The 142,424-nt window shown below is 47.1% G+C and overlaps 3 protein-coding genes and 2 pseudogenes across 8 annotated transcripts in view; 4 read left to right on the forward strand and 1 right to left on the reverse strand.

The window, feature by feature from the left end:
- Window positions 1-4,579: 4,579 nt before the first annotated feature.
- Window positions 4,580-34,410, forward strand: CLCC1 (chloride channel CLIC like 1). 4 transcript variants are annotated; one of them, XM_066246528.1, is made up of 12 exons: window positions 4,580-4,717; window positions 13,002-13,142; window positions 13,533-13,634; window positions 17,379-17,486; window positions 20,329-20,550; window positions 20,746-20,886; window positions 22,217-22,310; window positions 24,926-25,023; window positions 25,301-25,447; window positions 29,168-29,509; window positions 31,489-31,758; window positions 34,131-34,410. In XM_066246528.1, exons 2-11 carry the CDS (start codon window positions 13,014-13,016, stop codon window positions 31,717-31,719), a joined length of 1,614 nt encoding a protein of 537 aa, XP_066102625.1. In that variant the 5' UTR covers window positions 4,580-4,717; window positions 13,002-13,013; the 3' UTR covers window positions 31,720-31,758; window positions 34,131-34,410. The 4 variants fall into 4 exon arrangements, with proteins under 4 accessions (XP_066102625.1, XP_066102624.1, XP_066102623.1 ...); XM_066246527.1 differs by having other exon boundaries at window positions 31,489-31,747; XM_066246526.1 differs by having other exon boundaries at window positions 31,489-34,410.
- LOC136315187 (proteasome subunit alpha type-1-like) lies at window positions 27,431-29,058 on the forward strand (annotated as a pseudogene).
- On the reverse strand, window positions 33,054-90,476 carry GPSM2 (G protein signaling modulator 2). 3 transcript variants are annotated; one of them, XM_066246524.1, is made up of 16 exons: window positions 90,220-90,476; window positions 72,513-72,797; window positions 62,596-62,817; window positions 62,112-62,247; window positions 61,677-61,819; window positions 61,063-61,186; window positions 60,865-60,980; window positions 57,336-57,491; window positions 55,776-55,884; window positions 54,867-54,996; window positions 52,292-52,362; window positions 46,597-46,773; window positions 44,792-44,960; window positions 43,838-44,052; window positions 36,197-36,420; window positions 33,054-33,149 (listed from the first exon to the last, which is right to left on the reverse strand). In XM_066246524.1, the coding sequence occupies exons 2-15, from the start codon at window positions 72,566-72,568 to the stop codon at window positions 36,205-36,207; spliced, it is 2,040 nt and encodes a 679-aa protein (XP_066102621.1). In that variant the 5' UTR covers window positions 72,569-72,797; window positions 90,220-90,476; the 3' UTR covers window positions 33,054-33,149; window positions 36,197-36,204. The 3 variants fall into 3 exon arrangements, with proteins under 3 accessions (XP_066102621.1, XP_066102620.1, XP_066102622.1); XM_066246523.1 differs by lacking the exon at window positions 33,054-33,149 and having other exon boundaries at window positions 33,444-36,420; XM_066246525.1 differs by lacking the exons at window positions 33,054-33,149; window positions 72,513-72,797 and having other exon boundaries at window positions 33,444-36,420.
- On the forward strand, window positions 79,555-79,653 carry LOC136315807 (U6 spliceosomal RNA; annotated as a pseudogene).
- Window positions 90,477-111,167: 20,691 nt separating the features above from the next.
- The window catches only part of AKNAD1 (AKNA domain containing 1), a 31,909-nt gene continuing 652 nt past the window's right edge, over window positions 111,168-142,424 (forward strand). Inside the window, exons 1-15 of the mRNA XM_066246261.1 lie at window positions 111,168-112,151; window positions 112,443-112,593; window positions 113,426-113,571; window positions 113,671-113,733; window positions 119,754-119,887; window positions 124,425-124,578; window positions 126,359-126,412; window positions 126,801-126,876; window positions 130,048-130,146; window positions 133,846-133,996; window positions 134,437-134,573; window positions 137,559-137,657; window positions 137,748-137,855; window positions 140,117-140,198; window positions 141,838-141,967. Of these exons, the coding sequence (XP_066102358.1) occupies window positions 111,168-112,151; window positions 112,443-112,593; window positions 113,426-113,571; window positions 113,671-113,733; window positions 119,754-119,887; window positions 124,425-124,578; window positions 126,359-126,412; window positions 126,801-126,876; window positions 130,048-130,146; window positions 133,846-133,996; window positions 134,437-134,573; window positions 137,559-137,657; window positions 137,748-137,855; window positions 140,117-140,198; window positions 141,838-141,967 (2,568 nt within the window). The remainder of the gene's footprint in view (window positions 112,152-112,442; window positions 112,594-113,425; window positions 113,572-113,670; window positions 113,734-119,753; window positions 119,888-124,424; window positions 124,579-126,358; window positions 126,413-126,800; window positions 126,877-130,047; window positions 130,147-133,845; window positions 133,997-134,436; window positions 134,574-137,558; window positions 137,658-137,747; window positions 137,856-140,116; window positions 140,199-141,837; window positions 141,968-142,424) is intronic.

Here is a 142,424-nt window from a genome sequence, read left to right on the forward strand (position 1 = left end):
CCTCTGCCTCAGGCGCTAGAATGGCTCTGGATGCAACAGAGCGATGCCCCCTGGTGGGCATGCCGGGTGGGCGCATGCGGGAGTCTGTCTGCCTCCCCGTTTCCACCTTCGGAAAAATGAAAAAAAAGAAAAGAAAAGATCTAGAGAACTTCTTATCTTGAATCTATTGTGAAAGTTGACTGATAAATACCTGGAAAAATGTATAAATTCTAACTTAGGCGACAAATGTGTTGAGCTGAGTGCTCTTAGAAAGAAATGGAGGCCTTGGCTGGTTAACTTAATGGTAGAGCATCAGCTGGTGTGTGCATGTCTCAGGTTTGATTCCCAGTCAGGGCATACAGAAGAAGCTCCCATCTGCTTCTCCACCCCTCCCCCTCCTGCTCCCCTCCCCCCCTCTCCTGCAGCCATGGCTCAATTGGAGCAAGTTGGCCCTGGGCAATGAGGATCCTCCGTGGTTTCCACCTCAGGCACTATGAAGAGCTCAGACCCCAGATGGGCACAGCATCACCCCCTAGTGGGTTTGCTGGGTGGATCCTGGTTGGGGCACATGTGAGAGTCTGTCTCTCAGCCTCCCCTCCTCTCACTGAATAAAAAGAAAAAAATGTAAATTAGCTTGTGGATATTCAGTAGGTACACAGTTTTCCTACCTCTCGGGCATGCAGAAGGGAGCTCTGCTAAAAATAGACTACGGTCTCCTCTTTAGTTTACTTGGATGCTTAGTTTTACACATATTAGATATTATAGCAGGTCATTAGTGTTAAGTTTAAAACTGGGGAAAAGGTCAATTTCTTGCTGTGGATCAGCTCATTTCATGGTAAAAATTTTTCATAAAATTTTGGATTCCACCTTTATCACCATCAAGCAGTAAACTTTAAGATCCTTCTATATGTGAGGTGTGGAATCCATTTTGCAACATTTTTAGATAATAAGCACTAGAAGTTATCTTACTTCAATAAGTATCTGGTTACATAGGTCCTCTATTCTGTGTCTCCACACTGCCTTTTGCATGGAGGTGGATAGATTCTGGGAGGTTCATGTGAAAGAGAAAATGAGAGAACGGAAGGATCTGTGTTGTCTGGACCCTTCTCAGCTGGGTTGCCAGGAAGGACAGTGGAGATGGAAGGGTAGCACAGTTCTTAACTCCTTGGCAGAAGCTTCAGAGATCTGACTCAGATTTTTTAAAATGTTTAACTACTTTTTTTAATTGCAATAAGCCAAAGGATACAATCAACAGAGTAAAAAGGCAACCCATGAGATGGGAGAAAATATTTGCAAGTCATGTAACTGATAAAGGGTTAATATCCAGAATAAAGAACTCCTATACTTCAATAACAACCTCCTTCCCCAAAACAGCCTGATTTAAAAACGGACAAGGGACTTGAATAGACATTTCTTCAAAGAAGACAGACAAATGGCCAATAAGCCAGTTGAAAAGATGTTTGACATTATTGATCATTAGGGAAGAGCAAATGAAAATCATGAGAAAGCACCTCACATCTTTAGGATGTCCACTATAAAAAAGAAAAGTGTTAGCGAGGATGTGGAAAAACCGGGACTCTTATGCACTGTTTGTTGGTGAGAGTGTTACATGATGCAGCCCCTGTCGAAAACAGTATGGTGCTTCCTCAGAAAATGAAAAACAGAACTACCATATGATCCAGTGTACCCACTTCTGGATCTATACCAAAAAGAACTGAAAGGGCCTTGGAGAGACATTTGTATACTCATGTTTATAGCAGCATTTTTCTTTTTTTAGATTTTATTGATTTTTAGAGAGAGGGGAGAGAGAAAAGGTGGGGGGAGGAATGGGAAGCATCCACTCATAGTAGTTGCTTGTTGTATGTGCCTTGACCAGGCAAGGGTAGGGTGTTGAACCAGCAACCTCAGCATTCCAGGTCAACACCTTAGCCACTGCGCCACCGTGTGTAGGCCATAGAAGCATTTTTCAAAGTAGCCAAAAGGTGCAGGCAGCCCAAGAGTCCATCAACAGAAAAGTAGATAAACAAACTTTATTACCCTTCCATCTCCATACTTAAAGCGGAAACATTAAATATTACATGTAATATTTAATACTGAAATATTATTCAGTATTAAAGAAGGAAGAAAAAATGGACAGTTGTTGAAATATGGATGATCCTTGAGGATATTATGCTAAGTGAAATAAGCCACAAAAAAGACAAATACTGTATTGTGTCCACTGACATGAAGTTCCTAGAGTAGTCAAATTCATAGAGATACAAAGCAGAAAGGTTTGTCAGGGGGAATTGAGTTGTTTACTGAGTCCAGAATTCCAGTTTTGCAGGATGAAAGAGTTAAGGAGATGGAATGGTAGTGATGGTTGCACAACAATGTGAAGTATTTAATGACAATGACCTACACCTGTGATGGCGAACCTATGACATGCGTGTCAGCACTGACAAGCGTAGCCATTTTTGATGACACGCCACCACATGCGGCCGCATATCAGAGAAGTATGGGGCCGCGTGCCGAGAAGGACGTTTAATCCTCAGTTCCTGCACGGCCAGGTGCAGTAGCCCAGGATAAAACATTTGCTGTAGTGTAGTGTAGACACTCTGTGCCGGAGGTCTGTAGGCCAAAACAACAGAATTCCTGCACAGAGTGGCTAGTTCTGGGACTTCCGGTTAGGCCGTCAGGGGATCTTTGACCTCACTTCCGGCTGCAGGGAGCAGCGGAATGCGGGGGGGGGGGGGGGGGGGGGGGGGGGGATGCATCTCTGGGGGCGGTGTGATCGCCCTTACCAGCAACCACATAACCACAGCAACCATCATCCAGTCTACTGTCCTGGGGTGTCCTGGATTTCTAATTGACCATCATTACTGAGATAAGTGAGGGGGAGGCTGGGAGAGGCGAGGGCCTGTGCTATGGGTGCCGTTTCCCACCATTAGAAATAGCGGCAGCCATCTTAATTTACATAAGATGCAACTTGCAGAATTTCAAGACAGCATCTGGGCTCAGGTGTTTGTCGACTTGAGGTCAAAGCTTGAGGATCTGGAAAGGTGCCGCTTGGAGAATCAAGAGGAGTGCCACTACGAACAGGAAATTTGGAGTGCCTGGAACCAATTACCAGACACTTTTAGCACCCTGAAATATTTAGCAATGGCTTTATTCACAATTTTTCCCTCTATGTACTTTTGTGAGACCTTAATCTCAGCGTTAAATAATATCAAAACCAACAAAAGAAACACATTGACAGATGAAGTTAGTAGTGCTTACTTGGGCTTGAAGTGTACAAAATACCAACCTTCAATTGAAGATTTAGCCAATGAAATTGAGCAACAAAAAAGTCACTAATAGGCAGGTTAAAGAATTCCTCCTCCCCCTCACTTATCTTAGTTCATGGCACCCCACACAAGTTATATAATATCAAGACCAACAAAAGAGACCAACTGACAAATGAACAAAGAAGTCACTAAGCAGGTAAGTTAAATAATTAGGTTTTGGTTTATTAAATACAGTTATATATTACAATTATACATTTTTGTTATTTAAACTATAAATATCGTGAAATTATGGTTTTTTTCACGAAGTGACACACCACCTGAGTTATGCTCGGTTTTTTGCCGAATTTTGACACACCAAGTTCAAAAGATTGCCCATCACTGACCTACACACTTAAAAATGGTTAAGATGATACATTTTATGTCCTGTGTATTTTAATTGTATTATTTAAAAAAGATTTTGCCTGACCTGTGGTGGCGCAGTGGATAAAGTGTTGACCTAGAACACTGAGGTCGCCGGTTCAAAACCCTGGGCTTGCCTGGTCAAGGTACATATGGGAGTTGATGCTTCCTGCTCCTCCCCCTTCTCTCTCTCTCTCTGTCTCTCTGTCTCCTCTAAAATGAATAAATAAATAAAAAAGTTAAAAAAAATAAATAAAAAGATTTCATTGCTTTCAGACAGAAAGAAAGGTGGGGGGAGGAGCAGGAAGCATCAATTGGTAGTAGTTGCTTCTGGTATGTGCCTTGACTGGGCAAATTGGGGGTTTCCAACCCAGATTTCAGCATTTCAGTAAATGCTTTATCCAGTGCACCACCACAGGTCAGGCAGGTGTATTTTAATTTTAAAGAATTATAACAAGCGACATGCACACTCAAGTTCTACATTATATTCTAAATTTTAAGACACTTTAAAATGTGTTGCTAATGATGCCTACGTCTCTTATTTTCTCCTAGTGTGTAAAACTCATCCTTTTCTCTTTGGAGAGTTTCCTGAGATTGCAAGGCCGGCAGTTCAAGACTAACAATCTCTCGGCCCCGCCCCACAGGACTATTGTTTTCATTGAAAATATTATGCTCAAAATAGACTTTCGGTCTTATTGCAAATGTTATACATTTTAAGTTATAAAGTAAATCAAAACAAAAAATATGCTTCGTATCCGTTTTATATATTTGGCTTCGGTGTAAATTGTCATTTGCAGAGAGTCCTGCAGATGAAAATAAAAAGTCCCTTACAAAAATAAAATAGAAAGCTCCCGGCGGAGAACCGGCCCACAGCGGTGGGCCCCGCCCCCCGGCGGACCAATCAGCGGCGCGCCCGGGAAGGACGCACAGCTGCCGGCCGAGCGAGTCGTTGAAAACGCGCGAGAGGCTAGACGTCGGTGGAAGCGCTCAGCGTTTCGCGCAGGCGGCGGGCCACCTCCTGCGGCTGCCCCGGCGGGTGTCCGTCTTCCTGGAGAGGCCCGGGGGCGGCGGCACGCGTGAGTGTCGCTGTGCTGGTGCGGCCGGCGGGCGGGCTGCGGCGTCGGGGAGGCCGCGGTTTCCTGGGCGGGCGAGCCACCTGCCCCTCATCTCCCCGGCCAGCGGGCCGCCTCCTTTGCGGTGGCTGCGGCGCGCCGCGGTTCCCAGAGCGGCCCGGGGAAGCGGGCGGGCGCGGGCGGAGCCGACCCGAACGAGCGCCGCCTCTTGTTGGTTCGGGTTATCTCCGAGAACTCGACGCGCCGCTTGAACAAATGCCATTCGCAGAATAGCCCGGATCTGGAGGTGGGATGGTGGATTTTGAAAAACTCCAAACGCAATTTAAGTGTAAGAAGTTAGAGATGTGTGTTTGTGAGTGGGTGGTGAAACCCGTCAGGTTTTCTCCGCGACAGTGGCGAGGCGGGTGTGGCCCCGGAGCCGCCTCCCCAGCGTCGTCTTCGCCCGGGAGCGTTAGACCCGCACTCCCTCGGGTTTAGGAGCTACGGCCCCAGGGAACTGCGCTGCGCACGCGCACTCAACTCCAAACCCTGACATTTAGACCGCGCTACGTTACTACGGAATTTGACCCTACTATCCACGTTAGCCTCGTCTTTCTCATTCAACGTGTAAATTCATTGGTATCAGATGCGCTTTGCCTCTTTCCATCGAGTAGCTGGCAGTCTCGTTGGAGGTCTTCGTCTTCCTTGGTAGCTCTCCGGGCTAGTAGCTCAGGTCCCAGCCCACTCCCGGTGTTGCCCGCTGTGTAGACAGGTGGATCCAGCGGTGCCTCCTCTCTTCCCTCTCTGGAGACCCTCACGGCCACTAGCACCTTCCCCTCAGAGAGACAGGTTAGGTAGAGTCAGTCTGGCTTCTCTCACAGACAAGCTGAGTGACCTTGGGCACCTTACCTGTCTTCCTAATCCGTGAAATGAAGATAACAACAGGACTACTTCCAAGACTTTTTGTAAGAATTAACTGATGAATGTATGTAGCAGTCTTTGGTAGAGTAATGAAAGACTATATATATATATTATAATTTTTTATTGATTGATTTTAGTGAGAGAAGAAGGGAGAGAGACAGAGGTAGATAAACAGGAACATCAAATCTGTTCCTGTATGTGCCCTGACTGGGGATCGAACCAGCAACCTCTGTACTTTTGGACCAATCCGAACTACTCAGCCAGGTCTATTATAATTTTAATGTTAGTGTTAAAGCCTTATGCAGATACAAAATAAAAAGTAGAAACTGGCAGAGGAGAGAGATTATTAGCAACAAACAGTACAATCAATCACAGGTGCCACCATTTAAGCTAAACCAGTGATTTTCTTTTTTTTTTTCTTCTTTTTTTAATGGGGTGACATCAATAAATCAGGGTACATATATTCAAAGAAAACATGTCCAGGTTATCTTGTCATTCAATTATGTTGCATACCTATCACCCAAAGTCAGATTGTCCTCTGTTACCTTCTATCTAGTTTTCTTTGTGCCCCCCCCAACCACCACACTCTTATCAATGTCTCTTAGTCTTGCTTTTATATCCCACCTACGTATGGAATAATGCAGTTCCTATTTTTTTCTGATTTACTTATTTCACTTCGTATAATGTTATCAAGATCCCACCATTTTGCTGTAAATGATCCGATGTCATCATTTCTTATGGCTGAGTAGTATTCCATAGTGTATATGTGCCACATCTTCTTTATCCAGTCATCTATTGACGGGCTTTTTTAAACCAGTGATTTTCAATGGGTGCGCTGCAGGAATTTTTAAAACATGCAGTACTTGACTATTTAGTCAGGGGCACTGATCTCTTTTCCCTTAGAGTGTCAAATAAAAAAATGACAACAGCCAACACAACAATAGCTGTCTGGTGTGAATAAATGAAAATTACACCTCTTTTGGGGGTGGGATTCAGGTCAGCAAAGAATGTATTTTTTGGTGTGCCACAGAATTTCAGTAATGTGTGCCATGAAATTAAAAAGGTTGAAAATTACTGAGCTAAACCAACATAGATAGGATGGTTAGGTACTTGCCCTTAACACTTCTCAGAGTGTGGTCTGTGGGCCAGCATCTCGGCCATCACCGGGAGCTTTTCGGAAATGCAGAATCTCAGGCCCACCTCTAAGTTACTCAGTCAGAATGTTTAACAAGGTCCTCAGCAGGTTTAGGGACAGCTTTGATTGGAGGAAACGTGAAGTCAACTGTAAGATTTCTCGAGGACTTCCACCCTTAAATCAGGGAGCCCAGGGATTTGGCAGGAGGGTTTGAATTTGCAGCTGACTCCACTAATGGGCCTCATTTCTTGGTCTTTCATCATTTGTTACTGAATGGGGAATGGGCCCAGAGTAGGTCGGCCTGGGGCCAGCTGGTAGTGTAAGGGGCTCTTCTGGTAGAAAAGATTTCACAACATGAGTCTGAGTGATTTTGAGAGTACGTTTACTACAGCTGGGGATGAAGTAAATGCTTAGGATAGAAAAAGCAACAGGAGAGAGCCTGAGCACAGTTGCTTTGAAGTTAGAGAAAACGGGGCCTTGGAGACAGGTTTAGGGGGTCAGCCTGTGACAAGCTGCAGCTGCCCAATGCTCCCCTGGTTGCAAGTCTCTTGGGGACACTTAGAGTAAGAGAGAATGGTATGGGCATGCCCTAAAGCGTGTCCCTGGGCCCTTTGTCTTGAGGCTTTTTATCTTTCTCTAGCCCAGGGGTCCCCAAACTGCGGCCCCCCTGAGGCCATTTATCCGGCCCCTGCTGCACTTCCGGAAGGGGCACCTCCTTCATTGGTGGTCAGTGAGAGAAGCATAGTTCCCATTGAAATACTGGTCAGTTTGTGGATTTAAATTTACTTGTTCTTTATTTTAAATATTTGTTCCCGTTTTGTTTTCTGACTAAGATGTGTGCAGTGTGCATAGGGATTTGTTCATAGTTTTTTTTATAGTCTGGCCCTCCAACCGTCTGAGGGACAGTGAACTGGCTCCCTGTGTAAAAAGTTTGGGGACCCCTGCTCTAACCTGTGGGAATCTAGAGGAGGTCTAAACAGAATATTCATTGGCTTTCTAGGTGTGTCATTCAATATGTTGATTCATCATAATATGCAAAAAAAGGGGCCCTGGCTAGTTGGCTCAGTGGTAGAGCGTCAGCCTGGTGTGCAGAAGTCCTGGGTTCGATTCCCGGCCAGGGTACACAGGAGAAGCGCCCATCTGCTTCTCCGCCCCTCCCCCTCTTTCCCTCCCGCAGCCGAGGCTCCACTGGAGCAAAGATGGCCCAGGCGCTGGGGATGGCTCCTCGGCCTCTGCCCCAGGCGCTAGAGTGGCTCTGGTCACAACAGAGCGACGCCCCTGGAGGGGCAGAGCGTCGCCCCCTGGTGGGCGTGCCGGGTGGATCCCGGTCAGGCGCATGCGGGAGTCTGTCTGACTGTCTCTCCCTGTTTCCGGCTTCAGAAAAATACAGAAAAAAAATAATAATAATATGCATAAAAAGGAGTTAGAGTTATTTTCTGGTTTCATTTTTAAAGACTGGCCGTCATTGGAAAGGGACCAGGAGTGAGTCCAGTCTGTTCCTGGAGGGTCTGGAATGTGTAAACTTACTTGCTTCCAAATAAAAACTTGTGATTCATTAGCTGGCTGTAAATTGCTCAAATTGTTTGACCTTGTTGAATTTTTCTGTTTCAGTTTTCCTTATTTCACTTGTGAAGAAATTTCGCTAGCTTCTTACTCTCCTGCCTCAGTTTTGGCATTGCTGATTCTGGCCCTGAATAAAGCTCTTCATATTCTGCTCATGGTTGAGAAAGTGAAGTGGTGACGAATAGCATGACTTTGTGGGGGCCATCGTCTACTCAGCTGCCTGACAGGCTCTTGAGTCTCCTCCCCTTTTCCAGCGCTCCAACCTCGCCCCACAGTGACACTCCTGAAATTCTAGTGGCTGTTTCACCATTTCTGAAGTAGTTTCAAACCGAGTTGCCTGTGAAGAACCTTTCCTGCAGCCTTGATGTCATACCCTTCCATCTTTTCAGAGTCCGCTCAAATCAGACACTTGGTTTGTTGTCTACTTAGTTTTTAACCGTTTAGAGGACCTGCTGGTCTAGTTCCTTGGTATCCCTCTTGTTTAAGACGGTGCCCAATCCACTGTGCATTTAGTACATGTTAAACAAACGAGTGCTGAACTTTTTACTGAAAACTAGTCTCTTGTTCTGAGTTTCTTTTTCTTTTTTTTTCTTTTTGTATTTTTCTGAAGCTGGAAACGGGGAGAGACATTCAGACAGACTCCCGAATGCGCCCGACTGGGATCCACCCTGCATGCCCACCAGGGGGCGATGCTCTGCCGCGACCAGAGCCACTCTAGCACCTGGGGCAGAGGCCAAGGAGCCATCCCCAGCTCCCGGGCCATCTTTGCTCCAATGGAGCCTTGGCTGTGGGAGGGGAAGAGAGAGACAGAGAGGAAGGACGGGGGGGGGGGGGGGGGGGGGAGAAGCAAATGGGCGCTTCTCCTATGTGCCCTGGCCGGGAATCGAACCCGGGTCCCCTGCACACCAGGCCGACACTCTACCGCTGAGCCAACCAGCCAGGGCCTGAGTTTCTTTTTAATGATATCTCTGTTATTGTTGGTGGTGGGTGTTTTCTGCTACCTTGTCCTCTAGATTGCTGATTTGATCTGCTGTATCTAATCTTCTGTTAATTACCTCTAATGTATTTTTCATTTTAGTTATAGTTTATTGCATTTATGACTTTTTTATGGTTTCTCTGTCTTTGTTGAGGGTCTGACTGAGTTCATCTGTCCTTCCCATAAGTTTATTGAACATCCTGTAACCAGTGTTTTGAGCTCTGTGTCTGGTAGATTGTCTCTTGTTTGTCTCCATATTGTCTAGTTCCTTTTCTGGTGTTTTGTCTTGTTCTTTCATTTGGGACATGTTTCATGTTTCTTTGTTTCCTCATTTTGGCTGACTTCCTGTGTTTGCTTCTATGTATTAGGTAGAGCTTCTATGTCTCAGACTTGGTGAGTGGACTAATTAATGTAGTACATATCCTATGGGGCCTGGTGACACAGTCTCCCTGTTCACCTGAGCCGGGCGTTCCGTGAGTGTCCCTTGTGTGGGATGTGCGTGCCCTCCTGTTTTCATTGAGCCCTGCTGGCCGTTGGCACGTCAGTGGGTGTGATTGAACCTCAAGCTGACTGGCTGTGAGGGCTGTCCGTGACTGCATGGAGAAGCTGTTGTGTCCAGGCTGACCCAGTGGGGCAGGATTTGCCTTCACCAGGGCTCTGGAGCCGGCCAAGTTCACCCTTTGGGTGTATCCTTTGTGGAGCTGGTTGGGTGGTATGCTGGTGTTGTCTGAGCCAGCCACTAGGTGTATGGGACTGCGAGGGGCTCTGGTGCAGGCCAGGGCCAGCCACCATTTGTGCCTAGCCTGGGGCCACCTAATGGGAGCTACAAAGTGACCTGTGGTTGGCTGCCACTTGTGCTGGAAGGCACTTGAGAAGAGGCTGTGCTGTGAACAGAGGCCAGCTGCCACTAGTGCCAGGCTTGAGACCCTTTGGTTGGCACCACAATGTTTGTTGAGGCCATCTGTCACTTGTGCCAGGTTTGTGGCCAGTTAGTTGAAGTTATGTTCCAGGCCAGCACTAGCTGCAACTCATACCTGGCTTGGGGCCACAGGCTTATGAGAATTACAATGCAAGTTGACACTGGTTGCTGCTTGTGCTGAGTTTGGAGCCACTTACAAGAGGTAGTACAGCACAGGGAGTAGAGGCACTAATATTGTAATAACTGTGTGCAGTGCCGGGGGCACTGGAAGTACCAGGGGGAACACTTTGTCAAGTATATGATTTTCTAACCATTGTGCTGTACACCTGGAACTAATCATAGTATTGAATGAAACAAAAAAAGTAACGGCCAGCCATAGCTTGTTTGGTGTTTGTGGACCTTTGAGAGATTTTAGGAAAATCTGCAGCAAGAGCTGTGGCTGGCTACCTGTGTGGCAAGTGGCAGGGGCCAGGCGTGTGACTTGAGTGGGGCAGGGTCTCGGGGAATCACTGGGGCGGGGCAAATGTTAGTCATGTTATTGCAGCATTTAGATTTGCACCTGCTGCACCCTGGTGCTCAACAGGTGAGGGGTGCTCAACAAAGGAGCAGTGGTGCCTCCAGCGCTCTGTCCCGCCTGGCTCCTCCAGCTCTCACCTTGAAGCCCTCAGTTCCGTTCCTCCCACGTGTCCCTGGTGCTCTTCCAGCTGCCACCCCTGCACTGGAGCCCAGTCTGTGAGGAGCGAGGAGTCTGAGTGAGCAAGTTTTTGCCTGGGCCCCTTGAGGGGACCATCTAGGCCTCCAGCAGTGCCCTGTCTTTCTCAGTCGCCACCTCCGCTGGTTTTACAGCTCCGTGTTACGGGGTCTCCTCTTCCAGCACAGGTGTCCTGGCATAGGGAGCCAGGTGGAGTGGGGACACTTCCCTCCTTAGGAGGACCTTCGCAGCCCAGATATGCCTCCCATTTCTTACTTGTCACACTGTGGGTGCAGGACCAGCCTGTTCTGTCTCTGCCCCTCCTGCCAGTCTCCCTGTGGCTTCCTTAAACCCTTAGTTACCAACTAATGTTCAGCTAGTCTGCGTGCGGGTGGTTCTCAGTGATGGTTCTTCTGTAATTGTGATTTTGATGGGGTCCCGGGGGGTGGCAAGCACAGCATTTACCTACTCCACCATGTTGACCTGGGTCTGAATTTTAATTTTGCACCTTTCTTATTTCCCAAGTGTTAAAAAAATTGGGGTAGGGAAACAATTTGGTTAAAATACCTCTTTGTTTTTTTGTTTTTTTTAACAGTTTTACTGAGAAATGACTCACATACTATACAATTCATCCATTTAAAGTTTGCAATTTTGGCCCTGGCCAGGTGGTTAAGTGGATAGCGTTGTCCCATGTACCAAGGTTGTTGGTTTGATCCCCATCAGGGCATGTATGAGAAGCAGTCAATGAGTGCACAACTAAATGGGACCACTAACTGGAACAATGAATTGATGTTTCTCCCTCCCATTCTTCCTCCCTCCCTCCCTCCTATTCTTCCTCCTTCTTTCCCATTCTTCCTCCCTCCTTTCCTCCCTCCTTCCTTTCCTCCTTCCCTCCCTCCTTCCCTCCCTCCCTCTTTCCCTCCTTTTCATTCTTCCTCCCTCCCTCCTTCCCTCTCATTCCTCCTCTTCCCTCCCTCCCTCCGTCCCATTCTTCCTTCCTCTTTCTCTCTCTCCAATCAATAGAAAAATTAAAGTTTAAGATTTTTAGTATACACAGATATGTGCATCCAATGCCAAAATTTTAGATTATTTTTCATCACCTCAGACAGAAACCCTGTACCATTTTTTTTTTTTTTCCGAAGCTGGAAACGGGGAGAGACAGTCAGACAGACTCCCACATGCGCCCGACCGGGATCCACCCGGTACGCCCACCAGGGTACGACGCTCTGCCCACCAGGGGGCGATGCTCTGCCCCTCCAGGGGAGTCGCTCTGTTGCGACCAGAGCCACTCTAGCGCCTGGGGCAGAGACCAAAGAGCCATCCCCAGCACCTGGGCCATCTTTGCTCCAATGGAGCCAAGCCTCGCTGCGGGAGGGGAAGAGAGAGACAGAGAGGAAGGAGAGGGGGAGGGGTGGAGAAGCAGATGGGCGCTTCTCCTGTGTGCCCTGGCTGGGAATCGAACCCGGGACTTCTGCACGCCAGGCTGACGCTCTACCACTGAGCCAACCGGCCAGGGCCGAAACCCTGTACCATTTAACTACCACCTTTTGTCCCTTATCCCCAATCCAAAGTATCTATTAAGTCTGTTCTGGACTTTTCATATAAATGGAATCATATAATGTATGGTGACTGGCTTCTTTGACATAGCATGTTTTCCAAGTTCATCCATATTGTAGCATGTATCAATACTTCATTTCTTAAAAAATACATTTCATTTCTTTTTATGGCATAGTAATATTCCATATATGGACATGCCATGTTTTCTTTGTTCATCAGTTAATGGACATTTTATTGTTTCTACTTTGTCACTGTGTGGATAATATGGCTATAAATATTTGTGTACAAGTTTTTGTATGGAAATACATTTGTATTTTTTCTGGATACATACCTAGGAATGGAATTGCTGAATCATATGAAAAATCCCTATTTTTTTGTCTCAGTTAGAATATGTATGCATGTATGTGTGTATTTATTTGTGAATACTCTTACTAAGTTTTACTTCAGAAAGAAAGCATTATCTTAGCATAGAAGGAAGTAGATAGTGATTACAATTTCTTTTAAAAATAATTATATTTCATTATATGTATTAAAAATTGGTTTTAGCCTTCATGCAGGATGCTGTGTTCTCTGCTCCTTTGTGAATGTCTGTGGCTGTTAACTGGTTATGCTCATGATGATGACTGGATTGACCCCACGGACATGCTGAACTATGATGCTGCTTCAGGAACAATGAGAAAATCTCAGGTACTAAAAAAATGCACATGTGTGTAAGACCTTGTCAGTGCTATGATGGAAAGTCTACTTTTGTTGGTGTTCACTCAGCACTATGAGTCATGTATCGTGATTAGCAATCATACAGAATCTTTCATGATACTCTTAGTCAAAGAGTATTTCAACCCCACCTGGTTACTTCTGTTTTGAATTTGGATGTAAAGCCATCAGATAGCAAACTAGTTTGATTTTAGTTCTTAGCTTGTATATAAATTGGAGACTTTTTGGGTGATTCAGTATGATTGAAGAATATAACAAGCAAAGTCATAAAACAATGAAGTTAAAATTTTAGTCTTCATTAATAATAGACTATTTTTGCAACTTAACTGTAAAGAAATAAAATCTTTCTCTACTTTGCGTTAGGTGAAATATGGTATATCAGAGAAAAATGAGGTCAATCAAGACTTGTCACGTGCTGATGAATTGTCGGAATGTTACAGCAGACTTGATTCTTTAACTCATAAGGTTAGATTTTTTTCACTCATGGATTTTATATTATTTATAGTATGTTAAGTTTTTCTCTTTCTCTGTTTGCTAATGTTTTTGTTTCTACATACTGTACAATTGATATAATATATACAGTTGACCCTTGAACAGGGTGGGAGCTGGGGCACCAACCCTTTACACAGTTGAAATTCTCTGTATAACTTTTGGCTCCTCCAGAATGTTAACTATTATAACATACCACTGACCAGAAGCCTTCTGAAAACAGTCCATTTATATGTATTTTGTATGTTATATGTATTGTATACTATATCCTTACAATAAAGTAAGCTAGAGAAAAGAAAATGTTATTGAAATCATAAGGAAGAGAAAATACATTTATAGTACAAAATGTTTTCTTTTTTCTTTTTTTTTTTTTTTCAGTGAGAGAGGGGAGGCAGAGACAGACTCCCACATGTGCCCCCACCAGGATCCACCTGGCAAGCCCATTAGGGGGTGATGCTCTGCCCATCTGGGGTGTTGCTCCATTGCTCAGCAACAAAGCTCTTCTTTGTGCCTGAGGCGGAGGCCATGGAGCCATCCTCAGTGCCCGGGGCCAACTTGCTCCAATCGAGCCATGGCTGCAGAAGGGGGGTAGGGAGAAAGAGAAGTGAGAAGGGGTGGGGTGGAGAAGCAGATAAGCTCTCCTGTGTGCCCTGACCAGGAATCGAACCTGAGACATCACACGCCAGGCTGATGCTCTATCACTGAGTCAGCTGGCCAGGGCCACAGAATGTATTTATTGAAAAAATCTAAGTATAAGTGGACCCGCACAGTTCAAACCCATGGTATCCAGGGGTCAACTGTGTACTATTTTTTCTTTCGTTACCCTGGTCTTGTTTTGTCTCTTTTTTTTTTTTTTTTTACAGAGACAGAGAGTCAGAGAGAGGGATAGACAGGGACAGACAGACAGGAACGGAGAGATGAGAAGCATCAATCAGTAGTATTTCATTGTGCGTTGCAACAACTTAGTTGTTCATTGATTGCTTTCTCATATGTGCCTTGACCGTGGGCCTTCAGCAGACCGAGTAACCCCTTTGCTCGAGCCAGTGACCTTGGGTCCAAGCTGGTGAGCCTTGCTCGAACCAGATGAGCCCGTGCTCAAGCTGGCGACCGTGGGGTCTCGAACCTGGGGCCTCTGCAGCATCCCAGTCCGATGCTCTATCCACTGCGCCACTGCCTGGTCAGGTGTTACCCTGGTCTTTTCTTAAAAGTAGTTCTTTTATTTTTCCTGTAATATTTATCTCATGTTGTAATTATCAAACTGAAAATTTCTTGGGACAAGTTATATGTTTTATTCTTTTATTTTTTCTTCTTTAGTGAGAGAGACAAAGACAGACAGGAAAGGAGAGAAATGAGAAGCATCAACTCATAGTTGTGGCACTTTAGTTGTTCATTGATTGCTTCTCATGCGTGCCTTTGCATGTGATGGGAGGGGGGCTCCAGCTGAGCCAGTGACTCTTTGCTCAAGCCAGTGACCTTGGGCTCAAGCCAGCGACCTTTGGGCTCAAGTCGCTGGCTTGAGCAGGGACCTTGTCTACATGATCCCAGAGCTCACCAGCTTGAGCAAGAGGATACTGGCACGGTCCTGGTCAAGGCACGAATGAGAAGCAATCTGTGCCCAATGAAGTGAAAGCAACTACAAATTGATGCTTCTAACCCTCCCTTCCTGTCTCTTTCTCTCTCTCTCTCAAAAAAAATTCATTGTTTCTCTTAAAGAGAAATTTTCTTTTTTTCATTTAAAGGTTTATAAACCTTGCTTGAAAGCAGTGGAAACTGCCACACGACTTCTCTAAAGTGTCCCATCCTGAGTTTGTACTCATTACTATCTTCTGTATCATTAGGCCCGTTTCCATGTCTAGCTCAACTCATGGTACACAGTCATTTAAAAAATAAAAATTGTCTGACCGGGCGGTGGTGCAGTGGATAGAGCGTCAGACTGGGATGCGGAGGACCCAGGTTCGAGACCCTGAGGTCGCCAGCTTGAGTGCGGGCTCATCTGGTTTGAGCAAGGCTCACCAGCTTGAACCCAACCAAGGTTACTGGCTCGAGCAAGGGCTCACTTGATCTGCTATAGTCCCTCCCCTGGTCAAGGCACATATGAGAAATCAATCAAAGAACAACTAAGGAGCTGCAACGAAGAATTAGATGTTTCTCGTCTCTCTCCCTTCCTGTCTGTCTGTTCCTATTTGTCCCTCTCTTTGACTCTCTGTCTTTGTCACTCAAAAATAAAAAAATTCAACCCAGTTAAAAAATAAAAATCGCTAGCCCTGGCCGGATAGCTCAGTTGATTAGAGCTTTGTCCTGAAGCGGAGGTTGCCAGTTCAATCCCCAGTGAGGGTACATACAGGAACAGGTCTATGTTCCTGTCTCTCTCTCTCTCCCCCCCCCTCTTCCTGTCTATAAAATCAATTAAAAAAAAAAAGACTTTATTTTTATTTTTTTTATTTTATTTTTTTAATATTTTATTTATCCATTTTTATTAGAGAGAGAGAGAGAGAAGAAAGAGATAGAACAAGGGGAGGAGCAGGAAGCATCAACTCCCATATGTGCCTTGACCAGGCAAGCCCAGGGTTTTGAACTGGCAACCTCAGTATTCCAGGTCGACACTTTATCCACTGTGCCACCACAGGTCAGCTAAAAAAAGACTTTATTTTTAATTGCTTATCACTAGCCCTGGCTGGCAGGCTCAGTGGTAGAGCATTGGCCCTGCGTGCAGGAGTCCCGGGTTTGATTCCCGGCCAGGGCACACAGAAGAAGCGCCCATCTGCTTCTTCCCCCTTCCCCCTCTCCTTTCTCATTATCTCTCTCTCTTCCCCTCCTGCAGCCAAGGCTCTATTGGAGCAAAATCAGCCAGGGTGCTGAGGATGGCTCCATGGCTCTGCCTCAGGCACTTGAATGGCTCAGGTTGCAATGGAGCATTGCCCCAGATGGGCAGAGCATCGCCCAACTGGTGGGCTTACCAGCTGGATCCCGGTTGGGGTGCATGCGGGAGTCTGTCTGACTGCCTCCCCACTTCTCACTTCAGAAATATACAAAAAATAATAAAATTGCATATCACAAGGTCTAATGTCTGTAAGATAGGCCTTGCCCTCAGTCGGTGGCTTGACCACTGTGGTGTTTGTACAGCTAAGTTCAGAGGACATCTGTTCTAATGAAGATTGATGTGTGAAGCGTTGCCATGTGGAGGACACTGGCGAAGCCATGGTTCCTGCCTTCCCGAAGTGTCCCGTGTAGTAGGGATGGTCAGTCATTGACAGGAGACGTTAATACAAGGCCGGAAGTAATGTGCACATTCAAGAATTTCTTTGCTGTGTCCTTCTGGCTTCGTCCTGTCTTTGTTTCTTTTTGTCTCTTCATATATCTTCCTCCCTTCCTTCCTTTTACTCCTTCCCTTCTTACTGTCTGTCATTACAAAGAGAGAGACTGGTCCAGGTATGCTTATCCACTCCGCTGCCCCCTTGCTTTATGATCTTCAGCTGTAAAACTGCTGAAGGTCAGGGCAGTGCTGGATGCGTGCTCCTCGTTTGTTGCCTGCTTGCCGTTTGCAGAGAGAGCCCACAGGCAGCAGACAAGCTCTACGTGTTAATGCACACTTGATAAAAATAAGCAGCACCTTACCTTGCTGTCTCCATGGGGCCACTCGGTTAGAGACTTGATCCTTATATTAAACTTGTTATATTAAACTTGTTGCTAACCGTTGATTTTCTTTTTTTGTGATTGCAGATTGATGCATGTGAAAACAAAAAGAGGAAAGACTATGAAATTCGAAGCAATTCTATTTTTAGGAGATACTTAAATAAGATTTTAATTGAAGCTGAGAAACTTGGACTTGTGAGTATTGGTGGAGTGATACTAATCAGTGTGGAGGGATATTTTCATTATTAATTTCAGGTTACATAAAGCAGTGATAGAGCATCATTGGTGCTTTAGCAGAGAATAGCTGCCTGACTTTTTTTCAGAGCCCATTTGTGCAGGGTCCAGCAGCCCGCTATGCAGAGGTCTGGTGGAAGGCCATGCAGATCACTCCTTTATTCTGATCCACTGGGCTTTACTTGTTCAACTCTGTGCACTGCTGAACCACTTAGTTGAATTGGGGGTAGGTGGTGGTTTATATTTGCTATTTGAACCATATCAAACAGTTGGAAACTTACTAAACTCCCGACTTGGTAAGGATTTGTTTTGACCCTTGTTTTTTTTGTTTGTTTTATTTTTAGCGAAAGAGAGGGAGACAGGCAGGGAGAGAGATGGGAAGCATCAACTCATAGTTGTGGCACTTTAGTTGTTCATTGATTGCTTCTCATGCGTGCCTTGATGGGGGGAGGGGGGCCCCAGACAAGCCACTGACTTTGGGCTTCAGCCAGCAACCTTGGGCTTAAAGCCAGTGACCATGGGGTCATGTTGATCCTGCGCTCAAGCTGGTGAGCCCGCGCTCAAGCCAGATGAGTCCACTCTGAACCAGCTGGCCTCTGGGTTTCGAACCCGGGACCTCGGCCTCCCAGGCTGACTATTCACTGCACCACCACCAGTTAGGCCACCATTATATTTTTAAATAGGTTTTTAATTTCTTGCTCGCTCTCCTTCCAGCACCCCGTGATGCATATGTGAGTGTGCTTGATCCCAGAGGCTCCTTACACTGTCCTCAATGCTTTTGGAGCTTGTCTTTCGGCTGTTCTGATTGGGTGTTTTCTGCTTTCTTATGTTCCAAATCACGACTCTGATTCTTGGCGTCCTCTACCCTGTTGATTCCCTGAAAATTACTCCTCATGTCAGTTAATGTATCCTTTATCTCTGACTGGGCCTTTTTTTTCAAGTAAACTTTTCCAATTTATTTACTGATCGGTTGATTTTAGAGGGAGAGGAAGGGGGAGAGAGACACTGATTTGCTGTTCCACTTATTTATGCACTCATTGGTTGATTCTTGTATGTGCTCGGACCAGGGATTGACCTGCAAATATGGCATATTGGGATGACACTAACCAAGTGAGCTACCTGGCCAGGGTCTGGCTGGTTCTTTTTTATGCTGATGAGGTTCTCACTAAGTTCATTGAGCATCCTTATAACTAATGTTTGAAACGCTGCATCTAGTAGATTGCTTGTCTCCATTTTGTTAGTTCTTTTTCTAGAGTTCTCTTCTTTCATTAGGGACATGTTTCTTGTTCTTCTCGTTTACAACCTCCCTGTGTTTGTTTCTGTGTATTAGGTAGAGCTGCTGCCTCTCCCAGGCTTTGTGGCCTAATGTCGGTGTTCTGTGGGGTCCAGCGGCACCTACAGCCCCCTGGATCACCCAGGCTGAGCATTTGAGGGCTGTCCCCCCGACCGTGTGCACTGTGTACCCCCTTCTCTTGTAGTTGAGCCCTGACTGCTGTGGCACGTCAGTGGGAGGAAATTACCTCCAGGCTGATGAGCTGTGAGGACTGGCTCCGGCCACCTCCCAGCCCCCCTCACTGTGCTGGAGGACCAGCTGTGCAGGAGCCAGGAGCCAGGAGCCCCGCCCCCAGAGCAGGATTTCCTGCAGTGGGGCTCTGCTTCCCGCTGAGTCTGCCCTGAGCGTGTCAGTTGTGGTGGTCGGGTGTTGGTGCTTCAGGGTGGTCTGTAGCTGTCCACTAGGTACTCTGGCTCTGGGGCCTCCCGGAAGGTACAGGCCAAGGTCAGCCACCACCTGTGTTCTGTGGGCCACTCAGCTTGAGCTACAGAATGATCTGCAGACAGCTGCTACTCGTGCTGGGCGTGGAGGTGCCCAGGCGAGGCCAAGCTGTGGCCCAAGGCTGCTGCTGCTAGTGCCGGGGTGAGGCCACTTAGCAGAGGCAGGGTGCATGCTGAGGCCAGATGTTTGTGTGAGAGATTTTAGGAAAATCTGAGGCAGGGGTCAAGACTGGCCATTCCTATAAAAAGCCACCAGAAACAGCTTGGGTGGGCCTGTGATTTGGTGGGGCGGGGCCTCAAAATCGCCAGAGCGGGGCAGACTGTGAGCCAAGTTGATGGAGTCTCAGCTGTGGTGCCCACCTGCCATCTCTGTGGAGGGAAGGGGTCATCAAAGGAACACTGACCTCTGCCAGAACTTCTGCCTGGGAGCAAGCTTCCCCTACCCCCAGCTTTTGCCTTGATGCCGGACAATTCAGTTCTTCCTCGCATGTCTCTGGTGCTTTTCAAGCTGCTGCCCAGTGCTGGAGCTCAGGGGGATGAGTCCGAGTAGGTCCATGGTAGGTCCATGGGCGGGCCCTTTCAGAGGAGCTCCTGGGACTCCAGCAGCCTCCGTTCCCTCAGCCTCAGTCCCTGCCGGTTTTCACAGCAGACATTGTGGGGACTTCTCTTCCTGGCACTGGAACCCTGGCCTGCGAGGCCTGGTGTGAGGTTGGGACCCTCCCTCCTCAGGGGAGGACCTCTGCAGCTGAGGGAGATATCCTCCCGATTTTTATCCAACCCACGTGGGTGTGAGACCAGCCCACCCGCCCCTTCTACCAGACTCGATGCGGCTTCTTATTTAACTCCCTAGTTGTAGGACTGCCGTTCAGCCAGGTGTCAGGCAGTTCTGAAAGATCGTGGTTCTGTACTTGTCATTTTGTGAACTAATTATGTATTTAGTTCTAAATTGGCTTTCACCTTAAAATGTTTCACTGAGTAATATAGTAAAATTCTCTTTCCTATTGTTTGTTTTTTGGCAACTTTAATTTAGCCTGATGAAGATAAAGATGATATGCATTATGATGCTGAGATTATCCTTAAAAGACAGACCTTGATAGAAATACGGAAGTTTCTCAGTGGAGAAGACTGGAAGTCGGGTGCCTTGGATGATGCACTGAGTGATATTTTAATTAATTTTAAGTTTCATGATTTTGAAGCATGGAAATGGCGCTTTGAAGATTCCTTTGGTGTGGATCCATATAGTGTGTTTATGGTAAGCTGGGCTGAGGGGCGTGATGCACAGGTTTTGGGTTATTTGAACTTCACCATGATTATGTTGAAAACCTGTACTAAGTCACTCATACTGTGCTGGTGACCTTGCAGCAAAATGGCACAGACGGTTTTGCGTATTTGCGTCCGGGTTTGTTGCTGGCGGCCTGAGGGTCACGCGGGCGCTGCTGTTTCCCAGGTGCTCCTGTGTCTGCTCTGCCTCGTGGGCTTGGTGGCCACCGAGCTGTGGACCTACGTGCGCTGGTACACGCAGCTGAGACGCGCCTTGGGCGTCAGTGTGCTCCTCAGCTTTGGATGGAACTGGATATATTTGTACAAGGTATTAATTACGTGGGAGCTCTTAAAGTTTTAAAATGTTATTTCATAAAAAATAAAGAGAGATCACCCTTTAGAACTAGAGCATGACTCGCCTCCAATGAGGGCTGGCGGCAGTGGGGGGGGCGTGGGGGGAGGGCGATGGGCAAGCGCTCGGCTGTAGCCGGTTGGGGCCTTGACTAGTTAGTTAGTAGGGAAGAAAGTTCATTCTGATATTCATGATTCTAAATTTAATTCTTTTAAAATTGGGATCATGCTGAACCTTAACCCTAACTATAAACCCCAAGGGGGTGGGGCCTGCTGTACGTAGACATGTAAGGAAACGGCGCTGTTCCTGTCTAAGGAGCGTAAGCACTGTGGGAAAGTAGCTCTTTCTAGTGTGGCAAGTCTGATGAACTTAATTATATTTTAAATTTCATTTATATTATGAATTCATCTGATAAAATTGTGATTTTTTTTTTAAACCTTTTGCTCTAAATTCCATACCTTCTACACTGGCAATTATTTACAAGTTGAAGGAAGGTTTTTGGTTGAATATTGTTATCTCACTGATTTCCCCTGGGGCCTTAATATATAAAAGTTACATTATTTGTGCTGAAAACCATTCAAAGCGAAACACCGTTTTACCATGAAATAAGAAGTAGCCATTTAACATGTAACTGTATGTTGGGGGCATGGTATGAACAATATTTGAACTAAATTTTTAAAGCTATTTAGTGACAAAGTTTTCCCTCCTCGTTGTAATTACTTACAGAGAAGGCAGTTGACGTCTTTATCTGTACTTTTTGCATTAAAACCATGATTTTTTTTTTTTTTTCATTTTCCCGAAGCTGGAAACGGGGAGGCAGTCAGACAGACTCCCGCATGCGCCCGACCGGGATCCACCCAGCATGCCCACCAGGGGCGACGCTCTGTCTGGGGCATCGCTCTGCATCCAGAGCCATTCTAGCACCTGAAGCAGAGGCCACAGAGCCATCCCCAGCGCCTGGGCCATCTTTGCTCCAATGGAGCCTCGGCTGCGGGAGGGGAAGAGAGAGACAGAGAGGAAGGAGAGGGGGAGGGGTGGAGAAGCAGATGGGCGCTTCTGTGTGCCCTGGCCGGGAATTGAACCCGGGACTCCTGCACACCAGGCCGATGCTCTACCACTGAGCCAACCGGCCAGGGCCAAAACCATGATTTGCCATGAGCTGAGAAGAGATACTCTTTAGAAATAACAGATGTATTTTTTTGTATTAAAATTTTTTAAACAACCTGGTATCTGAACTAAAGGTGTTTTGGGTGGAGATGTAAGCACTGTTCGCAGCAGTTCACGGTGTCCTTTTGGTGTTGGTCAGCTGGCCTTTGCACAGCATCAGGCCGAAGTGGCCAAGATGGAGCCATTCAGCAACGTGTGCGTGGAGAAGATGGACTGGGCCGGAAGTCTCTGGGGTAAGGTGTGGCTGGCCCGCGGGGCCTCATTTTGAATAGAATTTCTGAGAATGATAAAACATTAAAAATAACAAAGAATGATAAAATGCCAGAAGGAGTCTTTCCATCACTGGATCATTAATATCAGACGAATATGCAAGGAGATTCCTAGATTTCAATGCTAAATCAAGGAAAAGTCCACAGCAAGAGATGTCTTCTTTAGCCTTGCCCAAATATCCACTCTCTGCAAGTTTCCTGAGTGGTGTTTCCACTACCATTCCCAAATTATCATTATTAATAATAAATTACTAGTTTTCGACTCTTTGTTATGACTTGTTTTTTTATTACATTTATTGGGGTGACATCTGTTAATAACATTATATCGTTTCTAAGTGTACAGTTCTGTGATGTTTCATTGGTGTATGCATTGCGTGTTTATCACCTGAAGTCAGATCTTCCATCACCATGTATCTGGCCCCCTTTACTCTTAGCTAACCCTGTAAAGGAAAAAAGGCCTTTATTACGGCAGCGTCTGATAATTTCCAAGTATAGATGGTGAAGAGAAGTAAATTACCTTAAAATTAATAGCTTGGATCAGTAAGAATGCTTATAATTAACCCAGATTATGACTTTTGTGCTTTATGTGTATAAATGGAATGATTTATGTTTGGGTGACATTTTTCTCAACTTTTGTCAGTATGATGACATGGAGATATAAAAGTGCAACAAGTCACTGTATCCGAGTGGCATCTTGACTTACTCCTTTAGGGTAGCCTAAATTACCAGAGAACACTGATTGTATTTATGGATAATATGTAAGTTTAATTCTCATGGTTATATTTGGGGCTTCTGTTCTCTGCTGGCCCTTGATATATATACAGGGGGGAGCAAAACAGTTATAATAATAATAATAATACAAAAATAAACTCTGTGTACTCAGAGTAAACCTACGTTTGCCACCCCTGGGTATCGTGTATTTTAATTATATTAAAGTACTATATGCCTTTACTGTGTTTCCTAATCTTATTTTTTGGATTGGGATGGGAAGTAAGCAGAGGAGGGGAAGATAAATGGAAAGGGGTTTTTAGAGTTGTTAAATAAACATGTATTTATATTTTTCTTAAAATGAGGAAAATATTAAAAATATTTACCAGGGTTTTGATTTATAAAGCCAAACTACCAAGCTAGTAAGCAGCATCTAAAATTTTTCTAATATAAAACAAAAGTTTTAGGTTTCAGACCAGTGGGTTTGAGTTCGCGTGACGGCACAGGGAAGGCATGCAACTGCATTCGCTGACTGGCGGTATCTGTCCTCCTGCGATGGACTGCCCACTCTGTCCGTGGCGTGTCCAGCACATCTGAGGTCCTAAGTATAAGTTTATTAAAGAAGTGAATCTATGTATATGAATTAATATCCACTTAGACTTAATCTTATATTGACTTAGGAAATCTTACATTGTAGCTTTACTGTATTTTTTAATTCATGTTTAAAGACACTTTATAAATAAATGCAAGTCCGTGATGACCTATCCAGAATAGAATTTCAACAGATTCTATAATTATGGTGTCCAAAATTGTTTCTTTGAAAGCTATGGAAACTAAACCAACCTAGCCTTGCCTCCTGGCTCCAAGGAAAACTAAATGCCTCCTCCAGGCCAGGCTAGTACGTAATATAAGCCCGAGTTAGAAAAATTGGGAGAACTGATGTTCTACTTTGTTTATAAAATAAGGAAAGAACTGACTTTTTTTTTTTTTTTTTGCATTTTTCTGAAGCTGGAAACAGAGAGAGACAGACAGACTCCCGCATGCGCCCGACCGGGATCCACCCGGCACGCCCACCATGGGGCAACGCTCTGCCCACCAGGGGGCGATGCTCTGCCCATCCTGGGCGTCGTCATGTTGCGACCAGAGCCACTCTAGCGCCTGAGGCAGAGGCCACAGAGCCATCCCTAGCGCCCGGGCCATCTTTGCTCCAATGGAGCCTTGGCTGCAGGAGGGGAAGAAAGTGACAGAGAGAAAGGCGTGGCAGAGGGGTGGAGAAGCAAATGTGCGCTTCTCCTGTGTGCCCTGGCCGGGAATCGAACCCGGGTCCTCCGCACGCTAGGCCGACGCTCTACCGCTGAGCCAACCGGCCAGGGCGGAAAGAACTGACTTTTAAGTTGAAATTTTATTGAGGTTACTGTAGATTCACAGGTAGTTATTAAGAAATACTATAGAGAGATCCTGTGTGCCCTTCCCCCATTTCCCCAGGGGTAGCATCTTGCCCAACTATGCCCAACAGTGACTGACACAGACCACTGGTCTTATTCAGAGTCCCAGTTTCATATGGATTCATGTGTGTGGGTAAAGAACAGCTTTCAAATTGTTACCTTTTAGAAATCTTTATATAACATATTTTATCTGCATAAGACTTGTAGAATTTGAATGGATTTGGGACAGAAGATGAAACAGTTTTTAAATTGGCATTACAGGTCACATATTTTTGAATTTAAATATTCTCAGTGATACTGACTGCCTTTAGTTTTGTCTGAAATTGATTGGTGGTAGTGGGGGTAAAACTAAAGCATTATCTTATTTGGGAATGAAATGCAGCTTTTTACAAACATCTCGGTGTTTTTGTCTGTTTCTCTAAATAGAATGGTTTAGAAGCTCAGTGACCTTTAAGGATGACCCATGCCAGAAATACTATGAGCTCTTGTTAGTCAACCCTGTTTGGTTGGTCCCACCGACAAAGGTAAGGAATGTATTTTGTAAAAATTACTTATACAAAATAAGTAAAAAATCCCTTAAATATATAAAAAAATTGTGTTTTTAAGAATTATCTTTCTAATAAACCTCTGTCCTAGAAAAAAAGTACTTCTGTTACACAGTGATTTTCACATTTTTTAAAGCATATGACAGCATTTTAACTTATGTAACATAACTTCAGCCTCAGTGCCCAGTGAATTTTGGTACATATGTGCCTCCATCCTGTGGGTGAGAAATAATGACGTTGCTTTTACCTTTTCTAGGCATTTGCTGTGACGTTTACCAACTTTGTCACGGAGCCGTTGAAGCACATTGGAAAAGGAACTGGCGAATTTATCAAAGAGCTCATGAAGGAGATCCCGGTGATGCTGCAGGTGCCCGTGCTGGCCATCATGGCCGTGGCCGTCCTGGTGAGTGCACCCCGCTGACCGTCACAGCATTTGCGGAACAGAGACTTCCGTGAAGCCTAATAATCAGGTTAAGTCACGCCTACAGGTATGAAAGGATGACTTTTAGGTGGTACGGCGTTATTTATATAAATACTTACACTTGTGTTCCTTTGAGCAAGGATGTGGTGCTCCGGTTGGATTGTTGATGCCATGGCAGTGATTTAAAGTAAGAGCTTCCGCCCTGGCCAGGTGGCTCAGTTGGTTAGAGCAGCATCTGGTACACAAAAGTCACGGGTTTGATCCCGGTCAGGCATGTACAGAAACAGATCAGTGTTTCTGTCTGTCTCTTTCTTCATCTTTCTCTAAAATCAATCAATGAATTTTTTTCTTTTAAAGATCTTATTTATTGATTTTACAGGGAGAGGGTGGTGGGATGAGTAGTTGCTTCACTCAGCTGCTCATTGGTTGCTTGTCAGATGTGCCTTGACCAGGCAAGCGCAGGATTTAGACCAGTGATGTCAGTGTTTCAGGCTGGCGCTCTATCCACTGGGCCACCACATGCAATAATAAATTTTAAAAATTAAATTAAAAAAGACCATGTAAAGAACCGTAATGGTTCTTTGCGCTCAGTGAATTAGTGCACACGAAGTCAGTCATTCGTGTCCTCTGAGAGTGGCCCCCGTTGCAGTCTGCGGCTCTGCGAGGCTGAGCAGGGAAGAGCCTGCCTTGGGTGAGCAGTGTCAGGAGGGTGGGGGCGGAGGCGAGCCCACTGGCGGTTTGGGGACCTGAGAGATGTTAATTAAGAAATGTTACTCCGCCACTCATCCATAGTGTCCTGAGGCTTCTGTGCTGATGGTTTTCAGCCCTTATCCAAATGAAGCAGTTGTCACATAAAACAAAGTGTAAAGAACTCAGATGTGCTGGGGGGATTATTAAAGGACTGTCTTCCCTACGGACACACAGTTCACTGTGCTCTGTTCACCTGGAGGTTGTTCTCTTTGGTTTTGGTTTCTTACTACAGGAGTCAGCGGTGTAGGGTATGGTTTTGTTAGGTGACATCAAAACCGTTTGACACAAATGATATGCACAACCTATCTCTCATTTCATCTGCCTAACAAGAGGCCTTTTGCTGCTCTGTCTTCAAATATTTACAGACATTTTGTTTTCAGGACCCTTACATTCTTAAGAACTGTTTGTGGGGATTTTATTTATTGATATTTGCCATGTGAGAGGATTTAAAATACCGGTCCCTGCAAGCACACAGCTCACGAGCCATCAGAGGGAGGAAGGGGACGTCACGGAAGCCCAGAAGACTCCACTTAAGCTCAGCAGAGTGAGCGGCTCGTGTCTCGTGTTGCAGGAAGTGTTGGCCTCATGGATCCCGCAGGAACCTCGGGTCCTTCCAGCCTCCACCGGCCGCTGTGAGGAGTGCGTGTTGCAGGAAGTGTTGGCCTCACGGATCCCCGCAGGAACCTCGGGTCCTTCCAGCCTCCACCGGCCGCTGTGAGGAGTGCGTGTTGCAGGAAGTGTTGGCCTCATGGATCCCGCAGGAACCTCGGGTCCTTCCAGCCTCCACCGGCCGCTGTGAGGAGTGCGTGTTGCAGGAAGCGTTGGCCTCACGGATCCCGCAGGAACCTCGGGTCCTTCCAGCCTCCACCGGCCGCTGTGAGGAGTGCTGCCTTGCGGCTCCGTGGACCATAACTCAAAGCCTGTTGAGTTGTAGCTGTGGAAGAAGCCAAGTTTGCATTGGTTAAAAAAACTAACCTGCAGGAGAATGTTTTCATAATGATGTACAATTCTGAACAGTTTTCAGCATTTACCTTATATGACGGCTGTGAAGGTAGACAACATACACGTAATTATCAGTCCCTTCCAATGGAGATTTTTAGGCTTTAGCCTGAACGCCATTCTGCCGCTGCTATAATCCAATCAAAATGTGTCCAGTGGGCTGCACTCCTTGATCCGCAGCTTTGCACGAGGCGACAGCTAAGCTTGCATAGGAACCATGTTTTGCAGCCAGTATGACAAAAATGTCACTGTTTGGAGCCCTCACGGCAGGATTCATCAAACTGAATATGCAGTGGAAGCTGTCAGTCGAGACTGCGCAGCTGGTCTGAAATCAGACACCATGCAGTGTTGGCTGCACTGAAGAGGACGTGGTCAGAGCTTGTGGCGCGTCAGAGAGGTCCCCCGTGTTGACAATCACAGTGGTATCTCAGTTGCGGGACTTACTGCTGATGCTAGACTGCTGTGTAATCTTATGCACCAGAGGTTTGGGTTCCAGACTTGTATTTGACAGACCTCTTCCTGTGTCTCGTCTTATATCTGTAATTGGAAGCAAGACCCAGGTACCAATGCAAAGATGTGGCCGAAGACCATATGGTGTTGGGCTGCTTATTGCTGCTTATGATGATACGGGCCCTGATAATGTCCAAACCTGTCCATCTGCTGTTTTGACTGCAGAGCTACGTCCACTGGAGCCTGTTCTCAATCAGCTCGTGTGTCAGTTTGTGGAGTGCAGTTTAATGAACTGGGAAGCATGGTCTGCGTGCTTTGAGACAGTTCCTGCAGCACAGGACCTACCTGTACTGAATGTTTGCCTTGGAATTGTTGATAAAGGCTTAGAGTTGACAGTCTATGATGATGAAGTGTCTCCATCCCTGGAAGGTCTTTTTTTTTTTTTTTTTTTTTTTTTTCATTTTTCTGAAGCTGGAAACAGGGAGAGACAGTCAGACAGACTCCCGCATGCGCCCGACCGGGATCCACCCGGCACGCCCACCAGGGGCGAAGCTCTGCCCACCAGGGGGCGATGCTCTGCCCACCAGGGGGCGATGCTCTGCCCATCCTGGGCGTCGCCATGTTGCGACCAGAGCCACTCTAGCGCCTGAGGCAGAGGCCACAGAGCCATCCCCAGCGCCCGGGCCATCTTTGCTCCAATGGAGCCTTGGCTGCGGGAGGGGAAGAGAGAGACAGAGAGGAAAGCGCGGCGGAGGGGTGGAGAAGCAAATGGGCGCTTCTCCTGTGTGCCCTGGCCGGGAATTGAACCCGGGTCCTCCGCACGCTAGGCCGACGCTCTACCGCTGAGCCAACCGGCCAGGGCCTGGAAGGTCTTGAAGAAAGGCCACAGAGAAAGGCAGAGCGTGCTCCACTGCTGGTGCATCTGCCGAAAAGGCTGGTGGCCCCGCAGTGCATTAGCTGATAATTCCCCGGTCTGTATGTGTGTTCCCAAGGGGGTAAGAGTGTAGGAACGTGTACCGATGACAGGAATCTATACTTTGAACCGAAGATGCAGTGCTGGAATGGTATGTTTTAGCCGTCAGTCCAGATGTTTTCCCCAAGCAACTTCACTGGAACCGTACGATAGGATGTATTTTCTTTGAGAGGGTCTATGTGAGCATTTTCTAGAAAGTTGAGTTATCTGAATTAATGTTTTTATATGAAGAACATAGGGTCTTTATGGTTTTAAAGACAACTGTGAAACAGACTTGTTTCATTTGTTGGTTAGAAAAAGATGTGTCCAGCTGATTGAAATGTACTTAATACTGATGATTCCTCAATTTCTATTGACTATTCTGGGCCTGCATTAAAGAAAAGGCCTGTAATGAAAAAAAACAAATTAACATGCTTATTTATATCTATAAATGCCACAAGTTAAATGATTTAATTTTGTTTAGCACCCTCACATTTGTGTTGTAAGCCAGCCATCAAGTGCTCAGGAATGTGTATGTCTTTTCCTTCTAGGCTTTCTGCTATGGTGCTGGAAAATCCCTTCCCCTACTGAGACCTTTAGGTGGTCCCAGAAGAGAACCACCCTGGGCCCTTCAGCCAGGTGACAAGCGCCAGCAGCAGAGAATTGATTATAGACCTCATGTTGGAGCAGGTGACGCAGATTTTTATTATAGGGGCCAGATTAGCCCCGCTGAGCAAGGCCCTGGTGACACAGTGTATGAGGGTAGAAGAGATGTTTTGAGAAAGAGAGATGTTGACTTGAGCTCTCAGACTGGCCACAAGAGCCCCGAAGTGCTCCGGGCGTTTGATGTCCCAGACGCAGAGCCACACGAGCGCCCCGAGGTGCTGCCCAGTGTAAGTCGGCGACCGTTCACTTTCCGTGCCGTGCCCTTGGCCTCGGTGCTTCCCCAGGCCTTGTGGGTATCTCTGACCTGCCCTGTCCCAGTCATAGTAATGGAGTAATTATTCAGTTCTCTTCCCCTCTCTGGTCAGGTTAGTCCAGCCTCTTTAGGAGAAATGAGGTTTAATTTTATTTATTGACTTAGAGAAATAGGAACATAGATCTGTTCCTGTATGTACCTGGACTGGAGATCGAACTGGCAGCCTTTGAGCTTCAGGGTGAAGCTCTAACCAACCAAGCCATCTGGCCAGGGCTGAGATTTATTTTTAATTTTATTTTATTTATTCATTTTAGAGAGGAGAGAGAAAGGAAGAGAGAGACAGAGACAGGGGGGAGGAGCTGGAAGCATCAACTCCCGTATGTGCCTTGACCAGGCAAGCCCAGGGTTTCAAACCGGCGACCTCAGCATTTCTAGGTCGACGCTTTATCCACTGCGCCACCACAGGTCAGGCGAGATTTATTTTTAAAGTACTCTTTAACAACAGTTTGTTAGCACAGATGGAAATTCATGTGAAGTTTTATAGGAAGCCAGCCAGTGAGCATGTGAGCCTGACAGACCCCTCTGCCTTTGGGGGGAGAAGGAAGGTCTCACTGCAGACCAGGCCTGAGCCCACGCAGAGTCCCGAGTCTCGGGGGACCTCGCCTTCCCAGACCTTCTGTGTCATTGGCTGGCGACACTGCTTTTTCCCTGCAGAGTGGTGAGGCCTTACCCCCACCTTTATTGACCATTTAAAGAGGCATTTCCATTTCTCTTTGAGACAGGAATTTGAATTGTCATTTGCAAAATTTAAGTTGCAACTGTAAACCTTTGAAAAATAGTTACGAACATCATAGAGCAGAGGAAATTATAGACTTCATTCCCATGGAGTTCTCTATAAAGAGGAATATCTTCATGCTTCTAGAAAACTTGAAGGTGTTTGTTTTTTTTGTGAGAGAGAGACAGGAACATCGAGCTGCTCCTGCATTTGCCCTGACTGAGGAATCGAGCTAGCAGCCTCTGTGCTCTGGGACAGAGCTTTAACCAACAGAGCTATCTGGCCAAGGCTAATTTTTATTTTTATTTTTATATTTTTAAGGCAGGGGACGATGAAAGGAAGCATTCGTTTGTTGTTCCACTGTCGTGTACTCCCTGGTTGCTTCCCGTGTGTGCCCTGACTAGGGATTGAACCCGCAACCTTATTTTGGGACGAAGCTCTTAACTAACTGGGCTAACAGGCCAGGGCCTGTTCCTTTCAGCTGTTCATTTGTTCATGCTTATCTGTCACTCATCTCCAGAATCCTCCAGTGACTTCCCACCCCACTTGGAGGGAAAGGCAGAGTTGCTGTGGTAGCCCAGGGCCTTGGCTCTCTGCGCTTGCCCTCCTGTTCCCGCATGGGCCCCTTCTGCTCGCTGGCCCAGGCCCTGAGGACCTTCTGACCAGTCCTTAAGCTCAGAGCCTTGTGCTGGCTGGTGGTGACCTGGAGTCCTCCTCCCGGAGCCACATGGTTCATTCCTTCAGGCCTTGACTCCCGGGCACCTTTCAGACCTGCCACCCCCAGGCACTTCCAGCCTGATGCTTTGTTAATTCCTATTTTGCCTGAGTCCCTCCCCAACCTTACTGTAAGTTCCGGTGAGGAGGAGGGTTTTGTCTGGTCTCTCCCTGCAGTATCCCCAGCATCTAGAACGTAGTATGTGCTTAGTAAGTGTTTGTCAAGTGAATTATTCTCACCTGGCAGGGGGAGTTAGCAGTACTGGCTGCCAGTCCTCTTCACCACGTAGCATGTCCTAAGTGTCCCACTCCTCCGTTTGTAGGTCCAGGAGGCTGAATATTTATATTATAATTCAGCTCTTTGAAAGAATCAGATTTGCATAGCAACTTGTTAAATATGATTAATACTAAACCTTCACATTGTATTAAACAGTTGAAACAAAATGTCCTTCCCTACTTTCTAGCCCAGAGAGAGTGGTGTGGACCCAGGAAAAAGCCCGCCATCAGAGAGCAGCAGTGAAAGCCAGCAGCCTGCTAAGCCTGTGCCCGGCCAGGAGGCCTCAGTGGCTGGAGAAGGGGCGCCTGCTGTGGGAGAGGCCCTGCTCCGGCCAGACGGCGAAGGTGGCGCAGCCCCCCCGGCCGCACCGGCCGAGAGAGCAGGGGGAGGCGACCCAGCTGGCAGCCTGTGTGGCTAGAGGAACACGGACTGGCCGCAGCTTGGAGGTCACCCTTTTGTAATGGGATTTTGTAACGTATACTCTTCAACTTCTTTTCTTTTTTGAGAGAGAGAGAGACAGAGGGTGGGATGGAGAGGATAGGAGAGAGAGGGAGAGAGAGGCATCAACTTATTCCACTTAGTTGTGCCATTGATTGCTGCATATATGAGCCCTGATCAGGGCTCGAACTGACAACCTTGGGGTCAAACCAGCACCCTTGGGATCGAACCAGTGACCTTGGCAATCTGGGATGGCATTAGATCGACTGCACCACCGGCCAGGGCTACTCTTCACAACCATTTAGTACTGATATTCTGTTATTTACTTCAAAGGTGCCAACTTAAACAAATTTTTACTGACAATCAGAATCAACAAACATGTATTTGTTTTTGTTTAACTTCTTTCATGTTTTATTTTATCTTTTTGATGTTAAGATAGATCCCATTAAGTTCTGAAATACTAATTTTGGAACAGGATCTCATAGAGCAGGGGTTGGGAACCTATGGCTCGTGAGCCAGATGTGACTCTTTTGATGGCTGCATCTGGCTCGCAGACAAATCTTTAAAAAAAATGTTAAAAATATAAAACATTCTCATGTATTACAATCCATTCATTTCCTACCACTCATGTTCATGGTTGCGGGTGGCTGGAGCCAATCACAGCTGTCCTCCGGGACAACACCAAATTTTTATTGGATAATGCATAACGTACACGGGTCATTGTATGGCTCTCTTGGAATTACATTTTAAAATAGGTGGCGTTCATGGCTCTCTCAGCCAAAAAGGTTCCCGACCCCTGTCAGGATGAACATATGGCAGGCATCACTAACTCTGAATAATTAAAGAAGCCAGTTGGTATTAGGGACATTGAAAAAGAAGTTTTATCGTTAACATGTACATGTGGGAACCAGCTACCCAGCATGTGTGTTGCCTGTGGAAGTGCTGTCACCCCCACCTCAGTAGGAGGAGAACTTGCACACGGTGCACAGCACTCTGGGGCTGGGAGGTGCCCGCAGGCCGGCTGGTTCTGAGGAAAGTCCACTGGAGCTGCGTGGGCCACCCACAGATCCAGGTGGCTGTGTCATTTCCCGTTCTACCTGCACCTCCAGCTCCTGCAGCTGCCCCTGGGGCTGCCACCTCACCCCCTTTACTTTCCTAAGAGACTGAAGAGTGCGGGGGGCTTGAGACCACACGGCGTGGTGGGTCGGCACTCAGTTTACAGAGTGACCAGGCTTTCAGTGGCTTTGTCTCCCCCCCAGGGGACGCACGGGCTTTACAGGCCCGCTGTCCTGGAGCAGAACCCCCGCAGCGAGGCTGTCAGATGGCACCGCATCCTGTTCACATGGTGGCAGGTCGCGCTGTCTGGGCCACAGCAAGGTCCTGTGTTGAGCAGTCTCTAGAGAGAAGACCCTGATGGGGAAAACCGAGTTTTTCTTAACTGTAGACAAGTGATACAATCAATATTTTGAGTTATTCTGATTTTTTAATACTACTACTCCTTTTAAACTAAAAACCATTTATAAATCTCGCTGGTACCTCGCTGGAAAGCAGATTTCACGTGCATTTAGGTGGCGTCTGTGTAATCTTCACACCGAGAGTTAAGTCCAGCTGCTAATGAAGGTGCTGCCAGTCAGGGATAGTCTTAATATTTCCTTCAGGCACGTGTCAGAAAACAGGACTTGTTCAGAGTATTTGCTTTCAGGCTTTTGGTGGTTTGTTTTTTTTTAGTTTTTCAATTAGTTTATTTAATATTTTATATTAGTTTCAGGTGGGCAGCATAGGGTTAGACAGCCATGTACTTTACAGAGTGGTCCCCCGATATTTTCAGTACCTCCCCTGGCACTGTACATATTTATGGCAATATTATTGATTATATTCCCTATGCTGTACTGTTGGTGTGTTTTTTTACATTAAATGTAGAATAACCCTTTTTATTGGCTTCTTGAATCATCACTTAGATCAGTGGTTGGCAAACTCATTAGTCAACAGAGCCAAATATCAATGGTACAGTGATTGAAATTTCTTTTGAGAGCCAAATTTTTTAAACTTAAACTATATAGGTAGGTACATTCCTTATCGAGGTAGCGCCCGCATGTGGTATTTTGTGGAAGAGCCACATTCAAGGGGCCAAAGAGCCGCATTTGGCTCGCGAGCCGCAGTTTGCCAACCAGGGCCTTAGATCGGTGGTTTTCAACCTTTTTACACTTGGGGACTAGGGAAAATAGAATTATTTGGGGGACTGCTAAGACAGAAGTCACCTGAGCATAAGCAAATTCGAAGAGAAACGGGCCTCGGGTGGTAGGCCGGAGCCTGAGAGTGGGTTAGTGCTTTCTGCCCTCCTGCGGAAAGAACTTGTACGTACAATTTCACCTTTGTATTCTTCCCTTACAGATGACCGTTGGGGATGAAACAAGGCAGTGTGCCACCAGCACATTGAATGATAGCAAGACAGGGAAAACTGCTAAAGCAACTCAAACTGCCAAGGCCAGTTTACAACTAGAAGAGGCTTACTGATTGTCTAGCCACTGTTTATCACTAACATCAAAGGTTCTAGCGACAAGCTTTCAGGGAAATCAGAATGGTGTAGACAGCTTTTAAATGGAGTAATGTTGAATGTTTACAGCATCTACGAACTACCATATACACAAAATAAACCCTTACTTTTATATTACTCTGGTTGGTATGCCTGTCTGTGCTCATTGAAGATTCTTACAACAAAAAGCTCCATGAATCTTATGTGCAGTTTTTAAAATGTGTCAACTCTAGGACATTATACACCATATATAATATATAAATCATATATAACCCAGGTATTGGGTACTTTCGACCAAATTTCTGACAAGAATAATTTTTTTCCCCTGAGCTCATGATGTAATTTCAGATTGTGTAACTTTGTTCTTTATTTTTAAAAATTATTTCCTTAAGAAAGGAAAGGGGAGAGAAAGACAGAAACATCCATCTGTTCCTGTATGTGCCCTGAGTGGGGATCAAACCCATAACCTTTGCATATGGGGAAAATGCTCTAACCAGCTGAGCTAGCCACCCGAGTTCTTTTTTCTTTTTTTTTTTAAGGTGAGAGGAGGGGAGATAGCCAGCCAGGGTTCCTGATTATTTTAAGTGTTGGCCATTTGGAGAAGTGTTCTCGCTGTTTGCTGATCAGAATCACTGGGAGGAGTGTTAGAAAGAGCCCGAGACCTGTTCCCAGCTGTGCAGTCAGAAGCCCCCAGAGGTGAAGGAGCTCCAGCTGTCCCAGGGGTGGGCGTTGGCAGTGTGCAGCCAGCCTTAGAGTCCAGGCTGGGCTCTGTCCCAGTCTGTTTTTGCCAAACTTTCTCTCTGTCACATCCTGTTATGTGTCCTTGTTAACACCTTTCAGTGTCTGGGAGGAGGCTTAATGACAACTGGGGCTCTAGCCTACATCTTTCGTTCTTCAGTTTTACAAGTTTCATCAGTTTCCTATTTTGGGGGCCCAGGTCCTTGACATAACCATGTACTTGATTTTCAGGTGCTAAAAAGTTTTACAGCGGTATTTTGCAATAGAGGATACAATTTTGAACCATATGTACATACATGGATATATATGCTTATGTGCCATGTAACAATGTTTTGGTCAACAACCACGTCTACAATGGTGGTCCTGTAAGATTGTAATAGAGCTGAGAAATTCCCATCCCTAGTGACGCCCTAGCCATCCTGACACAGCGCAACCAACTCCGCACGAGTCTGGCGGAGCCGGGTGGCAGACGGTGCGTGGTCGTGCGTGCACAGCAGCTCGGGCCGGGCAGCGGTGGTGCCGCCCAGGTCTGCGCACAGCACACGGCGTTTTTGGAACCTGTCCCTGGTGTTGAGTGGCACGTGACTATTTTGTTATTTACCAAAGAGCCTAACACATGCTAAAGTTGTTTATTTCTTAAGTCTGTTTCATAATGGCTTTGGCCTAAAAATACATAGAAAACAGATTTTCTTTTTTTGGGGGGGATGCCTAGATTTTTATAAAACTAGAACTTTTTTACACGGTCAAGTACATTATTACTAGACAACGTAATTTCTGTCTACGTCGATGGTCAAGTATTAAAAAAGCCATTGTCAATGAAAGTTTTAAAAATGTTAGCAAGAGGATTAAATTGTAGTCTAGGATTCACTGAACTTTCTACTTTACAGATATAGGTAAAGGATCTAACAAGTTGCCAAAGAACACAGTCCCAAGCAGAAATCACAAAAGTTGATGAAGCACCTTATAAGACACGTCCACCCGGAACACGTGAGTGTCCAAAGGATGTCATTTATCTAGACTATGAAGCTGAAATATTATATCACTCTCAAACATTTTAAGCTGTACTACAGTGCTATAATGTCTCCTCTTAGGAGAAAAGAAACAGCTTGAATTTCCTTGCAGTGTTCTGAAAGGAAACAGGGTCACTTTAAAACAATTCATCCACAGTAACTAGTGGTTTGCTTACTTTTTCCCTTAATTTTTAAATTCCAGCAGAGCATTGCTTTGCAAACAGTCCTTGAGCCCAAAGTCAGTGTCTCTGTTTTGATCTCTTTGTAAAAGAACTCGCTGTTCGTCCATCCTTTTCGCCTGAGACCGTAAAATAAGGCTAAAAAAGTCCTCATCTGGTACCGTTGGTCCCTTTGTGGCAGCAGGTGGTGGAGCACATCTTTGGTCATCTAACCTGGACCCCTGGAAGCACAGCAGAAAGAGATGGAAACAGTACTGCGGGAGGGAGAGCACGAGCTGTCACCTACAACAGGAAACGTGGCTTCGACATTGCCTTTTGTGCCTCTTCTCAGAAACTTACCTTAGATTGGAAACCTAGCGAATTTTTTCCTTTAAAATGACTTACATAACAAGTATCATGTAAAAGTAGAGCACAGCTTCATGGATTTGGTCAGGTTAAGACACAAGGGCAGCTGTGTCCAGGCATGACAGCTAGAGATTGTAACTGTCACAACAGGCACCGGTGCATCCACTTCCCAAACCCTCGGAAACACCTGCCCGTGAGAGCCCAGGCCCCCCCTCCACGTCCACCGGCCCCTCTGCGCTTCTCCTGTCCTAGTTATTGTCATTTCTGTCCTCCAAGTCGTCAACACTCGGCACTTGAGTTTCTATTGATTGATTTTTTTTTTTTTTTAGAGAGAGAGGAGTGAGAGAGAGAGACAGAGAGAGAGAAGGGGGAGGAGCAGGAAGCATCAACTCCCATATGTGCCTTGACCAGGCAAGCCCAAGGTTTCGAACCGGCGACCTCAGTGTTCCAGGTCGACGCTTTATCCCACTGCGCCACGACAGGTCAGGCCTACACTTGAGTTTCTAGAGCCCCTGCATGTCCTCCTGCCTTGTGCACTGCCTGCTGGGTCATAGGTCAGACTTACTCTCCCTATTGCACCACCTGGAAAATGAAGATTTCAAACATCCCTTGCTGACCACTGCCTCCAATTTTTCCAAGTCATGTTCTCTGGTACTCTAGTAAGTTTTTATTGTGATAAACAAACAAAATTTACCGTTTTAAGCATATTGAAGCGTACAGCTCAGTGGCTTTAAGTACATTCGTGTTGTTGCACAGCCATGGCCACCAGCCACCTCCCGGACAGCTTTCACCTGCAACACTAACCAGTGCCTCCCAGCCCCGCAGCCACCAGTGTGCCTTCTGCTCAGCCCTACGGTGTTTGTCCTTCTGTGACTGCTCATTTCTCAGCATGTCTTTAAGGTTCATCATGTCACTGCATATCGGAATTTCCTTTCTTGTTAGGGCGGGAAAATACTGGATTCTGTCTACAGATTTTATGTTAACCTGTTGGTGGGCTCGTGGTTGCTGATACAGTTCACATTCCGTGGGTGTATGTTCTGAAATAGGAATGTTGGATCACATGGCAGTTCCGTTACATTTTGAGGAGCCACCGTGCTGTCTTCGCAGCAGCAGCACCACTACGTCCCACCAGCAGTGCAGGAGTTTCAGCTCCTACACAGCCTTGCCGACTCTGTTGTTTGGTGATAGTTGCCGTCCTAGTGGTGTGAGGCTGGATTTCACTGTGGCTTCGATCTGCAGCGCTCTCACGATCTAGGACGCTGCACATGTGTTCCTGTGTTTACTGGCCATTCCTATTCCTATATCTTCTCTGGAGAAATGACTACTGTGTTCTTTGTATATTTTTTAATAAGATTTTTTGTTCTTAGCTTGGAGTTCTGTGTACTCTGGATTTACAAATAATTTTTGTGATTGCCTTTTTACTTTGCTGATAGTGTGTCCTTTGATGTACAAAAGTTTTACATTTTCATGAGGCCAATTTGTTTTCCCTTTTGTTACCTGTGCCTTTGGTGTCATGACCAGGAAATCTGGCCTGACCAGGCGGTGGAGCAGTGGATAGAGCGTCGGACTGGGATGCAGAGGACCAAGGAAATCACTGCCAAACCCAGTGCCATGAAGCTTTCTCCTTCTGTTTTCTTCAAGAAGTTTTATACTTTTTTTTTTTTGAAATTTTTATTTATTTATTCATTTTTAGAGAGGAGAGAGAGACAGAGACAGAGAGAGAGAAGGGGGGAGGAGCCGGAAGCATCAACTCCCATATGTGCCTTGACCAGGCAAGCCCAGGGTTTCGAACCGGCGACCTCAGCATTTCCAGGTCGATGCTTTATCCACTGCGCCACCACAGGCCAGGTCAAGAAGTTTTATACTTTAAACTGATGCGATTTGAGTTAGCTGTCTGTCTGGTGAGGGGTCAGCTTTTGCATGTGCACATCCAGCTTTTCACCTGTCGGTCAGACTGCTTTCCCATTGAGTGGTTTCCGCTCCATTATTTCCCGTCTCTGCGAGGGCTTGTGTCTGGGCTCTCTCTTCTGTTGGTTTGTATGTCTACACTTTGCATAATGGTAGCTTTGCAGTAAATTTTGAAATCATGAGGAGTCCTCTTTGATTTTCTTGCCTAAGAATGCCTATTTGAATGCTCTGAGATTCCATGTGAATTTTAGGGTAGATTTTACTATTTTTGTAAAACTGTCATAGAAATTTTGATAGGGATTGCATTGACTATGTATCACACTCTGGGTGGTATTAACAATTTTTTTTTTTGTATTTTTCTGAAGCTGGAAACGGGGAGAGACAGTCAGACAGACTCCTGCATGCGCCCGACTGGGATCCACCCAGCATGCCCACCAGGGGCGATGCTCTGCCCCTCCGGTGTGGCGCGACCAGAGCCACTCTAGCGCCTGGGGCAGAGGCCAAGGAGCCATCCCCAGCGCCCGGGCCATCTTTGCTCCAATGGAGCCTTGGCTGCAGGAGGGGAAGAGAGAGACAGAGAGGCAGGAGGGGGGGGGTGGAGAAGCAAATGGGCGCTTCTCCTATGTGCCCTGGCCAGGAATCGAACCCCGGTCCCCCACGGGCCAGGCCGATGCTCTACTGCTGAGCCAACCGGCCAGGGTGCTATTAACAATTTTAATATTAGTCTTTCAACCTATGAACACCACCAACAATCATTTATGTTTATGTCATTCTTAATTTCAGAAGCACTTTGTAGTTTACATTGTACAGGTTAGCTATAGGTCGCCTCCCAGGTTAATTCCTAAGTGTTAATTGTTTTTGATGCTATTGCAAGTGGGACTGTTTTCTTTGGGAAGATGCACTGACCAACTGAACCATCCAGCCAGGGCTAGGACTGGTTTTGTTTTGTCTTTTAAATTTATTTTATTTTTTTAGATTTTATTCATTTTTATTAGAGAGAGAAGGGAGAGGGGGAGAGAGAGAGAGAGAGAGAGAGAGAGAGAGAGAACATGGGGAGGAGCAGGAAGCATCAACTCCCATATGTGCCTTGACCAGGCAAGCCCAGGGTTTTGAACCAGCAACCTCATGCGTTCCAGGTCGACGCTTTATCCACTGCGCCACCACAGGCCAGGCCTAGGACTGTTTTCTTAATTTCCTTTTTGGACTGTTCATTGTTAGTGTAGAAAAACATTTTTGGATATTGATTTTACGTCCTGTTACTTTGCTGAATTTGTTTCTTAGTTCTAACGTGTTTTGGTGTGAAATTTTTTAGATTGTCTACATATAAGTCTCATCTCTGAACAAAGATACTTTTACCTTTTCCTTTCCAGTTTGGATGCTTTGGTTTTCTTGCCTGCTCTGGTTAGAACTGCCAGCTCTGTGTTGTATAAAGTGGGCACCCTGGCCTTGTTCCAGGTGTTAGGGGAAAAGCTTTCAGTCCTTTATCATTGAATATGATAACTGTGCTTATTTCATAAATAACTTTTACAATGTTATAATGGTTTCCTATATTCCTACTTGGAGTATTTTTATCATATAAATGTGTTAAATTTTGTCAAATGCTTTTTATGTCAGTTGAGATGATTGTGTGTTTTTCCTTTCATTCTAGTAATTTGGTGTATTACACTGATTGATTTCCATATGTTGAATCGTCCTTGCACCCAGGAATAAATCACACTGGGTTGTGGTGTATAACCCTTTTAATATGCTGTTGGGCTCTGCTTGCCAGGATTTTGTTGATGATTTCTACATCTGTATTCAAAAAGGATACTGGTTTGTAGTTTTCTCACAATATCCTGTTAGTCTGGGTATCAGAACAACATATTGGCCTCCTAAAGCAACATCTAAGTCAGAGGAAGCGTTCCCTTCTCTTCAGATTTTCTGGAACAGTTTTAAGAAGCATTGATAGTATTCACTGTGTAGGCATCAGGTCCAAGGTCTTCTGGCATGAGGTTTTTGATTATTGATAAAATTTCCTTACAAATTATGAGTGTGTTTTACTTCATGATTTGTGTGTGTGACAGAGACAGAGGGACAGGCAGGAAGGGAGAGAGATGAGAAGCATCAATTCCTTGTTGAGGCCCCTCAGTTGTTCTTTGATTGCTTTCTCATGTGCCTTGACCTTGGGGGGGGGGCTCCAGCAGACCAAGTGACCCCTGCTCGAGCCAGTGACCTTGGGTCCAAGCTGGTGAGTTTTGCTCAAACCAGATGAGCCTGTGCTCAAGCTGGCGACCTTGGGATTTCGAACCTGGGTCCTCCACGTCCCTGTCTGAAGCTCTATCCACTGCGCCACCACCTGGTCAGGCTACTTTGTGATTTTTAAAAAAATTAGTTTTAGAAAGAGAAGGAGGGAGGAGAGAAATGAGAAGCTATCGACTCACACAGTTGCATCACTTTAGTTCACTGATTACTTCTCATACATCCCTTGAGCAGGGGGCGGGGGGCCTCAAACCGCAGCCTCGGGGACCCCAGCCTGGGGACCCCAGCAGTCTGGTTCCGCTCTGCCCACTGCGCCGCCACTGTCAGGCTGGTCGTGGTTTTCCTGGTTTTGTGTTCCAGTTATTTGTCCATTTCATCCAGGTTATCCAACTTGGTAGCGAATAACCATTCACAGTCTTCTCCTATAATTTTTATTTCTGTAGTATCAGGAATAATGCCCCCACTTTCATTTCTAATTTTAGTAATTTAAGCCTTGTCTTTTCTTAGTCTAGCTAGAGGTTTGTCAGTCTTTTCAAAGAACCAGCATTTGGTTTTGATTTTCTCTATTTTTCTTTTCTCTCTCTGCTCTAATTTTTTCTTCCTTTTGCTGATTATAGGTTTAGTTTGTAAACTTAAGTTATTGACGAGGTCTTTTTAATGGAAGCATTAACAGCTCTAACTTCCCCCAAGCACTGCTTCCTGCATTAGGATATCTAGTACTCATTATGCTGTAGGTTTTCCTTTTGTTATTGCTTCTAACTTCATCCCCGTGTTTGGGGAAGATACTTTGTGTGATATCTGTTAAAAATCTGTTGAGACTGTATTTGTGGCCTGTCACAGATGTAGTCCACCTGGAGGACGTCCCCTGTGCACTTGAGAAGAGTGTGTGCTTCTGTGTGTGAGATAGGGCCGGTTTATTGTGTTGCTCAAGGCCTCTGTTTTGTTTCCTATCTTCTGCCTGGTCGTCCTACCCATACTGAGAGTGGGGTGGGTGTTAGACTCTCCCACTGTTATTGTAGCAATGTCTGTCCCTCAGTTCTGTCCACGTTTGCTTCATTGCTGTAGATGGTATTACCTGTAGGTGTGTGGCTCCGGCATTGCCTGTGTCCACTGGGATCAAGCACATTTCATTTCCTGCCTAGATTCCAAACCACTCCCTGCCATATGCCTCTCTGCCCTACCCTGTTCCCCAGGCACAAGAAGACCAGCCTTGATTAAACCTCTCTCCTTACGCAGCTGGTTATGACCTGAGAAAATTAACACTTGTACTGACCGGTCTTATTTCAGTGACCGTGAACTTCAGGTGAGTCCTCAGCACAGGTCTGCAAGCCTGTTACTGTCATTGGTCAGTACACTTTCAGTTTCACAAAGAGCAACTGTTCCGCTTCCTCAAACAGGGTCTGGCCTGCTTCTCACTGTGCTGAGATTCCTGCTGCACGTGTCACACTCACCCTCGGCCACCGTCCGCCGCGCCACTCCCTGCCCGACATGTCCGTCAGCACGCACGCTGCACCCCTCCCAGAGTGAGAAGAAAACCCACCTCTGTGCCCCTCCAACGGATTTATTTCTTGTCTTTCCTTCATGAGCACACCCCCTCGACCCATTGTCCCTGTCACTGAAAATCTCCGTGTTGCCAAATCTAGTAGCTCAGCCGTCATCTTACTCAGCTTCTTAGCGTCTGACACAGTCGAACGGTCTTTAAAACACCTGCTGCACTGGGCTCCACCTCTCTCCCCCAACTCGGGCTGGGCGTGAGCTCAGTGCCTCCGCCCGGGTCGGTCCTGGAGTACAGGGGCCCCGGCCTCTGTCCCTGTCTGTTTCCCAGGGCTTCATACCGGCTCCCTGCTGATGACTCCCAAGTGACAGCTTTTCGGGGTCAGATTTTTATATCCAGTTACCTTCTCAACCTGTCTGACTGGGTACCCTGAGTTTCTGTGTCTAAAGCAGAACCCCAAATCTGCTTCTCCATTTCACTGCATGGCGCTGTTCATTCACCCAGTTACTCAAGCCACAAAGCTAGGGGCCGTCCTTGCCTCTTCCTCTCATGCCACATCCAGTTTCTTAGCAGGTCTTGCCCGTTAACCCTAACCTCTAACTATATCCCTCATTTGGGTACTGCCCCCACTCTAGTCACGTCACCACTGTCTTTACCTGAACCCCCGCGTCGGTCCCTCACTGGTTTCCACACTCACACCCTTTGCCACTCTGTTTCAAAAACAGCTGGATGATCACACCTGGAACAAGCCCTCATCACAGACCACGGCCCAAACCTCTGCCCCACCCCTCACTCACTCCACACCAGTCACGGTGGCCACTCTGCCATTCCTTGGACCTGCCATCTCTTTCTGGAATGTTCTTTCACAGGGCTGACTGCTTCACCTCATTCAGATCTCTGTTCATTGTCTCTCTGCCCACCACATCTAAAACACACTCCCGAAACCACTGGCCCTTTATCTTGTTTTAATTACAGCAAGTATCAGTCCCCGACCCGAACTCCATCTGTACACAGCTGTCAGTCCCTGACCTGTACTCCATCTGTACATACACGGCCGTGGGTCCCCGACACGTACTCCTGTCTGTACACGGCCCTCGGTCCCTGACACGTACTCCTGTCTGTACACGGCCGTCGGTCCCTGACCCGTACTCCGTCTGTACATGGCTGTTGGTCCCTGACACGTACTCCTGTCTGTACATGTAACGCCTCTCCCACTAAAATGCAGGATGCTTTAAAGAGCAAGTGTATCTCCAGTGTCTTATCAGACCCAGAACCCAAGAGGTGTTCAATAATTTTTTGTTGAATGAATGAGAGGTAGGTAGTACTTATTCTCTCATCTTTTTATGAATGAGACAGATAAGAGCTGGGGCCAGGCAGGAGAACTGTTTCTTCTTAATGGAAACAAGCATTCTTTTTCTCATCACTATCGGGCCCTGTGTTGATCGCTGTCGCTCCTGACGCTGTCTCCTAAAATCTGGGAAGAGGGGCTCGTTTCTAGGTTTTGTCCCATGTCCTTTAGTCTGCTTGCCGCCCCAGCCAGAACTACAAAGCGTCCCCCACACAAACGAGCCCTCCCGACTCAGAATTCTGATACCGCCCGAGCTCTCGACAGCGCCCGAGTTGTACACAGAAAGATAAGCAGGTGCACGTACTTGACATTTGATGAGGATGTCAAAGAAGTCTTCATCAGGCTCCTTGTCGTTCGTCATCAGGTGGCCCAGGACCGACTGGCTGTTGTTCTGCGTCAGACGGAGGCCTGGGAGGTTACTGAAGCTGGCCCTCTGGTCGTCCAGCCGGCGGCTTTGCGAGCTGGCAAGGAGATCTAAGAACTCATCCGTGTTGGGGGACACCGTGGGGACAGATGGTGCTGTGGACAGGAGAAACAGCCCGCACATTCCCACGTCTTTCAGCACGGGGGTTAACATAGTTTTTTTTTTTTTTTAATTTATAAAGAACTCATACTACTTAATAACTATTACAATAACTGCTGTCTTCCCTGCAGCACCTGCGGGCCTCCTGCTGAGCCTCGGAACCTCGGGGTGTGCTGCTGCTGGTTCAGATGTCACCCGGCACCCACCCCACGGTACCTTTACGGGCTCAGGGCTGGGTGCTAGGAGGGAAATACGCCAGTTTCTTACCTAATGCGTCCGACCAGGACAAAGGGGAGTGGTTTTATTTCACGCCCTGCATAGGAACTGCTCAGCCTGACCAAACCCAGAGTTAAGTGCCGCGTGCAAGCTTCACTCTCGGGTCACATCCTTTAGTGGCTGAAACAGGAACTGAGTCGCCAGTTTAGACCCCAGGCCTTAGTGTCACTGTCCTGGCTGCTCCTACATTTTACATCTATGGTACATGTGACTGTGTCCTTACTGGAGTTTATCCCAGTGCAAAGAAACAGGCTGCCGTGTGAGCGAGTTAGAAGTACACTGGACTGGAAATGCAGGTAAACTCGGGGAAGTGAGGCCAACCCTGCCTGGTACAAGCACCAGCGTGTCAGATGCACCTGGACTCGGGCTGTTGCTAGCCCGAGGATGAGAACCAGGTGCTCAGAGTACAGCTCGCAGGAGCTTCGGAAACTGCGCAGTCTGGGGAGGGGCGGGGCTCACCTGTCAGCGCCCCGCTCGGGGGCGTGGCTGGGGTAGCGCTGGGGGCCGTGCTGGGGGCCGGCTCGCGGCTCTCCTGCAGGCAGCAGCGCTGGTCGTCCATCCGGCTGCTCTGGAACCGGCTCAGGAGGTCAAAAAACCCTTCGTCTCCGACCGTGTCTGCGCTGAGTTTCTGAAATAATCGAGAGAAACTATTCCATCAGTGCCTCAGGCCAGGAATAGAAACAATAACGTTGATATACTCGAACACAAAAGGTACAGATGATTAAAAATAAAAATTGGCACTTTCTTTGAAAAAATATTAATAAAGAGTTATTTCAATCCAACTAACAAAAAGCGTTTGTAGTTATTTTTAGTTTTTACATTTTTATTTATTCATTTTTTTTAGAGAGAGGAGACAGAGAAAGAGAGAGGAAAGAGATAGAAAGAACAGAGGGAGGAGCAGGAAGCATCAACTCCCATTTGTGCCTTGACCAGGCAAGCCTGGGGTTTCGAACCGGCGACCTCAGTGTTCCAGATCAACGCTTTTACCCACTGCGCCACCACAGGTCAGGCCTATTTTAGTTTTTAATCGTTGTATTTCTGAAGCTAAAGAAATGTACCTCAAGCCCTGGCCAGTTGGCTCAATGGTAGCACGTTGGCCTGGCATGTGGAAGTCCCGGGTTCAATTCCCGGCAGGGCACAGAGAAGTGCACATCTGCTTCTCCATCTTCCCCCTCTTGCTTCTCTCTCTCCCCCTCCCGCAGCTGTGAGTTGATTAGAGCGAGTTGGCCTGGGCACTGAGGACAGCTCCATGGCCTCCACCTCAGGTGCTAGAATGGCTCCAGTGGCAATGGAGCAATGCCCCCTAGTGGGCATGCACGTGGGTCCCAGTGGGGCACAAGCAGGAGTCTGTCCCTGCCTCTCCTCCTCTCACTGAAAAGAAATGCACCTCGGACTCGTGGGCACTGCTTCCGATCCCAAGTGAATTACCAAGTATCAGTGACACAGGCACACACCCAGGCCATATCCCTCTTCTCTGCTGTAGCCAAACTGCCAGCATCATTACTCGTGCATGCTGGAGCCATTATAAAGTGAAATTGGTGTGACTTGAATACAAGCACTGTGGGACCTTGACAGTGATCTAACAATCAAGACGGCTCCTGGCCCTGGCCAGTTGGCTCAGTGGTAGAGCGTCGGCCTGGTGTGTAGGAGTCCCGGGTTCGATTCCCGGCCAGGGCACACAGGAGAAGCGCCCATCTGCTTCTCCACTCCTCCCCCTCTCCTTCCTCTCTGTCTCTCTCTTCCCCTCCCGCAGCCAAGGCTCCACTGGAGCAAAGATGGCCCAGACACTGAGGATGGCTCCATGGCCTCTGCCTCAGGCACTAGAATGGCTCTGGATGCAACAGAGCGAGGCCCCAGAGGGGCAGAGGATCGCCCCCTGGTGGGCATGCTGGGTGGATCCCGGTCGGGCGCATGCGGGAGCCTGTCTGTCTGACTGCCTCCCCGTTTCCAACTTAGGAAAAATGCAAAAAAAAAAAAAAGAAAAAAAAAAAAAGACGACTCTTAAGTGACTAAGCTACAGAGTGATCTATGTAACAGGCATTGGACAAAGGTGATTCGTGTCCTGGGTCAGGCCGAGCAGGACAGCACGAGACTCACCACACCGCTCACAGCAGTATGCAATTTAAAATGAAGTGTTTATCCTGGAGTCTCCCATTCAGAGTTTTGGACTACAGTTGAGCACAGGTAACGGAAACCTTCCAGAGGAAAACGTGGGTGAGGGCGGATGGCTGTCCTCACAGCACTCAGGCTTATTGTGAACATACCCTCTGAGAACTCGGAGCTCGGTGCTCAATGGCATTGCTGGCATCTTGGAGAACCTTAGTGGAGGAACTGGTTTTGTATTTCTTCCCCTTCAGTCTGTTGACAAAGAGGAGCTTTGCAGAAGGTTTGGCAAGGAGAGGTTTTTGTGTAGCCAGAATTTCGCTGTTCCAGTTCTGAACCTGCAGAAATACAAACGTCGATGTAACGCAGGACATGAAAACCCGAACTGGCTCTGGTTTCCCCCAGTGGGGACCTGGATCCACTTATTAGCACTGGGGGTGGGGGAGGCTTAGATCTTTCCATAAATTCTCACCAGGACATCTCACTGTATTCAACAGCTTGTACCAAATAGATATGGTGGATTTCTCATTATCAAAACAATATGGTAGCTTTTAAGAACCTAAGAAAATTTGCTTGGAAAAGAGGAAGTAAAACTTATTATTTGTTGATGATATGAAACTGTACATCAAAAACCCTAAAGTCTCAGTCAAAGAACTACTGGACCTGATAAATGAATTCAGAAAGGTGGCAGGATATAAAATTAATATTTAGAAATCAGAGGCATTTTTATACACCAACAATGAACTGTCTGAAAGAGAAATTAAGAAAATCCCCTTCACTATTGCAACAAAAAAAAATAAAGTACCTAGGAGTAAATTTAACCAAGGAGGTTCAAGACTTGTACTTGGAAAATTATAAAACATTGATAAAAGAAATCAAGGAAGATACAAACAAGTGGAAGCATATACCCATGTTCATGGATAGGAAGAATAAACATCATTAAAATGTCCATATTACCCAAAGCAACTTATAAATTCAATGCAATTCCCATTAAGATACCAAGGACATACTCCAAAGATATAGAACAAATATTCCAAATATTTATATGGAACCAAAAAAACACGAATAACCTCAGAAATCTTGAAAAAGAAGAATGAAGGTATCACATTTCCTGATATCAAGTTATACTACAAGGCTATTGTACTCAAAATAGCTTGGTACTGGCATAAGAACAGGCATATCAATCAATGGAACAGAATAGAGAACCCAGAAATAAATCCACAGCTCTATGGACAATTGATATTTGACAGAGGTAAGAGCATACAATGGAGTAAAGACAGTCTCTTTAACAAATGGTGTTGAGAAAATTGGACAGCTACCTGCAAAAAAATGAAACTAGACCACCGACTTACACCATTCACAAAAATAAACTCAAAATGGATAAAAGACTTAAATATAAGTCATGAAACCATAACAATCTTAGAAGAAAACATAGGCAGTAAGCTCTCCAATATCTCTCACAGCAATATATTTGCTGATTTATCTCCACGGGCAAGTGAAATAAAGGACTGGATGAACAAATGGGACTATATCAAACTAAAAAGCTTTTGCACAGCTAAGACAATAAGAACAGAATAAAAAGACAAACCACATAATGGGAAAACATTCAACAATATGTCTGATAAGGGGTTAATAACCAAAATTTATAAAGAACTTGTAAAACTCAACACCAGGAAGATAAACAATCCAATCTAAAAATGGGCAATGAATAGACACTTCTCCAAAGAGGACATACAAATGGCCAATAGGCAGATAAAAAATGTTCAACATCACTAGAGAAATGCAAACTAAAACCACAATGAGATAGCACCTTACACCAGTCAGAATGGCGCTCATTAACAAAAAACACATAAGTGCTGGTGAGGATGTGGAAAAAAGGAAACCCTCCTACACTGCTGGTGGGAATGCAGAGACTGGTGCAGGCATTGTGGAAAACAGTATGGAGATTCCTCAAACAATTAAAAATGAAGCTGCCTTTTGATTCAGCCATCCCACTTTTAGGAGTATACCCCAAGAACACCATAGCACTGATTCAAAAGAAGAAATGCACCCTCATGTTCATGGCAGCATTGTTCACAATAACCAAGATCTGAAAACAGCCAAAGTATCTGTCAGTGGACAAATGGATTAAAAAGCTATGGTATAGGCCCTGGCCGGTTGGCTCAGCGGTAGAGCGTTGGCCTGGCGTGCGGGGGATCCGGGTTCGATTCCCGGCCAGGGCACATAGGAGAAGCGCCCATTTGCTTCTCCACCCCCGCCCCCCTTCCTTCCTCTCTGTCTCTCTCTTCCCCTCCCGCAGCCAAGGCTCCATTGGAGCAAAGATGGCCCGGGTGCTGGGGATGGCTCCTTGGCCTCTGCCCCAGGCGCTAGAGTGGCTCTGGTCACGGCAGAGCGACGCCCCGGAGGGGCAGAGCATCGCCCCCTGGTGGGCAGAGCATCGCCCCTGGTGGGCATGCCCGGTGGATCTCGGTCGGGCGCATGCGGGAGTCTGTCTCTCCCCGTTTCCAGCTTCAGAAAAATACAGGTGGTGGCGCAGTGGATAGAGCATCGGACTGAGTGCAGGCTCATCTGGGTTGAGCAAGGCTCACCAGCTTGAGTCCAAGGTGGCTGGCTTGAGCAAGGGGTCACTCGGTTTGCTGTAGCCCCCTCAGTCAAAGCACATATGAGAAAGCAATCAATGAACAACTAAGGTGCCACAATGAAGAATTGATACTTCTGATCTCTCTCCCTTCCTGTCTGTCTGTCCCTATCTGTCCCTCTGTCTGTTTCTCTCTCTCTCTCTCTCTCTCTCTCTCTCTCACACACACACACACACACACACACACACACGTGCGCTCGCGAAGGAAATCTTACTTTTTATGACAGCATGGATGGACCTGGAAACTATCATGCTAAGTGAAATAAACCAGGCAGAGAGACAAATATGTATCATATGATCTCACTGATATATGGAATCTAATGAACAACGTGAACTGAGGAACTAAATAGAGGCAGAGGTGGGATCAAAGGGACCAGAGGGAAAGGGGATGAGAGGATGGGATCAGAGAAGGGAAAGAGATTGGTTAAAATATATATATAACAGCGTTATAGAGAGCAGGACAGCAAATCCTGGAGGGAAGGGGGGAGGGGGGCAAGGGGGATGTTGAGGGGAACACGGGGATGGCGGGGATGTATTCCATGGGACACGAATCTATGTAAACAATAAATTTTAAGTCAGTAAAAAATAAAATTTGCCAAAATCCCATAAAAATAAAATTTGAATATCAGAGAAGCCAAAGTTTTTTTTTTTTTTAAGAGAATGATTTTTTTATTTTATTTTATTTTTTCAGGGACAGAGAGAATCAGAGAGAGGGATAGATAGGGACAGACAGACAGGAATGGAGAGAGGTAAGAAGTATCAATCATCAGTTTTTTGTTGTTTGTTGTTCATTGATTGCTTTCTCATATGTGCCTTGACCGGGGGCCTTCAGCAGACCAAGTAACTCCTTGCTGGAGCCAGCAACCTTGGGTCCAAGCTGGTGAGCTTTTTGCTCAAGCCAGATGAGCCCACGCTCAAGCTGGCGACCTCGGGATCTCGAACCTGGGTCCTTCCGCATCCCAGTCTGACGCTCTATCCACTGCGCCACCGCCTGGTCAGGCGAGAAGCCAAAGTTTTTTATTCTGGAGGTGTTACTTAACTATCTATTACAACTGGAAATTTGAATGTGTGTAAAATTTTAACCATAAAATTTAACATTTGAAACACAACAGCAGCAATTTTCTTGTCAATAGAACTGTGCTGGTTTTACTAACAATACTAAATTCTCAACAGGCAAAAATTCTAATCAGGAATTTAATGATCTGTTTTAAATACACCTAACTTTTTTTAAAAGTAGAACATTTAGTTCAGGTGTACAACATAGTGACTAGACATTTACATAACATGAAGTGACTGCCTCCTCCCCTGTGCGTCTGCTGCCCACGTGGCCCACTCATAGTTACTACACAATAGCTGCATTCCTGGCTGTACTTGGTAGCACGTGGCTATTTTGTATCTACCAATTTATACTTAATTCATCTCTTTCACCCTGCCCACCAGCTCCCTCTCATCTGGCAACAAAATGAAAAGACAACCTACTGAATGGGAGAAATACTTATTAATCCCTTACCGAATGTATAATTTATATAAAAATTTATAAGGAACTCATACTACTTAACACACAAAAGCACCAGATTACGAAATGGGCAGCAGATCTGAATACACTTCTCTCCCCAGAGGCCATACAGATGGTTAACATCACTAATCAGGAGATGCAATTCAGAACCACAGTAAGGGACCAGCTCACACCTGTCAGAATGACCATCATCAAAAAACAAGTAAGTGCTGGCGAGGATGTGGAGAAAAAGGAAGCCTCGTGCACTGCTGGTGGGAATGCAGACTGGTGCAGCCACTGTGGAAAACAGTATGGAAGTTCCTCAAAAATTAAAACTAGAACTACCATATGAGCCAGCAGTTCCAATTCTGGGTACTCATGCAAAGAAAACGAAAACACTAATCTGGAAAGGTATGTGCACCCCTATGTTCACTGCAGCATTATTTACAACAGCCAGGAGAGGGAAGCACCCTGGTGTCCGCTGCTGGGCGATAGAGAAATGGTGGCGTAAGTTTATGCATCACTAATGATATTTTGGTCAACCACGGGACAACGGTGATGCCATAAGATTATGATGGAGTTTAAAAATTCCTCTCACCTGGTGACCTCGTAGCACAGTGCACTCCTCACGTGTTCATGGCGGCGCTGCCACATGGAAGTGCTGGGCCCACCGCTATGTGCAGCGCAGAGCCGTCACAATGAGGCACCATGTTGCTGGTTGTGTCTTTTATTTTAGAATGTACTCTTTCTACTTAATAAAAGTCGGCTATAAACACTGCTGTGTTGCAGTGGTAGGAGCCACACACATCTGTTTCCTGCGTCTCCACTGCCTCGTTCTCTCGTGTGGTGCAGTAATGGGCTGCACCGCGCGCCCAGGTGGGCCACACGCTGTCTGTCTACCGTAAGTGCACATGGAGATGTCTGCACAATGGTAAAACTGCCTACTGGCACCTTTCTAAAAGCCACCTGTCACTGAGCAGTGTGTGTGTGTGTGTACTGTGGAACATTTGCCCTAAAAATGAATGAAATCTTACCATTTGTGAACATGGGGTACCTTTAGGGCATTATGCTTAGTAAAATACTTGAGACAGAGACAGACACTAGACCAGCGGTTCTCAACCTGTGGGTCGCGACCCACAGGTTGAGAACCGCTGCTCTAGACAGTATCATTTATATGTGGAATGTACAAAACAAAAGCCCAAGCTCACTGACGCAGAGAACAGATGCGTGGTTGGCAAAGGGGGCGGGGAGGGATGAAGGGGTGAAGGAAGCCGAAAGGCACAAACTTCAGCTGTGAGACAAGTTAGGAAGTCCTGCAGCACGGCAGCTGCAGGTATCCTGTGTTTGAAAGATGCTACAAGTAAATAAGTCCTCAACACCAGCAGACATCTGTATGTGGGGTAACGGATGTTAACTAGACTTTCCATGATTATTTTGCAATATATCACAATATATACAAATGTACACCTGAAATTAATATAACCTCCATTTACAAAAATGAGATCTTACATAGGGAAAAAAGGCCCCATGAATGTTTATTTGGAAGTTACAAGTAAATGTTAGCAAATAGCCAACTCTGTAAATATGGAATACACAAATAATGAGAATCAACTGAACACTAAATTATTTTGTAATTTTATAAAAAATTATTTCATTTAAATTAAAAGTTACTAAGCAATTTTACTGTAACAGTTCAAGAATTTAAAACATAAAAACTGCCAACCTTTTCAGGTGTTAACTTCATAAGTTCCATGTTTTCCATACTGTGTCGGCGTCCAAACTTGGGGCGTGCACCTTTGTTAAAGAAAGTCATTTGAAGAGACCAAGGAGACCTTAAGACTACAAATTCAGCATCACTACATTATTTGTTACTGAGTTTTAGTCTGTTACACAAACCCGGGGAAGGAAGATACATCTGCAGACGTGTTCTTTTAAGACCAGTTCTCGCCTGACCAGTGGTGGGCAGTGGATCGAGCGTCGGCCTGAGACGCCAAGATCCCTGATTCAAAACCCTGGGGTTGCAAGCTTGAGTGCAAGATCAGTGCTTGAGTGTGGGATCATCGACATGATCCCATGGTTGCTGGCTTGAGCGAGGGGTCACTGGCTCGGCTGCAACTCCCCCCCCCCCCCCATCAAGACACATATGAGAAACAATCAATGAACAACTAAAATGATGCAACTACGGGTTGATGCTCCTCATCTCTTTCCTTTCCTGTCTCCCTCCCTCCTTCCCTCTCTGTGCCTCTCCCTCTCACATTCTAATAATAATTCTCCATACCAACTACGTAAAAGTAGAATATACACCGCCTCCCAAATGCTCTGATGTAAGGAAGTTACATTTTGGTTGGCAGCTAACTTTGGTTACTAACATTACCCCTTAATTTAGAAAAGGCATTTTATAATAATCCAGCTTCTTAAAAATAAAAAACCCAAACAACCCGGGGAGTGGTTTAAATAAGTATGAACATAAGATGTGTTAAAATTTCCCGTTCTGGTTATGGATCTCCCCATTTCTCCTTTTGGTGTATTCAGCTTTGCTCTGTGCACACTGAAGCTTTGTCACTGGCTTAGCAGGAACATGCAGATTTATGGCTTCGGTCTTCCTAGATTGAGTCGATAACCATTGTGAAGTGACTGTCTTTGTTTCTAACAAGACCTTTTGCCTTAGCAGATATTTCATCTGCTGCTGACAGCTACACGAGCCTCTTCTTCTTTTTTTTTTTTTCCTGTATTTTTCTGAAGCCGGAAATGGGGAGAGACAGTCAGACAGACTCCCGCATGCGCCCGACCAGGATCCACCTGGCACGCCCACCAGGGGGCGATGCTCTGCCCCTCCGGGGGGTCACTCTGTTGCGACCAGAGCCACTCTAGCGCCCGGGGCAGAGGCAGAGGAGCCATCCCCAGTGCCCGGGCCATCTTTGCTCCAATGGAGCCTTGGCTGCGGGAGGGGAAGAGAGAGACAGAGAGGAAGGAGGGGGGGAGGGGGGGAGGGGTGGAGAAGCAGATGGGCACTTCTCCTGTGTGCCCTGGCCGGGAATCAAACCCGGGACTTCTGAACACCAGGCCGACGCTCTACCACTGAGCCAACCGGCCAGGCCACGAGCCTCTTCTGATGAGCTGTCCGCAGGGGGCTGCCTGTCCTTTTACTCTCAGGCTTGTGATAGGCGTATGTTTCAGTGATTTCTCTCACATTAATTGAATTTTACTCTTTCTAACCTGATACTCCTTTCATAGAACATGCACATTTAACACAACCATTTAATGGAATTAGTAATGCTTTTGGATATTTGGACTGTTTTCTCCTTCACTGTGTTTATTGGTGAATTATAGTAACTGATTTCCTAATGTTCAATCCACTTGCATCTGTGTTCACAAGTGAAGACTGGCCTATTATTTACCTCTCTTGTATTGTTCTTGTCTAGTTTGGATATTAAGGTTATACTATTCTCAGAAAGACTGAGAAAGTGTTCCCAATTTTGCATTTATAGAACTTTGTGGAAGGACAGAATCAGTTTCCTCGACTGTCTGGTAGGTCTCCCCTGTAAAATCCTCCCGACCAGGTCCTGCGCTGGTGGGCAGTCTGTGCGTGACCGGTCATTCCTTATGGTTTCGGGCCTCAGCGATGCCGTTCACATGACTTCCACCAGTAGACTTTTCTATTTTTTCTTGATTTAGTTTTGGTAAGTTTTTTTTTTCTAGAAATTGTCCATTTCTCCTAGGTTTTCAAGTGTTTTTTACAAACTAATTCAGGATAGTTTCTTTTTAATCTCGGCTACAACTATGTCTGCATTTCTATTTTATTTTAATCTTGCTATAGATCTGTTAGTCTTTTTAAAGAACTAAATTTGGGTCTTTAAACATTCTCCTGGCCTGACCAGGCAGTGGCGCAGTGGATAGAGAGTCGGACTGGGACTCGGAGGACCCAGGTTCGAAACCCTGAGGTCACCAGCTTGAGCCCAAGGTCACTGGCTCGAGCAAGGGGTCACTCAGTCTCCTGTAGCCTCCTGGTCAAAGCACACATGAGAAAGCAATCAATGAACAACTAAGGAGCTGCAGTGAAGAGTTGATGCTTCTCATCTCTCTCCTTCCTGTCTGTCTGTCCCTATCTGTCCCTCTCTGTCTCTGTCACAAAAAAAAAAAAAAAAAAAAAATCTCCTGAATCTTTACTTTCATTAACTGATGTTAATAGAATGTTGAAAGTCCAAATTATATCTTCTTTCTGGATATGGTAAACCCAGTGACTAATTTAAATGTAACCCGAGGATGAAGGCATTGGCTTTTGAAGACCTGTTGCTCACCATGCACGCTGCTGTCAATTTCCATATTTTCCGACATGACCGAGTTGTTGGTGTTGTAGCTCAAGCCAAGGACCATCTGCAGGTCTGAGAGATTCAGCCGCGCTGTGAGCTCACCACTTAGGTCCCCAACCTACAACCACAGGCGTTGGTGTTTTAAAGACAAAGAATGGTGAAGGTTAGTTGAAAATGTTGTGAGGGAAAATAGTTATACTGGAATAATGAGACTCTGAATAAAATGTCCCCCCACCCCTCCGGGGAGAGATGGACGGGAAATGGTTTTAAGAGAGAGGGAAAGGGGGAGGAGTTTCTGAAACAGGACAGGACAGCGGATTACATTCTGTCAGCTCTTTAGTTCTCGGAATATTAGATTGCTCTTAATCTCCGTGAGCATGTTAGATAATGTGGCTCACATTAACTTGGCTTTATATGAATTAAAGTTCCCTAGAATATTTTATATCCATACTGTAGTAACAATTAACATTTATTTATTAAGCTAGCATTAGACCTTATCCTAGATGCTTTTTTATATATTATCTCTAATCCTGAAAATGATTTGCAAGGTAGATACTCCCATATTACAGATGAGACATGGAACTCAGAACTGTTTCCAGCTCGGCCAGCAGGTGGCAGAAGCGTGACAGGAGCCAGGCCTAGATTCTAAAGGGGGCGTTTCGGCATAGAGCTGGGGTCGGAGCCCCACCCCCATCCCCGCCCCTCCACTCCAGGGTGCCAGCCTCGCCTTCCTACACAGTGGCCAGTGCCCACGTGCCTCTGAGCAGAACTCAGCCACTGCCGTTCTGCGGGAGAACAGTCCGCAGGAGCTCCAGCCCTACAGGAGCCATCGAGAGCAGTAACGGCCCCTGCTGAGCGGCGGGTCACAAGCACAGGCAGCAGCTTTTAGCCTCCTACCTCTCTGGAAATTTCCAAGTGCTTTTCAGCAAAGTGCATGGCTTGATCGTGATTCCCGAGAGCCGTGTACGCGTTCCCTAGGCTCCAGCACGCCCTTCCTTCCCCGATCCTACAAAGGACCACAGCGCAGTGGGTGCGTTAGCGGAGTCCGTGGGGCGCGGGCCCCCAGCGGTGGTTCAAGCACAGACAACCTCTGCACTTGGTATCTGATATCAAGAACATACCATCATAATAACTAGAGACATACTAGAATGCCCAGGTAATACCGAAAACTCACCGCCAAGTATTAAAACACCCCCCTTTAAACACTCTATTGTAAAATAATAAATCGCAGGGACAGGTCTCCTAGTCACCCGCCCCATCTTCTATCTGTGCAGCCCGTGACTGAACGCCATCGGGGAGAGAACCCACCACCCCTGAGGTAAAAGTCTGGTTTCCTAAAGTGAACACCACAGGCTCAAGGCCTGCACATATACACTCAGTAAGAGAAAGGAAGTAGCCACCAACACCAACACTAACACTCAGAAGACTTCATAGACAACTTGGGACTTCTAGCTTCTCAAAAAGAGTAGGAACTGGCCTGACCTGTGGTGGCGCAGTGGATAAAGCGTCGACCTAGAAATGCTGAGGTCGCCGGTTTGAAACCCTGGGCTTGCCTGGTCAAGGCACATATGGGAGTTGATGTTTCCAGCTCCTCCCCCCTTCTCTCTGTTTCTCCTCTCTCTCTCTCTCTCTGTCTCTCCCTCTCCTCTCTAAAATGAATAAATAAAAAGAGAGAGAAAAAAAAGAGGAGGAACTGGACAGAGTGGACCCTCGTCCCTGCTGGAGTTGAGTGGGAGCTGTCCCCCTCGCTCTGGACTGTCCCCGTCACTCCGGGCTGTACATCTAAGGTCACCCCAACCGTGCTGATCAGTCAGGGGGACCCCTGTAGGCAGTGGAGGTTGTGACCTGTTTACTGAGCTTGGTTCAAGGCTACATGGAACCAGGCTATGCCTCCAACGCATGCTAGCCCTTCAAACAGTAACATTCAGAGGATGTTACTCAAACAGAGAAGCCCTTTAAAAAGGAATGAAAAAGCCTAGCGTGCGGAGGACCCGGGTTCGATTCCCGGCCAGGGCACATAGGAGAAGCACCCGTTTGCTTCTCCACCCCTGCGCCGCGCTTTCCTCTCTGTCTCTCTCTTCCCCTCCCGCAGCCAAGGCTCCATGGGAGCAAAGATGGCCCAGGCGCTGGGGATGGCTCTGTGGCCTCTGCCTCAGGTGCTAGAGTGGCTCTGGTCGCAACATGGCGATGCCCAGGATGGGCAGAGCATCGCCCCCTGGTGGGCAGAGCGTCGCCCCATGGTGGGCGTGCCGGGTGGATCCCGGTCGGGCGCATGCGGGAGTCTGTCTGACTGTCTCTCCGTTTCCAGCTTCAGAAAAATGAAAAAAAAAAAAAAAAAAAAGGAATGAAAAAGGAAACACACACACAAAAATATTATTGAAAACAAAGGGAAAACTGTAGGAACTGAACAAGGTCTCTATCTACATGTGCCGTAACTAGGAACGGGGTGCGCCTCACCGGTCGTTCAGCTCCTGCGCGATGGCCAGGTGCTTCAGGTGGTAGTCGATGGCCTTCTCGTAGTCCTGCAGTAACGTGTGCGTGTTCCCGAGGCTGTAGCACGACTGTGCTTCCACGGCCCTGTCTTTAAGCTGCCGGGCCAGCAGCAGGGTCTTTCTAGGGGAAGAAGTCAGTTCTTACAGAGTGGCCATGTTAGTTTTGGCTACAATCACAAAGAACCCTTTTCCGCTTGCGTCCGAAGGGAAGGCAGTCTGATTTAGAGCCTCACAGCCCCCGCCCCCCACTGCATCCAGACAGAACAGAAAGGCGCCTTTGAAAGAGGAGCAAATCCCGACTATTATAATAAATTTGAGCCCCGTTTAATCTCCAGAGAAAAGGAGCAGTGACGATGAGATCAAGTGCGTCTAAATATTAGCACAATGTTTCTAACACTTCAGAAGACTGTCCCTGTCGTTGTGACAGTAACTTGTGAGAGCCATTGTGCCCCAACCTCTTTTCAGCCATACTGCTGCCCTCACATTTTGTCAAAATGTAAAATATGTGTTAAAATTCTTATGTGTAGGTCATTAGTCACCGACTCATGAAGAAAATTAAGTGCTACATTTAAACCTAAACCAGCCTAACCAGGTGGTGGCACACTGGATAGAGCACTGGACTGGGACACGGAGGACACATGCTCGAAACCTCGAGGTTGCCAGCTCGAGCACAGGCTCACCAGCTTGAGCGAGGGGTCACTGGCTTGAACGTGGGATCATAGACATGACCCCATGGTCGCTGGCTCGAAACCCAAGGTCACTGGCTTGAGTAAGGGGTCACTCGGTCTGCTGTAGCCCCCTGCTCAAGGCACATATGAGAAAGCAGTCAATGAACTACTAAGGGGCTGCAATGAAGAATTGATGCTTCTCATCTCTCCCTTCCTATCTGTCTGTCCTTATCTGTCACTCTCTCTGTCACAAAACAAAACAAAAAACCCATAAACCAGTCTCCCTGGTGCATAGGGAATCCTCAGTGAGGTGCTGGTGTAGCAGCTGAGGGCACAGAGCGCAGAGCTAGGCTTTCTGGGTTCAAATGCCAACTTAGTTCAGTGACTGGGGCAAGTTACCAGCTTCCCTGTGCCCTACTCCTGACACGTAAAATCGGGGCTTTGTGAGGATTAAATTGGTATATACAAAGTGCTAAGAATAACAGCCTGCTCACAGTAGATGCTAATAAATGTTAATACTGTTTATTATCACCAGTGCTTAAAGCTATAGGTGCTTTTGGATCCAATAATTTAAATGACTCTTCCCTGGAATTTCTGCCAAATATACTGCTCACAAAAAGTAGGGGGTATTTTATAGTTTCATATTCATTTTGAAATATCCCCTAATGTGTGTGTGTGTGTGTGTATGTGTGTGTGTGTGTGTGTGAGAGAGAGAGAGAGAGAGAGAGAGAGAGGGACAGACAGGAAGGGAGAAAGATGAGAAGCATCAATTCCTCGTTGCGGCATCTTAGTTGTTCATTGACTGCTTTCTCTTATGTGCCTTGATGGGGGGGGGGACTATAGCAGACCATGTGACCTCTGCTCAAGCCAGTGACCTTGGGTTCAAGCTGGTGAGCCCTGCTCAAACCAGATGAGCCCTCGCTTAAGCTGGTGACCTTGGGGTTTCGAACCTGGGTCCTCTGTGTCCCAGTTCGACACTCTACCCACTGCGCAACCACCTGGTCAGGCAATATCCCCTAATTTTTGTGAGCAGTATAGAAATACATCATTTATAACTATAGTATGTGAAAAATAAGTATATGATAATGTGATTTTTTTTTAAAGCAAACAAACTTGAAATGTTACGTTTACTGATAGCTGAAAAGCTGTGGCCTTGGGAAGCCACGCACCTGCTCTAACGCTGCCTGTCCTGTCCTCACACATTTTTGTTAGACTAATGCAGCTGACATCAGATCCTGTACCCCGACTCTCCCTGGCAATCCACTTTCACTGAGGGTCAAGGTCATTTGTAAAGGCCAGAAATCCTCCTGGAACCAAATTTAATGACTAAAGTAGCTTTACTGAACTGCTTTTTTCATCCTGACAGATGTAGATCTATGTTGAGATAGTCTTTTTGTGAGGCCCTGGAAATATTTACAAAGGAGGGGTCCCAAATATTGGTTACAAACATGGAAAGTTCATGAGTTTGAACATGCTTGGGGTAGGAGAAGGAAATGAGTTTTTATAATCATTTTTAAGTCAAATAGCTATCATCTACTTTATAAGAGAGCTTTTCAATATTTACTAAAATACAGCACTTACTAAGACTTTTCTATGTCTTTTAGCTTTAAAATCTAAGAAATTTATATTTAAAATCACAATATATACTCCTTATATAGTGATATATTTTATTTAGGAGGATATTTCATATCTAATCAAGCAACAAATATTAACCATTTTAAAATGAAGTGGTGACATCCTAGTTTTTTAGACGGACCGAAAGCAACTCTGCCTCTATTTTAGATGAAACCTTCAGAACTGGCTCACTGGGTCCTGTAACAGGGAAGGACAGCCAGTCTCCCTGTCTCTGGTTCGGCCACACTGGCTCCTGCCACGTCTGTAGCCTTCAGTCCCCGCTAATCAGGGGAAACTCCGACAACCAGGCCGCCCAAGGCGGTCTGGACGCTGCCGTCACCTACATTCCCAGTCCAGGGACAGATCAGAGAGACCCGCCTCAGGAGGGGCGGGGATGCCACCTGTGTGAACAAGGACCAAAGGTGGGCAGAGAGGGGGACGGAGGGACAAATACAGTGCCCACAGGGGAAACGGGCACATTTCTGTCACCAGGCTTTCTTGTGGCCTGTTTTCTAAAAAAGCATGTAAAGATGCATACTGCCCACGCTGAACAAGGTTAAGAATTTCATTTAAAACCAGTGTTAGCCTGACCAGGTGGTAGCGCAGTGGATAGAGCGTCTGACTGGGATGCTGAGGACCCAGGTTCGAGACCCTGAGGTCTCCAGCTTGAGCGCGGGTTCATTTGCTTTGAGCAAAGCTCACCAACTTGGACCCAAGGTAACTGGCTTGAGCAAGGGGTTACTCGGTCTGCTGAAGGCCCGCGGTCAAGACACGTATGAGAAAGCAATCAGTGAACAACTAAGGTGTCGCAACGAAAAACTAATGATTGATACTTCTCATCTCTCTCCCTTCCTGTCTATCTGTCCCTATCTATCCTTTCTCTCTCTGTCTCTGAAAAAAAAAACAACAACCAGTTTTAAAGATAAAAAGCAATAAATGTATAAAGGGGTCACACTGCTGCTATTAAGTCTTGGGTACATTAATATTTATTGGGCACTGTGCCAGGTACTTTGCTAAGTAAGCACTTAAAGATCCTGGCAACAATCCCCGAAGCGAGGCATTGCTCTCTTCATCACCGATAAGGAAACCGAGGCTTCGAAGCCCACGGTCCCACTGCCAACGTGCAGCAAAGAGCAGGTGCTGACCCTGCCTGGGGCGCACAGGACCGCATACTGCTCATTTCGCATTTATCCACAGAAATAGCGGACTAACTTGTAGTATTCAGAAGCCATTTCGAATTCACCAAGAAATATATATGCATTTCCCAGATTGCTGTATGCTCTTCTCTCGGCTGCTTTATCCCCAAATTCTTTTGCTATAAGGAGACGCTGAAAGAGAAAGCGCTGATTAGACACAGCTATGACCAAGTGAAGAATCATCTCATCCCCGCAGAACACGGCCCCACCCCACCTGCTCGTGAGCGATCACCGCGTCCCGGAAGTTGCCGAGGAGGTAGTGCGTGTTTCCCAGATTTCCAAAGGCACGTCCTTGGGCGGCTCGGTCGCCCAAAGCAGTCACTAGTGACAGGTTTTCCCTAAGTGATAGCAAAAGATGGTGAAAAAGTAAGATGAGGGGTTTGCTGATTAGATTTACAAATCTAGGTCTCTTTATCAGAAAAAAACAAGCATACATCCACAATGTGCCCCATTTTAAAGATATGTCTATGATGGAGGGTAGCTGTAGAAATCGGCTGGGGACACTTTACTAAACCATCCAGGGAGGTTTCTGCCCAGAGGCAGGGACGGAGTTAACCCTGAAACCCCTAAGCTAAGAAGTTCCCTGAAACTATTGATGAGACTGAACTCACCCCGGAAAGCGGACTAACCAGACACTCCCCGTTCCGGCCGCTAGGCGGCACTGCTCTGCTGTCAGCCGGCGCTCCTTAGGCTACTAGCGCCACGCTGGTTAATTTTTACCTGCGGGCCCATTTTCCGGCTTTTGCCCGCCTTAGAGCCTACTGCAGGTCAAGGTCACCGCGGGTCAGGGTCGCCGCGGGTCAGGGTCACTGCGGGGCCCAGACTCACTCGTAGAAATCCACGGCCGCCTGCAGGGCGCTCCTCACTTCCTCGGGGAAGTCGCCCGCGTCCTGGGGCCCCGGGCAGCCGAAGCTCTTCCCCTTGGCGTGGTACACGTTCCCGAGGTTGTACAGCGCTCTGGCTTCCCCCACCTGGACCGAGACGGCAGCGGAGCTTTCATTTTTACAGTTTGCAGTCAGAGGGCCGGCATGATGTGCCCATCACAGCCAGACACACCCCCACAAATGCTCACTCAGGGAGGACCGCTCAGTATTTACTTTTTCCTTCCACTTAAAAATCTGTATTTTTATTTTTCTTCTGTTTTTCTGTGAATTTTTTTTTTTTTTTTGGTATTAACTTTTAGATGAACTACATACAGAATGACTGAATAGAATGAAAACACAAAACAATTTCAACAAAAAGAAAAACACATTTCCTTATTACCTTGTCATTAAGCTCTCTGGAAATATCGAGGTGTCGCTGACAACAAACCACGGCTTCATCAAAATTCCCGAGGACTTTCAAGGTGTTGCCCAGGTTACCACTGGCTTTGGCTTCTCCCAGCTGGTCTCCAATAGTCCTGGGGAAGCGAGGAAGGAAGCAAACTGTATTAAGAGAAAGTGGCCAGAGTAGGGTTTTCTCTAGAGGACTATTAATATCCTCAAGGTAAGCAGGACCTATTAGCCTTGAAACCTACTTTAGAACTTACGTTGCTGTATTTAAGTTTAATTCATTTTCATTCATTTAATTAAACTCGAGTTATTTCACTCTTTTTCATTCATTTAATTAAATGTAGCCTAAAGACTGATTTTAAAATGCAATGCTATTTAATTAGAACTCACTAAATGTATTAAGTTAGTTTTTTAAATCGCATACAAACATTTTGAAAGTGACAGGGAGCAAGGACATAAAAGCCTGACGTCATCACCTTGCGAGAGTTAAGTCATGGTGGTGGTACTCCAGGGCTTTGGCATAGTCGTGCAGGTAGAAGTACGCGTTGCCCAGCTGGCTGTAAATGGCACTGAGCGTCTTCAGGTCCTCGGTCCCCACTTGCACCGCAGCCTCGAAGAACGACACCCCAGCGCGGCAGTCCCCTGACTTACACAGGCGTTCCCCTTCCAAAGCCAGTTCTAGGCAGGAAGCTTCCATTCTACAAAATTACATAGGACAGACTTTACAACATCATGTTATAACTGCACCACAGTGTTTTCAACTTCCAGTAACACGATTTAAATGTGGATTGTGGCCACCGTTGCTCAGAAGAGCGGCCTCTCTAATTGAAGTGTATACACATGACTGATACAACAGCAACCCGTTATTTACAGCAAGACTTCAACTGCCTATTCAAATGTCTGAGCCTCCAGTCTTTGTGTGTAAATATTTCTCTATGGAGCCCACTGCCACAGCCTCCCCACACAGACCCAGCAACCCACTTTACCAACGAGAGAACCCAAAATAGTGTTTCCTAAACTCTTCTGAGTTGTGGCAGACAAAGGCTTCCTGAGAGTTTGGGGACAATGGGGTGCCTGAGAAAAGTGAAGTCCTATAATTACACTTTTTGAGCCAGGGAGCCAGGTAGCCCACGTATCTATCTGTCCATGCATCTGTCTATCCACGCCTTTCCCGTTTCCTGCACACAACTTTATACACACACTCTCATGCACTGCTTCCTTTTACTACCACCACATGGTCACCTGGACCTTAAAGCAGAGGAGCAAAATATCCTCATCTACAAGTTCACTTCCATGAGAGAAAAATAGTGTCAAGAAACTTGACATTAGCCTGAGCAGGTGGTGGTGCAGTGGATAGAGCGTCAGACTGGGACACAGAGGACCTAGGTTTGAAGCCCCTAGGTTGCCAGCTTAAGCGTGGGCTCATCTGGCTTGCACATGGGGTCACTGGCTTAAGCATGAGATCACAGACATGACCGCATGGTCGCTGGCTTGAACCCAAGGTCGCCGACTTGAAGCCCAAGGTCGCTGGCTTGAACAAGGGGTCACTTGCTCTGTTATAGCCCACCAGTCAAGGCACATATGAAAAAGCAATGAACAACTAAGGAGCTGCAATGAAGAACTTCTCATCTCTCTCTCTTCCTGCCTGCCTGTCCCTGTCTGTTCCTCTCTCTCTCACACACACACACAAAGAAACTTGACGTTAGAAAGCAACGACTTATTTAAAGATTTGCAGAAATTATGATTCTCAGCCTGTCACTGGATTTTAAAAGCCAAAAGAATAACTGGAAATATATCTAGGGGGAAAGAGAACTGACATTTGGGTTTTAATCCTAAACTTTAGTAGGTGCCCTTCACTGAAGTTGCCACTGTTTTTCAATATTTTTGTGACTTCTGCCATGTCTACGTACTCCCTAATCATTCACTCTTTATTTTTATTTTTTTATTAAGTGAGAGGCAAGGAAGCAGACAGACTCCCACATGTTCCCCTACCAGGATCCACCTGGCAAGACTCCTACAGGGCAATGCTCTGCCCATCTGGGACCACTGCTCTGTTGCTCAGCAACTGAGCTATTTTAGTGCCTGAGGTGAGCCCATGGAGCCATCCTCAGCACCAGGGGCCAACTTGCTTGAACCTTTCGAGCCATGGCTACAGGAGGGAGAGAGGGGGAGAGATAGAGGGAGAGAGGGAGAGGGAGAGGGAGAGAGGGAGAGAGAGAGGGAGAGAGAGAGAGAAAAGGGTACAGAAGCAGATGGGTGCTTCTCCTGTGTGCCTGACTGGGAATCAAACCTGAGACATCTACACGCTATGCCAATGCTCTACCACTGAGCCAACTGGCCAGGGACACATGTCCTTTAAAAAACAAAAAACTAGCTTCATCTAAAGCAGTATCTGTGAAACTGAGTTTGATGTGATACTTATGTTTAATTAAAAAAAAATCTTTCCATTGATTTGAAAGATAAGAGAAGGAGAGAGGGAGGAAGTGAGGAGAGGTAGAGAAAGAGAGGGAGAGAAGCATCAGTTCACTGTTCCACGTGGTTGTGCACTCACTGATTGCTTCTCTTACATTCCCTGACTGGGGGGTCAAACCCATGACCTCAGTGTGCTGGGACAACACTTTAACCACTGCGCAACCCAGCCAGGGCCTTATGTTTATTTTCTAATGCACATTAAAACAAACATGTAGCCTGATCAGGCAGTGGCACAGTGGATAAAGTGTCGCCCTCGGATGCTGAGGACCCAAGTTCAAAAACCCTGAGGTCACCAGTTTGAGTGCGGGCTCACCAGCTTAAGTGTGGGATCATAAACATGACTGCATGGTTGATGGCTTGAGCAAGGGGTCACTGGCTCAGCAGAAGTCCCTTGGTCAAGGCATGTATGAGAAGCAATCAATGAATAACTAAAATGATGCAACTACGAGTTGATGCTTCTCATCTCCGCCCCCATATCTCTCTCTCTCTCTCTCTCTCTCTCTCTCTCTCTCTCTCTCACACATACAAAAAAAACCCAATAAAACCAATGCTGGGTCCCACTTTCTGCATGGGTGGTCTAACCATAGTATTTTTTAAAAGCCTCCAGGGAATTTCAGTGTACAAGTTGAGAATCACTGCTTTAACAGGAAATGTGAATTAAACATTCATTCACCCAAAATTCATTCCAAAATGATTATATGCTTGCATTTCTAGTAGCAGGTCAAGTAACACGTTTTTCCAGGTGCTGTCTTTTAGGTGCTTAGAGCCATGAGTTAAAATGGAATGGTAGAAGTGGACAAAAACTCTGATGAAGCCAGAAGGAAACCTGGCCTAAGATGAAGACAGCCAATTACAAAGGTTCACAGCTGACCTCTGGTTCAGAGGAGCAGATTCTCATCGTCATCTTTGATACGTGATTTTCATCTTTTACATCCAGGAATATATACAATATATTTTTTTAATTCAAATGATTTAGCCAAAGGCTACTGTTTGTTCATAGTTAGACTAGTGATTTCACAGTCACTCGTGGATCTAGGCAAAATAATGCAAAGTAAACCTCTATTTAACATTTCGCTTCACCATCAGACCAAGTCAGTTAGATACAGGAGGGCGATTTAAAGCATATGGAAAGTTGAAATCAGAAACTTTAAATTGTTATATTTATGTTGTTTCAAATACACAATGAAGTCTACTTTTGTGTTTCACAAGTGAAAACTGTCCTTTAGATATTTTTGAAGATGAAAGATTTCATGAAAAAGATTATAGTTTTTTGGTTTAGGGATTTATAAGGTTACTGGTATGGTGTTCTGTGTGTGAAGACAAATGAGTCGGCAAAACAGTAATATATGAAAACGTAATTTATCTTATTTTATTTTTTAATTTTAGAGAGGCAGGAGAGAGACAGAAACACGGATCTGTTTCTGCATGCGCCCTAACCAGGGATCCACCCAGCATCCTTTGCATATCAGGACGACGCTCTAACCACAAGAGCACCCGCGCAGGGCACAGTGTGATTTTATTAAAGGGTGCTCTTGCTAGATGAAGTATCATAACTAGTTGTCTTTACTTGTCTAAATACTGAGACCTCTGAACTAAAAATTATCATAGGGAAAAAATCAGGAAATATATTTTTACATATAAAATGCATTATTTTTTTATTAAAAATTTTAAATTTAAGCATGATTCCAATTATGTAAATACACACACATAAACATATATAGAGAGAGTGAGTTTACTGCTACAAAATATGTACATAACAGCTACATGAGTACAAATAAAAAGTCATATGTAAAAGGATGTTCATTTCACAGCAGGGAAAACAACCACAACTTAAATGTCCTTCATAGATTACTGGTTAAAAATACTCCATGCCATCACTCAGTGGAGTACTAATGCAGCCCATGACTCCCGGGGTGGTGGCTGGGGGAGGGGACACCCCCACGCAGCAGCATCAGGTAAGGGTGAGGCGGCTGCCGGCTGGGAAATCAGGGAGAAGGCAGAACCAGCTCTGCACATGCCGGACACACAGATTAGGACTTCACAACAGTGTTTGCCTGCATCCACATAAAACAGAAGTGTTGGCCCTGGCCAGTGGTTCAGTAGATAGAGCAGGGGTCCCCAAACTACGACCTGCGGGCCGCATGCAGCCCCCTGAGGCTGTTTATCCGCCCCCGCCACACTTCCGGAAGGGGCACCTCTTTCATTGGTGGTCAGTGAGAGGAACATAGTTCCCATTGAAATACTGGTCAGTTTGTTATTTAAATTTACTTGTTCTTTATTTTAAATATTGTATTTGTTCCCGTTTTGTTTTTTTACTTTAAAATAAGATATGTGCAGTGTGCAAAGGGATTTGTTCATAGTTTTTTTTATAGTCCGGCCCTCCAATGGTCTGAGGGGCAGTGAACTGGCCCCCTGTGTAAAAATTTTGGGGACCCCTGGGATAGAGCATTGGCCCAGCATATGGACATCCCGGTTTGATTCCTAGTCAAGGCACACAAGAGAAGTGACCACCTGCTTCTCCCCCCCCTTTCTCCCTCTCCCCTGCAAACAGTGGCTCGATTTGTTAGAGTGTGGACTCAGGTGCTGAAGATAGCTTGATTGGAGTGCAATAGCCTCAGGTGCTAAAAATAGCTTGGTACTGGAGCATCAGCCCCTGATGAGGTTGCCAGGTAGATCCCAGTCAGGGCACATGTGGAAGTCTGCCTTGCTATTTCCCCTCTTACCGTAAAAAAAAAAAAAAGAATAGTAGTGTCTTCCTCAAATAAATGTCTTCACCACAAATACCTGACCTTCTGAATTTAAACTTATACAACATTATACTGGAAGCATTAATCCAAATGATGTTGCAGTTAACAAAATTTGGCTATTGGCTGAATGGTGTCATATATGCTACAAATTTTTAAGAAGGTGTACTTCTCATTGGAAACAGTGATAGCAAACTGGCTATCCAGCTGTCCTTGAAGTCTGTGGGATGAGACTGCCCTATAGAACACACTGCCTCAGAAAAGTTATCTCAGTAGCTGATGCCTGAAACAAAGGCCAAGACTCTGGAGCTTATGACTAATTCGGAGCTATACTGTGGCTCTAGCATAGTTTATTAGAACAAAGTTAATATTCTGGCAAAATCTCCAACACCTCAATCAAATATATCTAATTGCAAAATTGTTAAGACAGGTTTGGTTTATAAATATTTTAGAAGGTCATTAAATAGTAACAGAGAAAGTAATTTCATATCCTGTCTCTATGAGAGAATAGAATTACTTCATTTGCTTACCAGTGGGGTTGAAAACAAACCACGGACAGAAGGCACACCAGGAAAATACCTCTCCCTTAAATAGGCCCACGCTCCACGTGCAGAGTTCCCTTTACCTTTCTTCCTAACGGCCCGGCGAGTGGTCTAATCGAAGAAAGTACATTCCTAGTAACTATAAACAATCAGAACTATTAATACTGGACAGGAATGTTTTCCTTTTTGCTAACTGACTGAACATTATAGCTACAATTCCTCATTTCTTGCACAAAGGCACATCATTTTAATTCCCTTAATTTTTATTTTATTTTTTTACCTTTTCTTCCATACTATATTTTCTTCCTTCACCTCCTTAATTTTGGTTTCTTGTGTTGATCGTACATCAATGGAAGCAGAAGAGAATTAGAATACTGATTCTATGTCATTTAAAAAGATTTAAGACCAATTAGGTACCAATCTGACTCTCTGCTCAAAGGGCTCACAGTATATTCAAGAATACAAGATGGGATTCTGGATTTAAGATCCAAAACATGCCTGCTCTGCCCTTCTCCACGCGCTGTCTGGTCTGGCTGTCAATCCACAGGCCTGGGCTCCACCCTCTGTGTTCTAAGTGGGCGCCGGCCTTGCCCATCACCCATCCTGGGCCTACAATATTCATTCATTCTGTGTACCACCTGTGTCCGCTATTCTAATTTATTTTGTAGAAGCGAAAGCAGTGCAAAATCATCTTGATTTAAATTTTGATGGGAAAACTTGAGTTTTAAAAATGATTTCTACTACATGTTATATCAAATTCAACTCTGAAAACAACCCTCTGAGAAGGCCCTGGCCGGTTGGCTCAGTGGTAGAGAGTCGGCCTGGCGTGTAGGAGTCCTGGGTTCGATTCCCGGCCAGGGCACACAGGAGAAGAGCCCATCTGCTTCTCCACCCCTCCCCCTCTCCTTCCTCTCTGTCTCTCTCTTCTCCTCCCACAGCCAAGGCTCCATTGGAGCAAAGTTGGCCTGGGCACTGAGGATGGCTCTGTGGCCTCTGCCTCAGGCGCTAGAATGGCTCTGGTTGCAACAGAGCAACACCCCAGATGGGCAGAACATCGCCCCCTGGTGGGCATGCCAGGTGGATCCCAGTCAGGCGCATGCAGGAGTCTGTCTGACTGCCTCCCTGTTTCCAACTTCAGAAAAAAGAGGCCCTGGCTGGTTGGCTCAGTGGTAGAGCGTCGGCCTGGCGTGTGGAAGTCCCAGGTTCGATTCCCAGCCAGGGCACACAGGAGAGGCACCCATCTACTTCTCCACCCCTCCCCCTCTCCTTCCTCTCTGTCTCTCTCTTCCCCTCCCGCAGCCGAGGCTCCACTGGAGCAAAAGATGTCCCAGGCGCTGGGGATGGCTCCTTGGCCTCTGCCCCAGGCACTAGAATGGCTCTGGACGCAACAGAGCGACGCCCCCGGATGGGCAGAGCATCGCCCCCTGGTGGGCGTGCCGGGTGGATCCCGGTCGGGCGCATGCGGGAGTCTGTCTGACTGCTTCCCCGTTTCCAGCTTCAGAAAAATACAAAAAAAAAAAAAAAGAAGAAAAAAGAAAAAACAAACAAACAAAAAGAACAACCCTCTGAGAGAGGTATATCGGTACAGAGGGGAGACACGTGCAGACAGGCGGAGTGACCTACTTAAGCTCCTGCAAAGCTGAGACATGAAATCTCATCTGTCCCCAAATCCCGCTCTCCCCCACCCGCCACGTCACCTCACATGAGCTTCAGGAAAGAGTATCATTAACAACCGCGTTTACCTAGCAAAGCCAAAGACTCCAACACCAAAAATGTATTCCTTTACAACTTATGTGCAAGAGGCTAAGTTTTTTTTTTGTTTGTTTTTTTTTTTTTTTGCATTTTTCTGAAGCTGGAAACGGGGAGAGACAGTCAGACAGACTCCCGCATGCGCCCGACCGGGATCCACCCGGCACGCCCACCAGGGGGCGACGCTCTGCCCACCAGGGGGCGATGCTCTGCCCATCCTGGGCGTCGCCATGTTGCGACCAGAGCCACTCTAGCGCCTGGGGCAGAGGCCACAGAGCCATCCCCAGCGCCCGGGCCATCTTTGCTCCAATGGAGCTTTGGCTGCGGGAGGGGAAGAGAGAGACAGAGAGGAAGGTGCGGCGGAGGGGTGGAGAAGCAAATGGGCGCTTCTCCTGTGTGCCCTGGCCGGGAATCGAACCCGGGTCCTCCGCACGCTAGGCCGACGCTCTACCGCTGAGCCAACCGGCCAGGGCAAGAGGCTAAGTTTTTACTATATTAAAAAGTATCAAGATGTTTATTATTCATAGTTGACAAGTATGAACAAAATGTCTCAAAGAAATACACCTGCAGAGAAACTAGTCAATGGGCCGGACACAGCCTTCAGCGTCAGCAGTCACCCGTGGGGACCCTCCCCCGAGTGTTTCCGCCCCACCATCGTCCTCACCCCCTCCGCCCGGGTCCTCTTCAAGTGCATTCCAGAAAGCATGATTTCACTTCTACATATTTTAGTATGTCTCTCTAAAAGGAGTCACTTTAAGAAGAACATAACCACAATACTATTTATCCTACCTAAAAAGATGAACAACAGTTACTTCAAGTTTATCAAAATAATTCCATTTTACCGTTGATCTCCATTTCTCTCTACCGTCACAATCACATTGCAAAATATGTCATAAAACATCCTAACACCTCTCAGGAGGTTCTTTAGTGTCCAAAGAATTATTTCATATCAAAATAATCGAGTCCAGGGACGGATGAGCACCTCCACAATGAGAGAGCCAGACGATCACGCATCACATGCCGAGTAAGTGGTTCCTGGGTAGACTAATAACTTAGGCTGGGCCATGCCTCCTGACCTAAGGGGTACACGCTATCACCTGCAATTATACACCAATCCTATCACGTACAGAATGCTGCTCCTGTAGCACTAAGGATGCCAGGGGATTGTTTGGCACCTTCTTACTAAAAAGTTACAGAGTTTTAAGTTTCTTTTGGTGAAGTCCTATCCTATACCAATGTATAGCCATGTTTCACCTATGCTGTGCCATGGAAACTGGACTTCACGACCTTCCGACAAATAGAGGTACAATCCACTCCTCCTCGACTGCACTTACAGAATTAAGAGGTACACCACTCTTGAAAACGTTTAGCAAGACAAAAACATTCTGCTAGGTTCAGCTGATGGTGTGTCCAGTGAAGTTCAGTGGTCAGTCCATCAAATGTGGACTGAGACAGAGGACAAGCCAGGCCCCTAGGCTGCCCTATGGGAGCCAGTGGTCAAAGATGGGAGAGGCGAGGGAGGAGGAGATAAACATTTATACAAACAGATACACTACATTTTAATATACTTGGTGCTGAGAGGTACCACAGGAGCAGAGAGAGGCCCGCGGACCAACTACGGAGGTAAGAAATGGTTTCCAGGAGATCACGGCCAAACTGGCTCTTGGCTATTGAGGAGATTTAGCTAAACTAACCAAGTGGGAAAGGCATTCAAGGTGTAATGTGAGCAAAGGCACCGTGACAGGGAACAGCATGCCAGACTGAGGGAACCAGAGCTCAACGTGCAGGGTGGACGGAGGAACAGGTGGAGGCTGGGTGGCGGAGGCCGGGTGTGCTCTGTAAGTTTAGCTGTGCCCGGCAGGTGAGGAGGAGCCGCCGTGGGACCGAGCCGAGTCGCGTGGTTAGCTCTGTATTCAGACTGCGCCCTCTAGTGGCAACTCAAAACAATGGCTTGCAAGAGGATGAGCATGGAGGATGGAGAGTCTAGGGAAGTGGACAGCAGGTGCGTGGGGGGTTCAGACGGGCAGTGACTGTGAGCAGCACGCAGGAGGTAAAACAGGCAGGCCTCACACTGGACACAGAGAGCGAGAGGGAAGTCCAGATCAACTCCCCGCTTTCCGCGACTGTGTCCAAAAATGCAGAATTAATTATTTTTAATAACTAAAGCGACACAACTATGAGTTGATGCTTCCCATCTCTCTCCCTGTCTCTCTCTCGCTACAAATATAAATAAATTTAAAAATTATTAGTATCTAATCACCTTACTAAAAATTATCTTCCATTCTAATATTAATATTTGTGCTTGTTTTACAGTTCAGTGCAATGACCAGAGCTTCCAGAATAAATGTTAAATAATAGTGAAGCAGATATTCTTGCTTTGTTTCCAAAATTTATCAGAAATATCATTAATATTTCAACACTAAATATTAAACTGGCTATTAGTTTATCATGTTTAGAAAATTACCCACACATTCCAATATTAATACCCATTTTTTAAAAAGCCCATTAGAAAGATCACCATTTAAAAACTGTAACACAAAATCTAGGTCATTCAGCTGACCACAATACTAAATCCATCTCTTGCTGCCAAGGATTGAGAAATATTTTTCAATTTTATATTTAGATAGTTACAAAAAATACAAAGTAAGTATTCATAAACTCTTCCACAAAACAATAATAAATAAATAGTCTCTACTACCATTTTCCTATTGAAAGGACATAAAAACTTACAACAGTCACAACAAAAGAAAACTTTGTTTCTAGGGGATACTAACTATAGCTGGTATATTTTGAATATATTTTCAAAGTTGAATCTGAAATGACCAGAGGTAAAGACACATTTAAACAAGGATTAAAAATCACCCACGAAGAAAGCAGTGGTCTTACCTGTAACGAACATGAAAAGAATGGTCTTCCCTCATGCTTATCAAATTTTCCTCCATCGAGGCATGTTACAAGCGAGTCCTTCGTGCCAGTCCAGTTCCTTACACGGCAGAAGTGCGGCCGCACACTGTCCGGTTAGCACACGAATGCACTGGCGTTAATGCACCCTAAGCCCCGCTTCTTCGTTATTAATAGTGAAAGGAGGTCAGTGTCAGACAGCTTAACGGCGCAAAGCGTGGCCCCAGTCCTTGCACCTCTGGCCCTCTGGGCATCACTTCAGCAACATTTCTGCAAAAGGAATACAAGATGCTTTGCTTGGAGTCCCATTTTTAAAGAATAACCTAGTTCATCCCACGCTCCACAATAATCACACCGCCAACCCCGGACGGCTGTCCTGTCAGTCACAGGAGAAAACAACGAAAGGCCTAATGTCACCACGGAGCTTCCAATCAGTGTGAATGTGAGATGTGAGAACCACACTGAAGTTTAATTTTTAAACTGGTTTGGAATACCATTTTATGTAATGTTTTCTATTATAAACAAATATAGACTTTATTTATTAGCATCTAAAACAAAACTGTGACACTTCGAGCTTTTAAAAACTATTAACAAGTAAAATGAAAATTCAATAGTCTGAATAAGCTGATTCCAAACTCTGTAAATGTATTATGTGTGCTGATATTTAGGTTATACTTATATTCATTTGCTCTCAAAGTAGAGTCTATTTGAACTCCTTTAGGCCTTTAAAATATTTTTATTAATACTGAGTATAAGCAACGAATTCAGGAAAGATGTGCATGGTAGAATGATCCGACAACATTGCCCACCACCCAGCCTGAGACAGGGCACTGGGACGGCCTTCGAGTCTCCTGGGCGCGCCAACCTAACCCGTCACATTGCTTTCCCTTCTGAGCTGGCACTGGCACCAAACAGACAACAGATCACCGGAACAGAATACAGAGCCCAGAAATAAGCCCACACCTGTATGGTCAATTAGTCTACGACAAAGGCGGCGAGAATATACAATGGGGTAAAGACAGTCTCTTCAATAAGTGGTGTCAGGAAAACTGGACAGATAGAAGCAAAAGAAGAAAACTGGACCACTCTCTGACACAATATAAAAGAATAAACTCAAAATAGACTGCAGGCCCTGGCCGGTTGGCTCAGCGGTAGAGTGTCGGCCTGGCGTGCGGGGGACCCAGGTTCGATTCCCGGCCAGGGCACATAGGAGAAGCGCCCATTTGCTTCTCCACCCCTCCCCTCCTTCCTCTCTGTCTCTCTCTTCCCCTCCCGCAGCCAAGGCTCCATTGGAGCAAAGATGGCCCAGGCGCTGGGGATGGCTCCTTGGCCTCTGCCCCAGGCGCTAGAGTGGCTCTGGTCGCAACAGAGCGACGCCCTGGAGGGGCAGAGCATCGCCCCCTGGTGGGCAGAGTGTCGCCCCTGGTGGGCGTGCCGGGTGGATCCCGGTCGGGCGCATGCGGGAGTCTGTCTGACTGTCTCTCCCCGTTTCCAGCTTCAGAAAAATACAAAAAAAAAAAAAAGACTGCAGACTAAAATGTTAAGACTTGAAATAATAAAACCTTAGAAGACAACATAAGCAGTAAACTCTGTGACATCACTCTTAGTGATATTTTGGGGGAAATGTCTGCTCGAGCAAAGGAAACAAAAGAAAAAGTAGACAAATGGGGCTACATCATAATAAAACTTGCACACAAGGAAACCATCGACAAAACGAAAAGGCAACCTACTGAATGGGAGACGGTATTTGCCAATGATACATCCAATAAAGGGTTAATATCAGAAAAGGTAAGGAACCTCACACAGCTTAACCCAAAAGCAAATAATCTGATTTAAAAATGGGCGGAGGACTATAACAGAAGTTTCTCCAATGATGGCCAATAGACAATGAAAAGATACTCATCACTGATCATCAGGGATACACATTAAAAGCACAACGAGACATCGCCTCCCACCTGTCAGAATGGCTCTCATCAATAAAGCAACAAACAACCAGTGCTAGGAGGCTGTGGAGAAAAGAGAACCCTCGTGCACTGTTGGTGGGAATGTAAATTGGTGCAACTATAAGGAAAACAGTATGAGATGCCTCAAAAAATTAAAGATAGAACTGTCATATGACCTAGCAATTCTACTTCTGGGTATTTAGCTGAAGAAAATAAAAACACTAATTCAAAAGAATATATATATGCACTCCTACGTGCCCTGTGGCATCACTAGTAATACCCAAGATATGGAAGCTAGATGTCCATCAATAATGAACGGGTAAAAAAGATGCAGTATACATATATACAATGGAGTTATTATTCAGCCATTTAAAAGAATGAAATGTTGTCATCTGTGACAACATGGATGGATCTAGAGCAGTGGTAGTCAACCTGGTCCCTACCACCCACTAGTGGGCGGTCCAGCTTTCATGGTGGGCGGTAGTGGAGCAATCAAAGTATAAATAAAAAGATAGATCTAACTATAGTAAGTTGTTTTATAAAGATTTATTCTGCCAAACTTAGTGAAAATCTGACATGAAGTACTTGGTAAGTAATTATTATGATATGCTTTAACTTGCTGTAACTCTGTTTTATAAATTTTATAAAGTTACTTCCCTACTTTATAAATCACCATGACTGTGGAACTGGTGGGCGGTTAGAAAATTTTACTACTAACAGAGATATAAAAGTGGGCGGTAGGTATAAAAAGGTTGACTACCCCTGATTTAGAGGGTATTATGGTAAGTGAATTAAGTTAGACAGAGAAAGACAAATGCCACATGATCTCACTTATATATGTAACCTAAAAAAAAAAAAAGAATAAACAAAACAGAAGGAGATTCATAGATGTAGAAAAGAGGATGATGGTTACCAAAGACGAATGGGTAAGGGGAGGGAACTTTAAATAAAAATAATAAAAATTAAAGGAACAATGGCTGCATAGAAAAACATTTTAGGAATAATTTTAAAAAGCAAAAAGACAGAAAATGCTATTCACCATTTTACTAGGACAATTCATAGTATGGTTTTATTTACTATTCTCGAAAGAAATTCTCCCTCTTACCCTGCAATCTTCATAACAATTAAGTAACAGTTCTGTCCTTAAAATTACTCATTGAACAAACAAGCAATCTTGATTCAATGATTCATGCTATAAGAACTCTAACCAACTTAGTAACAATGTGTTCATTCATGCTCTACACTACACTGGAGTGAACAAACCCACTTCATATTTAACACATACTTTAGATCTTAGTGTTATATCTATTAGTGTTACTAGGTTAACACTAATAAAATTTGCAACAAATATCAAGTTATGAATTGTTCATTAGGATAAGAAATTTTAACGACATAACTAGGTACTGAAGTTGAAATTATAGTTTTGAAAGAATATTAAGAAATTGTCAAGTTTAACCTCCAACCTCCTTTAAGACTTGTAACTAGTAATTTGCAAGGAACACATAAATCCTTACTAGCCTCTCCCAGGTATTAAAAGTGCTCCAAAACCTCACTAACAAAAACTGTTAGCTCACCGCATCTTTTGGTCTGCATGTAGAACCATAAAAAGAAAGCAATAAGTTTTCCCACACCTTAGAAACTAACAGAAGCATATAGAAAGATCAACAAGTACACCACTGACTGCCTCACACTTAATCACCCAATTAGGAAGTCAAAGGGCAGACTCGGGTCAGACAGCTCAGTGGACTTCCGGGCACTGTCCAAGGTACGCAACCAGAGAAAACAAATCCTAGCCCTGCTCTATCTACTCCGTTGGCAGTAAAATATTTGCAAACTAGGGGATGGGATAAAATAAGGGATAGAGAGTTACATTTATATATTTTGTACTTCTTTCAATTTATCTCAATTACTCCTGACTGCAACTCAAATGTCAATAACTTTTGGTCTGATTCTTTAAGTATACTCTATAAACTGGTTAACACCCATCAGACAAAAAGTGTACAGGGCGTCCTCGGTTACAACAGTCTCGATATACAACATTTCGAGTTTACGATGCTCACTCCCATTAAAACTTAAATAAATGGAGGCCTGAGTCTTTCATTTGTTACCGATGCCTTGCAATGCTATAGGCAGATTTTGGAAGAGAAGAAGTCATCAACCTTCCAGACTAGCCTGGAACAATTCTTTAAGAAGGTAGAGAGGCCTGCAACAGATCCTGTACCCTCTACAGCAGCAGCTTCATGAGATGAACACCTGTAGTACAGGTAGAATCATCTCCAGCGTCCCCTGTCCCTTAGGCAATCCTGATTCACCTGACCCAGTGTCTCCAGCGCCTTCTGCAGGTTCTCCTGCCTCTCCAGCTTCCTCCTCCCAGTAGGTCACTCTCTCCCACCGTCCAGTGTGCAAGCCAACCACGGGAATAAAGGTAAGGAACTTTTTTTCACTCATTTTTTGTCATTTTTTCTGTTACTACAGGACAGTGGACATACAGTATATTTATGTCCTTTTCCTTTTTCCTGTGGCTTACTTATGTTTCTATGTTCTAGATCAGGGGTCCCCAAACTACGGCCCGCGGGCCACATGCGGCCCCCTGAGGCCATTTATCCAGTCCCCGCCGCACTACCGAAAGGGGCACTTCTTTCATTGGTGGTCAGCGAGAGGAGCATAGTTCCCATTGAAATACTGGTCAGTTTGTTGATTTAAATTTACTTGTTCTTTATTTTAAATATTGTATTTGTTCCCGTTTTGTTTTTTTACTTTAAAATAAGATATGTGCAGTGTGCATAGGGATTTGTTCATATTTTTTATAGTCTGGCCCTCCAATGGTCTTAGGGACAGGGAACTGGCCCCCTGTGCAAAAAGTTTGGGGACCCCTGTTCTAGATTATGGTTTTACAACTGTGTTAGGCTAGGTCAGTGACTTAAGCTAGGGTGGGTTTCAACTTACATCAAAATTCATGTTATGTCACTGTCATAGGAATGAAACTGTGTCGTAACCCGAGGACACCCTGTAATTGACTTTCCTTGCCTCTAGTTTAGATTATTTAAATTCTTTAAACTTCTCTTCTCCTAATAATTCCCTCTAAGGTACAATACTCAAATTCTCCACATCCCTTTCAGTTGTAATGTTTAAAGTCAGATAAAGTAGCGCTTTATCAATGTGAGTAGGGTTAAATACTGAGGAAGGATCAAGAATCTGCAAAATTGAAGTTCTTTTATATTAAAATTCAGGGTACAGTTTACAGTAATAAATACACATCATAGTAATAATAAAGGTAATAAAATAAGATGCCAAAACACTCACTTCTGAATTACCTCAAGTAACTACCCTAGGTCCCTGGTCGGCAAACTGCAACTCGTGAGCCACACATGGCTCTTTGGCCCCTTGAGCATGGCTCTTCCACAAACTACCATGTGCGGGCACTGCCTCAATAAGGAATGTACCTACCTGTATAGTTTAAGTTTAAAAAATTTGGCTCTCAGAAGAAATTTCAATCGTTGTAGACGCTTAATCTCAACTCCTGCTTCTAATTACGTTTTATCTAAGACAGATTGGGAACAAGACGGCTAGTGTAAGGAACAACGTGCAAAATCCAAGGCAGGACGTTTACACAGAAAACTACGGCAAGAGTATAAATAAAGGCAAAGAGTGTCGTAAACAAAGTCCAACTAAGAGAAAGCTCAGAGCTTGGTTCTAGTGGGCCGGTGACAAGTAAGGCAAGAATAGTTATTCTGACGTCAGAATATCTGACTGATGTGGGAAATTAGTGCCCAAATAAAGTGCTGTCAGGCCCAAGAGTGGCCGGGTACTGGACTCCGCAGTAAGGCCGAGAGCCCCTCGGGATAAGCGAAGAATGCCCGCTGAAGCGTGAGAGGCCATGCCGAACAGTAACGGAGAGCTCACGAGATTCTGATCACTTCTGATCACAGACAATAAAAAGCCCAAACAGTTAGTTCATCACTAAACTAGTCTTACAAGAAATGTTAAAGGAACTTCTTTAAGAAAAGATAAAAAATACGCCTAAAAAATTATAAGAGAGAAGAAAATTCTCACCGATAGAGGCAAATGTTTAGGAAAAACTGGATCAACCAACTATAAAGCTGTTATAAAGGTAAAAAGGACAAAGTAGAAAGAGCATGTGTAATTACAACAGTAAGTAAACAATTAATAAATTAACACACACAAAAGATTTTTAAAAAGTCATGACAAAAACATAAACATAACCCTGGCCGGTTGGCTCAGCCATAGAGCGTTGGCCTGGCGTGTGGAAGTCTGGGGTTCAATTCCTGGCTGGGGCACACAGGAGAAGCACCCATCTGCTTCTCCACCCCTCCCCTTCTCCTTCCTTTCTGTCTCTCTTCCCCTCCCGCAGCCGAGGCTCCATTGGAGCAAAGTTGGCCCGGGCGCTGAGGATGGCTCCATGGCCTCCGCCACAGGCGCTAGAATGGCTCTGGTCACAACGGAGCAATGCCCCAGATGGGCAGAGCATCGCCCCCTGCTGGGCATGCCTGGTGAATCCCTGTGGGTGCATGTGGGAGTCTGTCTCTCTGCCTGCCCACTTCTCATTTCAGAAAAAAAACAAAACCAAAAAACCATAAACATAAAGGGAATGAGTAAAAATTGTAGTGATTTTAGAATGTGCTTGAATTAAGTCACCATCAAGCTAAAATAGATGACTATAAACAAAGCTTGGTATATATGAAGCACATGGTAACCACAAACCATAGATCTATAGGAGATACACAAAAAACAAAGAGAAAGGAATCTAAACACAACACTACAGAAAGTCATCAACATACAAGAGAAGAGAGCAAGAGAATAAGAGAAGAAAAGAGAACAACAAAAACATCAAAAAACAATAAAATGGCAAACACTATATACCTATCAATTACTTTAAATATAAATGGCTGAGTGATCCAATCAAAAGACATAGGGTGGTTGAAGGGATAAAAAATCAAGACCCATACACCTGCTGTGTACCGAGACCCACTTCAGATCAAAGACACACAAGGCTGAAAATAAAGGGATGGAAAAAGACATTTCCTGTGAATGGAAACAACAGCACAGAAACCCGGGCTGGGCTCGCTGCGGCAGCACACACGGCGGTTGGAACGACGCACGGAGGATTAGCACGGCCCCTGCGCGAGGATGACATGCAGGGTCGTGAACTGTTCCATTAAAAAAAAAAAAAGAAAAAGCTGGGGTGGCAAGAATTACAGTACATCAGACAAAATAGACTTTAAAACAGGGCTGGAACAAGAGACAAGGGCACTTCCTAATAATGAAAAGACCAATCCAACAAGAAACTATAACTCTTGTAAACACCTTCACACGCAACATAGGAGCACCTAAATGTATAAAGCAAACGATGACGGACATAAAGGGAAAGATGGACAGGAAAACAGAGCAGGGGATACAACAATCCGTCAGCATCACTGGAGAGATCTTCCGGACAGAAAATCAACCAGGAGCAGTGGCCTTAATGACACATCAGACCAGATGGACTTAATTGATATTTTAAGGCAATTCACCCCAAAGCAACAGAATATACATTTTTTTCAAGTGCACATGGAATATTTTGTAAGACAGACCACTTACTGGGCCACAAAACAAGTCTAATAAATTTAATATTATTAAAATCATATCATGCCTCATATCATATCATGAGGAGAGAGGGCCCAAATAAATAAATAAATAAAATCAGAAATCAAAGAGAAGTGACGACCGACATCACTAAAATACAACGGGCTATAAGAAAATGCTACAATCAATCATAGGCCAACAAACTGGACAACCTGGGGAAAAATGGATTAATTCCTAGGAACATACTATTTTTGAAGGTTGAACCAGGAAACAGAATCCAAACACAGTGATAACTACTAATGAAATTGAATTAGTAATCAAAAAAACTCCCAACAAAAAACCCTGACCAGATAGCTTCACAGGTGGATTTTAGCAAACATTCAAAGAATTAATACCTAACCTCCTCAAACTATTCCAAAAAAAAACTGAAGAGAAGGGAAGCCTCCCAAACTCACTTTACAGGCCAGCATTGCCCTGATATCAAGTGTAGGCAAAGACATTATCTCTCTGCTGAACACAGACGTAAAAATTCTCAAATATTAGTAAACCCATTCAGCAATACACTAAAAAAATCATACATCATGATCAAGTGAGATTTACTCTCACGATGCCAGGCTGGTACAGTATCCACAGGCCAATTAACAGGACACACTACATAAACAAAATAAAGGATAAAAATCATATGATCACATCAACAGATGTGGAAGAAGCATTTGACAAAATCCAACATCCGTTCATGATGAGAGGGGGGACAGAGAAGAGGGGCGACAGCTGAACAGGAAGAGGGATTAAGATATACAGGTTGCCAGTTATAAAAACAGCCCCCTGGGATGTAAAGCACAGCACAGGGCATGGAGTCAAGAACATTGTAATAGCCGTGCACAGTGCCAGGTGAGTACTAGACTTACCGTGGGTGATCACTTCATCAGTCATAACAATGCCCAACCACTACATTGTACACCTGAAACTAATAACATTGTATGTCAACTGTAACTGGAAAATTGTTTAATTAGGTAAGGGATTTCCAGTATTGAGGCCTGATGGAACAGTAGCAACAGACACAGTGACTGACAAATTGGATTGCAAGAGTGATACTTCAGAGAGGAGAAATAATGGGATACTTTACATTAAACTTGCACTTGGTAAAGTGCTATATTCACAAATAATAGCTGAAAAAATAAAGAAAATCAAGATTGAGATAAACTGAAATCAATAAAATTTGATAAATGGCAAAGGATGGGGTTGTAGACTAGAAATGAGCGGCTGATATTCCTGAGTTTTTGCACAGCTTTAAAACTAAATTTTTTGCCTTGGCCGGTTGGCTCAGTGGTAGAGCGTCGGCCTGGCGTGCAGGAGTCCGGGGTTCGATTTCCAGCCAGGGCACACAGGAGAAGCGCCCATCTGCTTCTCCACCCATCCCCCTCTCCTTCCTCTCTGTCTCTCTCTTCCCCTCCCGCAGCCAAGGCTCCACTGGAGCAAGGTTGGCCCGGGCGCTGGGGATGGCTCTATGGCCTCTGCCTCAGGCACTAGAATGGCTCTGGTTGCAGCAGAGCAATGCCCCAGATGGGCAGAGCATCGCCCCCTGGTGGGCATGCTGGTGGATCCCGGTCGGGCGCATGTGGGAGTCTGTTTGACTGTCTCCCCGTTTACAACTTCAGAAAATACAAAAAAAAAAAAAAAATTAAAAAAAAAAACTAAAATTTTTAAAAAGTACCAATGAGATCTAAATGTTATCACTGCAATGAGTCAGTAGCAAAATTAGAGAAACTGTAATAGGAGAAAAAAATTAAAGCAATGCATAACAGTTCTGATTCTTTATTCAACACAATCTATAAGCCAATAACATAATCAAGCTGTTGCATAATACTGTCAACTAAAGATAACTCAAGATAATGTGTGTGCATATCTACCTTTATCTATACTGTTGAAGATGGCTTTCATGTTAACTGATGTCATATATATCAAATGTGAGTTACACAGCCCCAAATAATAACAATTACAGCACTTAGTCAAGCAAATCATTTTATTTGCTATCATTTTGCAGAAACACAAATTTGCTACAGGTTATGCTGTAAAACTGTATCAATAAAGTTTGCCTTAAGCAAATATATACTACTACAGCATGTACTCCAATTAAGGCTAAGTCTTCATTTTTTGCTTATCTTGAAGTCTGCAATAATCAGTTTTAGTCTGTGAAATGTTAGGACAAGTTAGTTTAGAAAACAAGGGTAACTAATAGTGTAACTGCTGGCACATACACGTTTTTATAATTTTTTTAAATAAGCCCTTTGTGACTCTCAATTAGCTAAACAAACAGAATTTCAAAATATAGATTAAAATGGTTCTAGACTCCAAATAAATCTATATCTTAGAGGCGTACTCCCCAGTGAGAAGGGTTCCCAAGTGGGTCTGAAATTAATTCTCATGGGTCATTATGAAAGGTATCCAATACATGTAAAATAAAGGCGCTATTAATTTCAAACTCATTTTTATTCTTGGCATATTTTTTTTTAAATATAGGTAAGGTACAGAGCTGTGGACATTAAAAATATAAAACAATGAATGCAACCATTTCAGTGTACTAAAATCCAAAATCAATTCTAGTAATATAAAATAAGAATTGCTTTTCATTTTCAAATGTTTACACCTAAAAGCTCACCATTCTAAACAGCTGACTCACAGTAGTTCCCCTTACATGCAGTTTTGCTTTCTGCAGTTTCAGTTACCTGCGGTCAACCGTAGTCCAAAAACATTAAGTGAAAAATTCCAGAAACAACAATTCACAAATGTTATATTGCACGCCGTTCTGAGAAGCATGGTGGACTCTCTCACGTCCCCCCTCCCCAGCAGGGAACGTGAATCCTCCCTGGGCCAGCGCACGCCTCCCCTCCTCAGTCACTCAGCGTCCTCCACTGTGATCCGCTTGAGTGCAGCGCACACCTGCTTGTGTTCAACGGCCCCAAAGGGCAGGAGTAGTGATGCTGGCAATTCGGATATGCCAGAGAGACTGTAAAGTGCTTCCTTCATGAAAAAGTATGTTTTTACAGGGAAAAAACAATAAATACAGGGTTTAACTATCCCTGGTTTCAGGCATCCACTGGGGGTCTTAGAACCAATCCATCCCCCAAGGGTAAGTGGGGACTACTGTATACATAAACTTCCCGTTTGTTTGTTTGTTTTTATTTTTCTGAAGCTGGAAACGGGGAGAGACAGTCAGACTCCCGCATGCTCCTGACCAGGATCCACCCGGCACGCCCACCAGGGGCGACACTCTGCCCACCAGGGGGCGATGCTCTGCCCCTCCAGGGGGTCGCTCTGGTGACCAGAACCACTTTAGCGCCTGGGGCAGAGGCCAAGGAGCCATCCCCAGCGCCTGGGCCATCTTTGCTCCAATGGAGCTTTGGCTGCGGGAGGGGAAGAGAGAGACAGAGAGGAAGGGGGGGGGTGGAGAAGCAAATGGGCGCTTCTCCTATGTGCCCTGGCCGGGAATCGAACCCGGGTCCCCCGCACGCCAGGCCGACGCTCTACTGCTGAGCCAACTGGCCAGGGCCAACTTCCCGTTTTAGTGAGGAACATTTATATTTTTATCCATCACATATCGCTAAAAGGACACCACAGAATTATACTTCCTGCACAACCAAAATACTAATGAAAGCCATATATGAAATTTCAAACTAGATAAATACTAAAACAAAATGTCATCTACAAGAAAGATTTGACTATTTCAAGCCTTCCTCTTAGCAGTGCGATTGAACAGTGAGGATGGCCGAGTGTAAGTGCACTGTGTGAGGAATGCACAGTATCTGTAACTCTGCTCAGTCTCCAACCGCTCCGCAGTAGGCACTAGGGCTGGGTCACTACTGCAGAGGCACCAGGGCTGGGTCACTACTGCAGAGGCACCAGGGCTGGGTCACTACTGCAGAGGCACCAGGGCTGGGTCACTGCTGCGGAGGCACCAGGGCTGGGTCACTACTGCAGAGGCACCAGGGCTGGGTCACTACTGCGGAGGCACCAGGGCTGGGTCACTACTGCGGAGGCACCAGCAGGTATCTTGACTTCCAAGGGTCTGACGGTCCATGGCCACTTAGGAAGAAGCTGAATACTGAATGTTTTTCGTGACATTGTAAACTAGAAAGGGGCTCTCTTTTCATTTTTATATTGATTTGAGAGAGAGAGAAAGGCTGAGATAGAGAGGGATGGAGGGAACGAGGGAGAGGAAGGGAGAGAGAGAAGCATCAATTTGCTGCTCCACTTATTTATGCATTCATTTGGTTGATTCTTGTATGTGCCCTGACTGGGTGTAGAACCCACAACCTTGGCGTATCAAGGTCATGCTCTAGCTACCCGGCCAGGGCTAAGGAGCCTTATATATAAATCATCAATGGAATCCATCTGAATTACGCCAGTGAAACACTAATTCAAAGTGCTGCTTTGTGGCCCTGGCTGGATAGAGCAGTTGGTTGGTGTGTCATCTACATGCGCCAGGGCTGTGGGTTCAATCCCTGGTCAGGGCACATAGAAGAATCAACCGGTGAATGTGTGGGTAGGTGGAACAGCAGGTTGATGTCACTCTTTCTCCCACTCTCTCTAAAATCAATAAATTAAACTACTGTTTTGTAATCACTATGCTCAGTAATCACAATTCAATAGAGGATGAAGCAGTTGCTTAAAAATTCCAAGGACAAGCCCTGGCGGGTTAACTCAGTAGGTAGAACAACAAATGAATGCTTCCCGGTCTCTCTCGTTCTCAAAAGAATAAATAAGTAAATAAATTCAAGAAAGTTATTTTATGCAAAATCCCTAATCTTGGCTACCTTTACCCTTGTGAAGCAGCAACTGAATCAAAAGTCCTGTTCCAACAAGATTACTTATTTACATTTAAAAATATAAATGTGTGCCCTGGCTGGTTGGCTCAGTGGTAGAGCGTCGGCCTGGTGTGCAGAAGTCCAGGGTTCGATTCCCGGCCAGGGCACACAGGAGAAGCGCCCATCTGCTTCTCCACCCCTCCCCCTCTCCTTCCTCTCTGTCTCTCTCTTCCCCTCCCGCAGCCAAGGCTCCATTGGAGCGAAGATGGCCCGGGCACTGGGGATGGCTCCTTGGCCTCTGCCCCAGGCGCTAGAGTGGCTCTGGTCGCAACAGAGCGACGCCCCGGAGGGGCAGAGCATCGCCCCCTGGTGGGCGTGCCGGGTGGATCCTGGTCTGGTGCATGCGGGAGTCTGTCTATCCCCGTTTCCAGCTTCAGAAAAATACAAAAAAAATAATAACAATAATAAAAAAATAAATAAATAAAAATATAAATGTGTTCAACTATAAGGGAAAAAGGAATATATTCATTAGAATAAACTAGTATTTTTATCCCTATTATTTGGTTTTATTTCTTATCAAACTGAAGCCCATAGTTTGCAAAAATATAATGTTAATTCTCCCTCCTATAAGACAACTTTAGAGATGGTCCTTTTAATCCATTAGTAAAATTAGTAACCTTTTGCAAGTCTCTAACTTGCATAAGAAAAATGCAAAATTTTCTAGTTATTATAAACACAAAATTCTGAATACATATACATATTATAATACCAAGTTTATAAAAACACATTGATGACTTTAAAAAAGGACATTTAAAATTTTAATCAATGCCAATTATATTTTCAGTGCTTTCCAAATGATTGTTTAGGTTATAAGATGAAGGGATCACAAGAAAATGTCTGCAATCCAAAAACACTGACCATTCACACTAATCAATCAATGAAACAACTTCTAAAACAACCCAATTTCTATTTTATTTTATTTATTTATTTTTTACAGAGACAGAGAGTGAGTCAGAGAGAGGGATAGACAGGAACACACAGACAGGAACACACAGACAGGAACAGAGAGATATGAGAAGCATCAATCATTAGTTTTTCATTGTGCATTGCAACACCTTAGTTGCTCATTGATTGCTCTCTCATATGTGCCTTGACCGTGGGCCTTCAGCAGACCGAGTAACCCCTTGCTGGAGCCAGAGACCTTGAGCTCAAGCTGGTGGGCTTTTGCTCAAACCAGATGAGTCCACGCTCAAGCTGGTGACCTCGGGGTCTCGAACCTGGGCCCTCTGCATCCCAGTCCGACGCTCTATCCACTGCGCCACCATCTGGTCAGGCACAACCCAATTTCTAAAACAAAAACAAACAAAAACCCCTACATACATGTAAGTCCTTGCCCTTTCTGATCCATATGTAATCTTTTGTTAATAAATATAAATTTATTTATTTGTTTTTATCTTTTTAGGGCCTACACAAAATGAACCAACATGACACAATTAATAGGAGCTCTCACACTAGCCAGTTGGCTCAGCGGTAGAGTGTTGGCCCAGTGAGTGGAAGTCCCGGGCTCGATTCCGGTCAGGGCACACAGGTGAAGTGATCATCTCCACCACTCCTCTCTCTCTATTCTCCTCCCACATCCATGGTTCAAACGGTTCCAGCAAGTTGGCTTCAGGCACTGAGGAAAACTCCATGGCTTTGGTTCAGGTGCTAAAAATAGCTTGGTTGCTGAGCAAAGGAGTAGCGGCCCCATAAGGGCAGAGCATTGCCTGCAAGGGGGCTTGCCATGTGGATCACGGTAGGGGTATATGCAGGAGTCTGTTTCTCTGCCTCTTCACCTCTCAATTAAAAAAAAAAAAAAATGGAGCTCAAAGAAGTAAAATTCAAAATAGTTGTATGAAGACAGTATGTCAGAAAAAGATAAATACTAATTAGTAAACAATGGAGAGAACACAACTTTAGAAAAAGTGGTTAGCACATCACGAGATAATATGACCCATAGCCATTTATTAGTACCAATGATGGTCAGCTATCAGCTTAAATCAATTAATATATTTATGAAAAACTCAGAAGTAAAGTAGAAAAAAAGTGGTCCTTTCTTTTTCATTGATTGATTTGTGAGGCGGAGGAGAGGGAAAAAGAACACTGATTTGTAGTTCTACTTATTTATGCATTCAATGGTTCATTCTTGTCTGTGCCCTGACGGGGGATCAGAAGAGACCGGGTGCATGCAGGGTGGTATGGCCGTAGACCTGACTGGGGATCAAACCCACAACCCTGGCATATCAGGACCATGCTCTAAGCTACCTGGCCAGGGCTGAGAAGTGGTCTTTCAACTGAACATTGTTCTTAAGTTAGTAAATGCCAATAAGTCAGTTCTCTTAATAGGACCAGGCAAAACTGTTTTTTGTTTTTGTTTTTGTTTTTTTGTATTTTTCTGAAGTTGGGAACGGGGAAGCAGTCAGACAGACTCCTGCATGCGCCCGACCGGGATCCACCCGGCATGCCCACCAGGGGGCGATGCTCTGCCCATCTGGGGTGTTGCTCTGTTGCAACCAGAGCCATCCTAGCACCTGAGGCAGAGGCCACAGAGCCATCCTCAGCACCCAGGCCAACTTTGCTCCAATGGAGCCTTGGCTGTGAGAGGAGAAGAGAGAGACAGAGAGGAAGGAGAGGGGGAGGGGGAGGGGTGGAGAAGCAGATGGGCGCCCCTCCTGGGTGCCCTGGCCGGGAATCGAACCCGGGACTCCTGCACACCAGGCCTCTACCACTGAGCCAACCGGCCAGGGTCTAAAACTGGTTTTAAATACATTTTTAAGCAGAAATAAAACCCAAATGCAAAAAGATTAGAAATGCCTAAATGGGATCCCTAACAGAGTTTGAACTAAGAATTCTTCACAGGAAAATATAATTGTCTTCTCCTTCCAAAAGTTACACCATTCTTTGCAAAAATGATTCAGTTCAATTTGGTAATGTTAGGAGATGACATGGGAAGGCTGATTCTCGGTAAAAAGGGCTAAGGAAAGCTTTTTGGAAGAAATAAAACCTGTCCTGCACTGTGAAGGACCGGCAGACCTTTGTTGGGTGAATGGAGGGAATGGCTCAGAAGCAGGGGGAGTGGGAAGACACAACATTGCCAGGACAAGCCGGCGGGGAAGGCGTAGGAAGAAAGAAGTCAAAGACTCCTAAACCGGGAGGGACTTGGAATATGCCGCGGCAGCACCTGTCTGGCCTTGTGTTTACATAAGAGGAACCTTACAGTTTTTTAAGGAAGGAATAGCAAAGTTGGATCTGTGTGAAGTCCAACAGGCAGCAACAGATAGGGAGTCAGAACAAGATACTGCAAAAACTCCAGAAACAAATTGCTTTGCACACAATTGACATCCAACAAACTTTTTCGACTTCCTGCCTGGGAAGAACGGAACTATTACAAAGCAGCAAAGATTGCTATAACATTGAGAAAACCACAGTTTAACACACTTCTCTACACTAAAGAGTACATTCACATTCATGTAAATAACTCAGGAAAGTGTTGGGTTTTCTTAAATGTTTTTATAAAGATGATTAAAAAGGATTTTGAAAATGTTATGTGACTTGTAAGGTATTGAAAAAAAGACAGCAGTCCTAAAAGAAAGACTGAAATATTTCTGCACAGTTCACAACAAAACACTGCACCTTCAGGCACCTTAAACACAGGATTATATCCCTCTAATGAATTCCGAAACCTGGGGGAGGTTCAAACACAGCAAAGCAATACCGCATGTGCTCAGGGATCAGACTCTGGTTTGAATATCAGCAGGGCGACTTATTAGTTACATGATTTTACGCTAGTTAAACTCTCAGAGTTGGTTTGGGCATAATGATACTTAACCAACATGTGTTGTGATGATTAGAGACATGATTTATAAAGCGCCTAACCCAGTGCCTGGCTCTGCTACTTAAAAGTACTCCATTAAGCTAGTAGTAACGATAATAGCTGCTGTTGTTACTAGTAAAAAACAAACAAACAAACAAAAGAACATGTCGATTAGACTAGTTTAGAACAACCTCTCTATGGCAGGTTTTCGAACTTATGGCAAATTGTATCTTTTCGGTAAATCTTAGAAATATGTGCTGCTTAAGAACAAGGCCATTAAAAAAAAAAGTCAATAGCTTATCTTTGCTGTAATTAGCCTACTAAGTCTGAGATTTATTTTAAACTATAACATTTGTAACACCCAATGCTGATTTAAAAACGGAAGAAAATACAACTGCTTATCTAGCCAAAGAGGACTTTGGGGGAAAAGCCTCTACCACAATACCACACAGCTTTTAACTTTGTAGCCGCTCCACTCCTTCCAGAAATAATAGCAGGAGAAAGAGCTGGCTGGAGCGAATCCACGCTGAGGTGTCAAGAAGCGCAGGTTCGAGACTGTCCCTCAACCCGAGCCCCCCCCCCCCTTTACACACAGCCAGGTCACCAACAGTGACCTTCCCTGCAAGCTGCTTACTCACTTCTAAACCATCAGCCACAGCTGCTTCTCGAATAGAGCCAGCGCAAGCAGGAGTGGTTCTTATCAGCGGCGACCGCGCTGGCGGTTGGTTATCAGGCAGTAAATCTTCGGTGCACCCGTCTCAAGTGGCAGCTAGAAAACTCAGCTCGCCGAGTGGGTGACCTTCCCGCACGCACCACTGCCGACTCCTCCACAGGCCGACAGAAAAGGGAGCCAAGAACCTACGCTTGGGTTAAATTATGCATTAAGGCAAAATTTCCATCCTGACTCGTCTTTAATCAACTTCAAATGATACTATGTACCGTAGTTAAAAGGACCTACCTGGCTACCATTCAAACAAGGAAACTACAGGCTGTCTGTCCACTTTTTCCTACTCGAAGATATTCTACAGAGTTTCAGGAAAGGGCTTTCTTACCCTTCTAGGCTTACTAAAACTTTGTGCAGCAACGACCAGTTTCCACGGTAAACCGATGGGAGGGGCCCCAAGGGTCCCGAATTCCGGGGTGGTAAACGCAGGTGGCTGCTGCACGCGCACGGCTCCAGGTGCATGCGATCGGCCCGGGGTGCAATTCCACGGGGCTGAGGGTTTTTAACGTATGTGACTCATACTCAGAAAACACCGAAAGTCACTGTGTCCCATTCTACTTTTTATTTTAAATGAGCAGCGAGCGCAGCTGTTAAGCTCCAGCCGCGTTTAAAAACCGACGAGAACGCGGCTGAGCCCCGTCCTGGAGCGGCTCCTCTGCCCCGTCCCGGCCGGGGCGGGCCACGAACAAAGGCGGTCGCCCCCAAACCCCGGCCGCAGAGCCCACCCCGCGCGCGCACACTCCCTGTCACCCCCCTCCACCCCAAACGCGCCCCTGGGACTCACCTCCCGCGGGCCGGCGGGTCCGGAGGGCGGCGGACGAGGAGAAGCTGCAGCAGCCGCCGCCTCGGACGACAGGCGGGTGGCCGCGTCCCTTCCCCCGGCGGGTCCCGCCGCGGGCGCCTGGCCAGGCAGGGGCACCTCGGGAGGCCCGAGCGCCCGCCGCTGCGACAGGTCACGTGAGCCAGAGCTCCCAGGGCTCTCCTCTCCCGCCCCGCAGGTCCCACCGCTGCCAGGGGTCCCACAGCACCGCCCACCCTTACTGGGCCCTCTGCGCCTGCGCTACAGTGCCAGTCGCTCCCATTCAAACCGACAACGCCCCGCGTCTTTCGGACCAGCCAATGGCCGGCGCGGGGGGCGGGGCCGGGTGGGGAGGGGCGGGGCTTTGCGTGTCAGTGTGAGCTGGAGCCCAGGGGGCCTGGGTCCTCCCGTGCTCTCGGATCTGTCTGCGACCACCAAAGTGACGTTGCTTTCCTGTCCTCTTATTTCTTCTTTAAACACTAATTTGTGGGTGGAGCAACAGATATCGTCCCAAAAGAGTTCTTCAGAGACGGTATGAAGTCCAGACCCCTTTAAAAGATGGAGCCCCAAACAAGTGCCTCCTGCCCTTAGGGCTCTTCAAGGCCTGAGAACCGGTCCCCCAAGTGGGATTTGCGGGTTGAGAAAAAGAGGCCTCTGTGAAAGGAACAGAGAGACCGTGTGAAGGTCTGAACAAGGCGGCCTCAGTTCTGGAGGCTGTCACATCCTGGCGTTGGCAGCTGTTAAAAAAGCAAACTTAGGTGGTTCCCGGGAAACCTGGGTGGCGGTTTTACTCAGTTACAGGGTAGCTACATTCCAAATACATTGGGCAGAATAAATCTTATTTCCATTCACTCCCTCTCCCTATCACGTTAATGAAAAAATAGGTGTCAAGATTGTTCTTCACAAAAATACCAAGACTAGAGTTTCTCTGGGCTAAAGAATATGACCGATTTACTGAGACTATTTCTCCAATAGATAATACTCTATGAAATGAAATGTAAATGCTTCTGTAAGCTTCAGGGTATGTTAAAGAAACCCCCAGTTTCAGTCTCTCTGAATGATGGTCATAACCACTGATCCAAACACCATTTCTCAAACTAGTTAAAATAATAGCTGTGGCATCAAACTAGACTTACATTGGAGTCCTGCCTCTGCCACTGACTCGTTCATTGGCCTGGAACAAGTTACCTATCCTAGTTTCCTCAACTGTAAAATGCAGTAAGTCTTCTTTCCATAAGCGTGGTTGTTATGCTTCAGCGAGGTAAGTTTTAAGTGGTTAACACAGTGCTCTCAGTAAATGATAGCTATTATCATTATTGTCAACAACTACCTTTAATATCAGGTACTCAAAAACAACCACTGAATTAGCTGTCTGTGCTATCTCACACGTAGCATTAAGATTCCTTCTTACTCATAAATTCTTTCCTGGGTGTTGATGTGAAAGCCACAAAGAAAATATATCAAGTTAGACATGTCCACTGAATCATTACTTCCCCCTTGCAAATCTTTTCCAACACATGTGATTTCCTATCACCCAGATTAGTTATCTCCATCTTTTTCAAGTTGAATTATCTTTTAAATGATCTCTATAAAGGCATGAATCAGATTACATCACTCTTCTACTTGAGAAGTGACCTCACATTTGATTTAAAATAAAATCTCAATTTCCTACCATGGCCCACAAAGCCTCAGTCATCTTGTCCTGATCACCCTGTCCCCTCCTGCCCCCCCCACTTCCAAGAACCCCAGAACAGACCAGGTCTCGGGGTTCCCTGGCTGTTCCCTCTGCCTAGATATTTGTCCCCAGGCTCTTTCAACGGCTGGCTCGCTTTCTGCCCTCACTTTCAGCTTACTCATTACGCTATCCAGCAAGTATTTAGTTTCTGCTACGTGTCAGGAACCGTTCTAGGTGCTGGGAACATAGCAATGAGCAAGACAGGACACAGCCCCTGCTCTCATGGAGTTCAGTAAAAATAAGAAAAATATCCGGTTGTGAGAAGTATCAGGCAGAGACGCCAAGGTTGGGTGATGTGAGGGTCAGGGACCGAGGGACCGCTTTACACTGAGGGTCCAGGGAAGAAAGGTCCCTGTGAGAGGACGGTATTCAAATGAGATTTGAATGATAAGAAGGAGGCAATTTTTAAGCAAAGCTCAGGGAAGAGCTCATCAGGCAAGGGGCACAGCTAATGCCAAGTCCTGTGAGGACAAGTCTTGTGGGTTTGAGAATCTGGGCGCGGGCCACTGTGCCTTCGGTGAAGCGAGGGAGAAGAGAACATTGGAGACGAGGTCATACCAGGACACAGAGGCCTTCCTTTGGAAGCCAAGCTAACGAGTTTGGGCCTTCTCCTCTAACTGTTGTAGTAGCCAATGGGAAATTTTCAGCATGGGAATGACTTCGTGTGTGTGTGTGGGGGGGGTGTATTTTAAAGAACACTGTGAAACAAATCTAGAATTTGAGACAAATCTACCAGACAACTAGCCTAGACTCTTCTAAAACATCAATGTCATAAAAAGAAAGAAACCAAAAAAGATGAATCTTGATGGAGTCCTGAATCCAAGAGAGAAAGGGGGGAGGGGACCATAAAAGTCATTTAAGAAATAATCAGGGAAATTTTAATATAGATTGTATATTAGATAATATTAGGGCATTACTGTTAATTTGTGACGTGGAATTATGATCGTATAGGAGAATGCATTTTTTACAAAATGTAAGCTGAAATATTTAAGGGTAAAACACTATGACTTTTGTAACGTACATTCAAACAGTTCAGCAAAAAAGAAAGAGAATAAACCAAATTTAACAATTGAGTCTAGTAAAAGATATATGCAGATATATATACATATAGATACACTATTCTTATACTAGTCTATTCATATATTATGCTTTTACCTTTTCTGAAAAATTGGACTTTCTCAGATTAAATAATGAAGAAAATCACTCTGTAGACTTCCATTTCTGACAATAATGACCTAGATACCCTATCCAACTCTCCTGCTGAAAAATGTCCAACCTTATCAATTATCAAAGTATTGCAAATTGCCCTGGCCGGTTGGCTCAGTGGTAGAGCGTCAGCCTGGCGTGCAGAAGTCCCGGGTTCGATTCCCCGCCAGGGCACACAGGAGAGGCGCCCATCTGCTTCTCCACCCCTCCCCCTCTCCTTCCTCTCTGTCTCTCTCTCTTCCCCTCCCGCAGCCGAGCCTACATTGGAGCAAAAGGTGGTCCGGGCGCTGGGGATGGCTCCTTAGCCTCTGCCCCAGGTGCTAGAGTGGCTCTGGTTGCGACAGAGCGATGCCCCGGATGAGCAGAGCATCGCCCCCTGGTGGGTGTGCCGGGTGGATCCCGGTCGGGCGCATGCGGGAGTCTGTCTGACTGCCTCCCCATTTCCAACTTCAGAAAAATACAAAAAAAAAAAAAAGTATTGCAAATTAAAACAATATTGGGCCTTGGCTGGATAGCTCAGTTGGTTAGAGCATCATCCCAAAGCACAGAGGTTGCCAGTTCAATCCCTGGTCAGGGCACATACAGGAGCAGATTGATGTTCCTGTCTTTCTTTCTCTCCTCCTTCCTCTCTCACTGAAACCAATAAATAAATTTAAAAAATATATATATATATTGGGATACCTTTTTTGTAATTGATAAAGTTTTTTTTAACGTTACTTCTCAGTGTTATATAGACTATATCAATATTCCACTCTATGTCACTTGGGCAGACTTTTTGAAATCAATGTCATATACAGGGTGGGCAAAAGTAGGTTTACAGTTGTGAGTACACAAAACAGAGTTTATTCTTGTATTATTATTTGTTAATTACTTTTTTATTTTCCATACAAACATTTATAAACCTATTTTTGCCCTACCCTGTATTTTAAGAGCATTAAAATATCTATAATCTCTTCTAATACTATCCCACCTAAGAATCAATCCTGAGGAAATAACTTAAAACACAGATGAGGATGTTTACTGTTATTTTAAAACATTGAAAAACTGGATATAACCCACATGCCTGTCATTAGGGAAATGATTAATCACAATACAGCCATGTAGTGGATATAACTATTGAAACCGGTATTTATTTCAAAGTTTTTAATAACATGGGGAAATGTTCTTGATATTAAAAAAATTAAAGCATGTTGCAAAACTATATTATTATAAGCCCAACCATGTAAACCGTTTACTGTACCCTAGAAGGAATTATACTGAAGCATTCTGACTCTTTACATTTTCCTCTACTTTTCACATTTATATAGTAAGCAAAAATACATAAAGCAATAAAAAAAGAAAGGTTAAAAACAAAGAAAAAATTAACATGGACTTGCATATTCCCCATAAGTGTCTCTCTCTGTGGCTTTCTATAAAAAATACTTAGAAATGGCCCTGGCGGTTGGCTCAGTGGTAGAGCATCGGCCTGGAGTGTAGATGTCCTGGGTTCGATTCCCAATCAGGGCACACAGGAGAAGCAACCATCTGCCTTTCCATCTCTCCCCCTTTCATTTCTCTCTCTCTCTCTCTCTCTCTCTCTCTCTCTCTCTCTCTCTCTCTGTCTCTTCCCCTCCTGCAGCCATAGCTCCATTGGCGTGAGTTGCCCCCAGGAGCTGAGGATGGCTCCATGGCCACCTGAGGCACTAAGAAGAGCTCAGGTCGAGCTCAGGTCGCTGAACAAGAGAGCAACGCCCCAGATGGGCAGAGCATTGCCCCCTAGTGGGCTTGCCAGGTAGATCCCGGTCGGGGTGCATGCGGGAGACTGTCTCTGTCTCTGCCTCCCTGCCACTCACTGAATTAAAACAACAACAACAACAACAAAAACAACAACTTAGATATAAAACAGAATTAAGGGCTCAGGGGTAATAGGATAACAGAGAGGCTAGGGTTTGGCGGGGGTGAGGGACTCTGTTCTACAACAGGTTGCCTAACTAACCATTCCTGCACTGAGGGGGTCCCAGGATGCAGAACTTCCTATTTTAAACCCAAGACAGGTGAACCATGCCACGCTTTAGGGACAAAGAAGGTTTACGAAGCCTGACAAGAAAGAGAAGCAAGTAAGCAGTTCAGGGCTTAACCAGGACATAGCCCCATTTTCCTTGGCAAGGTTAACTTTGGGGGTTCTCCAAAATTGAGGTGGACAATATCACCGCTTTCCAGCAGATCTGGAGGCTGCCGGTTAGCAAAGCAAGCCAGGGCTTTTAATTCACGTGGGGTCACGTGCCAGAGAAGTTGCACAATGAAACTTATTAACACCCTATTACTCCAAGGTCACTTAGTAGGGTGGATTGCTTAGGGAGGAAGGGAGAGATGGTCATGACTACCCTAACTTCTAAGAGCCTGTTTGCCTTTAGGATAGTATGCGTACTCAGATGTTCTCCTCTGAAGATAATAAATACCCTCTGTTTTATGACACTATTATTACCACTCTTAATTATAGGATTGCAAACGTGCCCAGAGGTTCCTTTTGACAGGCAAGTCATACGAATCAAAATTGCAGTCAGTTAGCATTCTTTCTACCTTAGTGGTTGGACCCCACCTCAGATAGATGCGCTGACCCTTCCCACCCAATCTCTTTGCTTGTTTGCTTTTGCATCAGTAGGACCTCAGCAGGACAGAAAGAACTAAGCCAGTACTTTCGAGGTGCCTCACCTCCCAGTTAGCTCAAATTCCTTCCATGAAACCAGGCGTACCGCTCCTGCAGATCCTGGCTAGCATGCCGGCGGGACTGTGCAGGGAACAGCAGATCTTTCAGGACTACTGAGCAACACGACCACGACAGTGTCTATGAATTCACTTCATCGCTTCCGCTTACAACCCACTACAACTGCCCCCCACCCCACCCCACCCGTCCACAGGCTCTCCTTCAGGCACCTGCGAGTTCTCCCAGCCCCTCAAACCCACTTGGAAGGCTCACAGACGCCCCCCTTTCTATCATGTGAGGTATAAGACTTCTTCTCGGTCCAGCTTTCTCCGTTAAATGTCTACGCTTCCATGCCCTTCCATCTGAGGACCGGGAGGGGGGGGTCTGACATCCACTGAGCACCCACCATAGGGCAGACGCTGGGTGAGGCCCTCTATATACTTGTCTCATCGACTCTCCGCAAACACCCTCCAACTCCATTTTGCGATTGAGAAAAATGAGGTTCAAATCACTTCGGTAACATCTTCAAGGGCTCAATTAATAAGGAGCAGAGCCAGGAAGAGGCTGGTGTCTTAAAACGTAGCCTCTTCCCTCTCTCCCCAAGCAGGCACCTGGGTCTCCCTTCCTCCCAGCCTCCTCCCCTTTCCTCCCATCAGTGTTTTATGACTGTGATGAACGCTGCTGAGAAGACACACACAGCCCTCTGAAGGCTTGCATCACAGGGATCGGACCTCGTAAAGGAGAGAGGGAAGGTCTGCAGGAGGCCACATGCCGAGGGATGAGAGAGAAAGAACCAGGTGGAGGAGGAAGGCGGGCAGACGCTTCAGGCAGAGCGAACAGAACAGCCTGGAGGGGCCGGAGACGGGTGCCCGGGAACAGAGAGGGGCAGGAGTGAGAGGCCACGTGGCTGGCAGGCTGGCCGGGGCCAAGCAGGGCGGGTGCTTGCCGCTGGGGACAGGACGCTGGTGTTCCCTGGGGTGCTCTGCACTCCGCTGACACGCTAAGGGAGAGGATGTTTTTGGTGTTCATAGAGAAAACATTTTTTATTTTTAGTTTCTTAATAAAGGTCCCGTTGGCATGTTGGATGTGATCCTCCTTTGTACAGGAAGCTCTGTGCCTCGTGTGCACCCTGGTCTCCGGGGACTGAAAGCCAGCAGCCTGTGCCACCCCCACCCCCACCCCCTGTCTCCAAGTCCAGGAGCTATAATAACCCAAACCCCGCATGTGTCTGAAATCCTGCAGCTCTAGCTGGGGCGGGCTGCAGGAGGGGTCACTGCCACCAACCTCCTGGCCGTACTTTTCCCCCCTGGCCTGTCAACATCCAAACCCCTCTTCCGGCCAGTGTCCCTCCCACAGACACCCCACTGGCTCCGACGTGTGTCTCTGTGACATACTGGGAGGATTTCTAACTCCACGAGATAACTGTCGAGCCTCTGCTATCCGCCAAGGTTGGGAGTACAGGTAGGCTGGTGACAGAGACAGATGTGAGACAAGTCACGCCAATACGGTGGGGAAAGTGCAACTGAGGAAGTCTGTGGAGGGATGGAGGGGATGGAGTGGTGAGAGCTCTCCCGGCCAAGGAAGGACGATCCAGGTGGAGAAGACAGCAGCACATTCAAAGACATGGAGACAAAAAAACAGGTGAGCTGGGCAGCTATAAATAGCCTGGCATTGTTGAAGCAGGAAATTTGAATCAAGCTGTGGAGGTTGGAAGACAGGTTGGAGAGGTTGGCGGCCACAAAGAACCTCGTAAGTCACGCTAAGGAGCTTAGACAATATGCAAAATAAACACCCAAATGTGCCATCCTAGAATGATAACATCTGAACGAGGTGTTTAGAATTTTCTGAAGAGCTACATAGATAAAGTTACTGCAGAGTGATACAATTTCTCTTGGGCTCTGTAACCTCATTTATGAACTTCTTGTCTGCCTGGGAGTATTCTAAAGTTTCTTTTCCTATATTGTTATTTTTTTTAAAAAAAACAGCTTTATTGAGCTATAGCTGACTTATGATAAATAGCGTATGTTTGAAGTGTACACGTCACTAAGTTCTGACATTGGTAGGACATAGGTACACACCTGTGGCACCATCACTACAACCGACCTGTCCATCATCCCTCCAGGCTTCCTCGTGCCTTGTAACCCCTCCCTCAACCTGCAGCCCGCCTCTGGGCAACCCGTGACCTGCATTCTGTCACTATAGACTACGGAGTTTGCATTTTGTAGAATTTCACTAAAATGGAATCATCACAGTATGGTCTCGTTTCTTTTTGGGGGGAGTCTGTCCTCCTTCAAATAACATTATTTTGAAATTTATCCATGTAACTGCATGTCAATAGTTCTCATTTGTCATTTTTAAAAAAACTTCTTCCTTTTGAGGCATTCCCTCCAGTATTTACTGTATCTCCACAAATGCGCTCCACGGGATGACAAAGGTCCACGCTAGGAGGCGCTCTGGGGGTACCTGCCCTCTCGGAAGTACAAGAGATACTGCTTGGGGATGAAACGACAAGGCACGAATCCTCGTGTTCTAAGAACTCTCCAAATATAACAGGAGAGCTGTGGTAAGCAAAATGTGGCTCCAAACATGCCCACGCCCAATCCCTGGAACCTGGCCAGCTGGTACTTTGGATCCCGAAAGGGATTTTTGCAGATGTGATTAAGCTTGGAATCTTTTTTTTTTTTTTACAGAGACAGATAGAGTCAGAGAGAGGGATAGACAAGGACAGACAGATGGGAACGGAGAGAGATGAGAAGCATCAATCACTAGTGGTTTTTTTTTTCGTTGTGACACCTTAGTTGTTCATTGATTGCTTTCTCATATGTGCCTTGATTGTGGGCTACAGCAGACCAAGTAACCCCTTGCTTGAGCCAGCGACCTTGGGTCCAAGCTGCTGAGCTTTGCTCAAACCAGAGGAGCCCGCGCTCAAGCTGGCGACCTTGGGGTCTCGAACCTGGGCCCTCCGCATCCCAGTCCGATGCTCTATCCACTGCGCCATCACCTGGTCAGGCAAGCTTGGAATCTTGAGATGGGGACACAATCCTGGATTATCTGAGTGCCCCAATCTTGTAATCACAGCAGAATTTGAAAAAGGGAGGCATTTGTACAGTAGCTTCTGATGCTGTGATGTTGAGCTTGAAGACGAAGAAGGAGCCACAGGCCAGGGAAGCTGGAAGCTGAGAGGAAATTGTCCCCAAGAGCTGCCCCCGGGAACCTGCTGACACCTCGGTTCTTGGCCCAGTGAGACCTGTTGCAGACTCTGACCTCCAGCACAGAAAGATAATCAGCCTTGTTGGAAGCTGGGAGATACTAAGTTTGTGATAATTTATTACAGCAGCAATAGAATCAACTAACAGAATTACAACTGTTAAAAAAAGAAAAGCTGCCTGACCAGGAGGTGGCGCAGTGCATAGAGCATCGGACTGGGATGCGGAGGACCCAGGTTCAAGACCCCAAGGTCGCCAGCTTGAGCGCGGGTTCATCTGGTTTGAGCAAAGCTCACCAACTTGGACCCAAGGTTGTCGGCTTGAGCAAGGGGTTACTCGGTTTGCTGAAGGCCCACGGTCAAGGCACATATGAGAAAGCAATCAATGAACAACTAAGGTATAGCAACGAAAAACTGATGATTGATGCTTCTCATCTCTCTCTGTTCCTGTCTGTCTGTCCCTATCTATCCCTCTCTCTGACTCTCACTCTGTCTCTGTAAAAAAAAAAAAAAAAAAAAGAAAGAAAAAAGAAAAAAAGAAAAGCTGCAGTGAGTCTGACCATGTCTATTTTTTCTTCCACTGAGTGGCACGTGGTCTGAGAGGAGGGGAAGCAAGGTGGCTTTGGGACCACACTGACCCTCGCTGCTCCTCTGAGCTCCTTCCTCGTCTGAATGGAGGGATGGCATAGCCTTTGTCTTGGGGGGACTGTGAGAGGATGGATGAGATGGTACAAAGGGCCTAGCGCATAGTAGGCCCTCAGTAAACATTCACTTGCTTCACATCCCACCTAATACTGGAATCCAAGAGACCGACTCCTCGCTGTCAGGGACCTGCGGTGTGATTCCGGCTTAGGGGCCTCCTGGCCTCCAATCTGTTCCCCGAGTTCCAGGAAGATGCTCATTAAGTCCCTGCGGGTGACCTGTGGTCGCACAGTGGATAGAGCATCAACCTGGAACACTGAGGCTGCTGGTTCGAGATCCTGGGCTTGCCTGGTCAAGGCACATATGGGAATTGATGCTTCCTGCTCCTCCCCCACTTCTCTCTCTCTCTCTCTCTCTCTCTCTCTCTCTCTCTCTCCTTTCTCTCTAAAAATGAATAAATAAAATCTAAAAAATATATTTAAAAAAAAAGTCCCTGCAGGTGCTTAGAGTCTCTAATGTGGCTGGATCCTCTTGGTTAAAAAGCTTCATTTAGATGCAAAGTACTGTTCTCTCTTGAGCAGGTAATTATTTCCATCTCTTGAGCAGGTAATTATTTCCGGTCCTAAACTGCTTAGCCCTGCACTGAGGTCCCGTGGCTCAGATGATGATACCGAGACAGGCGTGAGAGGGGGAGGAAAGACCGCACCTGCGTGGGTGCAGGCGTCCTCATTGATTCGTGTCTATTAAGCCTACACTAGCCTATGATAAAAGGCTAAACATTAGGTATTGTTTACCTTTTCTGTGGCTGTCACCTCTTGTATTCTAATAAGGCGGCTAATACTGTCTTGATAAAGCTGGCATTATAGCATTGGACTAGGTAATATTTACTTCATCATTGTGTATGTATGTGTGTGTGGTGGGGTCTATTTGATTACTATTTAAAGAGCTTTGTGCTTTATACAAAAAATGAGGGTTATTTTCTACAAGGGCATAATTTACATTTCAAATCGTCCTCTCTTATAGAAAGCCATACAGATTGACTTCAAAAGCTAAAACTGTAAAGTACTGAAAGATATATTTTATGTAGTCGTTCATAATTTTTTTAAAGCTAGTACTTATCAGACATTATGTGCCACACAGTGATCTAAACTCTCTGCATGCGTTAAAGCTGAAGTAGATATAACCCAAGTCCAGCACACCCCGCTTACATGGAGAATGTCCCTCTCTCACGCATTTCCGGGTGCGGGAGGACCGATGCGGTGGGAGGACCAATGCGGTGGGAGGACCTATGAGGCGGGAGGACCTATGAGGCGGGAGGACCGATGCAGTGGGAGGACTGATGAGGCAGGAGGACCACGGCGGTGGGAGGACCGCTGAGCCGAGAGGACCGATGAGGCGGGAGGACCTATGAGGCGGGAGGACCGATGCGACGGGAGGACCGATGAGGCGGGAGGATCGATGAGGCGGGAGGACTGATGAGGCGGGAGGACCGATGCGACGGGAGGACCGATGAGGCGGGAGGATCGATGAGGCGGGAGGACCAACGCGGCGGGAGGACTTCGGTTCCGCAGTAAATGGCTGCCATTTGCTGCCTTACTGCATGACAGACCCTGGACTTAGTACAGGCGTCATCTTATTTTATCTCTACATGAACCCTTTGACGTAAAGCTGTCATCGCCGTTTTGCAAAGTAAGAAAAGGCTTGGACAGGTTAGGTGAACTGCCTGAAGTTGTGGACCTAGCGAGTGGCAGAACCGGGATTCAGACTCACAGCCTGCTGCTGTCCGCAGAGCAGGAGGTGCCTGTACGAGGGACAGACAACCATGGCAAGTGGTTCGTCAGTCCTCAGTAAATGTTCGTGGACTACAGATGTCTACACCAGCAATTTTCAACCGGTGTGCCACAAGAAATTTTAAAACATGCACCGCCTGACTAGTCAGGGGCCATGAGCTCTTTTTCCTCCAATTGTCAAATAAAAAACAAAACAAAAAAAAACCCAAATGGCAAAACCAACATAACTGTCCAGTGTAAGTAAATAAAAATTATACCTATACATTTATTTTTGTCAGATTGGAAATATATACATATCATATATATTGATGTGCTGCAGAATTTTAATAATTAGTCTATGTGTGCCACAAGATGAAAAAGGTTGAAAATCGCTGGTCTAACCCGCAGAACAAAATGTTCTAATTGAAAGTAATCAACTTTTCATATTTTTAAATGCCATGTATATTTCTTTTCAGGTCAATTGTCTCCTTTGCTTTCTGGGGCCATTTTCCTGATGATTCACCTGATATTTGCTGTAAAATACTAGGAAAATAGGAGAAAGCGTGACAAAGCACATCACCCGGTTCCATTCGTTTTCTCTCCACGACCTGTCTCATATCGCGAAGATGTCCTTGTCCTTAATCTGCAGTCACCACCCACCCTGGCTCCTTTCAGCCCTCCCCCCAACATACAGAGTTCTTTTCCAGCCTCAGGTGTGCGCACCCCCAGTCCTGCCCCGGCCGGGACCACTCCGCCGGGCTCTGCAGGGCCAGCCTTGCCTCCTTCTGGCTCCATCTCCAAAAGCCCTGCCTGCCTCTCCTCTCTCAAGAAATCCTTCCCTTCCTGTCTCATTTCCTTTTCCTATCTCTCACAGCACGCATGACCATTTATATAATATACAACACTCTAAATCCTTTGCATGCAATTAATGAATATTTGTAAAGTTCTCCAAACAGTATATGGCCCATACTAAGTGCAATGAAGTGCTGATTAAAAAAAAAAATCAGTTCCCCAAATTCTCACAACCCTATGTGGCAGTGCTATTAATATCCCCACTTTACAGATGGAGAAAATGAGGAACAGAGAAGTTAAGCAATTTGCCCAAAGTTGCACAGCTGGTGGGTAGTATGTACAGCCTAGCTACAAACTCATTCTGGCACCCACGTCCACGCTCCTAACCATTTTCTGCATTTCCCCTTCATTCCAGGATCTAGCATAGTGACTTTCAATTAACAGGTATACTCAATAAAAATCTTCTTAATAAATGAATGAACAGTTCTAATAAGAAAATAAAATTTACCTGCAAGCCTAGCACATTGAGATTTGGGGAATTCATCCTCTAGATTGTTTTTTTTCCCTAACACAAGGATAGACTTTTTTTTTTTCAAAATCATGTTTTATAAATCATTTTGAGAACCATAGATCCGGATATACAATATGCTTGACATTTTATACAGTTTTTTTTTTTAATTTATCATTTTAAGTCAACATTCTTCCTTTTGGCTGGGAGCGAAAGGCAGGGGAGAGAAGGATGTCTTTAAATAAAAGAAAAAGAGTTTTCTTAAAATATTCTGGCTCTTCTTATCTCTAGGCAGAGGTTGCCAAACTTAAGCTAGAAAGTTTAGGGAAAGGAGACAAAGTCTTATTATTATTTTATTTCTTTAAATCAGTGTTTTAAAATTTGTCATTAGAATTATTCTTAGGAAATTAATTGGCAAGAGTTTTCTTTTTTTTTTTTTTTTTTTTTTTTTTATAATTTTATTTTTTTAATGGGGTGACATCAATAAATCAGGATACATATATTCAAAGATAACAAGTCCAGGTTATCTTGTCGTTCAATTATGTTGCATACCCACCACCCAAAGTCAGATTGTCCTCTGTCACCTTCTATCTTGTTTCCTTTGTGCCCCTCCCACCCCCTATCCCTCTCCCATTCCCCCCTCCCCCCCGTAACCACCACACTCTTATCAATGTCTCTTAGTTTCACTATTATGTCCCACCTACGTATGGAATAATACAGTTCCTGTTTTTTTCTGATTTACTTATTTCGCTTCGTATCATGTTATCAAGATCCCACCATTTTGCTGTAAATGTTCCGATGTCATCATTTCTTATGGCTGAGTAGTATTCCATAGTGTATATGTGCCACATCTTCTTTATCCAGTCATCTATTGATGGGCTTTTTGGTTGTTTCCATGTCCTGGCCACTGTGAACAATGCTGCAATAAACATGGGGCTGCATGTGTCTTTACGTATCAATGTTTCTGAGTTTTGGGGATATATACCCAGTAGAGGGATTGCTGGGTCATAAGGTAGTTCTATTTTCAGTTTTTTGAGGAACCACCATACTTTCTTCCATAATGGTTGTACTACTTTACATTCCCACCAACAGTGTATGAGGGTTCCTTTTTCTCCACAGCCTCTCCAACATTTGCTATTACCTGACTTGCTAATAACAGCTAATCGAACAGGTGTGAGGTGGTATCTCATTGCCGTTTTGATTTGCATTTCTCTAATAGCTAAAGAAGATGAGCATCTTTTCATATATCTGTTGGCCATTTGTATTTCTTCCTGGGAGAAGTGTCTATTCATATCCTCTTCCCATTTTTTTATTGGATTGTTTGTTTGTTTGTTGTTGAGTTTTATGAGTTCTTTGTATATTTTGGATATTAGGCCCTTATCTGAGCTGTTGTTTGAAAATATCCTTTCCCATTTAGTTGGCTTTCTGTTTATTTTGTTATCAGTTTCCCTTGCTGAGCAAAAACTTCTTAGTCTGATGTAGTCCCATTCATTAATTTTTGCCTTCACTTCTCGGCAAGAGTTTTCTAAATGTCCCAAAGCACAGTAAAGGTTCATGGCTTCCAGTACAAATTACACGCTCTATGATAATTATGTGGGCACGTCAATGGGAAAATGGGATAAAAAGACAGCGCTGACCTCTCAAAGGTCAAGAGAAAGAAGCAAAAGCTGCTGGTAAAATACCAAGATACTTTTCCCAATACTGCTTTGCTCAGTTTCAAAAAATTTTTGTTGTTGTTCTGACTTGTAGACTAGTTCCCAGCTAATTAATTTGTAACAGCTGGTCATCAAACTCATTGCACTCCCAGAGGCCTCCATCTCTAAGACTATAAATAATAGATCTCTCTGGCTCTCCGGGGAGGACTGGATCCATTTGTTGTAACCATCACAGTGTCTCCCTTCTGCCACTCAACGACGACAGCCTGAAGCCACACTGAAGGGTGTATGGTTACCATCGTAGACCCTGACGCATTTGTGGGCACCCGCATTTCTGAGATCAAGTTTGCTGATAGGGTTACCAGAGTGTCGCCAAACGCAGTCACTGCGGAGGGAGCCTGGCTCACGTTACCACTGAAAATATTCTAATCTAGAAACACCATCCACTGGATACCAAATCCACAGACACCTGACCTCTGGGCGTGGCCTAGCACACACTATTCTGCGACTTCTCCTATTCTCTAGGAATTAGAGGATTAGAGGAAGAGAATTTGAAAATTAAGAGTCCAACTAAGTATTTTTGAATGCTCTGAAATGATGCCCCTCCCCCAAACTGAAGTTTAGATCACATCAGAAGTTCCCCACGTAATCTTCAAAAGCTGAGTTCTTGCGGTTGACGGAACCCAGAAGAAGCAAGCCCACCATGATTCTGAAGCTTAATTTTGGTTCTGTTGTTTGATTGCAGCCAACTTCCAGCTCCTGAAAACAGGCAAGGTGATTCTGAATGAAAGCACTGCTTATCTGTGCTGCAAGGCCCTCCGACTGGTTCACTCCGTCTTGTCCAGAGACCCTGAGAGAAGTGAGTTTCTGTTGCTACTGCCACGGCCTTACCAATCTGCGTTGACTGCGAGATGCATACGCAGTACAAAATACCATGGCGTTGCACACTCAACGCTGCTCACTGCGGTCTATTCATGTTCTTAACGACGCACGTGGAGACGAGTAAGAGGAATTTGGGTTGTGGAAGCGCTGCCTCCAAAAGTCAGCTCCGATTTTCATCATAGCCAGGAGGGCCGATGCTGGAAGCCAGGTCCAGGGCCTGAGAGCATTATGGGCTGGTACTTCAGTGCGGGGAGGCAGGGAAGGTGCCGGGGTCAGATGCGGCTGTCTGAAGACTTGCAGACAGAACAGAGGCTACCGGGGGTGAGATGAAGAGACTGTCACAGGCACGTGACCCCACAGTTTTCCTTTGAGGACGCAAACGGTCCTCTGATACCTAACATTTGTATGATCACTAAATGGGCTTAGCAAGTAGACCAAACATCACTCCCCAAGCCAGAGATAATGATTCACTGGCTGTCGACGGCCTCTAAGCACGAAAGATCCTGGGTTTCTCCATCTGTAGACATAGTGCTGAACTGACTTCACCAGGTTCCCAGCCACCCAGCCATAGTTTTTCTTCTTCTCGGAAATGGGGCGAGCGAGTGAGCTTACGTCAGCGCGTCAGAACCAGATGCAGACGTCATCATGAAGTGAGGCCGTCCGCGTGGTGGGCGCCCGCGGTCCCTTCCTGAGGGGGACAGGCCGCCGTGTTTGGACAGGGCCGGGCCCCTGGCACGCGCTGGCCTTGTCTGCTCTGTGCTCACATCCAGGGTCACTTGTGAGCTGTCGTTGAGCACACAATGGCTAGGAGGGCTGCATAAGCAGTCCCGCCCCAGTGTGCCCGCCTCAACTCAGTCATCAAATTGGGTTCTGTTGGGTTCCGACCAGAATCTCTTTGAAGGAACCTTTGGAGTCCAAGATGGAGCCTGCTACCTTTGTGGGAAGATGTTCCTGTTTCTTCCAGCTAGCTGTAAGGAGCCCTTCACAATGCTAAGAATGTAGATTGTCTTTTACCAGAAAAAAAAATTTTTTTTTTGCTATTTTGTACCCAAACAAAAAGGAAATAACAATAATGACAACAAGCTGCTTTCTTCTGTGTAATGGGAGAGTTCCTCAGGCTTCTGGTTTATCTTGGTGGTCTCTCTTTTCTTAGTTTAAAAAGACTTCTAGCAAAAAAATAAATGTTATCGGTTTAAATGGAATAATATTTTAGGAATGGGGATTTGGCAGGCAAAGGGTCTGTTCTTCCTTGGAGCTCTGCCATTAGCACCTTGAGATGCAGAAGAGGAGTGAGGATGAGTTTGGGGCTGTAGCTCACGTCATTAAGAGTCCTACAAAACTAGAATTCATCTTTTTCTTTTCTCTGGCGACATTTCAAGAGAGTCTGATTTTTCCCTCAAAACTTGGACTATTGCCTGACCTGTGGTGGCGCAGTGGATAAAGCGTTGACCTGGAATGCTGAGGTCGCTGGTTCAAAACCCTGGGCTTGCCCAGTCAAGGCACATATGGGAGTTGATGCTTCCTGCTTCTCCCCCATTCTCTCTCCCTTCTCTCTCTCTTTCTCTCTCTCTCTCTCTCTCTCTTCCCCCTCCTCTAAAATGAATAAATAAAATCTTTAAAAAAAAAAAACAAAAAAAAACTTGGACTATTAAAAAAAATTTTAAATACATTTGACACATAAAATTAAAATGTGTAATTTTAAGGTGTAGAATGTTAATTTGATACATTTATATATTGTGATTATATAATTCCCAGTCTCCTGATAATTAGCACCTCTATCGAGTTACATAATTATTTCTTTTCTTTTTTTTCTCTTAAGCGAGAAGCGAGGAGACAGAAAGACACTCTTGCAGGCGCCCCGACCGAGATCCACCAGCAAGCCCCCTATGGGGTGATGCTCTGCCTATCTTGTGTGGTTGTTCTGTTGCTCAGCAACTGAGCCATTTTAGTGCCTAGGCAAGGCCATAGAACCATCCTCAGCTCCCGGGCCAACTTGCTCCAACCGAGGCTGTGGAAGGGGAAGAGAGAGATACAGAGAGAGATGGGAGAGAGAGGGGTGGAGAAGCAGATGGTTGCTTCTCCTTTGTGTCCTGACCGAGAATCGAACCCGGGACATCCACACACCAGCTGACACTCTACTGCTAAGCCAACCGACCAGGGCTTATCATTTCTTTTCAGTGAGTTAAATAATTAAGTTCCAGTCTTGTAGCAAGTTTGAGTATAATGTTGTCTATATTCACTATACCATATTAGATTTCTAGACTTCTAGGGCTCATGTACCATTTTTAAGGTTGTGCCCTTAAATAACATCTGTCCTTCCCCCCACCCCCATCCCTGAGTACCCACCATTTTACTCTGCTTTTATGAGTATGGCTATTTTTAGATTCTACATAGAAGTGATATCAGACAGTACTTGTCTTTCTCTGACTTATTTCACTTAGCTTGATGTGCTCAAGGTCCATCCATCCACATTGTCACAAACGGCAGGGTGTCCTTCCTTCTCGTGGCTGAATGATACTCTATGATATTTATATAGATCACATCTTTTTTATCTATTAGTCCGTTGATGGACACTGAGTTTTTTTTCTCTTTCTTGGCTACGGTGAATGATGTGAGTAAACGGGAATGCAGACAGAAATCTCTTTGACGTCCCGTTTTCATTTCCTTTGGGTCTATTCCTAGAAATGGAATTGCTGGATTATATGGTAAATTATTTTTAATGTTTTGAGGACCCTCCACACTGTTTTCCATAGCGGATGCACCGATTTACATCCCCACAACAGTGCACAAAGGTTTCCTTTTCTCCACATCCTCGCCAATACTTGTCACTTGTCTTCTCGTGGTCAGCCACCCTCACCGGTGTGAGGTGATGGCTCGTTGTGGTTTTGATTTGCATTTCCCTGATGGTTAGTGATACTGAGCATCTTTTAATGCACCCGTTGGCCACCTGGATGTCCTAAACAATGTTTTGCTTAAAATTATTTAGTGGGAGTTTTCACCATCAAATAATAAATTTATTGCCCTGGCTGGTTGGCTCAGTGGTAGAGCATTGGCCTGGCGTGCAGGGGTCCCGGGTTTGATTCCCGGCCAGGGCACATAGGAGAAGCGCCCATCTGCTTCACCCCTCCCCCTCTCCTTCCTCTCTGTCTCTCTCTTCCCCTCCCGCAGCCGAGGCTCCGTTGGAACAAGGATGGCCCAGGCGCTGGGGATGGCTCCTTGGCCTCTGCCCCAGGCGCTAGAGTGGCTCTGGTCGCGACAGAGCAACACCCTGGAGGGGCAGAGCATCACCCCCTGGTGGGCAGAGCGTCGCCCCTGGTGGGTGTGCCGGGTGGATCCCGGTCGGGCGCATGCGGGAGTCTGTCTGTCTCTCCCCGTTTCCAGCTTCAGAAATATTAAAAAATATATAATAATAATAATAAATTTATTTACAGGGAGATTTTAAAACAGTTTCAAAGCTCTTACAGACACTGTCTCTTGCATGCCATTTCTTCCTTTGTCCGTTAAACATCCCCACAGTTGAAGAGCACCTTGCCTCCTGTACCTGGGCATTCCCCAGTATGCTGACACTGAGGCTGGTCCTGTTTTCCATTATAAACTACCATTTACTGAATGCTCACTCTGTGCCGAGTGCTATTCCAAGAGCTTTCTATGCATTACTAGCTCACGTTCACCTGGCAAGCCTGTGAACTAGCTGTCATTATTCCTACTTTTCAGAAGAAGAAACTAAGACTCAGAAAAGTTCAGTGACTTGCCCAATGGCGTATAGCCCGAGTGGGGAAGCTAGACTTCAAATCCAGGTCTCTCGGCTCTGCTTTCCCACTGTGCCTCCGATTCCCTGGGAAGCACTGTCCCTGTTCTTGCACTCGAGCTGGAGTAGCCTGTAGTGCTGTTCGTGTTCGTGAAGATCGTTCTCATTGTACGGTAAATGTTGGGCGCTGTAAATAATTTAAAGTGATGCTGTAGTGATGATTCCCCTCCCCTCTTCCTCCTTCTCTCTCACTTTAAATAAAATATCTTTTATTATTATTATTATTATTATTATTATTGAGAGGCTTGGAGGCAGGGAGGCAGAGAGACAGACTCCTGCATGTGCCCCAACTGGAATCCACCTGGCATGTCCCCTACCAGGTGATGCTCTGCCCATCTGAGGCTGCTGCTCTGTTGTTTGGCAACTGAAATATTTTTAGCACCTGAGGCAAGGCCATGGAGCTATCCTCAGCACCAGGGCCAACTTTGATCAAAGCATTCAAGAGGAAGAGAGAAAGAGAGAGATAAGGGGGGGGGGGAGGTGGAGAAGCAGATGGGCACTTCTCTTGTGTGCCCTGACTAGGAATCAAACCTGGGACTTCCACACGCTAGGTTGATGCTCTACTGCTGAGCTAACTGGCCAGGGCCTTTTTTTTTTTTTAAATTGATTTTTAGAGAGAGAGGAAGGGAGAGAGAGAAAGAGAGAGAGAGGGGTGAGAGAGAGAGGGGCTGGGGGAGAGGGGGAGGGAAACACTGATTTGTTCTTCCATGTATCCTTGACATCATTGGTTAACTCTTGCCTGTGCCCTGACCAGGGATTGAACCCACAACCTTGGCATATGGGGACAAGACTCCAACCAACTAAGCTACCTGACCAGGGTCAACAAAATATCTTTGGATCTGAGTTCTCTAATAACACTGGCAGCTACTTATAATAGACGTCTTACCACATTAGTTTGTACTCCTTATTTCTTGGAGAGTTCAGTTCCATTTTTTTTATGGGGGGTGAAACATTACTTTAGATCTTCAGGTCATCACAAGTTCATAGATTCACAATAGTCTAGATGGGGAGAGGGCCGCAGCGAGCCACTCAGCCACCCCGTCATTACGTGGGCAAGTAGGTCACTGACGGCCGGCGGCTGCGGGTCCCCTGGCTGAGTCAGAGCCTCAGCGACTCCCCCTGAACTGGAGGCAATCTTACTACTTCCGAGGAGTTATACCAAAAGTTCACAAATCAAGAAGAGATCTCTAAAAGGACGTTTTTAATTTTGTTTAAAAGAAGAAAAAAAAAGACATACTACATGGCGGCTGGTTTTGCTCTGACCAGTGTCAGGGGCACCCCCAAGATACATTGCTACCCCCCCAGACTGGCCACTTCTGGGGGTGCTTGGAGCCAGGCAGCCCCATTGCCCGAGCTCTAGCCCGAAGAGGGAGGCGGGGCGGCAGGCGGGTCCCAGTGCTCAGAGGGCCGTCCTATCAGCCAGTCCCGCTTCTCCCCACCCTCCCAGGGGAAGGCGGGAACCTGAGCCTCTGTGGGGACGGAGGGAAGAGCACCAGGACAGAGGGGTGGAGGTCACGTGCTCGCCGAGCCTGCTTTTAGTGTCACACAGCTTTGGGGCCCACAGGGACGTGTGGAAAAGGGATGCCGCAGGACTTCTAGAAATCGGTCCTTTACTTGAGTCCCAAGCTCCGATTCGGGGAGAAGAAATTTCAAATAAGTAGCATTTCCTGCGAGAGGTTGATAAATATTTGGTCACTAACCAGAGACCAATGTCTTCCTCAATTTAATGAGTGAAATGTTGACCCCCCCCCCCCAACCCTGCTTTCCCCCCGGCTTATAGCCCATTGGCTGTGTCCACACCACAGCAGGTGGGACAGCTCTCAGCTGGGCCTCGGCCTGCACGACTATAGCAATTTCTCCACTTTGTTCCGGCACAGACAGCAGGACCAGCCAGCTCCGCACGTCACTCTGACAGAGGTCACAGCCAGGCTCTCCTCTTTTGCACAGAACAGAACACACAGTGAAGACAGTCAGTGAAAGCCAGAACACCTGGTGTCACAATTCAGGACATCGGGGCCGCCGCCGAGGACGGAGGTCAGCCTGCGCGCATGGACGAGGCCCGTTTCTCAGAAGCGGGGACTTCGAGGCGACGGGAGGATCTGCCTGACGATGGGAGTTTCTCCCAAACTAAGGTTTACGATGATCACAGCTTTCCCTGGAAAGATGCCCTCCCTGATGTCTCAGATCAAACTAGTTCAACAGCAGAGGGCCGTCAGGAACGGGCTACCCAGACAGAGACTCGCAGAAACGCGGACGCGGCCCCGGCTCTGGATAAAACGCCTGAGTGCGCCGTCAGGGAAAAATCCGACCAAGAGCCACAAGGCACCCCCAGCCGCCGCGGTCCCGCGAACAGAGGAGACCTCGCAGAGCCAGGCGTTTCTGGTATTTTGCAGCATGATCTGTCCAAAGAGGAGTTTTTAAAAGGTCCAGGCATTAACAGTGAAACTCTCCCAGAGATCTCGAACGCTGACGGGTTTGATGAAGCTGTTGTTAAAAACATCATTTTGCGTTATGTTACGAGTTCTTGGCCACAAGAGCAAACCCCAGAACTCGCCGACCAGCGCAGCCCCCAGAGGGATGGTGACAGCGGCGATAGGGCCGGTGACGCTCCGGCCACGACAGAAGGAGACGCCTCTGAGTTAGGACAGCCCAGGGCCACTGCAGATAGCTGCCGTCCAGAAAGCCCCCAGTTTCTGACTAAAACCAAGAGTCCCAGCAATGCACAGCCAGGTCGCCAGGGGCAGGCACCCCGGGCGCGGCCGATGGAAAACACAGGCGCAGGCCCCGGAGTCAGACTCCACCGCGGCCACTGCCGGGGCTCTGATCTCCCCGCCGCCGCTCCCAGCGGGAACATCCCCGAAAGGGACGAAGTGGATCAACCGCTTCCGACGGAGAAACAAGCCAGCTTCGCTCCTGGACTGAGAGAGAGGTTAGCGCTTGTGCACAACATTCTGGAGAGCCTGTGGGGGCCAAGCCGCCCCGAGGGAGCAGAGCAGAGGAGACCGACGGCCGGGCCTGTGCAGCGGACAGAGGTAAGTGAAGGCCGTCCCGGGAAACACACGATCGGGGCCTTGTGTCCACGGTCTAGTTCCTAGGTTCCGGGTTCCGGTTCTGACCCAGTACTGTGACCTCTCAGAAGCCCAGTGGGGGCCCTCGTGGGAGGACTCAGGCTGGACTAACAATAACACATCCTGGAATAAAATCCGAATTCCTCCACCCTGAATCTGAGTTCCCCATCTTTAATTTCATCCTACCCTTCACATCTGAGCTCCCGCCCCCAAAAGTCATCCTCCGTTACCTGGCTGGTCCCGTACCTCCCTCAGACCCTGCACGCACAGGCCGAACTCCTGCTTTACACAGGACCTCCTGCTCTGCTCGCCAGAGACCTGCTGGTTCTCACGGCCTCAGTGCCCCTCGGCCCCAGGGCCTCCCGGAACCCCCAGTCAGTCTTCCCTGTCCTCTGTTCCGTGGTCCGTCGGGCATTTAGCTCAGCCTGCTTCCAATCATGAGAATTCGGAAATCTGTTTCTCCCCCTAGACGTGGATAGTAGTAACAGCTAACATGTACTCCGTGCTTACCGCGTGCCTGGTATGATGCTAAGTACTTAACATTCAATCCTCGTAACACCCCGGCGAGGTAGGCACGGTTACTCTGCCCATCTGACTGCTGAGGAACGTGAGGTTTGTAGCGATGTGGGAATCGCCCCGAGTCACCAGCAGGTCAAGCATCAGAGAGCAAGCAGTTCAACCCTGGCATCAGGGCATGGCTCTTGACACAGCACTGGGCTGTCTCTGTGACCAGAACACATCATCAGGTCATGGGGAATAGTGACGTCATTGATCAGCCTCAGCAGTAATGTTTTCTTATCCTTTAATTACGCAGATGGAGCCCACAGTACATATCGGCCAAGGACATCTCACAGGTACTAGTGTTGTTAAACTTCTTTCAGTTAGATACACATTTTGAAAACTTTTTTTTTTTTTAAATAGTAAATGGTGCCTGGCCTGTGGCCTCACAGTGGCTAGGACATCGACCTGAAATGCTGAGGTTGCCAGTTCGAAACCCTGGGCTTGCCTGGTCAAGGCACACAGGAGAAGCAACAAGCCAGTAACGACTAAAGTGAAGCAATTATGAGTTGATACTTCTTCCGCCCCCCACCCCGTAAAATCAATAAATAAATACAATCTCAAATAAGTGAGCAAATAAATAGCACATGGTGGTGACTGTCACTGACATCTGTTTTCAGTACTTAATCTGCAAGGAACTTGAGATGAATGGTAGCCAAAACTTGTTCTTTCTTACACAGGAACAGAATCCGAGACGAGTCTCTTCAGGCTGGCCCCAACCTCTCAGAAAGGCCCTTCCTCAAGTTCTGACATATTCCAAAAGCTATCCCAAGGGGAGAAGATGTGTCAGGAGCTGAAAGAGCAGACCAAACAACTGGAGAGTAAAGTAATACCTTTAAAGCCTGCTATGAGTAATAGAAGTAACCAAATTCAAACATGGGACACCGTGCCATTAATGAAATGCTGTATTTTTTTTTCACTGTAGGTGCAAGAATTTTCCAGAAGCATTACACAGGACTCTCCCTGCCACGTGCGAGACAAGCGGCTGGTAATGACTTAGTGAGCTCTTAAACTCTTCCCGAGGGACTCTGACAGGGGTAAACACACAGGGCGTTACAGCCCCGCGTGGGCTCTGCACTGGCAGGAGGGGAGATGCTCTGGTGGCAACGTTTTGCTGGAAGTTAAGGGCAGCAATCTTATCTTCAGCTCTCCATAGCCCCAACTTCCCCCAGAGGCCTGGCCTTGTGTCATACATATATCCTGCCCTTAGTGATTAATGCTAAATGGAATTGAATTAAGATCCTTAAGGGATGGTTTACTTAGTGGTAGAGCATTGGCTTGGTGTGTGGATGTCCCAGGTTCGATTCCTGGTCAGGGCTCACAGGAGAAGTGCCCATCTGCTTCTCCACCCTTCCCCTCTCCTTTCTCTCTCTCTCTTCCCCTCCTGCAGCCAAGGCTCCACTGGAGCAAAGTTGGCCCAGGCGCTGAGGATGGTTCCATGGCCTCTGCCTTACATGCTAGAATGGCTCCAGTTGCAATGGAGCAATGCCCTATATGGGCAGAGCATCGCCCCCTGGTGGGCATGCCTGGTGGATCCCAGTTGGGCACATGTGGGAGTCTGTCTCTGCCTCCCTGCTTCTCACTTCAGAAAAATACAAAAAAAAAAAAAAAAAAGGAAACAATAACTTATTTCAGGTTTGTTCTAGGGTAACTCTTTAGTACAAAATTGTGTTCATGTTTAATGTGTGCTGTTTTCTCTCTCCCCTTCACCCCATCTTCCCACCCCTCTCCCCACCCACCTTCCCAACATGCTGAGACTCAGAGCCATCGACTATTTGAGGTCAGGGGTTTCACTTTGCAGGGGCTAAGTGAGCTTAGAATTGGATTTCCCTGTGTGTGCAGCCCTCTCTCTCTCTCTCTGGGATGTTACTTATGGCTGTTTTTCCTCACCAGTCACCCTGTAATAAATCTGGAACTGGGCTAGGTTCAAGGGAACAGCACAGCTGCTGTCAGGAAGGGCCGGTTATAAAGCCCAGCCAGGGGTGTCGGGGCCTCGGGGACACAGGTTACAAGAATTGCCAGGCTCTGGACACTCAATATGTAAAACTTTGGAAACTTAAAACTGATCTTGAAGCTGTGCTTTTCAGATCAAAATCTTCGGGTTTCGGCCCTGGCCGGTTGGCTCAGCGGTGGAGTGTCGGCCTGGCGTGCGGGGGACCTGGGTTCGATTCCCAGCCAGGGCACATAGGAGAAGCGCCCATTTGCTTCTCCACCCCCCCCTCCTCTCTGTCTCTCTCTTCCCCTCCCGCAGCCAAGGCTCCATTGGAGCAAAGATGGCCCGGGCGCTGGGGATGGCTCTGTGGCCTCTGCCCCAGGTGCTAGAATGGCTCTGGTCGTGGCAAAGCAATGCCCCGGAGGAGCAGAGCATCGCCCCCTGGTGGGCAGAGCGTCGCCCCTGGTGGGCGTGCCGGGTGGATCCCAGTCGGGCGCATGCGGGAGTCTGTCTGACTGTCTCTCCCCGTTTCCAGCTTCAGAAAAAAAAAAAAAAATCTTCGGGTTTCACACCCTTGCTTGTTGTATTCAATCAAATCAGTAACTTGGGCTGTAGCCACCACAGCCTTGCTCATCAGAGCCCGGGTCGCAGGAAGTGGGGTGGACCCTGGCCACAGGGCCAAGAGCTGAGGCTGCTAAAGCCAGAAATGGGCGACGTTGAGGATGCGGTTTAGGCCACTGGGTCAACAGCAGGACAGGTGGTCGGAAGTCCTGACGGGAGGACACGAGGGCAGCTCAGGGGAGGTTGTGCTGCAGAAACCTGAAGGCACAGACAGACGTGGGAGGATCCAAACGCTGGAGACACGGTTCACTATTCACTCACTCACCATACTAATTAAATAACCCGTTCATTCATTCATTCAACCAACAATGTATCAGGTACTTCCTACACCCCAGGCTCTGTACCAGGCTCTAGGGATTTGGACGGTGAGACTATTTCTTTTTCAAGCGGCTTACAGTCTCCTCGGAACAACAGGTTGGTAAGCAGCCAGGCGCCGTGCAGCTTGGGGAAGATTACCGAGGGCAGCCTAGAAGAGGCTCACCCTTGCCAGTCGGAGCAGGGCACTTTGGAAGGCTTCCCGAAGGTGGCTTCCGAGCTGGGTGTCGCAGGACGAGTCTGGGTGAGCCTGGCAGAGTAGTGGGTGATGGGTGGTCCAGGAAAAGGAACCCACAGGTGCAGGGGCCCGGGGCCCAGAGAGTGCCGAGAGTGTGAGGACCGCACGGCTCTGACATTGACCAGACGGAGCTCAGGGCGCGTGTGCAGAGGGGCCGGGGACGACAGGGTGAAGCCCCTTGCATCACACTGAGGAGCTTAGATTTCAGCCTGAGGTTGAGTGAGGGGCAACACTGGAGGGCTTAAAGCCGAGAAAGGGCGCGGCCCATGGGCAAGGCTGCCGGGACGGAGCCTGGCTGGGAAGCCGCAGCCAGGGAGCAAGCCAGGAGGGCTTGAACCAAGGCCAGAGCATGAGCGGGCTCAGCCGAAGGCTGTCAGGAGGGGGGGCAGACCGACAGGGGCGAGTACAGGGGCTTGGAAGGATTTCGGATCTCCAGCGTGGGCAACCACGGTCAGAAATAAAAACGGAGGATCCAGTTCAGAATGGGTGTGGGAGGCAGGCAGGAGGCAAGTTCAGTGTGAGGCACTTTAAGCTCCCTATAGGACATACAGTTGGAGAGGCCCAGGAGGCAATTAGAGCAATGGGTCTCAACCTCAGAGGACTTGTTTGGGCCAGTAGTGTAAATTTGGGTATGGGTGTGGGTTGAAGCTATGGTGTATATGAGATTGCCCAGGCAAACACACAGAGTAGGCCCTGGCTGGTTGGCTCAGTGATAAGAGTATTGGCTCGGCGTGTGGAAGTCCCAGGTTCAATTCCTAGTCAGGGCACACAGGAGAAGCGCACATCTGCTTCTTCATTCCTCCCCCTGTCCTTCTTGCTCCCTTTTTTTCTCTCTCTCCTCCTCCTGCAACAAGGCTCCATTGGAGTGAGTTGGTCCCAGGCGCTGAGGATGGCTCCATGGCCTCACCTCAAGTGCTAAAATAGCTTGGTTGCCAAGCAATGGAGCAGCCCCAGGTGGGCAGAACATCAATCCTAGACAGTGGGTTGCCAGGTGGATACCAGTCAGGGTGCATGCAGGAATCTGTCTCTCACTTGCTCCTCCCCCTTCTTTCTCTCTCTCTCTCTCTCTCTCTCTCTCTCTCTCTCTTCCTCTCTATAATGAATATATAAAAAAATCTAAACAACTACAAAAAAAACAAACACAAAAAACAAACACGGAGGAAGCAGTAAAGCCCAAGGTTAGAGTCATGGGAAATAGAAACCAGGGGCAAGGGAAAGAAGAGGGTCCACCAAGGAGGCCTATGAGGAATGACTCAACAGGTCAAGGCAGACCTGGGGGGGAAGAGCTGCAGAAGCCGAGAACAGAGGACTTGAAGAAGCGGGGAGTGGGCCACACCATCCAGTGTTCAAGGAAGGAAGAAAAGCAAGGCGTGCCTGGGTTTGGCAACCAGAGGTCACGAGGGACCTTGGCCAGCCCGTTTCAATGAAGTGGTGGTTCTGTGGACGCCAGACTGCCAGAGGAATTGAGCAGTGAATAATAAAGGCCGTCTCCAAAAACCCAGGCTTTCGGGAACTGGGAGAAGAGAGAATTTTAAAGGGCCAAGAAAAGCAGGGGGAACGGGTTCAAGGCACCAGCCTTCTGGGGCCTCGACTCAGGACAGTTCTTCCTGCTGTTAAGGGCGCGTGGGGATCCGTGCTGGGAAGGAGAGGAGAGGTGCCTCCTGACAGGGTCAGCCGCGGTCTGAGAGTCCCAGGCCCCTTCGGTTCGGTGTTGGAAGATGGCCATGCAGGGCTGGAGCTAACCTTCTCGGGGCCGGAGCAGCAGAGTGCAGGGGAATGCATGTTGATTTTGGAGCCGTCCTTGTTCATTCTGCATATTGGTTGTATGATCTCAGACATGTAGACTGTCTTCCTGTCTCAGAGGTGTTATGAGAATTAAACGAGGAACATGTATGGTGAGGAAACTGTGTCCTGTCTTCTTCTGAGACTCAAAATCCAAGACCCTAAACTATAAGTTATGGTTGGTTTCCTTCTCTTTTCTCCTTCCTTTGAACACTGAAAATTCTTTTCTTGTGGCTTTAACGTCAGTTTTGTGCTACCTGTTCCTCAATTACTAGTCCTAACTTCTCACCCATCCCTCCAAATGTTCGTGTCAACCTCGGATATCCCGCTCTTGCTGAAAATTCTCCCTCGTTCAACAAGGTAGAATTTGTTGATACAGATATCTTCATTCAAAGCTGTTAGCTTTCCCAAATTCCTCATTTCGCCAGGGTTCGCCTGTCACATCCTGCCCAGGGCCCACGCTAGAACCCTGAGCATTGTCTGTGAGATTTACAGAATCAGTCAGCGGCCCGGCGGGACCTGGGTGGCCTGCTACAGGGGACTCACCGGGGAGAGTCGAACACGACGTTATTTAACAGCGTGGCCAAGGCTAAGGGAGACCAATGAACAACGGGAAGGACCTCACGGAACAACAGTGGAGCAGAAGGGACGGGGAAAGGAGCCCGAGGGAGTAGCTGCAGCTGTGGAGTAGCTGACAAGCTCTGTGGCCTTTGGTAGAGACAGGCAGGCATGGTGACGCGGGCAGAGGGAATCAGGGAAACAGAGACCCCTAGCCCATCCTCCTGCAGCCCCTCCCTCCGGCTGACGCCATCCACTGAAGGTCAGCCTCAGGGAGGGGCAGAGAAAGACGGAGGAAGGATCTGGGAGAGAAAAGGAAAACATCTCCCACACTTGCCATTTTTTATACCTAAGAGCCAGTATGTTTCCAAACTTGTTTATTCAGTCTTAACAATGATAAGAATCAACAATGGTGGTGATGGCTTCCCTTTACTGAGTATGCACTATGCTCCTGCTAAGCATTACCTCATTTAATTTTCACAATATGAGCAAACTGAAGTATAGAGTTCCAGGTCACTAAAATCAGACAACTAGTAGGTGACAGAGTCTGAACTTGAACCCTGGCGTGTCTGATCCTTTCACCCCACTATGCTTTATTCTTGCTCCTGGGAATCTCTCTTCAAATCACCCTTTCCTCCCCATTTCCATGAGCACTGCCCGGTCCAGGCCCTCCTGACCATCCTTCAAGCCTGGCGTAAGTCTCACTTCTTCCACTAAGCCGTGGCGAAGAACTCCGGTCCACAGTCTCTTTTCTCAACTGGAATAAAGTCCCTGAGTCTAGGGACTGTGCCTGATGTAACTTCTGAGTCTCTCACACTGCCAGCCCAGGGCCAGACACTGGCAGGGCTCGGGATGCTTACCGCCTGGGGCTGCAGGGCTAAAGCCTCTACAATTCAAGACAAGTCCCTGACCCGCCCGGTTAGACATTCCCCCGGGTGACGCTGGGTGCAGTGGCGTCTGAAAGACCCGTTCACAGCTTGTGGCCAACCTTCTAGCTGTCTCTTCCCCATCCGACCCTCTCAGTGCCAACGACTCAACCCAGGTCCTCTAAGTTTAGTCCCTTTTTAAGATCTCTGTGGCATTAAACATACTACTTCCTAGAGCTCCAATTTCCTCCGCTATAAAACCGGGATAATAAAATCTACTTTGCAACATCTACAACACTGGTGTGTGGATCAAATGCGATAATGAATGGGAGCGTGCTCTAGGAGCTAAAAATCACTCTGCAAACATGTGGAACTATTACTGCAAATACATATGTTTATCTATTACTAAAATACATAGGATTATTATCACAAATACGTAGGATTACTGATGTCCTATTAGGGAACCCAGAGGCCTCTGGTTGGGTTCTGGGAGAGAAATGAGAAGCTAAACATCTTGGTTTTGTGCGACAAGGGTTGTGTGAATGTTGAGGCGGCTCCTGTCCGTATTTTAGGTTTCAGAGTCTGAAACAAAACCTTGGCTAGGAGAAGGATGGTACATCCTCACTGGTTTGGGGGAAAAACAACTCAACCCATGGGGTTCTGTGTGAATGACCACAGTGACTTCTCTGCTACAGGTCTTGGAGAAAGTGCAGGGACATCTTGAACTGCTGGAGCAGGAGTTTGTGGCCAACAAGGAGAAGCATCTGACTTTGCAGCAGCGAGTCCACAAGCATGAACCCCCAGCCGTCAGTGACTTCGATCCGGAAAGGTCAGGTTTAAACCGTGAGAGGCGGAAGGGTTGGAGAAGAGCTCTCCTTTAGGTGGGGTTCTGACACGGCTGCTGGTTTAGTGCTCAGAGAGACACCAACGGTCCAGAAAGGTCTAGGGTTAGTAAAGAAACGTGCCACCAATGAACAGGTGTCATCCCATGCAACAAAGAGTAAGGAATCCCTGCTCTGGGAAAGGTCCTGTGCCCGGAGATGACTCAGCTGGGGCGATGACTCAGCTGGGCAATGACTCAGCTGGGCGTGTCCAAAACGAGCAGTTGTCACCTGGAGGAAACGACTGTGCCGCGGGTCTGCATTTTGTTGGGTTTCATTGTACAGTGGTACCTTGAGATATAAACTTAATTCATTCTGTAACCGAGCTCGTAAGTCAGTCAACTCGTATACCAAACTGCCGATACTGGACCCGTGCGCCAACGCGCCAACTAGTGGCAGCTTTCTGAACCACCACTCGTATCTTGGAATTTCGCTCAGATCTAGAACAAAAGTATGGACCGAGTCACAGATCGTATCTTAAAAAATTCGTATGTTGGTCTGTTCGTATCTCAAGGTACCACTGTAATTGGTTCTGAGACCCAGAAGAACACAAGAGAACCCTAGAGAGGCACACAGCATAAGCCCAGATGGCTTTCCCCTCTCCAAGCTCCTTCTGTCTTCCTTCTCCCCATTCTTTCTCATTCACAAGTATTTCCACAGGGACAGTGGCAGGAGAGGACTGTTGTCAGGTTGGTTAGTGTTGGGGTGAGGGACCCACAGATCCCAACAAAGGGAAAATGTTAAAACTTAAAAGTCAGCCCTGGCTGGATAGCTCAGCTGGTTAGAGCAGGGGTCGGGAAACTTTTTGGCTGAGAGAGCCATGAACGCCACGTATTTTAAAATGTAATTCTGTGAGAGCCATACAACAACCTGTGTATGTTATGCATTATCCAAATAAAAAGTTGGTGTTGTCCCGGGGGACAGCTGTGATTGGCTCCAGCCACCCGCAACCATGAACATGAGTGGTAGGAAATGAATGGATTGTAATACATGAGAATGTTTTATATTTTTAACGTTTTTTTTTTTTTATTAAAGATTTGTCTGAGAGCCAGATGCAGCCATCGAAAGAGCCACATCTGGCTTGCAAGCCATAGGTTCCCGACCCCTGGGTTAGAGCATCATCCCGATACACCAAGGTTGCAGGTTTGACCCCTGGTCAGGGCACATATAAGAAGCAACCAATGGACCTGTGGTGGCGCAGTGGATAACGCGTTGACCTGGAAATGCTGAGGTCGCCGGTTCGAAACCCTGGGCTTGCCTGGTCAAGGCACATATGGGAGTTGATGCTTCCAGCTCCTCCCCTCTGTCTTTCTCTCTCTTTGTCTCTCTATATCCCTCTCTCTCTCCTCTCTAAAATGAATAAATAAAAAAAAAAAAGCAACCAATGAATGAATAAATAAGTAGAACAAACAGATTGATGCTTCTTTCTTTCTCTCTCTCTCTCTCTCTCTCTCTCTCTCAAAATCAGTAAATAAAAACATTAAACAGACAAAAAAACCCTTAAAGTCCAATGAGTCCCTAGTTAATCCACACTAGAAACTTGGACGCTTGCTCACACCGAAGTTTCCAACAGGCTATTTTCCTGGCACTGTGGTCCTCTCTTGTTCCAACCCAAATAGTTTTAAGATGTATTCCAGGAATCAAGGCTGGGATTGTTTCCATATAATTTCCTGCTATGAATTAAAAGAATCCATTTAGTGGGCTCGATATTTGTGAAGTTCAGCTCTTTCTATTCGTGGCATTTTTACACGAGTCATCCTAGAAGCCAAAATATTTTAATGGTTTACCTTTTAGCACTTGCGACCTGAGGTACTCGCCCCAAAGTACAATTTTACTTTTTCAAAATGAATGGAACCTCTGTCTAGTGTTATTTCAATACCGTGTAATTAGACAGTAAGGATGGGGTTTTAAAATGATTTTTTTCCAGGAGAAAAAAAAAAAGATCTCCACATGTTTTCCCTATTTGTTTAAAAACAGAGTAAAGATATTTACTTTCCAAGGAATCCCACTCGTTGGCAGGAGTTTTAAAGACTTGTGAGCACATTACAACAAAGTTATGCAATCCATGCCTTCTGTATCCCGATGACACCCACACTGTGCCTGGCCCCAGGGTAAACTGAAAGAGTTGCAAGTGCAATGACATCCCCTGTACCGGAGCCTCTCCCCAAACTCAGTAAAGCCACCTCAGCTCAGCAAGCTGCTCAGTTTGAGGCTGGTCCTCTCGTCCTCACATGGGTAATGTGTCAATTGGCAGAAGCCCATGAAGCCCTTGAGGTGTTGGTATGTCCAGAACCTTCCAGGTGTTGAGCCCAAAAGTCACAGCAGGTAGCTTTCTGCAAGGGAAAGAATTCTGCAAATTCACTGACTGATTGATCACTTGTTGAAGTCAACTGTTGAGCTCTTATTAAAACCTTCTTATCATCGCTTTTAAGAGAGAAGATGCAAAGGGGGCTGGTGTCCTGAGCCTTGTTTGTCAGGACGTAGTCTGCAGGTCTTGACTGTTTCACACACCGACCCCAAAGCCAAGGAGCCAAGAAACGGGGCTCTCCCTCCACCGCCCGTCTCCCTGGTGTTATTGTCTCTGCTTCCAGAAAGGGGCACAGGTCCCCTCAGAAATGACTTTTCTGCCCTGGCCGGTTGGCTCAGCGGTAGAGCGTTGGCCTAGCGTGCGGAGGACCCAGGTTCGATTCCCGGCCAGGGCACACAGGAGAAGCGCCCATTTGCTTCTCCACCCCTCCGCCGCACCTTCCTCTCTGTCTCTCTCTTCCCCTCCCGCAGCCAAGGCTCCATTGGAGCAAAAATGGCCCGGGCGCTGGGGATGGCTCTGTGGCCTCTGCCTCAGGTGCTAGAGTGGCTCTGGTCGCAACATGGCGACGCCCAGGATGGGCAGAGCATCGCCCCCTGGTGGGCAGAGCATCGCCCCATGGTGGGCGTGCCGGGTGGATCCCGGTCGGGTGCATGCGGGAGTCTGTCTGACTGTCTCTCCCTGTTTCCAGCTTCAGAAAAATGCAAAAATAAAATAAAAAAAAAAAAAAGAAATGACTTTTCTCCATCGCCAGATCTGCATGTGTCAGCCCTCCTCCTTCCTTCACTCGCTTTCCAGCCTCTCCAGCCCTGTCTCGTCCCATGACCTCCGGCTTGCTGTATCGTTTCTCTTTAAATTTCCAGTCTCTCCCAGTCCCCTGCCGAATCCTCTTCTGCCTGCTGGGGTAGAGCATAGTTCCCTATACTTTATTTTATTATCAATAGGTTTTTCATGCTTAGATCTTTGTCCCACTGCTTAATGAACAGGCCGGCTTTCTCCGCTGGTTGAAAAGGCCACTTTTATTATATGCAGAATCTCCGTGGGTATTAGGACAGGTCTGTCCCATCCCACTGGCCTAGGGCTCCATTTCCACGTTAACCACACGGTTTCCAACAACTATCATTTAGTATCTATCTTGAAATGCTTCCTACTTTTTCAAACTTTCTTTAGCTATTCTTGCACTCTCTTCTTATTAAAATTTTATAATCAGCTCACCAACTTTCCTTAATAAAATTCCATTAGAATTTGGTTCAGGATTGTGTTGAATTCACAGAGTAGTTTGGGGAGAGTTAAAACCTTTGCAACGACTATTCCTGTCCAGGATCATGTTTTTTGTTTTTGGTCAATTTCTTTATAGATTTGAGAGAGAGAGAGAGAGAGAGAGAGAGAGAGAGAGGGAGAGAGAAACATAGAGCTATTCCTGTGTGCGCCCTGACCCGGGATCAAACCAGCCACCTCTGTGTTTCGGGACCGAGGCTCCAACCACCCAAGCTATCCAGCCAGGGCCAGGAGCATGCTTCTTCATGGGAGACTTTACACGTTCTTTGTTAATGTTGAGACACTGGAAGCACAGAAAGATTAAGTGATTTACCCAAGGACACTCAGCTAATGAATTAAAAAATCAGGAGGAGACCCCAGGCCTCCGATCGAAGTAAAGCTAGCTATAAACAGGGTGCCTGTCTTCATTATCCATCATCACTCCTTTCTGAGGACAGACCACTTAATCATACAGATTAATGCTACATGCAAGAACTGTTGTCACTAATTATAGCTTGTTTTTTTTTTTTTTTGTATTTTTTTTTTTTTTTTTACAGAGAGAGAGATAGACAGGGACAGACAGACAGGAACAGAAAGATGAGAAGCATCAATCATTAGTTTTTCGTTGCGCTTTGTAACACCTTAATTGTTCATTGATTGCTCTCCCATACATGCCTTGACCGCGGGCCCCCAGCAGACCAAGTAACCCCTTGCTTGGGGGCAGCAACCTTGGGCTCAAGCTGATGAGCCCTCGCTCAAACCAGATGAACCCGCGCTCAAGCTGGCGACCTCGGGGTCTCGAACCTGGGTCCTCCGCATCCCAGTCCAACGCCCCATCCACTGTGCCACTGCCTGGTCAGGCTGTTGTCACTAATTAGAATGTGGCTGCACACCCTATAAAAGGCCCGTCTTTGTTTACTTAGGAAAGTGGAAGGTGGGATCTTCCAGTTGGAGATGTTGGCTGAAGATGTTGAAGGGAACACCGAAGGCAGACATACCGTGGCCAGCCCCGCTCCCGCGAGCCCCCCGACCACCACGGATGACCTGCCGCCCACGTCCTCCCCATCCTCAAAGGAGGTAAGATAGCCACCTACAGCCTAATCTCATGCCAGGAAAAGTGGTTTCTGCACATTCACAGACTACTAATTCATGGAATCGTGGAATTCTATTTTCATATTTCATGAAAATTTAACTTCCCAAAGTCCCACGAATCATATAATTTAAAATGGAACCAGCTTGGAAAACGTAGAAGCTATTTCAAGTGTTGGGTTTTGAAATATCGGATTAGTTTAGGCTGGAACGATGCAGTTTAAGCTGATGAACAGCCGAAAAGCCATTTCTTCTGGATGAATGTGAATGTTTCTGTGGAGTGTGCCTGGAAGAAATCATTTTCCCCCTTAATGGTTTTGTACTCGCTCTTCTGAGTCAAGAATAACACACTCAGCGCAAGAACTGTTTCCACGAACCCACGTCTGCACTTTCTCTCTCTCGAGCTAAATTCTTTCGGATTGTCTTCAGGCTGCAAGATTAGGAATTCAAATCAATCACCACTGTCTCTCCACACGATCAGAACATTTCAGACTAAATTAAAATTCTGAGAAATGGAATCATTGGGATAATTGCCCAAAATTGATTCTTTTGTTTCAGACAGTACTTTAAAGACACAGCCCACGGCTGACATTCAATACTCGAAATAGGTTTTTGTCAGAGTTAAGGACCAGATGTTGGAAGTTATGCAGGGTGGGGCAAGGGTAGGTTTACAGTCGCAAGTATGTGAAACACACGAGTTAATCTTGTATTATTATTTATTGGTTATTGTCTTATTTTCCATAGAAACAACCGTACACCTACTTTTGCCCCACCCTGGATAAATGTTAGCCTTGCCAGGAGTGGGTTTGTCTTCAAAACACTTTCCTTCCTGGCAAAATCTCATTCATTTTAAGGCCCAGCTGCCGAGCTAGGCCATTTATATAACTTCACAGCCAGCCCCCTTCCCGCCCGGGCCACCCCAGGCAGGGTTCTTTGCTTGGTCTGTGTCCCCATAACACTGTGTCTCATTTGTGCTTGTGCCTTTGTATCCCAAACATCTGACCGAATGCCCGGTAAGGCTCAGTGCTCAGAATAGTCAACTTGGAGCACCGTGAGCGCTTCCCAAGCAGCTCCCCAGACTCAGGGCATGTTACCCCTGCAGCCAGGAACGGGCTGAGGAATTGGCAGCGGGGTGTGCGTGGGGGCCCGGGCGGGCGCCAGCCCAGCCCCGCCCAGCAGCTCCCTCCAGTCTGGGTTTGCTCTTCTTGACTTGGTCCCAGCACTGCCATGAAATGATGAGGACTCTACCACTTGGCGATAAGCAGCCCTGGAAAGAAAGTCTACTGCTAGTATTACTGGTATTACTGGTTTTTCTTTCAGCAAACGTTTATGGCTAAACTTTAGCCAGGCACTTTTCTGAGAATGGGGGGTAAGAGACATAAACAACCTCCTGCCCCCAACTCACTTCCCTTTCTGTGAGGGACGCACACCAGGAACAATAAAACTGACAGGTAATTACAGAAGGTTAAAAGGGCTACACAGGAAGTGATAATGCATTTCCTTGTGATGTCAGGCGTCCAAAACTGGCTCTGTCCCCCATCATCTTTGTGACCTTGGGAGTTACATAACCACTGTGCCTCAGTTTCCTCCTCTGTAAAATGAGGATAATTCCTGTCTAAGCTTCCAACTCCCCTTCCGCCACATCTTTGCAAACTGTGAAGCTCTGAACCAACAAATTCTTACTGAGCGCTGCTTATAATTTAGCCGTTACCGTTTTAGACCCAGTGCGCCCACCCCTGATGAAACCACGTCCAAGTGCTTCCCCCAGACCAGCGGCACGGGCATCCCCTGGGAGCTGATTAGACATTGTTACCAGGTTCAGGTGAGCTAATATAGTATAGGTGAAATGCTGAAAACAGGGTCCAGCGCACCGAAAGTGTATTAGGTAACTGGATGTCAGCCACCAGGACTATTAGTACCGCCATATGATGAGAAGCCACTCAGCGTGGGAGGGCAGGGTCACTAGGGAGAGAAGGTGGAGCAAGGTTTTCAGAGGACCCGGCATTGGAACCACTGGGGTGCAGGGAGAGGCAGCTGGAGGAGGAGTCCCGGACGCCAGGCGGCGGGAGGTGATGGTGCCCGGGGGTTGCACCAGGATGCAGGAATGGTTTATAGTCACCTGTCGCGGGGCTGCAGCCCTAACATGTCGCTCAGCATACCTTCCCAGATTCCCAAGGCGCACCCGCTGTCGGTCCCTGTCCTGGGGACAGGGGCGTCCCCGCACGATGCAGGAGGCCCCCTCCTCTGAGGACCTGGTCCCCTGCCCTGAAGGTCCCTGCAAGAACAGTACAGCGACAGGCGCTTCCTACGCAGCCCCGCTGGAGGAGGGTCCGAGCGGCTCCACTTAGAAGGGACCTGTACCCCCCTCATTCAGGCTCCCCCCACCCCGAGCGCCCAGAGGACCCTCTGCGGGAGGCCGGACGGCTAAGACGACAAAGGGCGAGTGGCCACAGGATGTCCCCACCGCACTCTAAGTGTTCCTTCCCACCCACCTAGGGGTGCTGAATTTAAATCCCCTACGACTCTTCAGATGAAAGGAAAACCAAAGAATCCCCCAAAGCCGGGCCCCAGGTACCTCAGGACCGGATTCTAACAGTCAAACTGCCCCCCCCCCCAAATCCAGACCAACCAGATCAAGTGGCCTTGAGGTTGTCTTCCGATTCCAGGGTAACGTCCAGCGGCCAGTCCTGCTCCGTCCAGGTCACGGCGCTGACCCTCAGCCCGGGCCGGCGTTGCTGAGGGGACCCTGAAACAGTCCTTAGACCAGCAAACTCCGCACGGAGGGCATCCCGGGGGCGGTGCCCATGCCGTGAGCACCCAGAAGCCCGCGGGGCCGCTGTTCTAGAGCAGGGTCCCACGCGCGTGGGCGTGGGCGGTGGAGTCACCCGCGCGCCTATAGAAACGCAGGCTTCCGACGCCTGGGTCTGCGTGACCCTGGGTCTGCGTGACCCTGGGTCTGCGTGACCCTGGGTCTGCGTGACCCTGGGTCTGCGTGACCCTGCGTTCCGCGGTTCCTTCTAACAAGCTCCCAGGTGAGGCCAGTGCAGCTGGTCAGGGGCCGCACTTGAGATTATTTCATTATGAATAAACGGGAAACACCAGGATTAAAACCCCCGCGGTCTAACATGATGACTAAATTATAATAAGCAGTGGTAAACTAATGATTCTGCTGGTTCCGAGCTTTACAGTTTGCAAGGACTGCTTGCACAAGAGCAGTTGGGAGCTGAGAAAGGTCAGGAGACTGGCTCAGAGCACATGGACCCTGAGTCTCCGGGCTGGGGCACCCCTCCCTACAGTCTGCAGGGTAAACCTGCCCTAAATGCGAGGTGCACGGGCCCCTCTGGGCCGGGCAGTGATCCAAGAAAGCACTGGGGGGAAAACTTTATTTTTTAAATGACAAAAATAAGATATGCTTATGGCCCCTCCTCTAAATCAGAAAATAGAGAAAAGTATAAGGAATATTTATTTCACAGATTGTTGCTAGTATTTTAAGGTTTTTTTTGTTTTTGTTTTTTGTTTGTTTGTTTTTTTTTGCATTTCTCTGAAGCTGGAAACAGGGAGAGACAGACAGACTCCCGCATGCACCCGACCGGGATCCACCCGGCACGCCCACCAGGGGGCGGTGCTCTGCCCACCAGGGGGGCGATGCTCTGCCCATCCTGGGCGTCGCCATATTGCGACCAGAGCCACTCTAGCGCCTGGGGCAGAGGCCACAGAGCCATCCCCAGCGCCCAGGCCATCTTTGCTCCAATGGAGCCCCGGCTGCGGGAGGGGAAGAGAGAGACAGAGAGGAAGGCGCGGCGGAGGGGTGGAGAAGCAAATGGGCGCTTCTCCTGTGTGCCCTGGCCGGGAATCGAAACCGGGTCCTCCGCACGCTAGGCCGATGCTCTACCACTGAGCCAACCGGCCAGGGCTTGTTTTGTTTTTAAATGGTCTTTTTTGTGCTGTTGCTAATATGTTCCCATATTTCAGCCCGGTCTTTTATTCTCTGAAGACTCACACACATTTTTGCAAAAATAGAATCTTACTTCTATGGGTTGTTTTGTGCTCTTATTTTGTTCACTTAACATTAAATTGTGGGGATCTCAACCAGTCACTGAGCGTGAGGCTACAGCTTCACTTTTAAGGGCTGTATTGTATTGCCTTGTATGGATGTACCTGACTCATTTAGCCAACCCCTTACTAATGGACATTTAGTTTTCTCCAGGTAACATCATTTTACATGCAAACTTTTTTGTAGGTGATTATTTCCTTAGAATAAAGGCCCAAGGGCGCACGGGAAATCCTGACCCGCTGGCCTGGGGCAGGTGTGGCCAGCGCCCAAGCCCACGCCCACGCCCCGCCCCGCGTGGGGGAGTGCCTCCAACCTCGGCCCACTCCACAGTTGAGGTTCTTCTTCCTTGTCTTTGCCAAAGTGATGGGTGGAAATCGGCACCTCGTGGTTCTAAGCTATATTTCTTTGACTTCTTGTAAAATTTAACCCATTTTCACGTGTCTTGGCCATTTCCACCTCCTCTTTTTTTTTTTTTTTTTTGTATTTCTCTGAAGCTGGAAACGGGGAGAGACAGTCAGACAGACTCCCGCATGCGCCCGACCGGGATCCATCCGGCACGCCCACCAGGGGCGACGCTCTGCCCACCAGGGGGCGATGCTCTGCCCCTCCCTGGCGTCGCTCTGTTGCGACCAGAGCCACTCTAGCGCCTGGGGCAGAGGCCAAGGAGCCGTCCCCAGCGCCCGGGCCATCTTTGCTCCAATGGAGCCTCAGCTGCAGGAGGGGAAGAGAGAGACAGAGAGGAAGGAGAGGGGGAGGGGTGGAGAAGCAGATGGGCGCTTCTCCTGTGTGCCCTGGCCGGGAATCGAACCCGGGACTTCTGCACGCCAGGCCGACGCTCTACCACTGAGCCAACCCGCCAGGGCTCCACCTCCTCTTTGACATCAACATTTTATGTTTGCAAAACTGAAACCACAATTTTTTTTTTTAAAGGCAGACACCTGGGGAAATGTTAGGAGCAAATAAAAGTTTCATATGAGGGTTTTTGTAGACAAAGTACTCTGCCAAGGGCACAAGGAACACGGACTGCGGGGGAGGGGCAGATCCCAGCTGTATGTTACCTGCTGCTCCATATGGCCTTGCCCCCCCAGCTGTGTGTTACCTGCTGCTCCGTTTGGCCTTGCCCCCCAGCTGTGTGTTACCTGCTGCTCCCTGTGGCCTTGCCCCCCAGCTGTGTGTTACCTGCTGCTCCGTGTGACCTTGCCCCTAGCTGTGTTACCTGCTGCTCCGTGTGACCTTGCCCCCCAGCTGTGTGTTACCTGCTGCTCCGTGTGGCCTTGCCCCCCAGCTGTGTGTTACCTGCTGCTCCGTATGACCTTGCCCCTAGCTGTGTGTTACCTGCTGCTCCGTGTGGCCTTGCCCCCAGCTGTGTGTTACCTGCTGCTCCGTGTGGCCTTGCCCCCCAGCTGTGTGTTACCTGCTGCTCCGTGTGGCCTTGCCCCCAGCTGTGTGTTACCTGCTGCTCCGTGTGGCCTTGCCCCCAGCTGTGTGTTACCTGCTGCTCCGTGTGGCCTTGCCGGCGGCTTCCGTGCTCTGAGCCTCGGGTTATTCACCGTTAGATGGGGAGCAGGGGCCAGGACATGGGAAGAAGCACAGGAAGCCAGGGAGAAGCACCTGGCACGATGAGCGCTCGACGAATGCTTGTTTTTATGAATAAGAAAACTCCAAAACCCTCCAAAAAATTAATGGACGAAAGATATAAACTAAAAAGTCACAAGTAGGAAATACGACTAATAAACAGGCATCTGGGCGAACATTTATCTCCTTTCGTAACAGAGGACAGGCTGATTAACTCAAGGTGCCCCCCCCCCCCGCCCCCGATTAAATTAACAAAACCATTTTCAACAAGTAACTCCTGGAGCAGAGGAAGGTGCGGTTGCAGAGAGGCCCGCATTGTTGGTGGCTGTGTAATTAATTCGTCCCTTTGTGGAAAGCCATTTGGCAATTCATATCATCACACAAACGCGTTTGCAACCTTTGACCCAGACGCTGCCTAAGGAAGTAATTCAAATACGGAAAAAGCCATCTGCACGGTGATGCTTACAGGCCGATGTGTATAATGGTGAGAAAGGTGTGTTTCTCTTCTGTTTGCCTAAGTAAAGCCGTGGTAAGAAATCCACGCTGGGCGGGGTCGGCCCTTGCAGGCCAACAGGAATCGAGGCCTCTAGACAGTCCCTAGACTTTGTTTTAAGTCTTAGGGGAATGTATTTCTTTGGAAAGGCTTCTAGAGCTCTGCTAGCCAAGGGTCAGATGGATATATGTAAAAATTATCTTCTAAAATCGGTTCATACTGTGGCGGAGCTTGGGGTAATTTGAAACTAAGGGATATAAAAAGGGGAAAGGACCCTCTCATCTGTAAACTAGGTTTTTAAAGGTGTGGAGAGGGAAGAAGTCGAGGCGGTCTTTAAGCCCCAGGCCGGTCCAGCGCAGGCCCGCTGAGCTGAGTGAGCAGGTCCAAGAGGGCCCGCCCGAAGTGGTGAGCTGGGCCTAGTGGTGCTGCTCGTTGGGCTGTGCGCCAGCGGTGGAGGGAGAGGGAGGGGGAGTGGTGAGTCACTTCCCTGGTCGCAGCCACAGCTGTGTGCTTTGTGGTGCAGGAGGACCCCCACAGCGCCTCCGGAAGGCAGGACCATGCAGAGACGACCAGTTGGAGCTGTGCCTTGTGCCACCGGGTCCCTGAATGGTGAGGGCGTCCGTCTGGCCGCTGAACCCCCAGGGTGGGTGGGAGCCGGGCCTGGGATAGTGCTCCAGTGGGCATGGGCGTCGGCTCCCTGACCGGGGGCCAGAAACCACTGGCCCGGTTACGGGACCGCGCAGATCAGGGCTGGGCACCGAGCCCAGTCTCCTCCCGATTCACAAATCCCTGCAGCTGTGACTCTCCACTGGGGACAGCATCAGAGTCACCAGGGAGGATCTTAATCCTGCATACGCCTCAGCCCCACCTGCGGTCTCAGCCTTGCCAGGGGTGGAGCCCTGTTAGGAACTGTTTCAGTCTCCCCTGGTTGAGAATCATGGCTACAGCACCGGGAGGTGGTTTGTCCTGTGGGCGCCTCTCAACAGAGTATTGTTTTACACCACTAGGTACCAGCTTCCGGGCACCTCTCTCCTGGTGCCCAGTGAAAATCTTCCTTGCTGGGTCCCATCTCTGCCCCCTCCCCCTGCTCCCACCAGAAATAAACCTTACCTACCCCACATCACACGGCTACTTCTCCCTGCTACTCAGCAAGAGATCTTCAAGGCAGTAAGTTGTAAATTGTGTACAAAGCTGTAGATAAACAACCCTGAGAAATCCTTCATGTTTTAGAGCAATTGTTAGCCCAGTGGATTCGGAATCATTTATTCGAAGGTCCGATCAGTTATCGATTGAGGGGCGCCACCTCCCAGGTCAGGAGGCACCACAGGCTGGGGCCAAAGCCTGGCTGAGTCAGCTGTGAAGGGTCAAGGGTCAAGGGTCAAGGAGGCAGGAGCTGTTTGGCAACCACTATGACATGTGCATACTGGACTCTGACAGCAGCGGCCGGCAAGGCCTGACAGACTGAGGTTTCCTGTTAGGAAGCACTCCACCGCGGGAACGGGCACACGTCCTCGGTGTTCCACTGAGTCCCCTGCCCCCCAACATGGTCTCTGCGCTAAAATGTACTCACTGCCATCGGGTGTGGCTCGGGACCTTAAACCAAGATGTCAGTCATCAGCTCTGAGCGCAGACCCAAGGGGCACCGAGGGTGTTGACTCCCTGAGTCATCCCAGGCCTACTATTTTTATTGAATTAAAATATGTATTTTGGATTTTTTTTAGGTTTTTAATAAGTATTATAAAAACAGTTTACATTAGAAAACATTTTCACTAAGCGTTCAAGGTACTAAATGCTTCTCCTCCAAATTCCTAGCCTGGACCCTAGGGAGACCAATGTTCTAGACCAGGGGTCCCCAAACTTTTTACACAGAGGGCCAGTTCACTGTCCCTCAGACCGTCAGAGGGCCGGACTATAAAAAAAACTATGAACAAATCCCTATGCACATTGCACATATCTTATTTTAAAGTAAAAAAACAAAAGGGGAACAAATACAATATTTAAAATAAAGAACAAGTAAATTTAAATCAACAAACTGACCAGTATTTCAATGGGAACTATGGGCCTGCTTCTGGCTAATGAGATGGTCAATGTCCGGTTCCATATTTGTCACTGCTAGCCGGAACAAGTGATATGACGCGCTTCCGGAGCCCTGACGCGTGCGTCTCGCGTCACCGGAAGTAGTACTGTACGTGAGCGACTCCTCTCACTGACCACCAACGAAAGAGGTGCCCCTTCCAGAAGTGTGGTGGGGGCCGGATAGATGGCCTCAGGGGGCCGCATGCGGCCCGCGGGCCGTAGTTTGGGGACCCCTGCTCTAGACTAACTTTACTCCGTTATGATGGACAAGATGGGGAGAAAAGTGCAATGAAGGGTAAAACCAGACCTACCAGCGAGCCCGCTGCTGGGGAGAGGAGATTCGTGTGATTAGTAAACTGAATCTTGGTCCAGGACATAACCCCGAGGAGTTAACCGAACAGAGGGTTACCGCACTCTTTACTCTTAGAAGATGAGCGCTCTCTCCCATGGTCTGTTCTTTACAAAGCTTGCTGATGGACAGTGCTTGCAGGGTATTTGCAAAGTGGTGTGTGTGAGCAGATAAATGACACCGAGGCAGCATGTCAAGTGCTTGTCCCTTTGTGTTATTTCTGATGCGGAACATGGGATTGAAGCTGCTAGAACGGTCTTCTCAAGAACTACCCTGAGCTGTTACGCCCGGCAGAAAGACAGCAGTGCACAAAGACGTTTGAAAGAGGCAGAAAAAGAAAGTCATGTGTGGGACTGAACTCACTTGAGTGAAAGCCAGGTTTTCCACTTTGAAGAGCAGATGCTCAAATGCCCCAGAGGAGGAGGGCGGAGAGAGCCAACGAGCCAATGAGGTGTGAGAAAGTATGTGCCTCAGGAGGGCTGCGTGTTTCTCCGTGAGGCGGGAAGGGCCTGGCTCCCCAGCCCCCATCCACAGACTCGGCCTAGCGAGCCCTGTGTGCACTTGGCGAGAGCTCCCTCCGAGGGCGCACCCTCCCCTGGGAAGCAGCCCCCTTCCTGCGTCACCACTCCCGCCAGGATTCTGGGGCACGGTGCCCTCCACACCAAGAACGAGCAATTCCCCTGGGGGCTGTTGTATCCAGAGGCTGAGCCAGAGCTGTAAGAGCTGTTACTAGAATTCCTTTGGAGGATTTGGAATTTCTGGGAGAGAGAGACTCTGCAGCAGCTGACAGGTCACAGGACGCATCGGCTCAGCGACAAGTGCAGGGCATCTTTCTGATGCCCCTGGTGGCCCCGCACGGGTAAGATGAAGCCCGGGTGCCCCTAGACTCTAGCCCCACACACACTGGACGACATCCACGCTATGGACTTCGGGACACATTCGGCTTGTACTTCCCGAGTCAAAGCCGTGTGACCCGTACTGACAGCACAGTGGCCTCCCCTGAGCAGAACTGATTTTGAGACATGAATATGAAAAAAACCCTGGCAAATTTCATCATTTCAAACTTGAAATTTCTCTATTGTGTAAGCATGTGTGATGATTAGCTATTACCCTCCAGGGAACACAGCAGATTTAATGTTTGGTGAGTATGTTCTTATCAGGCCCAAGTGTGCTGGGTACGATTTCTCAGGGGGAAGTCTCAACCAGGCCAGCCGAGGGGACCCCTGTGTTGAGGACAAGCCAATGCCGTAGGGTTCCAGGCTCTGACACGGGAAATGACGTTCGCCGTCTCTGTCCTAGCTTACCGAGAGCTGACGGGACCTTATGCACCTTCCTTAGGAAGCAAAGCCAGGAGGAGAGAGGCCACAGAAGGACCAGCTGTGGGCGGAGTCCCCGTGCCCTTCCGGAACAGGCACTGCACCCAGACTCAATGCTCAGTAAGTTGGGGGGCCTGGGGCCTCAGGTGCTCCGTCTTCCGGCCCCCACTCTGGGGTCTATTCCTGGGGGGTCAGTTGGCCATCTGCCACTCCAAATAGTGTGGCCTAGGCTGGGGTGTTGCATGCTGTACTTTTTACTCAAAATGTACAAAAAACTAAATAGATTTAACTACGACGTGGCCAGGGAGGGTGAACGTGCCAGGACCTGTTCTGTGCAGTCGCAGGACTCTGGGAACTCAGTCCCCAGGTGGCCCCAGTTTGGCGCTGTCACCTTCCAGTGTGACCCCAGGGCCACCTGAGCGCTTACCTGCGGGAGTGGCTGCTGACTTGTCCATTCACACTTCAGAGAGGGGGACAAAGTGAGGGCCGGGAGGGGACCCAGGGAGCACGGGGCATGAACTCAGCGACTTTCAGTCACAGGAGCTTGTCTCAGAGATAAGCAGGAAGTCCCCTGGCAGAAGGCCCGGGGCGGCAAGAGGCAGGGCCATGCCTGCCCACCCGGGCAGCTCCTGAGCATGGACATCACCCCGAGCCTCATCTGCCCCATTTCTACGTGAGGAGCCCGGGGCCAGGGAGCCCACGAGGGCTGCAGCAAGGGGGCCTCCGTTCGTACAGCCTGCGAGCCAGGGTCTTGTCTACGTCACATTCAGTGCTTTCCTTCTCTGTGGATGACACATCTCCTCTTTTAAAAAGTGTTTTTATTTTATTGATTTTAGAGAGAGGGAAGGAGAGAGAGAGAGACTGGAGTTATCAACCTGCTCCTGTATGTGCCCCAACCAGGGATCAAAATGGCAACCTCTGTGCTTTGGGACGATGCTCTAGCCGACTGAGCTACCACAGCCAGGGCACGAGGTCTAATAATACCAATAGGTTTCACTGACTGAACGCTTACTATGCCAGACGCAGTAACAGAGCAGAGCTTTTCCACGCGTGGTCAGGAGGCCCGTGGGGGGCCCTGAGGCCCTCCCAGGGAGCCACGAGTCCTCTTTCTAGCTCCGTCCGGGCGAGGCCGGCGCGGCCGCAGACCGAGTGGCGTGCAGCGATGGGTGCCGCAGCTGTGTTAGGCCCGGCGGTCCAGATTCTCGCCCAACAGGAAACATGCCACTCTTCTCATTTTCTTTATTTTCAAAAGGTTTTTGGTTAAAAACATGTGGTTTTTTTTTAATATGAAATGGATTATTGTTGTTTTTAAATTATATAATAAGTTAAAAACGAATTTTTTTTTTAAAGCCTCAATACTGCCCATTCAGTCTTGGAAAGATGGAAATGATTCGTACAAGCAAAAATGATTTGAAATTTATAGGTAGATAGATACTCCTCTACCGATCCATCTTCCGCTGACTGAAGTTGTAGGACAGCTCTTCTCCAGCAGGGGGCGGTTTCCTGCACAGGTATATGAAGTGACACATATCACGATACAGGGTAGGAAAACTAGGTACACCCAAGGTCTCTGGGGTCCTCAATTTTATGAGTATAAAAGGGCTCTGAAGTCAAAAGTTTGAGAACTGTTGACCCAGTGTGTATAATTTAACTGTCACAAACACCCCTGTGAGGTAGCAACTATTACCTCTATGGTAAGGAAACGGAGGCTCAGAGACATTAAGTGATTTGCCAGGGTCGAAGCAGTGGTGTATCAGTTATCTACTGGTGGGTAACAAAACATCCCAAAATTTAATGGCTCAAGACACCATTTACTGTTCAGTTTGTGGGGCAGGAATTTGGAAGCAACTCACCTGGGTGGTTTGGGCTCGGTGTCTCTCACAAGGCTGCAGGTGAGATGCCGGCCAGCACGATGTCACCTGATGGCTTGACTGGGGCTGAGAATCTGCTTCCAAGATGGCCACTCACATGGCCATTGGCTGCCTGAGTGTCATTAGGACAGGCTTCCCCCCAAGCGAGCGATCCAGGAGAAAGAACAAGACTGGAAACTTCAGTGTCCTTTGTGGCCTAGCTTCGGAAGACACACAGCCTCACTATCGCTTTATTCTCTGTGAGAAGGCATCACTGAGTCCATCCCACCTCCTCAACAACATGTCAAAGAATACGTGGACGTATGTCCAACCTTCACAACTAAGTGGCAGGGCCAGGCTTCAAATTCAGGCCTGTCTGACTCTTGTTCTTTCCACTGCACACACAGCCTTCCAGGTATGTCCCTGTCCTCTGTTGGTCATTTCCTTGGGTTCAGGCACAAAAGGCAGCCAATGACTGGACTGAGTGCGATTTGGGGAAGAAGAAAACCTTTCTAAAGCCCCCCCCCCCCCCGGTCTACGAGTTACACTCTGGAAGATGATGGGTGCTGCGAGGGAGTGCGATCCTGAACGCAGCGAGGCTGGGAGCACTAGCAGGGGCTTTGTCCTCTGGCCTCATCTCCTGGAGCCGGAGCCCAGATGCTGCTTGGACATCCACTGCCTGGCCAGGGCTCCCACACTCTGGACTTACCTGGAGGCTCCGTTGCCCAGAGCCTGCTGGACAACCCCTTGGCCGGCACCAGACTCATGCCCCCCACCAGTGGCCTCTCTGCTCCCTACTTCCAGCACTGTGAGGGCAAAGCCATGATTCGGGTTCCTGTCTGGGCTTGATTGACATCAGGGAAAACCATAGATCCCACTGCCTGGGCGACAGAACACAGCTTGTGGCCACAGCAGGGACTGAGAAGAGAATGCAGGCCTATTGGGGCAAATCTGGAAACGTGACTCCAAACGCAAGACGGTCTGATAATTCTGGGGCCTTTGCTCAGGCCCACATGTGCCAGGTGAGCTGACACTTTCTCATCCGAGGTGTCACTTCTCAAAACATCGCTCAGCTGTCAGAAAGGGGTCACAGATGCCACTCCCAGGCTGGAAACTCCCCTTGGTAACACAGCCAGGGAGGTAAGCACCGTGGTTTCCACTGCTTCCCACGTGCGGTCAGAGCTCTACTCGCTACACCACACTTGGCCGTAAGCGAGAGGCTCACCCTTCCTCTGTGTGACGTGGGTTTTCTCAGGTCCTGCTGCAGGACTCGGACTGCCGAGTAATGGACGTGCGGCCTGCGCCACCAAGACTGCCGACTCGCCGAGGGGCCGCCGTGGAGGGCCACCTGAAGGTGAGGGGGCCCGGGGCCTGGGAAGAAGGCAGGTGGGGACGGCTGTTTGTTCCAGAGCGATGAGTCACAGGTTTCATCTTTGCCTTTTAGAATTCCATTACAGATACAACACGCCGGGGCAGAATTACTTCAGTCACAGTGCAGGAAGCCCCTTTGTCCAGCTCCACTTTTTGAACGAAAATAAACATTTTTCACCTTGTAAGTACATCGCCTGCATGACCCCGTGTTTGTAAACAGCCGAGTGTCCGGGCATGGGAGACCACGCCACACCAGCCGCTCTGTCCACAGGGGGCCTCGCCTGCCCAGCCGGCCACTAGGTACCTGGCCTGGCATCCGGGTAGCCAGAGGTCAGGCCGGGGCTGGGAGATTCAAGATCCTGACCAAGGACTTAGCAAGTTAGTGTTATACCAGTGACATCTGGTAAGGAACCATAAACATTTGCTGAACAAGGGACCAATCTGATAATTGCCACTGTTACTATTATTATTTGGAGTGCAAAAGCTATAAATACATCCCCACCGAGAGTCAGCATGTAAACAAACAGGCTATTTTCTTTTCTTTTTTTTTTTTTTTTTTTTTTTTTTTTTTGTGACAGAGACAGAGAGAGGGACAGACAGGGACAGATAGGAAGGAAGAGAGATGAGAAGCATCAACTCTTCTTTGTGGCACCTTAGTTGTTCATTGATTGCTTTCTCATATGTGTCTTGACCGGGGGCTACAGCAGACGGAGTAACCCCTTGCTCGAGCCAGCGACCTTGGGCTCAAGCTGGTGAGCTTTGCTCAAACCAGATGACCCTGCGCTCAAGCTGGCGACCTCGGGGTTTTGAACCTGGGTCCTCCGCGTCCCAGTCCGATACTCTATCCACTGCACCACCGCTTGGTCAGGCCAAACAGGCTATTTTCACACTCTTTAAACATCACTGGTCACCTCGGTGCACTATTTTGCTTAGGAAAAAATTAAAACCTCACAAGCATTTGTTTGTCAAGATGAAGACCTGGCCCCTCCCTGCCGAGGGTTCACAACCCGCTGAGGAAGGCGCCCACCCGTGACAAGGGGACCTCGCAGCAGAGTGTGGTGGCGCTGAGCGCAGTGGGGGCGTGCTCAGCCAGCGAGGTGGGAGGGAAGCGCTTCCCGTTCTGCCATGGACAGCCATCCCCGGTTCTCCGACACCCCTTCCTGTGGGCAAGGTCACCCCTTCAGAGCGCTCTCCCCCTCTCTGGGGACAGGGCGGGGAAGGCCGAGGACTCAACCGTGGCATTTACCTGATTGACCTCAGCTGCCACATCATCCGGTTGGACGTACTGTCAAGGTGACATCAGTGACTGCAGAACTGACGGGGCAGATTTCTCCACTGTCCTGGTCTCTGCATCTGCAGCTCATGAGAACTGTTACTCCAATAGATGGATGAGGCAAGCCCCCGGTCGTGTGAATGTGACCTTGAACTCCATTAGTAACTGTATGGTGGTCCAGAGGGTCGAAGCCACAGGGAGGTGTCATTTGCTCAAGGTTAAAAAAGAACCTTCCAGAACCTGGAACGAACAGAAAATGGAGAAGGCTGTGGCGTGAGGTCGTGAAACCGCTCTGTACGCTGGGAGATGGCGTGCCCTGTCAGGACATGGCGGGTAGCAGACTGGGCCAGGTGGAACCGGGCCAGCTGACCCCAAGGTCTTTTCCAGCTCCGAGTTTCTGTCTCAAATAAAACCCAAAGTTGTACTTGAAGACTATCCGAAGGCTTGAGACTGAGCTCATCAGTGTCTTCGTTCATCACGACTCGAGTCTGGGTGGTCAACGTGACTGAGTTTGGACCTTCTGGTACTGTCGTGATGTCCGTGCCTGAGGGACAACCTCTCCCAGTCCCTTGTCAAACGGGGCCTCCTGAGGAGTGAAGTCTCGCTACTGGAGACCAGCGAACAAGACAGAGACCTGGAAGGAGAGAGAGGGGAAGGTGGCGAGAAAGAAGGAGGAGGTGAAAGGGGTGGCTTTAAAACACTTATCTTCTCTGTCTAGTATCTATTGATATTTCCTAGAATTGTCTTAGTGACGCGTGAGTTTCTGACTGCTAGAATCTCTGCCCCTAACATCGGAGAGGATTCAGGAGTCCACTTGGTTCCATCTTTTGGGAGATACTATCCCTCCGTTTTCCAATGAAGTCGTTGAGCCCAGAAAAGTCAGACAACATGCCCAGGTCACACAGCAGCACCCAGGGAGTCTAGACTCCTGGTCTCCTGTCTGCCAATAAAACTCCTTTTAAAAATTAAATTTATCTTCCTGGATTCTTTGAATTCAGAACACTTGATAGAAAGTTCTTTGTTTTCTATGTTCCCCAATTTTCTTATTTGATTATTAAACTTTTATGAAATATTTCATTCACATAGAAAAGTTCAGGAAATGCTACCCACATAGCCACTATTTGGGCATCATTTTTTATCTAAATTTAACCACAGCCAACATTTTTCAGCTTGTTCAAAACCAAACTGGATCCACTCCCAGACAGCAAATTCAAAATCCCCTCAAGATGCACAAGAGCCTGTTCCAGGAAAGTAAGTATTATTTTATTAGTAGTAATGATAACAAACATGGCTACCCATTGGTTGGGTGCATACTATGTGCTTAGTGCATTAAACTTCCTGCCCAAGGTCATCTAGATCCTAAGTAGTGGAGTCAGGATTCAAATTCAAGTCTGGATAATTCTTCAATCGCTCATTTATTCACTCAACAAATATCTCAGTGTCAACAGCAGGGTGCTGTACCAGCCACGGAGAACTCGGTGACAAAGGCGACTACTGTCCCTGCCTCACAGAGATCCGTTTTGGCAGAGGAGGTAGTGTCTGTGAGTGCCTGGAAGGGCGTTCAGGGTGCTATTGTCTAATTTGGGGAAGCTCAGCTCCAAAGGACATATATGAATAAACCGGCAGGGGGAGGAAGGGGGAGAAGAGAGCACGCCAGTCTAAGAGAGCTTTCTGACATGGAGAGACCCCTGGCACGTTCAGGAGTGGTGCGGCTCTGATACTACGCTCTCATCTCAGTCTGAACCCACTGCCCTCTCCCGGAGTGGTGTAGTGTTTCTGAGAAGGGGGCCTCTGGAAACTTCTTGGGTTTGCACCTTGGCTCTAGGTCCTTGGACAGGTTGTGCGACCTCTCTGTGCCTCCCTTTCCCCACTGTGCTTCTCCATTATTCCCCAAATGGGACTAACAATAGTGCTGAATTCATTGAGGACTGAGTCAATACTCTGCAAGCACTTAGAAAAACACCGGCTCATAAGCACTCCAAGTGACGCTGTTACTGCCGATGCAGTGACTGACGATGTGGGCACAGAGGTCTCCGCTGCCCACACTTGCCCCCTGAGCCGCCCTGCCCAGAGTCCTCACTAGCGGGGGCTGGCTCTGAATCCCCTCTCAGCTGGAGGACAGATCCAACTGAGGTTAACGTGGCAGGGGAGGGGGTGGAGGGCGGCGACGAGTCCCCGAGCATCTGAAGTCAGGCTCTCCGGAGGCGGTCGCTCACAGAGGTGTATGCACCAAAGAAGCCGCGCTGAGCAGGAGCCTCGAGCGGGGGAGGACAGGAGGGTGGGCCGTGGCGCCCCTGCCAGGCAGGGATTTGTGGCGCCCCTCAGGGTTGTGCCAAGCATAACTCCCCGCAGCGCCCTCTACGGGGACGGAACCCCGGAATCCCCCCCCCCCCCGCAGACTCGGAACCATCACTAAGGAACAGCCTCCTAGTTACGGCGTCACGGTCCAGGGGAGCCTGTTGAAAGAGGTGCTGCCTTTCTGTCCCTACTGCCGCGGCCACCCGCTGTGCGAGTCCCCGCTGGTGCGGAACAAACAGACTCAGAGCCTGCGCCGGGCAGCGTGGTGCGCATTTGCTCTGTAAACATGCAGGGGAGAAGGCAGACCCCAAAACAACGAACCCCGAATCAAAACCTCTCTGGACTTTTGCCTCCTCCTGTGCCAAGAGAAAAGGAGACAAGAGTCCAGGAGGAAACTCCCTTCACGGTCACAGGAACTACCTTCTTCTGCAGCTCAGCTGTGGTCAGCCACAAGGGGACCGTGAGGGCCGCAGCAGGCCGAGGGTGCCCCGCCTCCGCACGCCAACCCGCACACCGGGTCGTGGCAGGGCACACCGACCCACCCAGGGCGGGGGGTGCTTCACACGGGTATCGATGTGCTTTTGCCTTCCAGAAAAAGTCCAAAGGCTCCCACAACCTGCAGTTCAGACCTGGCTACGCCCTCACCGCATTCCCACCCTGGCAGGACTTCTGGAAGCAAACCCGTAAGATCCCCTAGCAGTGCCAGCGAAACCAAGCCTGAGGTGAGGACTCAGAAAGAACATTCTAGAACCCTTGCAGCTTGTACGGTTGGTCTTGATGACCACAAAATTGATGGCTTTTAAACGATTACAGTGTAGAGGCATCCAAAACTGCTCTGCTAAAAACAATTTTGCTCAGCACTGACATCACGACATACAGCCGGAGCAGCCACATGCTGTGTCTGTCACTCCTAAACCAGTTCCAAGGGAAACTTCCCGGAGAATGAGTTTTGTGGGTGGTGCCTCGGCTACAGGGTCTCCTGGGCCAGGCCAGAAGGCAGCAGAGGCTGTCCCTGCCGCTCATGCGCCTGTACCAATGACACGGGTTGGAGCTGCCAGCCACGTGCTATTTTTGAATCAGGAACCCCAACCCCAGGCCACTGTCAAATGCTTCTGCGTGTCCGCGCTGTATCCCTGCCCTCTCAGTGGCTCTGTCCCCTTCAGCGGCCCTCACGAGCTG

The sequence above is a fragment of the Saccopteryx bilineata genome, chromosome 11, assembly GCF_036850765.1.
Source record: "Saccopteryx bilineata isolate mSacBil1 chromosome 11, mSacBil1_pri_phased_curated, whole genome shotgun sequence".
Taxonomy (NCBI): Eukaryota; Metazoa; Chordata; class Mammalia; order Chiroptera; family Emballonuridae; genus Saccopteryx; species Saccopteryx bilineata.

What these genes read in the sequence shown, in the direction of transcription:
- CLCC1 (XM_066246526.1), top strand. Translation starts at nt 13,014, where the DNA reads ATGCTGTGTTCTCTGCTCCTTTGTGAATGTCTGTGGCTGTTAACTGGT. An exon ending in ATCCATATAGTGTGTTTATG is followed by an intron (nt 20,551 to 20,745) that starts GTAAGCTGGGCT and finishes GCTGTTTCCCAG; the next exon opens with GTGCTCCTGTGTCTGCTCTG. An exon ending in ACTGGATATATTTGTACAAG is followed by an intron (nt 20,887 to 22,216) that starts GTATTAATTACG and finishes GGTGTTGGTCAG; the next exon opens with CTGGCCTTTGCACAGCATCA.
- GPSM2 (XM_066246524.1), bottom strand. Translation starts at nt 72,568, where the DNA reads ATGGAGGAAAATTTGATAAGCATGAGGGAAGACCATTCTTTTCATGTT. An exon ending in ACTTGGAAATTTCCAGAGAG is followed by an intron (nt 54,997 to 55,775) that starts GTAGGAGGCTAA and finishes CTGTGGTTGTAG; the next exon opens with GTTGGGGACCTAAGTGGTGA. An exon ending in ACATCCTCATCAAATGTCAA is followed by an intron (nt 36,421 to 43,837) that starts GTACGTGCACCT and finishes CTGTGCTTCCAG; the next exon opens with GGGTCCAGGTTAGATGACCA.